The sequence below is a fragment of the Dermacentor albipictus genome, chromosome 2, assembly GCF_038994185.2.
Source record: "Dermacentor albipictus isolate Rhodes 1998 colony chromosome 2, USDA_Dalb.pri_finalv2, whole genome shotgun sequence".
Taxonomy (NCBI): domain Eukaryota; kingdom Metazoa; phylum Arthropoda; class Arachnida; order Ixodida; family Ixodidae; genus Dermacentor; species Dermacentor albipictus.
The window spans coordinates 54,346,028-54,490,206 of NC_091822.1; the positions used below are offsets into that span (position 1 = coordinate 54,346,028).

The 144,179-nt window shown below is 47.1% G+C and overlaps 3 protein-coding genes, 1 long non-coding RNA gene and 1 other non-coding gene across 10 annotated transcripts in view; 1 reads left to right on the top strand and 4 right to left on the bottom strand.

Annotated features, from left to right (window-relative positions):
- Positions 1-446: 446 nt before the first annotated feature.
- Positions 447-5,216, bottom strand: LOC135901852 (uncharacterized). The gene is made up of 2 exons (XR_010564291.1): positions 4,967-5,216; positions 447-1,481 (listed from the first exon to the last, which is right to left on the bottom strand). It is a non-coding gene; the product is annotated as an uncharacterized lncRNA (long non-coding RNA).
- Positions 5,217-25,332: 20,116 nt separating this feature from the next.
- Chc (clathrin heavy chain) lies at positions 25,333-80,338 on the bottom strand. Its single transcript, XM_065431653.1, has 13 exons — positions 80,154-80,338; positions 66,678-67,604; positions 63,144-63,818; positions 61,740-62,042; positions 60,628-61,098; positions 57,469-57,846; positions 56,716-57,168; positions 51,921-52,113; positions 42,508-43,256; positions 39,291-39,647; positions 34,460-34,738; positions 27,324-27,399; positions 25,333-26,820 (listed from the first exon to the last, which is right to left on the bottom strand). The coding sequence occupies exons 1-13, from the start codon at positions 80,193-80,195 to the stop codon at positions 26,711-26,713; spliced, it is 5,013 nt and encodes a 1,670-aa protein (XP_065287725.1). The 5' UTR covers positions 80,196-80,338; the 3' UTR covers positions 25,333-26,710.
- Positions 80,339-88,159: 7,821 nt separating this feature from the next.
- TRNAS-UGA (transfer RNA serine (anticodon UGA)) lies at positions 88,160-88,232 on the top strand. The gene has a single exon. It is a non-coding gene; the product is annotated as a tRNA-Ser (tRNA).
- Positions 88,233-90,072: 1,840 nt separating this feature from the next.
- Positions 90,073-104,168, bottom strand: MED21 (mediator complex subunit 21). Of its 2 annotated transcripts, none has more exons than XM_065431654.1 (4): positions 104,024-104,168; positions 103,698-103,809; positions 100,362-100,462; positions 90,073-90,510 (listed from the first exon to the last, which is right to left on the bottom strand). In XM_065431654.1, the coding sequence occupies exons 1-4, from the start codon at positions 104,063-104,065 to the stop codon at positions 90,343-90,345; spliced, it is 423 nt and encodes a 140-aa protein (XP_065287726.1). In that variant the 5' UTR covers positions 104,066-104,168; the 3' UTR covers positions 90,073-90,342. The 2 variants fall into 2 exon arrangements, with proteins under 2 accessions (XP_065287726.1, XP_065287727.1); XM_065431655.1 differs by lacking the exon at positions 104,024-104,168 and adding an exon at positions 103,881-103,907.
- Positions 104,169-132,839: 28,671 nt separating this feature from the next.
- The window catches only part of LOC135901815 (neprilysin-2-like), a 71,432-nt gene continuing 60,092 nt past the window's right edge, over positions 132,840-144,179 (bottom strand). For 3 of the 5 annotated variants that reach the window (XM_065431659.1, XM_065431660.1, XM_065431656.1), the window contains 2 exons: positions 135,866-136,066; positions 132,840-133,554 (listed from right to left, as the gene is read on the bottom strand). In XM_065431659.1, the coding sequence (XP_065287731.1) occupies positions 133,300-133,554; positions 135,866-136,066 (456 nt within the window). In that variant the 3' untranslated portion in view covers positions 132,840-133,299. Of the gene's footprint in view, positions 133,555-135,865; positions 136,153-144,179 lie in introns of all 5 variants that reach the window. The other 2 variants (XM_065431657.1, XM_065431658.1) reach the window with 2 other exon arrangements.

Here is a 144,179-nt window from a genome sequence, read left to right on the forward strand (position 1 = left end):
AGCCTCACGTAGAAAAATGCAAGTGCGCTTACGAATATGTAAAAGTAATCTGAATCGCGTTCAGTACGAAGCATGTGTAAATGAAATGTATAAAAAGACCTTACTAGAATATCTTTGTCACTTCAAGGCACAATGAGAAATGCATTGCATGGCACTCTCAAATACAGCATGAGGTTGCAGCCAAATGCAAACAAAAAAGGAACTACACCTGCCTGCACATACGAATGTACAAATATAACGTGAATTACCCTAGCAGGTACACATCAGTACAAATGTACAAAAAATTGCAATCACAGATATGGCACTTGAAGGCACATATTACACTCTTTTAAATGCAACATGATGCTGCAGCCATTCGTATAAGAATATATACAAGCTGTCTGCGCACACAAAAGTAGTGTAATCTCACTCACGTTAATTCAGAACACAAATTTACAAACGAAATGTATAAAATGACCTGCCTACCATGGCTATCACACTTCAAAGCCAGACAAATGTATTCCATTGAAATGCAACACAATGTTGCAACCAAAATGTAAGAGCAATGTGGATTATATTTGGCTACTGGCACATGTGAGTTTACAAAGGAACTCTCCCTCTTTAACTCAACATGCACAGTACATGAACAGAGACTGCAAGCGCAGTTTCACCTAAGTCTCAAAGGACAAGAAAGTAAATGCAATCTCATTCAGGCTGCCCTCAAAGAAAACGCATACATATATATATAAGTGGAATGAAGGCACTAGGGAGACCTGCTTAATAAAAAAAATGAAGACCTGCTTAATAAAAAAATGTGAAAGTGATCAATTATGCCACTCTAAAAAATTGAGATGTTGGAATGAATTGCCAAGGCAAATGAAAATGCAGTTGCTGAATTTCCGGTACAAACTGCAACTAAGCCCTTGGTAAACAACAGCCCTCTTGCGCTGCTTTATAAAAACATTGGCACAGTGGCACCATTTGGGTACAGTGCTTCTGCAGACTCATTCTATAACAAAATAGCAACAGCATACTGCTGTCATCTTTTCTGACAGGAGTGAACGGGATAAACGAAGGCAGCTGCTGCGTATTTTTGTCAAGTGCTTATATATCAGACTCGGCAATTACCTCCATCAACCGTGCTTTGCACTTAGCTGGTACTTGCCTGGCGAGCCTGTCCAGTGTCAAACCAACAGAAAGGTAAAATGCCTCATTTTCTGACATTTTACTTTCTTGAGGTGGCTCAGAAGCTGCTAATCGAAATCATCATTGTTTCGCGTTTTTTTTTTCTTAGCAACAGAAGTGCGTCCGTCAACCTGTAGGGGGGGGAGCCTGCTCAACGCAGTACTGCCCCGCTTGGCCTGCTTGTTCTTCCTGGTCGAAGCTGTCCTCGCACGGCAACGGAGACACGCTGTCAGTGTCGCACACTCTGCGCAACAGCTCCTCCTCCGTGTTGTCCTGGCATGGTCGCCACTTGTGAAGCATGCACGCTCGACACGGTTCTAAATAAAGAAAATTCGGGCCAGAAAGCCCGAATCGGGAACAGAAAAGAGCTGTGAGCACTCTCGCCAACAAAGTGCGTATACACAAAAGCAGACAATTGCGAATTACCAAAGTTGTCGGCACGTAAGCAGCACGGAAAACACCCAAATGTGTGAAAGTCACATATCAACACCATTTCAGTATTATAAAGGCGTTATTCTGACAGAATAAAATTACAGCTTACTGCAGCGACACACGGCTTCTGGATAACAATGCAACGGCTCATCAACAGCCGTCGGAATTTGACGCGTTGTAGCGCAAGCAAAAAAACAATGCGTTATAAACCGTGTAGTGAACACCATAATTCAGTACTAATTATCCCCCCAGCCGTCTATTATGCCGTAAGACACGTAAAGAGATATACGTGGCGTTTCATCAGTGTATTGTGGGCGACCAAATCGTCTACCTTGTTCAAAACTCTGGCCCCGAACCCGCAGATGTGAATTATGTATAGGGTTCCGTGTTTTCTGTATCAGAAAGCAGCCCCACTCAGAACCCCCCCCCCCCCCCCCCTAGAAATAAAGTGGTAAAGGAAATTGACGGACGAAGTCAAGGGTGCCTTGGTATAATATGCACGATATATTCACGATATGCACGTATAATTCCAAATATCGCACAATTGTAAAGAATAAAAGCGAGTAAACAACTAATTTTTGTAAGTAAAAGAATAAGTACAACCTTCCACTGAATTCTGTAAAATATACACACCGGAAATGTTGCACTTTATAGTTACAGTCCAACCTCGATGTAACAAAATTCGCGAGGTAACGAACTATTCTCATTTCCCGATCTTAGTTGCATTGAAAAGCCTGTATTTTCTTAAGAATGCGGGCGTCTCTTTCTCTGACGCGTACACACTCTCCGCGGCAAGTGCAAAGGTGGAGTCGAAATGATTGGTGCCTTCGCACGCATTTTATTCCCACGCGTCAAGCGCTGGCGGTCGCACAATCTCAAGTTTCCGAGACACGGTACGAAGCGCTCGCTCGCGTTGTGACTGCGAGTTCGTGGTCATCGAGTGAGATCTGTTAATGTTTGCCTGAGCGCGCGTGACACCGATAAAATTACGAACCTTACCTCGTGTAGTTTCCTCTTTGCTATCGTCATCAATGCTCCGCCTTTCTGGCGAAACTGTGACTTTCCTTTTCTTTCTTCTTTATATCTTTTTTTCCTCAAGAGAAATACCCGTATATTGTTACTTTCGTTTTTAATTTGTGGGCGCCGGCTGCGGCAACTAATCGCGTTCAGCCATGGCGTCGACGATTGACGGCATCGCGCAACGCAACAGACGCAAGTCTCGTACGCCGTGAATCCGGTCGATGCACTGCGACCGCCACAATCTGCACCGCATGCGTGGCGCGCATAACCGTGCTATTACGGCCCGACATTTATGCAATTTCTTTATAAGCGCTTACTAACAAATTACTTTCCACCGCGAATGCACGGGAAATTCGTGAACTTGTTTCTAAAGGAGGTATGAGTCACCCAACAATTTGCGGTTCTCCGCGAGAAATTGTAGTAGGGGGTCTGTTACATGGCTATACGCGTATAAAAAAACTGGGCAGTAAAAGCACATTTCTGTCCAAAAAATATGAGCTATTACTCGCAGCCTGTAAGCCACACCCTTGAGCGCCGACCGCCATGTTGCCACGCCATGTGTGACGTCATGTGCTGCGTGGAACCGAGCCATTGTCTGCTACAAAATCAGCCACCGCACCACGTGAGGTTGGAGCATAGCTGCCGTTTGTTCCTCCAGACATTGTGTGCCACGTCTTCGTTCACCGCCAACTTCGCGTGAAGGTGCAAGCGCCGAATCTTCGAGCAGCAGAAGCAACGAGGACGTCGTATGCGCTGTGCATTTTGACTTCGAGCCCATCACCACCAGCTTAAGTGATAAAATATGGCCTCCTAGATTCGCGCGCATATCTGGGAGGCAATGAACACAGAGAGCGGAGTAAACACGCTCAGCATAGATGGCGACGTCTATGTTGCGCGAAATGCTGCTGATGCTTTTGCGCACTCTATATATAGAGTACCGTAGCTTTATTTCTCATATTTCATGCAAGCGGCGCTGCTTAGCCAACCATTCACGGGTGACTGGCGCTACTTCACACAACGCAATCTGTTATGCGCGTAGATTGTTTTCTGGTATGCATTCCATGCATGCATGTTTCTCGGATTCATACACAACAAAACTACGATTTTGTGACGCTGCCGCAAGTTCCCATCAGTTCTTTTTTTTTTCCTCTATAGTTGCGTGCGGCGTACGTAAACAAATGCCCGCGCACATGTGTCCGCCGCACAAGGATATTGCGCGATGTACGCTTTTGGATGAACCTTTACTCGAACTTGCTTTATTGCACCCGACATCGGTAAGAAAATACAGCAAGGCTGACGTTTAGCCGGTGCATTGCCTGCCGGATGGGTCGGTGCGCGAACGCGGTCGGCATCCCGTCTGGTCGCAGCCTCAGCTTTTTCACGAGTATCCCAAACTCGGCGAGCAGGCGCAAATCGTCGCAGCAGCTGTCTTGCGTGAAGTGTTCCGAGAACCGAACAAAAGCGGTCCCATGAGCGCCAGTCCCTCCTGCCCAAATTCGTCTCCCAAGCCTTACGCTTGATGGGCTCCTTGGGGAACCGGACGAACGATGCGGAACACTCCCTGCTCAGTACGCTCTGGCACCCCACCGCGCTACATAGGCGCCGCGGAGGCATTGTTTCAGCTTCTGAAAGTTGGACAATTCCAATGGCGAGCTGAACGAAGAAATTTGCCCGCATGCGCGCACAGCTGAAACGCGGATTCTTCGCCGGACATGCATGCATGCATGCATGCTTGCAGCTTATGACGTCACGGCCTACGAACGTGCCAGTGTTGCTCGACTGTGATGCCCTCCCGCCCCCCGTTCGAGTGAATATAACATATTCAGTTACAAATTACAGGCTGGCTCAAATGGGCTAAAGTTTTGCCAACGTGTTCTTGAACGCACAAGGATTACCTCACGTAACACAGATTATGATTATGAATTAACTAAATACGTGATTTAACGAAGTTTATCGCTGCAAGTACAACTTCCTTACATTGACGTTCGACTGTATAGGGCTGCGAAAGCGGTGAGGGACTCATGATGTTAAGCAGCATTCGTGCAGCGAACGAGAAATGTGGTTAAAGTGCTCCCAAAGTATTCACTAAAATCATCCCGGTCTTATACGGCCGCAGTCATGGTCAAACTCCATTGTGGAGAGGAATCCCACGGGCGTGTCACTGCATACCCGGGCCCGCTCCTCTTGACCTGTTCGACAAATTTTCTATCTCCGTTGTAGCGGTCTCCCAGCCTCTTTCATAGTTTCAGGCACTGATCAACTAATGCAGAAAAAAGGAGACCAAAATGGGACTACACACATTGCAGCGATTCTGTATTGCAACTAAAAATGAATACGAAATGCAGCTTACCTGTGGCGAGACCACGCTGCTTTCCTATAGCGCTGCTTTCGTATGCGTTGTTCCGCTCCGTGTCGTGGCAGTCCATGCGTTTCGCATGAAGTACGCATGGATGGTTGCGAACTGCTTCGAGCAGTCGCCTAATAAGTGCATCCTTACTTGCGCTGTCGTCATCCACGGAATGTGAAAATGAAACACGGCCGCGCTTTCTGCACGAGCGCCGCACACCGCCATTTTGCCTTCTGGCCGCTACCGCTACAGCGCGCAGTGCATTCTGGTCTAGCAGTAGCCACGTGACATAAAACATCCTCTATCTCCACGTTGGCAGCGTTGAGCTCGCCAAATGCAGCAGGACACGTCGGCAACGCCGTGACGTCAGACTAGATTGTGCACTTTTCACCGCGTGCGCGTTACGCCGGACTTAATAAGTCCGGCGTGCCCTTAATAAGTCCGGCGTGGCCCTTAATAAGAGCTGCGCTCTAAAATGCATTGCTGGGCCCCAGCTGTTTTGTTTTATTTAACAGTGCGGGAGATGATAGTGCCCGCTTTAAAAAGTGTGCGGGAAGGAAGGAATGGCATACCTTCCCCCTTCCCCCAACACACACACGAACACATTTCTTTAGTGTGTGTGTGGGGGGGGGGGGGGGACTTCCCCGTTCCCCGGCAAACACGTCTATTAATAGACGCCGCTAAAATATAAAACCCGTGTGCTTTCAGGATGTGTAGCTCAGTGTATGTGCCTAGCACTCTACTCGCTAGGATTTTGGCAAACAATGTTCTGTTTCAAGAAGCCCGATATATTGTCACGTGGTAGTGACGTTAAAGAACACAGTAGCAATACCGTGAAAGACAAAACTAGGTTTTATTGGGCGAACCTGTGCCCACAAAACAGGCTACACTTAAAGCACAACGAGAGCGGCGAACACAGTCGGCGATCGTCGAAAATCTGATAAGCTGGTCAAGCGCGTCGGCTTTTATAGATCAGTCGTCGAACTGTCCAGAGTAATCGCTGGGGCTCGGATGCCGTCCTCAAAGTTCTACGCCATTCACGTCGCGCATACATGCAATCAGATTACACAAGGTTCGGCGACAACAGACAGCTGATAGAAGCATCGATAACATTCTAGAAACTTCCGATACATTTAGACGCGTCCTGCGCTGAGCGATAACATTTCGTGGACGGTAAAAGCGCTCACACGTAAAAGATAAACGAGTTCACGTGTCAATATTAGTGTGTTATTGATTAATGGAATAGGAAAAGTATGAGTTAGAGTGTTTCTGACTGAAAAAGAATGCCCAGTTTAGATTTCTCGTAATGGAGGGTCATTTGCCATTTGCTGCGCACCAATTACTTAAAGAGAAAGATCATTTTGCAGAACAATGTGATCACCAAAAGAACCCATTTTGCGGTAGACTATACAATCGCCTGCGAAGATCCGAATTTTAGATGATATAATGTTCGGTAAGTCATTGATAAACACTAAATCCAATAGAGGGCCAAGAACACTACCTTGAGAAACACCAGAAAGGACATCGGCAACAGGAGACGCGCAGTTCTTAACGTAACCGTCAGTGAGGACTATTCCTAAATATTTCCTGCTGCCTCATTTTTGGTATGATAGTTAGGGTCCACAGTTGTGCTCTTGTCAAGATGCCAGTAGGTCAAAGCTAAATGTGGAGAATTAAGGCACATTTCCACACTTGCCTACTTTGGAAGATTAAATTCGTAAAACTCTAAAGTGTTACCGAGGGAAGGAGGGGGGGGGGGTCAGCAATGGCACCGACTCCGCCTTTGTGGTCCTCGCGATTAGCTTAGAAGCTCGAAAAGCACAATGTGTTGCATAATGCCGGTTCCAGAAAGTTCACTTTGCCTTAATACAGAAATGTTACACGGTGAAGCGTACGCAAAAGTGTTGCGGTGAAGCATAACAAGCGTGGGAAGGGCCCAATTGTTACGGGACACAGTACGTATTCCTTAATTATACACACGTGCACTCGCCATTACCTGTCACAGTACGAGCACCGATATGCCTAATAAGTGTACTGGTAGGCATTCAGAGCTTTTTCAGATGTGTCTGTGGCAATTTGAGCCCATAAGGCAGGAAAAGACATGCATTCCTTTTTTTTCGAACTACCCGATTTTTCTGACGCTCTTGCGGCCCCTAGGAAGTCCGAAAAATCGCACGTTGACTGTACAACTGACCAAGAGCATGCTTCAAGTGGTCCGTGGGGTGAACGCGTGGCGGAACGAAGTCGAGAACAGGAAGGACTGACGCACTGTAGAATGAAGGGGGAAGGAAGCGTACCGCCGCTTCTATGAAATAACTTGAGCTAAAAAGAAAGCGTTGGCTGACGCCGAGGTTCAGGTACGTGTCCCTGATCTAAACCAAAATAAACTCTTTAAAGCGCTGAAACGCAACACAGAGGCGTTGTGCGCAGGCTGAGAGTATGTCAGGACAGTTGAGGTTGACTTAACTGCTGTTGAGAGAGAATCTCACTTTTGACAAAGTTCGGGCCTCATACCAATGAGCTTGCTCCCAATTGATAGAAATAGCTCATATTCGAAAATGTTTGCTTCTGTATGCATCTCCTTTTTATTCGTATTTGAAAATGTTCGACTCGATTTGCAATAGGTTTGACAATTTTTTTTTGAACGAGTTTTATTTTATGTGCATTGCAACTAACCCCTCCCTTCTGTCTTTTTTTTTTGAATAAAGTAAGCACTACTCCTTACTATAAAAATTGGATTAGGTTGCTTTTTATTTTTAACATGCTTACTAGAGAGTGACAGCATCGGGCGACATGGTGTCAGCCCGCCTTGACATAAAACAAAGTTCTTGGTCACTTAGGAAATTTTGCAAAGCCACTCAGGGAAAACATGTGAAACTCAGGGAATTGGAAAATGTCAGTTTGGTAGACAGCCTGAGTATACTAACTCTATGCTTCAATGCATACGGCGCTTCATGGCCATCATCATCGCACGTGAGTCGCAGTCAGTCGCGCCTGAGGTATACGCTCGACGATTCCAGAATGACTAACACGTTACGGAGTCTTTGATGCGTAGACCAACCCACCAATTTATTACTATACTGCGACTCAAACACGGCCGTGCGATGACGTAGAACAATGGGACGCGCAACGAAAAATTTGGGTTATCGCGTTCAACTCTTAAAGGGCCCCTCACCAGGCCCAATATCAGATTTTGGTTATACTCTGGAAGTTTTTACGTGTCCTCTAAGGAGCGTTCTGCCGCAAAAGGTTTCCAAATCGGCTCATTAATAGCCGAGATATAAATACTTCAGTGCCGCGAACCCATGATTTCAGTAGGCGGACTCCACTGCCAAGCAAGACGCTCTCTCTACTCGTAACGTCTGTCCTACGCAAGCGAAATTCTTTCCCTGTGTTCTCCGAGGATCCCGTGATGCATACGTCACCAGCACCGCCTTCATTTTTTTTTCTCCTCACTTTTTTTTTTCGGCGCTACGCACTTCCGCCGACGGCGTCGCGCGCGAGCTGTTGTCTCGTTCGCGCAGTGCATGATTTTGCGCACTGCGCACAAGGAAACATGATTAGCGGTATAATTCAATCCTACACGAATACTGAGGCAGAACTAGCGGATCGAAGAGCATGATCACGGCGCTGCAACGCGGTAGAAAATAGCATAGTTAAGGTACCTGCGCACTTTACCGCACGTCCGTGGGAACAACCAGACGAAGCGGAAGTACATCTCTCTTGCTTCGGTGCGAAGTAAAACAAAAAGCACGCAGACATTGCGTTTGTGTGTTTTGTTATTTCTCTGGACTTCAATTCGTTAATTCAAGCAACAGATCGCACAAATAAAAGATGTTGTCCTGAATAATTGTCCAAGTCACATGCCACCACGATCGACGTCACACTGCGGACACGACTACGTAGGCGCAGGGGCACGACTACGTCACCGTCCGGGTTGGAGCGCGGCGGTCGCGAGAAGGAAAAACAGCGTTCGGTTTGAAATTTAGCATCTTTCCGCGGCGCGTAGCGATGTAATACTTTGCAGACACGATAGTTATAGCGCAATGTATGCTCTGCGCTTGTCAGCTCAATATGGCCAGACCTGGTGAGGGGCCCTTTAAAGGCGTCGCCTTTAAGAGTGGAACACGATAGCATTGAATGATCCCAGACTGATTCTCACGCTTCCCGGCAACTACAGCTTATGTAGCCATGTCTACTGTGAAACGCTGGCGGCAAACGCTATGCACGAAGGCGAGCTTTCTTGTAGAAACGCCGGCCTTATGCATGGGCCGCGATGGATGGATGGATGGATGCTATGAGCGTCCCCTTTGGAACGGAGAGTTGGGTTGCGCCACCAAGCTCTTGTTATTATATTGCCTAATGTCCTACCCGTGTTGAAAAAGAAAGGAAAAAAACATGATGAATTTCCATAAAATTTCTGAACGCCTATTGTGAACTTTGTTTTTGCACGCCTCAGCTGTTTGTCGTTTCCCTACTTTTCTTCCACCAGTCTTCCAATCGCCACTTACTAATCTCTACTGCGTACATGTTTACTTTCCCCTGCTCTCGCTGAACCCAAGAGTTAGGTTTTGTTCTTTTCCTTGAAGTCGACCGAAGTCTCTTCAAGGTGATTATTGGCGTTCATGAAGCAGGAGGCAGGTTGGAGGTAACAAAACTTGAAGATATATTGCAACGGAAATATTTACACAGTCAAATACAGAGTTAGCAAAAGAACACTGACACAAAACACACAAGTAAACAGCGCCTTACTCTTCTACTTTTTCTTAAGTTAGAGCCTAGGACAACTGTCACTACATACGACCAACCGAGTCTCACTGTTCTACCACTAAGTGGTTACGGCGCAGACTAGCATTGCATCGTATGGAGTCTTACTGTTCTATCAGGTTTAGTGATTACAGCCTAGACTGAGGAACAAGCACCTCGTCTCGATTGTTATAGGCGAAAGAGACAAAGAAAAAGGGCGGTAGGACCGTTAGCCCATCCCACAGAAGCAGTTGCCAATGAGAGTTGACAGTTTCTTAAGCCACAACCCAAAGGGATGGGCTTACTCTCAAAAGTAAATGCATTGGAAAACAACCCTGTTTTCCTTCTTCCCACAACTTCGTTTCCCTCTCTTATTTCCACGTGGTCAGTGACGGCCTCGGCAAACACGCCAGGCATGCACGATTTATTGAGGCCATGTCGCACCTCAGCGGCGTTTCTAGACAGCAGGGGGTTCGGGCGCTGGTGTCCCAACACCGCGTACCGCAGTCCCCCTCAAGGTTTTTCCTCGTAGAAAAATAATGAACGCTGGCGGGATCCGGACTCGGTGTTCTTAAAACGGCGTTCTCCGAACGCAGCCTCCGCATGCGCACCGCGCCCCTCTCTACAGCGCGCACTGCAAGTTGTAACTCGACACCAAGCGGGCTCTCCTCAGCGCTCAAAACAATCATGCAGCCCTACACCGACCACTCTGCCTGCTCGAGAGATGAGCGGCCTAACACGTTCCCCCTAAAGAGTATACTGGGCTGATTTTCGCTCAGTGATACGATAAATCACTGCCGCGATTACGTAATGAACTTTCTAACCACACCCTGGCCTAATTACATCACAACAAGAAACAGCTTCAAATAACAAAGCAAGAAGAGAGTAAAAAGAAATACACAATACATGTCATCAAACAATTAAGCACACGATTGCAGTTCCAAACTATAAGAGCACTCTATAGTGTCTCTGTGTCTTGAATCGGCACTCACAAAGTCCGCGATGTACAGCGCCGGGTGAGCAGGAACATTCACGCCCATCCAGTTGGCATGGCACTGTAGTATTACGCTGGCTTCCATGAGCTGTTGTGAAGCCTGGACAAAGCATGCACGTTACCATTACTGACACCCTTCCGATGTCGCACTGACACGTGATATCGCTGTAAAGCCAGCGCCCATCTTGTCAATATTGCCCCGTGTGGAGTCGAAGTTGTAAGGTACGACAACGGATTGTGGTCGCAAACAACGTTTATCATGGCACCAAAAAGCCAGTAGTCAAACTTCTTTAAGGCCCATGCTCCTTCGTACATTACGGGCCTTAGTGACCACGTTGTACTTCACACTACCTTTTCTACCAGCGTTACCAAAAGTCCTAAATCCAAAAAAGTACTAACGCTGTACGACAAAGGAGACTACACTACCATGAATCGCGACCTTCTTGTTTTCCATAACCATTTTGCTTCTACCTACCACTTACGTTCTGCCGAGTCGAACTGGTCTCTCTTCAAGTCAGAAATGCTGCCTTTGATTCGACTTTACATCCCTACCATCAGCATAACAGAGCGAAAACGTTCTCCGTGGTTTAATGTTAAACTAAAGCGTTTAAATAACAAGAAAAAGCGCCTTTTCGTTCTGCCAACTTATCTAACACCAAATGTACCTGGAGCAAATACCACACCACTGCCAAGCAATATTCCGATCTCGCTACCCAAACTAAGCTCCGTTTTTTTTCCACTACCCTCCCTGAAATGCTACAAAACAACCCTAAGCGCTTCTGGAAAACAATCATCCCTGATGTTGATACTACTATTTCTCTCATTGACAGCACTGGCTCACCAGTAGGCGTATCCGACGTACCCCATGTCTTGAACCATGCATTCTCTTCAGTCTTTACTAAGGAAACAACTCGTGATTTCACTGATCCTGCGCCTTTGCCGCATACACCAATGGACGGCATCACCTTCAACGCACATGGTATTGTTAATATTATCGACTCACTAAAATTTTCATCTTCCTGCGGTATCGATGGAATTAATTCGAAAGTCTTAAAGAATACTAAACATGTTTGCAGTCTTATTCTTTCCCTCATTTTTCAACAGTCGCTTGATACAGGCACAGTTCCACATGACTGGCGAATTGGGAAGGTCATTCCGGCTTTCAAGAAAGGTGACAGATCATCCCCAGGTAATTACCGACCCATTTCGTTAACCAGTGTATGCTCTAAGATCATGGAACACGTCATTTACTCTAATGTTGCCACATTCCTAACATCGGCCAACTTTTTTCATCCAAACCAACACGGATTCCGGAAAGACCACTCATGCGAAACCCAATTAGCTTTGTTCCTGCATGACATTCATTCCTATCTTGACCGCAATATCCCAATTGATGCGCTATTTCTAGATTTCGAGAAAGCTTTCGATAAAGTACCCCATTCCCGCCTTTTGCTTAAAATATGTCCTTGTTAAACATTCATCCTTGTGTCTTGAACTGGATTCGAAGCTTTTTAACTGACCGCATGCAATTTGTCTCCGCTAATGGCTTCTCATCATCCTACTCACACGTTCTTTCAGGAGTACCTCAAGGCACGGTGCTTGGCCCTTTGCTCTTTCTAATATACATTAACGACTTGCCTTCCACAGTAACATCTAGTATCCGCCTTTTCGCGGATGATTGCGTACTCTACCGCCCCATAACTAACGCCGAGGATGCTTACATCCTTCAAAATGACCTGGATAACATACAGCAGTGGTGCACTAAATGGCTAATGTCCCTAAATACTACAAAGACCGCACAAATTTCTTTTCACCGCCGCCGAAATTATACTCCGCCTACTTATAAAACTAACGATACTACTATTATTTCCACTAACTCTTTTAAGTATCTTGGCATTAACTTTGCTAGTGACTTAACATGGTCTTGCCACATTAACCACATAATAAATTCATCTAATCGAGCAGTTGGGTATCTCCGACGTAACCTGCGCATGACACCTTCTTCCTTAAAATTACTAGCTTATAAAACATTTGTACGACCTAAACTTGAATACGCTTGCGCAATATTTGACCCCCATCAGTCTAACCTTATCTCAGCCCTTGAATCTGTTCAGAATCGTGCCACTCGCTTTATTCTTTCAAACTACTCTCGATACTCTAGCATATCCGCCTTGAAATTGCAACTAAAACTTCCTTCTCTCGCTTCCCGTCGCCGAATTTCACGTCTCTGCCTTTATCACGGGTTTTTCCATTGCTCGCCCCGTGACAGCAACCTCATCCTACCAGTACGTCGAACACCCCGCACAGGGCAGCCAAACAGCGTCATCCCGCATCGCTCCCGAACAACTACATTTCAGAAGTCATTTTTTGTCCACACAGCTCGCGACTGGAATGACCTTCCCTGTCACTTAGCTCAAATCCCTGATCCAGTCCATTTCAAGACTGCCATCGAGGAAGCCATGTCATCGTCATGATTCTCATGTAACATTCATTGTTAACCGCCGTTCTTGCGCCCACCCCTCATGTAATGTCCCGCCAGGGACCCTTGAGGTTCAAATAAATAAAAAATAATAGCAAACGCTTCCCTCTCAATTGTCGACCATCGCGTCTGAGTCGGCGTGAAGCGGTGGTTGGCAAAGGCAACAGGGCTCTCCTGTCCCTCGACTGTCATTTGCGCCAAACAAGCGCCCGCCGCCGTAGCTGATGCGTCTGTGAAAAGCCAGTAGGGCTCAGATGGGTCCGGAGTGCTGAGCGCCACGGCCTCGCACAGGGACTATTTCAGTGTCTCAAATGCCGTCTGAGCTTCCTCCGGCAGGGTATGCTATTGGGTACCGCTTTCTTTGTTAACCGCGTGAGCGGGCTCGCCACCTCTGCATATTCTATGACGTACTCGCGATAGTATCCGCGGAGTCCTAGCAGGCTGCGATGCTCCTTTTTAGTGCGTGGTGACACCAGATTCTTAATTGCAGCTATTTTCTCTGGATTTGTTGAGTGCGTCCCTGAACCGAAAATATGCCCGAGGTAATGAATGTTGGATTGTGCAACCTGACACTTTTCCGGACTGGCTTTCAGCCGAGCCTTTTCTAGGACCTGCTGGATAATGTCGAGATCCTTTAAGTGCTCCTTCCACGTGCTAGAGAAAATAGCAATACCATCCAAGTATGCCGTGGCGTATGTCTGATGTTGCGAGAAGAGGTTGTTCACCATTTTCTGAAGGGTCGCGGTTGAATTTTTTAGCCCAAACGGCATCACCTTCCAAGCGTATTGACCTTCATGCGTTACAAACGCGGCGAAATTCTGACTCTTCGCTTTCATCGGCGCCTGCCAGTACCCGCGCCTAAGCTTCTACTACCGTAATGAGCTGTGCTCTTCTCACACTGAAAAGGAATTCTTGAGAGTTCATCATAGGGAACGCATCCACTTTGGTGACGGCATTTAGCGCGCGATAATCTACACACATGCGGATTGTCCCATCCTTTTTCCCTACGCATACTACCGGATGCGCAAATTCGCTTTCAGTAGGATAGATCAGTTTCCAAGCCAAAAGTTCACCAACTTGCCGGCTGACTTCTTTCTTTAACAGCTCAGGTATCCGATAAGGGAACGTCTTCCTTGGCTGGTGCCCTGGTTCTAATTCTATCCTATGTTTACCCACATTTACCATACCCGGAATGCCATTAAAGAGTGCGCGATGCCTTCGAAATACAGCCTCTATTTCCGTCTGGGAATCAGCATCTAGATGAGCAACCTTTTCGCTTGCCATCGCCAACTCTTCGCGCCTTATAGTTGTAGGTTGCGGAGCATATTCTACCTCCCCAAAGTCATGGTCCTGATCGAAAATGACCCCAATATGGCTGACTCTTGCATAGTATGGTCGAATGTAGTTGGCGTGAATACGTTTCACTTTACCCTCTATTGTTTCAACCCGATAAGAATGCCGTCGCTCACATCCAACCACTGTGAACGGACCCAGCCACTTAGGTGCCATCTTACCATTCCGATCGTTGTCGAATACCAGCACTTTGTCGCCAACCTTAAAAGCTTTGTGTCTGGTGCTGCGATTATACGCACCAACGTAGCTGTCCTGAGGTGTTGCACTAGTTAGCCCAGCAATATTAGCAGCGGTCTCGAGTTGCTCCCGAAGTTGCTGTAAATACTTAGCGGGGTTCTCTCTTAAAGTTGCAGGTACCGTCAGTTCTCCCGTCCACGTCCGCTGTAGTATTAGAAGTGGTCCCATGGGGTTTATTCCATACAACAGACGGAACGGAGCCACTCCGGTAACCTCATGGGGAACTTCCCGATAAGCCCATAATACAAGCGGGATCAATTTGTCCCAATTCTTCGAGTCTCTTTGAATGACATGGAACAACATGTTTTTCAATACCCTGTTGCATCTTTCTACGACTCCATTACTCTCTGGGTGTTCTGGGGTTGAGAACCTTGGTGCGCAAGCTAATTTCTCGAGCATCGATTGTGTGAGCTGTGATTTGAAATTTGTGCCCTGGTCGGAACACATCATTTCCGGAACGCCAGTGCGACTGAAAATTTCAATCAACGCGTCGCAAGTCGCCTTAGCTGTCAAAGAGCGCAGTGGGACAACCTCTGGCCACCTTGTGCAAATGTCCACCAAGCATAGCGCGTACCTATGGCCTCTCGCTGACGGTGTGTCTAAGGGTCCAATGATATCCACGTTGACCATTTGAAAAGGGTGCTCTGGCCCAGTGAGAGGAGTTATAGGTACTCTGTCCGTGCGACGCCTGTCAGAGCGAATTTGACAATCATGGCATGAGCGACAATGCTCTAATACCTCCTTTTCCATGCCAGGAGAAGGAAGACGAAGTAATTCTTTGATAAAACGCTTGTGCTTTTGTCTCCGCTTTTTCGCTTTGTTTCCCTGCATTTCTGGGAGCTGCCGCTCCCTCCTTGCGGCAATGGATGAAGAAATCTCCGAGGACTTTCCTGGTGTGCAGCCGTCAGGTCAGCTAGCGTCCAGGAAACGTGGAAGTGCGTCAAGCGATACAGACAGCGAGGCCACTGAGATATGTTCGGACAGCTACGACTCGTCGGACGATGACTTCCAGTTCGTGATGAGTAGATCAGCGAAAAGAAGACTACTGCAGGCATCTTCGTCGCCAAGTGCTTCTACCGAGAAGAGTGCACCGCTGCGCTGGCCGCACACTGTGCTCTTTATGCCCGTGGACCCGGCGACCAATTTGCGGCTCCTCAACAAGCAAGTCCTCTCTTCCTTACTCGAGAGAATCGCACCAAATGAGATTAAAGACGTGCGAATAAACTCGCGGAAAAATGTCCTGGCAGTTGATGTGCTACATCGCAGTGCCCTACAACACCTACGTAATATAACTGATATCGACAAGGTAAAGGTGCGATCAATGATCCCTACAGGCGGCGATGGTACTGCGGGCGTCATTTATGACGTCGACGTTGCCATTCCTGATGACGACTTGCCAACGCTAATAAAGCCAACGACAGAAGGCAATTTCATTACAAGGATTTCCAGATTGGGAAACACACGCTGTGTAAAGATTTTGTTTGAAGGAGTCAGCCTTCCTTCCCACGTCAAAGTAGGACATGTCCGCCATCCAGTACGACCATTCGTACCGAAGCCCCTCCAGTGTTTCAAGTGTTGCAAGATTGGCCACCTGAAGGGTGTCTGCGTGAACAGCGTAGTGTGCCCGCGGTGCTCTGAGTCCCATTCAGAGGACGCCTGCAGCGCACATGTTCTAAAGTTCCCGAACTTCAGTGGTCCTCACAAGGCCTCATCAAAGGATTGCCCGCGGATGCGGAAGGAATTCACGATTCTAAAACGCATGGTGCGGGACAATTCAACGCATCGAGAGGCTGCTACCGCTGTTCGGCGACGTCGGCATCGACACCGAAAACGTTCAAGAAATTCCGCAACTGCAGATAGGTACACGCCAGCTACAGTCAGAAGGGCTGCCGCATCTCCACACTACGCCACCAAGACAGATACAAGGAAAGCGAACAAAGAGGAGAGGCTCGCCCGTCCTGAAGAATGGCCTGAGCTACCGAGGGCACAACTCCCTGCTAAGTTACCTCAAAACGCACCGACTTCAACGGCTTCTGCAACTGTTGAAGCGACGCTGGCTGATGATCTCCAGGTCATCACCATTCTGCGGTCACTCATGAGTGCCATTCGCGTTGTAGTTACTAGCATGAAGTCTTCGTCTGCGCAAAGCGCACTACAGGTGCTGGACACTTTGAGTCCAGTACTTGCAGCTCTGCCAGTACTTTGCGTGGGGTGCCTCAGGGCGGAGTACTCAGCCCAACGCTCTTCAGTCTAACACTCATTGGACTCACCGACAGCCTGCCAGGCACCGTTAGGCTCTCCATCTATGCCGACGACATTTGCATTTGGACGTCGGCTGTGACGCGACTGCAGCTTCGCGCGCGGCTTCAAAAGTCAGCTCCTTTAACATCATCCTACCTTCGAGAACAAGGACTTCATATATCATACGAGAAGTGCGCAGCGGTGGCATTTACCACGAAATCAATGTCTCCATACGTGATATCCGTCGACAGACACATGATCTCGTACAGCACGAGTCACAGATTTTTAGGGGTGGTCCTTGACAAAAATCTCTCCTGGACCCCTCATGTGAATTATGTTAAAAAACGCCTCACAGGAATTTGCCATATGTTTAAATTCCTTGCAGGAAAGACCTGGGGAGTGCCAATACACTCTATGCTGCAACTGTACAGGGTCCTCTTTATTGGATTCCTGCGGTACAGCCTACCTGTCATGTCCAACACATGCAGAACTAACCTGAACATAATCCAAAGCATCCAAGCCCAAGCACTCGAGATATGTCTCGGTCTACCGCGGAGTGCGTCAACGACTGAAGTTATTGCAGTGGCTCAAGATTTCACTATTAGAACGCACATTAGCATTGAAACAATGCGTGTGCACATAAGACACTTCGCCCGGACCCCTACCCACCACCTAGCAAGTCTCCCAGTCGATAGGCCCCACACGACATTCAGTGCAATTGTCTTCGCGCACCGTGCCTCTTTCAGGTCATGTTACACACCTGCGGCAAGGCCTTCTATTCCCCCATGGTGTATGCGCCGTACTCAAGTGAACCTTACACTCCCAGGACTTCAAAAAAAGTCGGACTTGCCATCATCAGCGCTCAAGCAACTAACTTTACTTCTCTTGTACGAGAAATACAGCGACTGCACACACGTCTACACTGATGGCTCAACTACATCAACCAGTTCCGACGGCGCTGTAATTATACCAGCAATGAGAATAACCAAGCGGTTCAAGACTTTCCATGTCACTACGTCTACAGCTGCAGAGCTCGATCGCGGCTCTCCGCGACGCGCTTCAAGTGATAAATACTGAAAGTTCTAGAAAATGGGCACTCTTCTGCGATTGAAGGCCGGCCTTGCAATGTGTGCATTCATTTCTCCGACATGGACCTCACGATCAACTCACGTGCGAAATCGCGGAACTTGTCCATCACTTAAGAGAAAAAGGCCATGATATCTCTTTTCAGTGGATACCAGGTCATTGCGGTATCATTGGTAATGATGACGCCGATAAGGTAGCTCGGACGTCAAACCAAGAAGACCGCTGCGCCCCCATTCCGCTCTCAAGGACCGACGCCTCGAGACAACTTGGCATTCTGGCACGCACGATCTCCTTAGCAGAGTGGAATACCGTACATACAAGGCGCACAAGACTGCACCGACTAAACCCATTACTTCAACTCAGACCTCCAGCCGGTGTGCACCGGCGTGAAGCGTCTCTTCTGTGTCGGTTATGGCTTGGAGTGGCTTTCACGAATGCCTACTCAGCACTAATTGGAATGGCTGATAGTCCTGCATGTTATGTTTGCGCATGCGAGGAGAACATTGACCACATATTGTGCCATTGTCCTCAATTTCAAGCACAAAGACAGTATTTGTCCGACACATGCATTGAGGAAACTAGACGATCGTCCTCTGAGTGAACAGAAATTATTAGAGCACCGTCCCGACTGGTCATCGGCTCAGAAGGCAGTGAAGGCACTTTTGTGTTTTCTCAGAACTTCTGGTTTGCTCGAGCGACTTTAACTGAAGTGCTGTCCGTACATGTACCTACACCTTCTCTCTCCCTTCTTTCTCTTCCCCTTCTCCCTTCCCCCAGTGTACGGTAGCCAACCAGACTATTGACTGGTTAACATCCCTGCCTTCCTGTATTCTTCTCTCTCTCTCTCTCTCTCTCCATGCCAGGCCAAAAAAAAATTATACTAATGCACGCTTTAGTTTTCTTTGGGCCTAGGTGCCCTCCACATAGTGACTCGTGAGCTAATTGCATAACCTCACTGCGCTTGTCTTTCGGAACAACTAGTTGCCTCACTCGGGTGCCTACTATTGAGTCCCAGTGGTATAAGAGTCCGTCAGAGACGAACATGCCGGATTTCCCACTCTGAGCATCTTTCCAACCTTTCTAGCGTCAGCTAGCTGCACTTTGCGGAATTCTTCTCTCTGGCTTATTGACGCATCCCTCTCTTAATCAATTAGCTCAACTTCTCCAGAACCACCTTCCTCCTCCAAAGTAACGTTGCAGGCCACTACCTCGGCTTTCTCATTTGATCGCTGTATCCTCTGAGCAGGCTCGGCTGGTGCTACAATGGATTCCAGAGAGCTGCTGGCCCTCAACAAATGTTCCCAATCTTCCTTGGTCAACAAACAATCTGCGCCCTCGACGAGCTCATTAGTCAACGCGCAGAGTAGGTCAACGTTCTGAGGTTCCGCCGCCATTTGCGGGCTATTTAACTTTACCGGCAAGGTTGCTAGTTTTACCAAATGCAGACACCAATTGTATCGTGCCTGACGGCTCCACAATACTTTGCGGAAGCAGACTCTCGCGTATGACAGTTATTTCACTCCCCGTATCTAGAATCGCATCTGTGGATACGTTTCCGCATGAGATAGGAATCAACTGCAGGTTAGTCATGCCTTCATCCCTGTGTTTCAAGGCCGCTACCCTTGCAGTAAGGACTCCAGCAGGTATCTCACTTCCCGCCTCGTGGGCTATAGCCACCCTTTGTGCCCTCTGCCTTGGCTCGGTAGCCTTCTTTGGCTGATTTTCGTTGTCACTAGACTTCGGGCAATCCTTAGCGAAATGGCCTGAGCTGTGACATACGTGGCACTTGAGGGCGCTTTTCGCTACTCGCGTGGGCTTTTGCCCCATCTCTGCCGCTGATGGCTTTGAGGCGTATCCCTTGCCTTTAGCTTGTTCCAAAGTTTGTAGTACTTTGGCGATCTCAGGTGGCTTAAGCCATTCCTCGCCTTCTCGTAGCCTCACGTATTCAAGACCATCTATACTAAGGCCCGCTTTTATACGATCCGCTACCATGAGTTCTGCCATAACTTCTACGCTGTCGGCCCCTCTTACTTGAAGGTAGTAGGAGAAATACGTTTTCACTCGCGACGCGAACCGTGACCACGTCTCCTCCTTCCGCTTCACTGCTCTCTCAAACCTCTGCAGATACTCCGCGGGAGAAAGCTTCAGTTCCATCAACACTGCCTCTTTAACTGACTCGTAATCTGTACTCTCTTCCTGGTCGAGGTTACGCAGTAGGTAGCGAACGCGCTCAGTTAGAGCTGGCATGACTAAATGCACGCGACTCTCATGCGGTACCCCGTAAGTAGCAAAAAGTCTTTCTACCTCCTCAAACCATAAAGGTACATCCGCGTCACACGGCAGGCGGAACCCTTTCAGCAGTTTTGCGCATTGCTCGACGGAATCGAAGCCCATTCGCCTCCGATCGCCCCGCTCCGACCCAGTGCTGGACGACGTGCCATTGAGACGTTCAGCATTCGTCCTTGCCTGCAAAGCCTTTCGTACTCAATCTGAAGTTGTATACAAGTAGTCTGAGCATTGAGCCTTTGAATTTCAAGTTCAAGAGTTCTTGTATCATTCGCAATTTGCAAAGGCTGAGATGCCTGCTGCGACAATTCCTGGCTCTGACTGGGTGCTCTCACTTCATTTGACTTACCGGAATTTAGCATATCGTCATCTGATAACTCCTGATTCCGATCCATATCCGCCACAGTCGCACCCTCAACTCCATTAGACTCCATTGTCTCTGCGCCCCTGCGTGTCCTCACCATGTGCTCTACACATCAACTGCCGTGCCAACCTAAGAGAGACGCAAGAAATCCTGCTCACCCGTTGCTGAATGCACTGTCGTTTCCGGATCTCCTCCACGGTGCCAGGCTTGGCTGCTGTTGGATCTTCTCGAAGGTGCAGGAGGTGGTAGTTGAATGGCTTGATCTTCTCACCGCTGGTCCAGTATTTGATGCTGTAGAGCTCTCCGATCCTGTCGACTGCGCCAGTTAAGTTCAGTGTTCTTTTGCTAACTCTATATTTGACTGTGTAAATATTTCCGTTGCAATATATCTTCATGTCTTGTTACCTCCAACCTGCCTCCTCCTTCATCAACGCCGATAATCACCTTGAAGAGACTTTGGTCGACTTCAAGGAGAAAAGAACACAAAACTTAAGTCCAAGGGTTTCAAGGAAGCCAGAGATGCCTAAATCGACCGTTGGGCAGATATATTCACATTTTAATGAAACATGCTCCATCGTTTCCCTAACTTTACCGCAGCAAGCACATGCTTCTTCTTCCTTCTTATATCTCGCTTTATAAGTCCGTGTTCTAAGGCATCCTGATTTCGCTTCGAAAAGTAATGAGCTTCCCTTTGAGTTATAAATTTTTAGTTACTCATAGGAGGTCTCTTTTTCATTGCCGCCACCCATGAGATTATCTCAGCGTCCCTGACTTTCCACTTGTTATTTGTTGCCATGTTGCTCAGCACACAGGTCGCACACTTGCTGGTGAGCTTTCTAGTTATTTTCCTCCACTGTGAATCAATGTTTTCTCAGCAGAAATGCCTGAAAACAATTCTAGCCCATTTACATTCTTCCATATTCCTTAGGCGCTCTTCATAATTAATTTTACTGCGAGCTTCCCTCACATCGAAACTAGTCTAGCCCGTATCTCCCTGCACAGCTTCATTTGTAGTCTTTCCGTGAGCGCCCAATGCGAGGCGTCCCATTGACCTTTGGTTGCCAACGAGTCCTGATTGTACCCCTGATTTCAAGCAAGCAGTCGCATTTCCAACATAACTTTCAAACAACCGCGATGCGGCGGCGGCGAGCGCCATTTGGAGGCGTTGCAAAGAACGTGGGTGCGCAGCTTGATGGCCTTTGAGATTTTCGCACGCTGGCGCTCGCCAGTCTCCCAGGCCACGGCCGATCTATGAATGGTAGAAACGCTGGAAAAGGGGTTTGTGTTTTGAGTTTCCGCGCAACAGAAATATGTTTTCTCATATAGTAAAATTAAAATCTTAGACTATCATGTCTGTAGGTTGTGTGTAAGTCGTACTTTACGATTTTTCTCGTGTATTTTACCTTGAGAAATTCGATTAGTTCAGTAACTACTTTGCGCTGCATGGAGAGCCTGCGTGGTTCGAAATGATTTTTGCCGAGACGATGGTCGACGCTGGATGCGGCGGGACACCGACGCCGGATTTTCTGCGCCACGAGGCCCTTAACGCTACCGCGTTAATACACGCCCGCGCCCACTGGAACCAATGGAGGGCGACACCGCAGATGAGAACCGCCTCGATGGCTACCAGTGTATACTACTCCATTGCCTCCTTCAAGCTTCGTATAGGGGCGTAGAGTAGACACAACAAAGGTTTGACGTAATTGTTTTGCGGAAGCCCGCAAGGTGGAGGGAAGTAATTAATAAAAGGAAATGAGACATCCACCCAATCGTAGCAATTGCTACAAAGGAGACCAATCCGGGTTCCTCAAAAGAAAAGCCTTGCAGGCCAGCTCAAAGCCAGCTCTTCAAACGGTTGACTGTGTTCTCAGATGGGACCCTTATTATTCAATAGCCCTAGAAATTACAGAGCATCTCGACCATGCAAATAGAAAGGGCCACAATATCACTTTTCACTGTATACCTGCGCAATGGGGCGTAATAGGCAATGAACAGCGAGAGGTTGAAGTGAAAACAGCTTTAAGTAATGCTGCTGAATTACGCATTGGGTTCTCACGAACAGACACAAATGCCCAACTTTTTTGCGTAATACGCAACTCTACGTTTGAGCACTGGACCCAGCCAGATCGACGACACATGAATGGTACCCAGACATGAAATGCCGTAAGCCTCAGAAGCTCAAAAGAAGCCAAGCAAGCATGGTGCACCGGATTCGCCTTGGTGTCGCATTCACCAAGCGTCATACACGCCTTATATAGGTCGCAGGGACACTAGCCCAAATTGCGAATACTGAATACTGTCAGGTGCCAGAAACACTTGATCGCATATCTTGCGTTTGTCCCGCGAACGCGCAAGAGTGACAGCAACTGGTCTCTTCCATTGCAAGCGTCGATAAGAGGCCGCTATCAAGCGCGTTTCTTTTGGGTCCTCGGCCTAATGCAAGCAGGCAAGACGCACGGATTAAGAAATGTTACAATGTTGTGAACTTGAATATACGCATCTCCTCCTCATATCATCGTCGTCACCACCATTGATTTACGCTTCCCTTCTCTTGGAATCCAGTCCGTAAGCCTTAATGACCATCAGTTATCTTCTCTCATTACATGTTCTGCCCATGCCCATTTTTCTTGATCCGGATCACGAGACTGAAATAATGAGAATAAGAATGGGCTGGGGTGCGTTTGGCAGGCATTCTCAGATAATGAACAGCAGGTTGCCATTATCCCTCAAGAGAAAAGTGTATAACAGCTGTGTCTTACCAGTACTCACGTACGGGGCAGAAACCTGGAGGCTTACGAAAAGGGTTCTACTTAAACTGAGGACAACGCAACGAGCTATGGAAAGAATGATGGGTGTAACGTTAAGGGGTAAGAAAAGAGCAGATTGGGTGAGGGAACAAACGCGAGTTAATGACATCTTAGTTGAAATCAAGAAAAAGAAATGGGCATGGGCTGGACACGTAATGAGGACGGAAGAAAACCGATGGACATTATGAGTTACGGACTGGATTCCAAGGGAAGGGAAGCGTAGCAGGGGGCGGCAGAAGGTTAGGTGGGCGGATGAGATTAAGAAGTTTGCAGCTTGCCACATTGTGCATTTCACAACTTTGCAATTCGTCACATGGTGGCCCGATTGAATTTCGGTTTGATTTTTCCTAAATGCGAGTATGAGCTATTTTTCTATCTCCATAGATTCGTAAAATGATACAAGAGTTCGACTCCCGTACAAACGACTGCCACAAAAGGACATTTTCTCTGCTACACGTGACCCTACAGGTAGAATGGAAAAAGATAAGCGCTTTTTTTTCATTTTTTCCTATCTTTAATGAAGAATATAAGCTCCAAATTTTATTCAGAAATGCACATTAGAGGTGCTTCAAATATGGGAAAACCTAGCACCAATGTTACCTCTACCCCATGAAATTCAGCTTTGCTACAGAGCAATTTCACAATTAAAAAATATAGAAGACTTGATCCATGTGAAAAAGAGCCTCTCTGCTGTTACAATCGATATTTGTGGCTTTACAACCTACGGTAACTTTTCAAGAGTTTGGCACAGTCCCTGGAAATGACATTACTGACCATTGGCTTTTTGTTCACACTTCAAAAATTGAAGAAAATATATAAATACAGAAACAGCTGTGTTCACATGCATAATTCAAGACGGGAATGCCCAATTTCTCCTCAAACCTGAGAAGTGCAGATTTTGCGGACACCACTGTGTTACCCTGCGTTAACGTGTTCAAGCCACACTCATCACAAGGACAAGTTGCATGAAGATCACTGGTGTCTAGCTCAATTACTCAAAAGCAATTCAACAAATAAAGCTGAATTATGATTTTGCATAGGAGCGACTGGTAAATGATGCAAGAAATAATGACCCTGATGAATTTTGGGCTTGATGCTTCTTTTTCACAATAGAACACTTCAACGCAATTTCTAGTAAACGCTGCTGACAAAGGAAGTATCTGCACATCTGACAAAACTTCCAGAGAGATTTCACCCAATTGTTCTCGTATTTCTTGTGCATCTAGTGAACTGAAACAATCTCATTACCTAAAGTACGTATGAAATATGTTCCTTCCCATACTGCCCTTATATGGAGTTGCCAAGGTTGAAACATCTATTGCAGAACAAAATGTAATGTTCAGTCAAAAGCAAACAGACCAATATTTGACAGATGTTTCAATGCACTAATTGCTAGTTATTTTTGTATGTTCCTTAAAGGTTTCAAATGGATAGTTGGAAAGGTGCTGTAATTACTAGATTCTCAATAATTTCAAAGAAATCTTGGTGTGCACAAATCAGGAATGCCTTTATAAAGGCCCACAAATTTTTTGAAATTTTTGGATCGAGGCACATGAGAAAATTGCAAAAATCTTTTATGACCCATATAACTGCTTACTATCCCCCCTTAACATATCTGTTACACAAATGTAAAAGAAGTAACTTTTGTTGCTGTCTGTCAAACTGAGCCATCGTAAGCCACATACAAGACGGCCCATCGGCGACTCTTGGCACCGTACAGCTCGTATGGTAACGGCAAGCTCTCGCATGCAAGGAAGGCAACCAAGAGATCCAGAATCATGGAGCATGTGAGGACGCAATTTATTTCTCCTTCAGAAACTACATACACTTCTTTTTAAACTTCTCCTATATATATATATAATATGTATAATGTATATATAACAAGTCTCTCATTCCAGGGTGAGGCAAAAAAATAAAGAAAAACGAACAAAGGGAGGGACAAACAGCATCTCATTCTTTTCTCACTTCCAGATGAAAAAAGAAAAATTCACACAGAAACTTGATGCACGTGCACTTTTTTTATCGCCATATCCCAGCACTAAAGGGGACACCAAACGTGCACCGCCATCTCCCTTGACAACAGTGATCCCTCGCTCCTCTCCCCTCTAGCAGCACACAGACCTGTGGGGAATCCCACTCGTGCGTCTCACAAGGAACCGACCGCAACATCTCTCGAGGCTCGGCCCCGGACTTGCTGGCAGACCGACTGCAGCAAACAATTGCGACCGTCTCGACTCGCTGCAAGCTAGGAGTTCATAGGGGAGAGCGCGGTGCAAGGTCACTGTTTACATAAATAGAGCACTCAATTTTGTTAGACAAATATTTAAAAAAAAGCTTGTCACATAACCAGCCCCACGCGGAACTGTGGCTGCCCCTGTTGCAAGTCCTCGGCCTTGCCCGCCGTTCGTCCCCGGTAGTCCACCGCCGCATGATCACCCTCCCGAGCGTCAAAGGGAAGTGAATGGTCTGCCCCGTTTTGATCAGCACTAATGTAGTTAACACTGGTCCTGTCTCCCAGCCACTCGACGCTCTTTGAAGAAACAAAGTGGGCTCGGGACTAAAAAGAAATAAAATACACAAGGTAGCACTCCCAAAAAAGTACTGTACAACCAGCCCCACTCGCAAACGCAACTCCACCTCAGGCACGCGACAATGACGAGCGCACACACAGACACAGATAAGGAGAGGTGGCCAAGTGCTCAGCTGCGAGAAGACAATACACACCTCCGACCACTCGGCTACCAACACCCGGAGCAGCGGAAGAGAGGAAGGCAGACGGATGCCCCTTGCAACAAGACACTAACACGCACACGTTATGTACTCGGTACATGTTACACAAGTCTCACGCACAAGACACACACAGCGCGCCCTGAACCAGCAGGCTGGGGAACAGTGAAACAGCAGTGGGGGGGAATGTTGCTCTACTGCACTTCAGAGTGAAAGACGCAGCTATGAAAGGCAAAGAAAAAAAAAACTTTAGCGCAGGGAGCGAGGCCCAACGTGGAGGCTCTTCTGCGACAATGGGGTTTTAAGGGGGAGAAGAAAAATACATGGGGGCCGTGGGACAGAAGAGGTCGGGCCAAACGCGAAGGGGCAGGATGCGTCGAGTAGCAGTCTGTTCAACCGCCCGTCGTCGGGGGAGGGGGGGTCTCATCTACATGCTGTAGCCTTGGTAGCCCGGCATGGGTGCCCCGTAGGGAGGTGCGTAGCCAGGCGCACTTAGCATGCCTGGCGGTGCCGTCAACATCAGCTGGGGTTCGGGGGCTGCAAGCAAGAAACCAGAACGTCAAGTGGAGTCGCATTAAAACGTCACGCCGAGCGTAAAACTTGAGGCGCCCCATTTGCAGCATGAAACTGAAAGAGCTCAGGCCCCCTTCGAGACAGATTAATTCACGTAAGATCGATTTGCACCTTTCTGAAAGAAGTCTCAACAAAAGAGGGCTCTTTTAACATTGTCTTGGCATCAATTGCATACAAAAAAAGTTTATGCACAGATATTGAGCACAATACAGTCGTGCACTATGAACATCCTGGCTAAATAGGCAGTTTTCGCTTTTACATTAAAATATTAGAACACCCTTGACAACAGACATTTGAGAGTACCTAACAAAGAGTGAACAAAGAGTGCTTTGTTTGGCCTGTACTTCAGTCTCGTTTGGATATTGTAAAGGCAGTACTGAGCACAGTTTCGGGACACTAACTATTTTGCTTCACGTATGCTCCACCAGGCCCACAAGCTGAGAAAAGCACTTCGGAAGAAGGCTCACCGTAGACAAGGGGCTTCTGTTCATTCTGTGCCGATTCCTCCAGCCTCTGGTTCTCATTCTCTTCTAACTTGTCAACCTGCGACGAACAGGGACAACAATAGTTGACAAAGTGCACACACACACACTTTCACAGCTTGAAATCATGCCACCACACACACTGCAATTAATCTCAAGTAACGCTGCAACCTACTCTTTTCATCAGCTGCCACAATGGCAGCACTTCGAGGCTGGCCTAAATTCAAGTAAATACGGTACAGTCTACGCTCATTACAATGGACCCGCGTACGAGGGTTGATCCAGAAATAAGCTTCCGATCAATTTTAGAAATACAGTTTATTCTCATAGAAATTTACATCACTGGAAAGATATGAAACTTTGCTCTACTTTTCTATATAGTCGCCTATTTTCTATAGTCTACGCATATTTGTAGGCGGTGCTCCAGTTTCTGTATCCCAATGTCATAGAACTCCGTTGCTAACCCACTAAGAAAGCGCTTCACCTCTTCTTTGACTTCGTCGCACCAGAAGCGTTGGCCACTCAAACGTTCTTTTAACTTGTGGAACAAGTGATAATCACTAGGTGCGAGGTCTGGACTGTAGGGTGGATGGTACATGACAGTCTACCCAAATTATGTCAAAAGTTCCTGCGTTTGGCGGGAGATGTGAGGTCGTGGCGTTGTTGTGAAGCAGCGTTACACCGGCTGCCAGTCTTTCTCGCCAGCGGTTCTGGATAGCTCGCCCGAGTTTTCTTAGAGTTGCACAACAACTGCGAGTTGATTGTCGTCCCACATTCCATAAACTCAATCAGCAGTATCCCCTTACGATCACAAAGAACATTGGCCATGACTCTGCCAGCAAAAAGAGTTTGAACTTCTTTGCGACTGGTGACTGGGTGACGCCACTGTTTGCATGTTTCATTTCAGGAGTGAAACGAAACACCCACGTTTCATCTTGTGTAACAACGGAGTCCAAATTTCCTTCCCATCTTCTTGACATTTTTGAAGAAACTAGCGAGCACAGTCAAGGTGTTTCTCCTTGTGGTCTGATGTCAATAGCTGCAGTACCTATCAAGCACAACACTTGTGATACCCCAATTTTTCAGTCAAAGCTCTTTCCACTGTACTGTAAGAACTCCCAGCAATCGGAGCAACAAGTGTACGGATGGTGAGCCTCCTTTTTTGAAGCACTTCGCGTTGGACCATCTAGATAACCGCCTCAGAAACTGACAGTCTTCCACTCCGTTTTTCATTGTGGACTTTTTTCCGACCGGCACTAAACTCGATGCACCACTTTCGTACGTGTTGAACGGCCATACACTTGTCGCCATACACCTCTGTCAACTGACGAATGTCCATAGGTGGAGTCGTTTCGGCATGCAAGAAGCAAATTATGGAACGAATCACGCACTTGGCGGGATCAACAATGGGAACCTCCATAACGAATGGCTGCTGAGCCAAGAATGAATGGTGCAGCGAAGCGTGGCCAGGGGGAATCGAGAGTGGGGGAACAGCCACATGTAGCAGTGTTGCCGGATTTCGCCTCACCTTTCCGTATGGAGGGCGCTTTTTGGGAACTACTTCTGGGTCAACCCTTCTACAACAGACTTTCGGATACAACGGATTATATTTCAACCTTAGTTTGGTCTGCCTATTAATGCAACGAAGTTTGCTTTTAACAGACGGTGCTACATCTAACTACCTGCTACAGCGGACGAAATTAGCAGCAATTTTTGTCAAAATCGGCCACATAAAACATACTTTTGCATTGCCGACACGGGCTGACATCTGACTTCCGAGAGTCGGCCGACGATCGCAGCTCAATATATCACAAGCGGAAAGGAGGAAGGCGGGACGGAAGCGCGCTGTCTCCTTTGGCGCACGAGGCAAGGGGTGCGCTGGCATTCTACTCTTGGTGGCTGTTGCTTACGCCGCACCCGCACGGGCGCCACACCTTGAAAGCTATCTGCGATTTGGACAAAGTGCGCCCAGAGCTGGTAGTTTCGTATGCGCTGTGCTTTTGACATTTAGTTCGCACTGAAGCGAGAGACAGCACGAAGGTCAATTCGCTCGCTGCTGCCACCGCGCTTCTTCACTCTAACATTTTGACGACTTTCCGCGGTTATCAAGCGAGATGAGTTCATGTTTACTGTCCGTGCCCGACACCACGATTGTTAATTTAGTTAGCAAGCGAATGTTTACAAGTTTATACGGCCAATGAAACTACTATCCGTACTTTGCATAGCTGTCGACTAATTTGCTATTGCAATCGATGCTTCGCATTTTGGGTGAAACTGCAACTTGTTTTTTTTTTTTTTTTTACTTTGGATGTGCGTCACTCACTATGCAATAATGCTGCTTGACATCACAACCAACGTTTTGAAAAACAAGACATTTCAGATATTACATACTTTGGATAAAACGGACATATCTTGTAGGATTATCAGGGCCCGTTGTAATGAGAGCCCATCGTAAGATTAAATTGGGGAGTTTTACATGCCAAAACCATGATCCGATTATGAGGCACACTGTAGCGGGGCTGAAATTTGAACCAGCTGGGGTTCTTTAACGTGCACCTAAATCTAAATACATGGGTATTTTTGCATTTTGCCCCCATCGAAACGTGGCCGCCATGGCCGGAATTAAATCCTGCGACCTCGTGCTTAGCAGCCCAACACCATAGCCACTAAGCAACAGTGGCGGGTGAGAGTGGATTGTATATCATTTTATTCAGAACCAAAATCAGGTGCGACATTTGCTACAAACGATGCCACTTATGTTATTTGATTACTTTCACAAAATGAAACATTACACCACGCTTCACAGACCTTTATAAAAGGCTGGAAAAAACATTCAGCAAAATGAGTTGACATATCTTTCGAGTGAAATATGACTCCTTCAAAAGCGCATAAAAATTATTACGAACTTCAGTTATAATATGTGCACCGATTTCCCCCTTCCATTATACTGCCCTATTCACTTGCAAAAATACAGCAGAAGTACAGTCATATGCTTTGAAAAAAAAAAAGGAATGTGCTAACTGGGAAAACAATTAAAAGTCGATAGAAAATTTGGCAGACTCAACTGTAGTTGACATCTACGTAACGCGTTGGGCGAATTGCTGCAGCGCTGGCAAAGCCCAAGTGGCTTCTGCCATTCCTGTGGCTTTGGCAAGCTTAGGTTTGTGCTTGAATTCAGCATCGGTGAGGAACTTCCTCAGGTCAGGTGTTTTGGCAGGAAGTTCTGATGTGCGCACTTGGCGACAATAGATGCTGCACAAGACGACAAAGCATGCCAAGTTGGTGGGGCCTATACCGTACGCGCTTTGTCATTTTCTTATGACGTACTGTGAAAACCAAGACGGGAAACCTAAGTGATCAAGCTGGTGGGCGACGCCTAAATATGGTGCTGCCAAAGCAAAACGCAACGCTCGCTCTGTGCCACCCACAGCACAGAACAGCAGCACATTTGTATTATACTGTACATTAAAAATTGCAGTACACTTCCAATAGCATTGAACCACATGACGTGAAACAGGCGATGCTTATTGTGATAGGGTTAGCAGCGATGGCCGTGACTGCAACAATCTGCGAGGAGGAAACAGTCCAGCACGCCACTTTCACGAGAAGCGGGCGAGCGCCTACTGCTCTCGATCACGCCTGTGTCGTGCCTTTTATTCACACGGGATCTAGCGGCCGGAAAACACATCTTTCGATCGCAGTGTGCCGAAGTACTGAACGTCAAAAGATCATGTTTTCTGGGAAAAGCAACTAGGAAAAAAAGAAGTATAACTGCAATGGGTCTTTTTTTTGTTCTCTATCATCGACATTGTCACTGGGAAGCGTAAAAAGTGGGAGCGTACCAACGAAGTTCTCCTGTATCTTGTTTCATATTTCACTTCTGACAAACCAAAAGGAAAGCACAAACAACAACAGACGATTACCTGCACGGCCTTTTGGCAATAATAACATGGCCAACTTTCTGTGCTGCTGCGTGGTATGACAAACTTGCTGAATTTCTCCCAGGTCAACTGCAATTTATCTTACTTCGAGATGAAGTTCCGAGCCAACAATTGCAAACAGAATTACCATTCTAGTATTAATATGCACTCACTCCTTTAATTGGTGGTTGATCAAAACATGAGCATTTGCAGGCTCAGTATTGCATCAGGCCAAATTTATTGCGCGCCTTTTTTTCAGAGAAAATGGGTCCAAAAATTACCAGCAGATTACAATTGGGTACAAAACCGTGTTTGCAGTGGTGGCAAGAGCCTACCGTCAGAGCCATCACAAGGCGGCAACAAAGCATGTTTTCGTGAAGGCTGCTGAGAGTTCAGTTTGTGCTCGAATACGATCTGGAGCAATACTCAGTCAATCACTTTTGGAGACCTGATCACTTTCAAGAGATGTTGCGTAACTCGGCATAGGAAGCATCAGCATATGCGTTTCTGGCACCGTGCCAAGCTTGCCATCTGCGCACAGTGCCACGAATGCTGTCAAAGGCCGCATACTTCAACGAGCCCCACACAGTGTGTCGCACACGTGATAGCAGTATAGCGAAATTTTGTTAATTTGAACCTTGTTAATTTGGCAAATCGGATCATTCGGACTCATCCACTGGTCCCGGCAGGCACATGCATTATTTAATGCAATGAAACTTCATTGATTCAAACGTATTTAGCCCCACATCGCTTAATTCGGAAAACTCTCAGAGCGTGGCAACCGTGGAGCACTGCAAATGTGCGATGCAAAAGAGAAAAAGGCATTAGAGCCCAATAAAACGAAGCAACGGAGTTCACATCAACATAGGCATCAGTGGAAATCGTACGTGAACGACAACAACGCCAGAATGCATTGCGCCTATTTGTGCCTTTAAGGGGGGACGCGGCTCTTGAAACGGTAAAAAATCACAAAAAAGTCGATTTTCGGAAAAGTGCATTTTAGCTACGTTTATACATTCAAGAATCCCTCCGCGAAATCTAGAAGCTAAATTTAATCGGAAAATAACAAAAAATCGCGCTTAAAGGGGCCAAGGTGAACGCGAAATCAGCAAAATTTGGTCAAAAATGTTCAAACTTCGCGCCGTCACCATTTGCGAACGCGGTGGCCGATGGCCGCCATCTTGCGCTTGTTTTGAAGCTGTTTTCTTTGTGCGCATTTTGCACCAGTTCAAAATGGCGTCGGTGAAGGGAAACCGACGCTATCGCGTCATTTCTGGAGGATGCGTCCGTGCCGCCGATTGGCCAAAGCGCGCACACCCCCGCGCGCCTCGCTCCTATTGGTCCGGTGCTCGTCGGCGCGCGCTCGACCGCTCTCGCGTCTCGCTACGTGTGTTTATCTCTGGTTTCATCGCGCCGCTGTCTACGTTTGTTCAGCCGCTTGCTTCGCGACGTTTGATAAGATGCTCATTTCGCTGCCCGGATGGCTGGAAAAGATTGTCGTCTCAACGCTACTACGCGTCAAGCGGCTGTGCAATGCGCGACGGAAGGCGGCTAGGCCTGTCATACTCGCGGAGTTGCCGGTTGCTGGTCTGCCTGGACATTCTACCGGATCGAGTTCCGAGCTGCAAACTGGCGCGTCTAGCGTCAACACCTCGTCCGCCCACGCCACGCGTGTTGGCACAGATCGTGCAGGCACCGTTTCCTTCACGACTGAAGAAAGTAGCGAGCGCGCAGCGAGCGCTGGAAAACGTCCGGAGCGCCGGACCTTCGAAGTGCTAACTCCATCAAGAAGCGAGAAGCCTCTTTGAGCGCAAGGAAGCTGGCCAAAAAGCGGCAAAAAGATAGGATGTATCCAGATTATGCCCCTAGTGAATTTCCTTGAGATTTTATTGGTATATTCTCAATAAAGATGTTGCAGAACGTTTTTCCTTGATTTCTCAAAACGAGAATTCCGACAGACTTCCAATTTTGGAGGTAAAATAGCTTCTGTCCTATTTCAGCTATTAACATAATTTTTTTTTTGCCAGAAAGATAAATGTATGCAGTAAGCAATATGCACCTTTTCAAAGCAGCACTCTTCTCAAAAAGCTTTTGAAATGGGTCACATGCTTGACATGCCAAGATGGCATTTTTTTCTCACATCTTTGATGAGCTCTAACTCTTGCTCAGATTAGCCTACAACATTGAATAATACCTTATGGCACTCCCTGAACATCCTAGATAGTCTTTATACTCAAATTACTGTGTTAGGGTTTTCTGTTTAGAAGCTAATTTTCCTCCAAACAAAGGACTCGGCTTATACAATGCATTTGGAGTATATCAGAAACTACTTATCCTATGGCAAAATTAATTATATTTTTAGAATCTGCATATTAAAATACACAATGTGTGAAAATTTCGTTGAGATCTGTCCACAAATAAAAAAGTTGTATTTCAAGTGTAGCCTCCCCCCTTAAAGCCTTTCTTGCGTTCTTGCCTTCATGACTGTAGTTGCCATACCACTCGCACCAATAGTGGGCACAGTTTCGTCCGCGGCAATTATGGGAGACAGTAGTTTCGTTTTTACTCAGTGCGGAGCTTTCGAGTACGAAGAGCACCGTCCACATCGCGACGACCGGTGACATAGCGGCACTGGCAAAAAAATTCGGATGCATGCGCGGTAGTGAAAAGAGTCTCGGATGAAGACGTGTGCCACGACCGTGCTGTGAAGGAAGCCACAAGGGTTTCCCTGCTGCGAGCATTAACAGGATTTGATGATTCATTCAGTAAATAAAAGCGTGTTGACATACTACGCATTTGCTTGTTTTCTTGATACCCTCGATAATTCAACATTCCGTTAATTCAGACATTCTTTTCGGTCCCTTGAAATCTGAATTAACAAGCTTTCACTGCATATCTGAAAGTGATCACTTGTGAATACTGCTCCTGGGCACTTGGTTTATGTGGCCAAGAAGTGCAAATGACGACGACAATGCTCAGTTTTCACTACGAAAGCTTGTTAAAAAAAAATTACCTTCTGTAAATGTCACTTCTGCAAATGTTTTTTTACGATCGCAAATGCAGGCAATGCTACATTTTTCTTTTATAAATGGGGGGCATGTTACATTCAGCTACACTTCCATTTTCTTACCTTCACCCCGCAATAATTGGGTATGCATTAGAACCGGTACATGCAGCAATAAGCAAGGAGGCAATACGCACCTTGGTGATGTACTCCCGCATGACTTGCACAAAGTAGGGCATGGCAAAGTCCATGATATTGTGCTTCCAGGCCAGCTCGAGGATGACGTCAGGGTGCAGCAGGTCGTAGCACTGGAACAGGCAAGCACCAAAGCACTCGTAGTTCTTCTCGTCCAGGAACCAACTCAGCAGCTCCTCGGCCGTCTCGGCATTCTTGGACTCGGCCGCATACTCCATCGCATCCCGGAACAGGCGATCCTTCTTGCACAGTTCCACCGACTGCTTCCAGCGGTTATTGCCCTGGTGGGATAACGCACGTACAGGATGAGGCCACTGCATTCTCTCGTCAAGACACTCGCTGTAATTAAGCGTTGGGTGCCCCACTTTCACTTTAAAACATGTGTACACAACCTTCCCAAGCATGCAAGTCACAGGTGGCTTCACTATTTCTTTTTATGGCAGCCTTCTGACCATTCAGGCTTGTATGTCCGCAGACACAATTCAAGTTGTTGCCACTGTGCTCTTTCGGTAATTGGCATGGGAGGCTGTACTGGAGGGCGCCTAAAGGTTTGGCTTGGTCACGAATCCCCATCCAAATTGCGTTGTAATGACGACCTGCTGTCTGGTCACCACTTGCAATTATATAACCAACAGCAGACTATTTCGACATTTTGAATGGAGGCAGCAAATGTCATGGACAGTATCTACCTGCACAAAAAGCAAGTTGGCTAACTGAAAAGTGGGCTGTGCCTTTACTCATCCATGGTGGGAGAATACGAAATTGTTTGAATACAAATAGTAAGCATTGAATATTGGATGGAATATCGAACAGTAAATTGGAGAAATGCATATTTATGACAGGAATATTTATAACCGGTACAAAGCCTGTATTGATTAGTCCATAAAAGACGGCTAGCTTTCAGGGACAAACAAGCTTTATGCACAAGATCACATTTTTAGAGGGGTGTATGTATACTCAAATATCACTGAATAGAATAGCGAACGTTTCAATAATACCATTCGTGAATTTAATATGTGCAATCTGGATGTGGCCACATATGTGGCGCAAAGCCACGTCATGTGTGCCACGGAACCCGTCATGCTCAATGCTGCCCGAGCGGGTGCTTCCCTTTGTTTTCGCAGCACATTACAGACGGGTTGCCTCGGCCGAAGCAGTAGCAGCAGACTCGCTGCGAGCGCTCCTGATGCCGGTTCATGCGCACAGCGCCCGAACACCCCATTTCGCGAAATTGTGCAGAGTTGGAAGGGTCTGCCTCTGTATGTACGAGGTTCGTCCGGGTCAACAGGACTGATCGAAATGATAACGTGAAGCAGACTGAGGGAACAGTAGCCAAAACCGCAAAACAAAAACTGGCACTAGCACTGGCAAACAAAACAACTAGGTGCTTTAATAGGAAAACATTGGTTGTGCTTTCTAGACAATCACTTACACTGTCACTGTCTTCTTGCATGTGATTGTCTAGAAAGCGCAACCAATGTTTTCCTATTACAATGAACCAACTTGCCCAACAACGCATCCTGCTAGGTGCTTTACGCCACATGCGTAAAAACTGCAGCAGAAGAACTTGAGAGACTGGTTGTAAGTCAGCTTTGCAAAAATGAGTGGCTGCTGTGCAACTAGCTTTCCAAGTACATTAGGTAACTGCCAAAAGAAAAACAAGGAAAAAAAAGTTGGGAAAAAGGAAAAAGCTACTTAAGAACTTGCCTGCCGTAAACCCACGTAAGAAGGCCTGTTGCAAGGCAAACGTCGCTGGTCACAGCGTAAAAGAAAATGGTACACGACTAGACAGCAAGATACACCTAATTACAAACAAGCAAAGATCACAGGTTACATGTAGGCTTCAACTGCAAAACCATTAACAAAACTTGCATTATTCATTTTGTTTCTGCATTCCTCCGAACACGTCTGTTGCTTCATCTGACAGGTTGAGATATTTCATTTGACAGTCGGAAGACAGCAACAAGACATTACCAGTCGGATGTTGCGCAGTATTTTGTTAGTTGCGCTATTCAAAAATACCGAACACAGTAAACCTCAGGCCACTTATGTATGACATAACCGCCTACAGGGCAGGACTGGATATTTAATTCTGGGGTTTTACGTGCCAAAACAACCATTTGATTATGAGGCATGCCGTAGTGGGGACTTCAGATTAACTTTGACCACCAGGGGATCTTTAACATGCGCCCAGCCCGCGGAACTCTGGCGTATTCGCATTTCACCCCAATCGAAATGTAGCCACCGTGGCCGGGCAGGACTGGATAAAAGGTGGTCTTTTTCGACTCTCCTTTATCTTCCCACAGAGCTATGTATATGCTTACAGCTTATAGTGGATCAGCGTGAGACGAAATACCGGTTATGATGCGGCTTCTGGAAAATCCTGCAGACAATCAAGGAAGCAAGTGCCTTTCTCAATGAGGTGTGCTGGTCAAAGGGAGAGAGTGACCGGGGTAATGCGGAGGCGACACTGAGTGAGCGAATGAACTGCAGAACTCTTCAACTTGCGGGTTTCCGCAGAACTATTACGTGGAACTCTGGCCTTTGCTTCCAAGTTGTTGATAAATTCGACTTCGCCTGCCATCTGCTAGCCACTTCTTTAGCTCAGATGGTAGAGCAGCTGCCCCGGAAAGGCGGTGGTCCCAGGTTCGAGTTCCAGACCAGGACATTTTTCCTTAAGTGCGAAGCTTTTCTTTCGAGGAAGCCGTATCAGTTTCCTTTGTAACACTTAGCTACGTTTGGGTAGATGTCTCATTTTCCCTTTATTCAGAACTGCAGAAAAATTAAAGGCACAGCGGCAGCGTACAGGCATGCAGGGGTTGGCTAGGGTACTGAGAAGCATTTTGCCCGAGCCGTTTGTCAGCGGCACATGGTCCGCAACGAGCGCATGCGCATTGTTGCTGTTTGACTCTTCCGTTTGTGTACAGGAAGTGAATACAATTGCCGACATATTTTCGGACATGGACGGGGTCTCAAAAATGTAAAGAAGCTGGCACTCTGGAAAAATTAATTTTGAAGGTAAAATTAATTTAGCTTTTTTTCTTTACAACTCCAGCGCTGCAGAAAAATCAGTTGAAGCTGCAAGTGAATTTCAAAGTGCCCATCATGATGCCCGTCGTTGCGAAGTACAGATATTGTGCGTGCAACCTTGACTGCACGACACTGTCAGTTTAAACTGTTCCACTAATTCTTAAGTTCAGAATGCCCACACGCGAGCTTTTGCCATCCCTACCAGCACGTGCACATTAAAACTTTTGCTATATGCATTTGCAATAGTCGCTGGCCGATCGCCCATGAACCCGGCTTCCTGCACACTGCCGTCAGTAGAGCCTGTGCACGTGATACAGTATCGCGACAGATCTCCCTGTATTCCTCTGTGGGTCAAACAAATATCGAGGGCAAACTTCCCGCGACGACATGCCACTCAACAACCCCGTTGGCCAGACCTAACCAGCACCCTCTCCTTGGGAGTCTGGTCAAAGTTGCGGTTTGGTACAGAGTTGTAGTGCTTCGCAGTGGCTGTACGGCACTTTGGAAAGCGGAGGAACCACCTCGCAGCCGAGGGTGAGGGCACATCCCCGTCATGTGCTTCTGATTCCCAGACACAAACGCGGCAAGTGCAAGTTTTGCACATGCGCAGCCTTTGAAAAATGTTTTGGTTATAGTGCAGTACTGCTTATTAGTGCGGAAATTTGAGATTCTGGCAACTTGCGCAACAAGCGGTCTGTGTTGTACAGTAAAAGCTAGTTAATTCGAACCGCAAGGGGAAGCCGCTTCAGTTCGAATTAACGAAAGTTCGAACTAACGAAAGTGAAGGAGAGCAACAGTACACTGAGATTTGGAAGCAGTAGGGCATGTCAGAAATTTGGCGTGTCAGAAAGTGATGGCGTGTGCCGCGGGCACACGCCATCTTCAAGTCGAAGCTCTGGGTCCGACTGTGCCACACCACCGATGTCCACCGAAACGAACGTTAGCCGAGGCTTAACACTATCACAATGATTCGCGACGGCCGATACCTCCTAAGCTGAAAACAGAGGTGCACAACCGATGAAGACTGCCGAGACAAAGACGCTGAACATGTGAAGGTGGCGAAGGCCCTGATTCGTTGGTTCTTGATTGCAAGCGCAGCTGCGACGTACTTGATTCGCTGTGTTTTGGCGCTTGCCGTGCTATCTCCGCACAACATTAGCAGCTGTACAAGATTTGCAAAGCCTCCGAGATTCGCAACGGGCAAGAAGTCTTGGAGGTTACGTAGAACGGAGAGGCAGCAGCCGCCGCTGGCTTCTGGCTGACCCCGCGCAGGCTAGATTTTTTTCCGATTTTGCCTTCTCTCGCCGTTCTCTCCGTTTCGGAGGCAATACAGCCTTGTGTGTAGGCAGTAGGCGCTTTTCTCTGGCCGTGTGCCAGGTGAGCGTAGTTCGAATTATCCGTGAGGGAACCTTCTCGCGTTCGAATTAACGGATTTTTTTATACATAGACTTCTGTGGAGCTTGGCCGGACCAAATCGTACAGTTCGAATTATCCATAAATTCGAATTATTGAAGTTCGAATTAACGAGCTTTCACTGTAGTTCCCTTTTAAACAATTAAATCGCAACATTTTATTCGAAACTTCGAATAGTCACACAACCCTACTTATATCATTCACCATTCACAGTTAATACTGCGCCACGGCCAGAAATAGCTCGTGCACGCGGGCACACCCATGCGTCAGCACAAAGCTGTGGCCCTAGAAAAAGCGTCGCATTGCATCTCGTAGCAGGCTCAAAAGTAGAACGGTTCCAGCGCAAAGCAGCCACCGAGTCAACGTCCAGCTGTCAAAGGAGGGGCATACCTTGTACAGGTAAGCGGCCAGGCGTCTAAATTCGACCAGGTCGTGCCGCTCCAGCCGCTGTGCCAGGGCAATGTTGTCGAAGTTGTCGAAGGCGTCGATGGAGGTGCGCAGGCCCTGAAAGTCCTCCTCCTCGATCAGCAGGCCGTTGAGGGCCTCGTTGACGGCCTTGTTGTTGAGGCTCTGTACCGAGCGCAGGTACGGCTTGACCAGGGGCAAGTGCCCCACTCGGGTGAAGTGACCGACGGCACGCGTGTGGTCCATGCGCGGTGCCAGTACCAGCAGCAGGTCGTTAAGCAGCATCGGCTTGTGGTCCAGGTAGAATTGCACTGCCCGATAGTACAGTTCGATGTTCGCAACCTGCAAGGTCGAGGCCAAAGGGCAGTCAGGTACACTTCCGTGTGCAACCAACAGCACACTTGCACGGTCTGCCGACGGAGGTCGTGCAGATTAATGCGACCAGTAACCAAGGAAGGACTTGGTACCATTCCCTCACTTGCACCAGCTTTCACAGAAAGAAATGTTTGCAATTAAGCAGGACAAAGAAACAGGACTCCAACCGAAATGCTTCTGCTCGTGTTGCAGTTGCCATAAATAGGTAGAAATTTGCACCATCCAGATTGATGATTGGCATGGCAGTTTACACCTGCCACTGTGCACCAAGCAAGTTTCACACCTATCTGTGGTTTTTGATGACAATGTTGTCACAACTGCCTCGAAAATTTAAGCAAGATGCAATGTGGCCCCAGGCTGATTCAGCAAATTTGCAAATGAAGCTGGCCAGACTTGAAAAATTAAGCTGTGAGCAACTGACTCAAAACACCAAGGAAGTGCAAATGCTAAATAGCTCTCACATGGAATATCAAATCAAGGAAAAAAAGATAAATATTTAACATTAACACAATTCAAAACAAATTTCTCACAGGAAACTGGCTGCTGCACATACTCAAGAGTCTGCCCTTATTGTGCCACGAGAATGTCGCCAGCCATTCACAAATTAGTAAAGAAAAATTGCAACGTACAGCATGGTCCACTTTTATGAAAGACACCACCACATTGGTGCTTCAGCATTGATTACAGCTCAACTTTTACTGGAGGGTGTCAAAAATGATCTTTAATGGTGCTTTATAATGCCTACCTAAAGCTTCACACGCTTTTTCTAAGGTATAGGAAATCTTGGAAGTTATGTTGGCTGGGATATAAATTAGCCGTTCCATCTTGGGTGAAGACACGAGGGACAAGTTCCCAACTTTGTTCAAAGCGTTTTTGCAACAGATCCATGAAGTTTCAAAAGGATGCAACCAACAGAGCAACCAGCCTGAGATGTGACGCAGATTGATCGGGTGTAGCATCTGATACTATGTGCAACACTTCTGAAACTTGGAATTGGAAACTTTTACTCGTAGTACCAACAGCCACGTACAAGTCAGATGCATTCTGCCTAGCACTGGCATGTCTTGGAAGGAGTAAGAGCACCATGTAAAATGGCAATGAGGAACAAAGAGATGCACTAATTAATGGACGAATGACAGCGGCAATGGCACACAGACGGAAGTCTCTTGACCAACATCCGCTTCATTCCGTCAAGTGGTCTTTCAAATGGTCACGTGAAGGATACTCTCATTAAGATTCTCAGAATCCACCTCCAGGAGCTGTACTTCACTGAAGTTTCTGAGCAAAGACGGCACTCTTAATCATTCTTTCTATGAAGTAGAAAGAAACATTACCTGGCACGTTTGAGCTGAACTGCCTACATCTTTATTCATTTTGGTGGCTAGCACTTTGCGAGTCACTATCCCAAGAAAATGCACATGCAACCGCATATCTTGTACAATAGGCATTGGTTCAGGAGGCAAAAGGTCCAGCTAATTGTGCACTTTCGGGCTTCACACACTCTGAATCAAACTCTCGCAGTCTCCACACGTGCTGCAGCTGCCACTGTTAACACAGCCTGTGCCGCACATGTGGGCTGTTGCAATTAGTGCCTGCCAGCTGGACAAACCTTGCAGTGAAAGGACCCTTGGGCCATAGAAAGGCTACGTGTAGCCGGGCACTATGTATCTTGCACAAAATACTTGAATACTTCAAGAAAGCAAATAGTAGATATTCCGTTCATCGAATTAAATTATTTGAATATTTTCCATTCATTTAACATACTGTAAACTTCTGTTAATTCGACTCTGGTCAATTCGATACCGACCAAAGGTACCAGCTGGCACCCATGCATCTTTATGGGCCCAAACTCATTATTTCGATCCTAAAATTGGCCTTCACCAAATGATTAGAACTTGATTAATCGGCATGCAAGCGTCTAATGCCAATAGCAACCCCTTATTGGAAGAGGGTCTCGGCAGCTTAGGGAAATGCGTTGTACACAGACGACCTCCCGTCAATAACACCCGTTGGCACCCTGCCCTAGGAGGATTTTCAAGCAATAACCGCAGCTCACAACGCCGATTACGGTATTCAATTCCAATAGGGCTTTTCCTTCTTTCTGAGAAAATTGGAAGGAAAATTGCCTATGCAGTGCAATCAGACAAAACGAACACCACCTTTGAAGGCGTTTGTATGCTTTACTACGTAACAGTGGTGTATTGTGGTGAAGCTGCCTTTAGGAAATTTGCCACCATTGTGGAACACTTAAATCCCTTTCTTATTTTCTTGCAAAAATTCAGGTGCATGTTACAGTTCTGCTTCATTTAGGAGCTTTAATGTCATTTGCACATTATTTTGCTACTTTGGACACAAAGAAAGTGTGTGTGTGTGTGGGTGATTCAGAGTCGGAATAGGGCCAATACTGCCGAATGAATCAGCAGGGTGTCAGTTTTTGCACCTTGTTTAATTTGGGCCGGCAGATAATTCGATAAATTTTTTCGATCGCGTCAGCGCTGAAATAACTGAAGTAGACTATTTCTGTCTACGTACACCCTAGCTCTTGAAAATCTCTCGCAATGAATCTTTGAAACCAAGAAACAGTTCACGTGAGCAATAAATGAAAAGCTGATAATGTACTGCAACATACCTAGCCACGCCCCACACATTGCTGTCATCACATGACACAGCGGTATGTCTACAATGTTCAAATAGAGTTTGGATAGCTGCAAATGTTGTACTTTTTGCAGCGTACATTTTTGAGCTCTTCCCGTTGCAACAGCAACTTCGCCGTAATAATGGGACCCCACATGAAAAAGACAGCCGGAACCCAGACGGGGGAACTCGCCTTGGTGATGATCTCCTTGAAGTGTGCCTCGCGCCAGGCCTCCGTCGGGTGCTGCATCATGGTGACCACGGCATTGTCGAACTCCTCGTACTTGTCGTAGAGGAACACCAGCTCGGCCCACAGGTGCGCCTGCTCGGCGGCCCGCAGCACCTTGGGGATGTTGACGCGCGACCAGAAGAGCTCGAGGTGCTCGCGCATCTTGCCAGGCTTGTACTTGGAGTAGAGAATGGCCAGCTCGGTGAACATGCCCATGTGGGCACGCTCCAGGCCCAGCGCCGCCTCCAGCAGCGAGATGAGCTCCTCAAAGTACCCCCGGTCCTGGTAGTAGTTGATGAGGTCCTCGAGCTCGTCGGCGTGCACCACGATGTGCAGGCCGCACATCTGAGCCAGCCGAAACTCCTCGCTGTCCACGCAGGCAAAGCACACCTCTTTCCAGGTGCGCGTCGAGTTGGCCTTGCGCGCCGAGTCCACGGCACCCTGGAACTCCTTGAGGTGCACCAAGGTGATGGCCAGGCGGGCAAAGTTGGACACATTGTTGTACAGGAGCTTGGCCGGCTCGTACAGGCCGTCCTCAAAGCAACGGTCACCGATGCGCTGCACGTCCGCGTGGTTGGGGCCCGACACAAACTCCTCCAGGTCCGCCAGACGGTTCGTCTTGGCATACGCGTAGATCAGCTCCGACTCGACATACGACTCCCGCCCCTTTTTGCGCGCCATCTGCAGGTACCGCACCAAGTCCTCCCACGACCCTGCACATTGGCCACACGGGCCCCCTCGGTTGGGTTGCAGGGAGACACACTTCGCTCACCGGCACACGCTGTTTAAGCAAAGTGCCACGGGAGCCATTTGGGTGGGGTTCCACCACATTACGTCAATTTACAAACCTCAATGACATACTCAAGTACAGTTTGGGTCATCCAATCACGCAGAACACTCGGATAAGGTTTCTAGGCATAACTTGAGGACTGCCACATGCAAGTTAGAAAAGGTTGAAGAATGTAGAAATGTGTGGTGATGCCCTTTCACATGCAATACAATGTGGTGGAAATACTTTGTTTCGGGCCTTAAAGGCTCCGACAGTTCTAAAACTAAAAGCAATTTTGAGAATGTTACATTAGCAATAAGGTTTCTAATGACTAATGCTTGCTTTTCTGAATACGTATGTAGTATTTATGCCTTTCTTCTTTTGTAAGTCAATTCAATTGACAAGGCAGAAGAACTGGATGACACAAAAGAACAGACTCAAATTATGTTCCACAAAAACTAGATGTTGCAATTACGCAGTCTTAGGATGGATGGTTCTATTTTACTTTCAATAGGAACATGCAATCCTTGAACGGGCCCTGAAAGGCTTTAACCAATCGTAGAATGGCTGCACTAATAAAGGAAGTCATGTCGCATATCTTCCGACCCAAAATTCTTTGTAACGCTCGAATTATAGCCTGTTTGACGCAGTTATTGCACCAATGTGCGGCTTTCTCTGTTGTCTCCACTGACGTGCCAGACGTTACACGGTGGGATGGCATGCAGACAAGGCCCTGCCCAATAGCGTAGTGTTTCGCCAGAGAGAGGGTTTGTCGTGGCACCCCGTGGTGGCCGCAACACCTCTATGCTAGGCAACATGTCGGTGCGATCTAGGAGGCCCAGCTCAGCAGACACAGGTACACACAACCGTGTGTAGACTGAAAGTGCAAAAATAAATTACCTTTTTCAGACTTTGAGATTGCACGCTTGTGTATTTTTCATTTATTTACCCTCAATATTAAGAATTGCGGCATTAAGAATGTTCCCACGATCATGAACGTAAGCCAAACTGGTGATGGGCTTAGCTGCTTAGCTGCATGACAACATTGCGAAGGCGAGAGCAAGTGGTTTTTGACTGAGACAAGGCTAAATTTCCTGTTGCATGCAGTGCAACAATATTTGATTCGCATGATCACAGGAGCCTATTTACAGATTAACAATGCTTTCTTATGGTATTCAATAAGTGTTCCAGGGCTCCTCTAGGATGACACAAAGGCACTTAGTATGGGATATTAGTTACTTGCAGCTGTGAAAAGGGTAATGTAAGTGTATGTTGAAGCTTACGAATCATGTGACTAAACGTGTCGCAAGAGTAAGGTGAAAGTCAATCCCAGATTAATCAAAGTCAATCCCAGATAAATCAAACCCCAAAGGGAACGCAAAATAGTTGCATATACCAACAATTTTAATGCAAAATATACTTATCTGAAGCTTACCTAAAACGTCCACATCTTGAATAGTTTGTTTCCGAAAAAAGAGAAGTGTCCAGAAATAGGTTATGCACTACAATCAGACACGAAACCAAAATGGTGGCGTTGGCAACAGCCTACCATCAGAGAAATCAGATGCAGCACCGATGGCAACAGACCATGTTTTCTTGATGGTTGCCGTGGGTTGCTTCTGTGCTCAACTACACCACTTTTGGAGATACTATCACTTTCACCAAGATTTCCCCATGCCTCATCTCCAGATGCCCTGGAATATACAGCCACCAGCACTGCACCAAGCTTGCGTCTGCAGAGTGACAGCAATTCACTCTGCCACATATTTTGGCATGTCTGATGCAGAGTCACACGAGATCTCGTGCGAGCGATGGCAGCGTCTCCAAAGGTTATAGCTTGAGAATACCGCCTTGTGTGCTTGGTATTTGTGGCCAATGAAGCGCAGATGGTGATGACACGTGACATTTATTATCAAAGCTTCCTAAAACTATTTACCTTTCTGTGAAAGTAAATTCTGCATGTCTCTTTTTTTTTTGTGGGGGCATGCTACGTTTTTCCTTTTACAGATCGTGCACAGGTTACATTCAAGTACACTTATTTTCTTACTTTAACCCTTTCAGTGTATTTTTTTTTCAGAGATAACACATCCCCGGCATTTTCTTACTGCAATACATATTATAAAACAAGCACAACACTAAGTCCACATCACCATAGTCATCAGCAGAAATCATACAAGGGACACTGCTTATTTGTGCTTTCATTTTAGTTTACCGCCGCACATAACACCGCATTGGCCACATGCTTTCATAACTGCAGTTGCCCATGATTGCGCCGATAGCACCAATAATCTTGCCATTCTGCAAAGATTGGCGTCGCTTGTAGGCACCGATCTGTCTTGCGCTAGTTACGCGAAACTAAAGGTGTGTCCCTTTGATAAACAATGATCTACCAATTCTGTCTTGGCACGTGTAGCATGGGTGGCTTTCGTAGCATCTCTTAGATGTTCCTTGATACGGGTGCGACGTATCAAGGAACATCTATCGCACCCGTATCAAGGAACATCTAAGAGATGCTACGAAAGCCACCCATGCTACACGTGCCAAGACAGAATTGGTAGATCATTGTTTATCAAAGGGACACATGTTTGATTTTAACAATGTAACCACACTAGCACGGGAACACCGATGGGGCCCAAGAAAGTTCGTAGAATCATGGTTCATCCGTCGTAATCGATCTTCATGTAACTCTAACCGTGGCCCCCTGTCGGATGTTTACGGCAGTTTCATAGATAAATAGGATGTATTTCTCATTTGTTGCCATTGTGTACTGACGATGCCACCCGCATAGGTGGCGAAACGTCTATGTTTGTTATTTTTCGTTAAGTAAAGCCAGTGAAAACAACACTTTGAAGCATGAGTTCCCCTGGCTTTTGGAACATTTTCTCACGTCCTTTAACATTGCGGAACACTATTAGGTTACAGAAAACCATCAGAAGCTCGCTAGGCAAGCAAATTTGTGACGGGCGAAAATTCCCATACACCCGACTCTAGCATGAAGCTACAAAGGAAACCCATACAGGTTTTTTCAGAAACCACTGTTAAGTTACATACCGGATGTGCCAACTAAATGTGGCCAAGAAAAACGTAACTGAGGGCTTTCTCAACGGTGCCCACTCTATGCCGATTGGGTTTTGTTAATGCTATTTTTTTTCCACAGTGAACAAACAACAAATATTTCAGTTTATTGAGTTTCCATTTGTTGCCTTACTTAATGAACAATAAGGTGCCCATGCAAAGGATGTGGAATATGTCGAGGAATAATCGATAACGGCGTGCAGTAATACCTCGTTAACTCAACCTCTCATATCTCGAAAAATCAAGTTTAAATTTTCTGCGGCACTGAACCATTTCCCATACATGCCATGTATTGAGAGTCTGCGCTCGTTACAACAGACCCATGTACAACAGAGTTTCGGACATACCGGACCATATTTCAGCCTTAATTTGTTCTACCTATTTTATTTATGAATGAAGTTTGCTTTTAACAGACCGCGCTACAATGGACTATCAGCGATAGCGGACGAAATTAGCAGCAATATCATTTTTAAAAATCTGGCACATAAAATGTACTTCTGCCGTGTCAACACAACTGGACAACTGACTTGCGAAGGTCAGCCAACAATCGGTGGCTAAAAAATTTGGAGGACGCTTAAGCTTTGCCTTTAAGAATGGAACGCGAAAGCATTCAAAGGTCCCCGTCTGCTTCTCACGCTTCCCGGCAACTGCAGTGCATTTAACCATAATGTTTACCGGGAAACGCTCGCGGCGAACGCTATGCACGAAGGTGGGCTTTCTGGTAGAAACGCAGCCTCTTACAGGGGCTGGAGGCGAGTGTGATCTGGAAGTGTTTCAAGGAAGCGGGTGCGCCGCTCCGTGGACTTGGATATTTAGGCAACGGCATGTGCAAATGGCGGATGCCATCTCCGATCTATGCACTGTAGAAACGCTGAAAAAGGGGTTTGAGTTTTCGCATAACAGAATTATGTTTGCTAGTAGATTCAAGTTACAATCCGAGAACTATTATGTTTGTAGGTTGTGTGTAAGTCGTAGTAGAAAATCTTTTTTGCCGAAACAACTTCCGAAGCTGGACGCAGGACGGGACGCCGAATTTTCTGAGACACTTGATCCTTAACACTACCACATTAATATCACATGTGAGAGGAACGGAGGATGTGGGCTGATGAGAGAGAGGGACGTTCTGCTGCGGTGGCTGCTGCGGTGGCTGCTGGTTGCGGAGCAGCCGCAGTATCTTGAAAGCGATCTGCGATGTTCACAAACTGCTCGCCCGTGCAGGCCTCATCTTGAAAGCAATCTCCAATGGGGACAAAGTGCATCCAGTGCCAGTAGCTTCGTATGCGCTCAGCTTTAGACATTTAGTTCGCGCTAAAGCGAGTGACAGCACAAAGTCAATTCGCTCGCTGCTGCTTGCTTGCTTATCTTGCTTAATTTGCTATCACAATCGAAGGCCTTTCGGGCGAAACTGCGACTATTTTGTTTCACTTTGTACATTCGTCACTCACTCTTTGCAATAAACTTATTTGTGGAAAGTTCTGTGCACACTGAATGTACAGTGTGCGCAAAACTTTCCACAATGAAGTCAAACCAACTAGCCCGCATGTCAGTCCTAAAGTTGCTTGACATTGCAACGAAAGTTTCAGATGCGAGACATTTCAGATGTCGTGGACTTCGGATAAAATGGTCGTTCTTTGTCGGATTATCAAGGTCCGTTGTAAGGAGTCAACTGTATTACAGTTTATCTCGAAGTATGTTTTGGCCACATTGCGGATATCTCAAAATCTTGTCAGAGAGTGGAACAAACTGCCGCTGGAACATTTAACAAGCTTCGCAAGAGGCTGCTGCGCCTACCACAAAGAGGAGATTTTCCCCGAACCGGAACCTTAGGGCATAACTTTGTCAAGCAACTGTGTGGCACATTATGCGACGGGTGAGACGTGCACAAAGGCAGGCCCTGCAAAATAGCCCACTTGGTGCAGTTTGTCATAGGTGCGATTTCTATTTGAATTTTATTCTACACAATGTGGAATAGAAATGCACGTGCCACATGCATTCCGGCACATCCTGCTTGCATGGCACGTAATCACGAATGCTCACGTCACTTTCTGCCACACTATTCCTTGTAATAGTACCATAAATACCGGAATATAAGTAACTTTTTTTCAAAAAACCATTGCGAAAAGTCGACCCTCGTCTTATATACCGGACATTGGCAGAAAAACTACGGAAATCTTGCAACAATGGGCGGATGCAGGAAAGAGCCACCTTCGCCATCGCCATCAGCAGTAGCGCGGCATGGCGACATTGTGGCATTGCCAATTTGCGTTTACATTGTCACAAAGTTATATTGGTTAAAGGCTGCTTTTTCACATTTTGTTTCAAAATGAGCGGAAGCCGACGGCAACCTCGTGGCACAGCACGAATTTGGGGTATCCGAAAAGAGCATTCGGTAGTGGCGGAGCAGAAGCAGCAAACCAACAGAAAACGTCAATCCGTGGGCGGACCGCAGAACTGGAAGACAAGGTTGCGGAGTTTGTCTGAGAGCTGCATGCAAGATCGCTGCCTGTGATTGCCGAATGCATACGTTTGAAAGTGGTAGAGATCGCGCACGCCTCTGGACTGGGCAGCGAGAAGCACTCGTCATCCGACTCTAGTTCGGACGACTCTGATCAAAGGCATTGCTCAGATTCGGAGTAGCGCTTGTGCACTTCGTGCCCTTCTGTGTACTGTACACCTGGCCAATTTTTAACAGTATCGCACGGCAATCGACCCGCGTGTTTGCAGGCACCTTATCACGGCACAGAGAGGCGCAATAGCGAAAATAAGCGCACGTGTAAACATGCGCGTATCCCGTTTGTTTCGTCGCTCAGCGCCGTTAATAAGGTGCTGACAAGCACATGGGTCGATAGGTTGCGCGGTACTGTTAAAAATTGGTTGGGTGCACATGCGAGCAGCATTTAAATTAATACTGTTACTATTGTGCACGAGTCGCATTTGTTTCAAGGTAAGGGTGTCTTTCGGTACTTTTGCCATTGAAAAAGATTTTTTTCATTTTTAGAATTCGTTAGTTGGGGGATCGACCTATATTCCGCTCTGACCTATAGTGCGGTTTTTACGGTAGTATGCAACGCACGCGGCATGTACTTACCTCAAACAGTGCCACAGAAAGCAATGCGAGCACTCACCATTATGTGCTATGCAGGCAGGATGTACCGTGTGAATTTACTGTTGCCGAAATCGCTGGGATAGCCACAAATGGAGCGGACGATGAAGGCAGCAACGACGAAAGACCTCAAGAGGTGCCGACTGCGATGTGTCAAGTGCACGAAAGCCGTGATCGGAGTGGGTCAGCCTTGCGAAGGCGACAACGACACGCCGCAGCGGTGGCACGAGCGCACCGAATTCAAACACCAACAACAAGTGAGCAGAGAGGAAAGAGGAAGAAGTCGGGGAGACTTCTTAACAAGCCTGCATGTAGGAAGGAGTTTGCCAATGCTCCAGGCGCAGAAGTGAAGTTGTCGGGTGTCAGGCCCGTGCTTCGTGCCTTCTACTGGACCAGGGCGACCTTCCAGAGGGTGTCACCGTGTTCTCATGATCACACGCAGGAAGATGCCGAGCAACGTCAGGATAATAAAATCCAAGCACCGGGAGCAGAAGTGAAACCATTTGAAGTAAAACTGTTGCTTGGGCTACGTAGCTGGTTCGTGCTTGAATGAGTAAAGAGCAAGGCGCAATACACCAGGAGTGAAGAAGAACACAAAGCCATTTGACTTGCGTGTCAGGTATCGAGATCTCTACCGTGCCAAGGCTACCAGCCCTCGTTCTCAACGTCGCAACCGGACTTATGCTGCATCACTGGAGCCCGGCTGTTTGCCCGAGGGTGACCAGGATTTTTCTTCAACAGTGCCTGTCTTCAGCACCGCTTCTATGCTCCGAGGGCTGCCTTCGCCGCCACCATGAGTGCATCTCGCAACTCCACTGCAGACCGTGAAACTGTAGGCCCTTTCTCTTTCTGACTGACACTTTCTTTGGGGACCTAATTCTCTAATTCTTTTTTTTGTGTGTGTGTGTGTTTGATTAGTTTGTAGAGTTTCTGTTCCTCTTTCTGCTAGATGTTCTTTAATGAATGGGTTGCAGTATGATAATGAACGACTACGTCAGTTGATGGCTGAGGCAGTGCCTCAGCCAGGATTAATTAATTGATTGAACCTCATCACAGCTGGCACTGTGCCAAGACAGCGTGCGTAGCACCGAGTAAGAACAATTGATCCTAGCGCAACATTTAAAGCTGACGCTGCTACTTTCCCCATCTTTAAATCAGAATAAAAAAATGCTCACAATTCAAATGCTTAAGCATTTGTGACAGTTAAATCATATCGCGCTACTGACCATGCTCTCAGCAGCGCAGAACTCGCAGTAGCACCTCCGAGATAGCTGCTTAGCATGCCCATCTGCTGCTGCTGTCTCCTGTTGCAAGTATAATTTTTTTTTAATGTTTAACAGTCAAATGGGATTACAGGTTACAGGTGAACTTTGACTTGAGGTGCGACTTCACGGCAGCCCGTGCCACGCTGCCACAAAGCCACACTTCCGGAACTCGTAACTTGCGTTCGCTCAATGCACATGCGCCGTCTGATGCAGCAATGAGCGTTAGGTGTGGCTCCTGCATCTAACGAACTTGGTGTAATCCAAAAAATTTTTGGGCCCCTTCAAGTTTGAATTATCGATTTTCTACTCCTACCTACAGTTTGCAGTTGTAGGTTCTGCTGGGGAGCTGACCACAAGAGCTGCACACGGACGCCCATTAATCAAGCAGGCCCCATGGTAGAACACGGTGGCATCCGACATGGCGTACGCAAACTGTTGGAGCCTAATGGGACCCGTCAGAAATTGCCACATCTGATGGCTGGTATGACAGACAGGTCATGCGTTTAATTGCACGAGGAATTGCACAAAGTGCCACCGTCTACTCAAGAGGTCTCGATGCTAGTACTGCCCGAGACATTGCTGAAGCTTTTTGCACATGTTCTATACATTTCCCACAAATGTCAAAGCACCACAGAACACCATACATGGGCTAGGCATGCTGCATAGGTTCAGTAAAACTTTAAATTGCGTGAGGAACAGACGACACGAACAGAAAGATGTTTCTGTTAAAGTCCTCTGTTCTATGCACAGTTTGAAGTTTTTCTGAATCTGTGAACCGACTAGCCCAACAACATGTCTTACTGCTGTATAGGCTGTCTTCTTAAGGCGGCAGCCAGTAAAATCGTAGTGCAGGCCAATGGCAAGCTTCTACGTTGTCACATCACCGACAAAAAAAAAAATGAACAATCGCAAACTATATGTTCACTTCAAAGTTGCATGGCAAATTCTGTTTCTGTGGGAGAGGTACGAAGAGCTGCTGCCCTCTCAAACAAAACCAACATATTTGAGATTCAAGTATTAAAATGGGGACACAAGCAATGTAGGCCTTTTTCCAATGCCATTTTTGCAAGCACAGTGTCGCCATGTTGATTACACAAGTAACACAAACTGCACCATCGTAGGCGAGAGAATGGTGCACGCTGCATTTGCCAGAGCCCACACACACCTGTCTTGTGGGCAGTCTGCACCACGTCCAGGTAAGCAGTGTGGTCCCCTGCCTTGATGAACGAGTCAATGGCCTCTTTGACCATGCCCTGGCTCAGCTGGGCCCGGGCCAGCTGGCTCCAGACGCCCGGCTCGTTGCACCGCTCGGCAAACTCGTACGCCCGATCGAGGTTCTGGATGTGCTCAATCAGCACCTGCAGGGGGGGGGGGGGGAGAGAGAGAGTGCAGCAAATGAAGTAGGTCGCACCTTCACTTATGCAGGTGGGGGGCAAGAGAACTGTTAAAGCTGCTGCACTGGGATGACACGTGCCGTGGAACTGTCTCCGAGGGCTTAACCTGCACCACACAGAGGTGGTTGGCAGGGTTTAAGCACTGCTGTGAGCATTACAGCAAGGTGCTTGGAGCAACTCTGGGAATGAAGCTCGTTATTGCTGCATGAAAAGGCTTTCACATTACTGCAGGGCCTCTCAATCCCTCTAAGCTTATTGGTGAGCAAGCAGCTTCTCTTGCCTTTGCCATCCTCCCTGCGAGTGCTCCCTTCTCCTTGCAATACACATCTGTAAGAGGTAATGCCATGCTGGCACTATTTTCTTAGATGAAACCAACTTCCAGTTACCACAACTACACACTTATCAACTTCACACAGTTGCTACCACACGTGCAGTGCAAAGGACACAGCCACAAAACCTCAATAATTCCATCTCGGTTTACTTGAACGATCGGTTAATCCTTAAAATTTCTGCAGTTCCATAATATGCTATGAAAATTGCATGGGATAACTTGAAAAGCCCACGTGCATCCATCCAGGCAGTCCGTAGTTTCTGGTTGTGGCCTCACAAGATCACCATGCTGCGACATGCTTCTGGCGTCACGTATGTCGGATGCGACGTCAAAAATATGGTAGCCATGACATGTTTCAATCTCTGACAATAGTTTCTGGTGCTTGCGACGTTGCTTTTTGAGTTGTGTCGTATCGGCATGCGGCATGGTGTTATCGTAATGGCACTAGACAGGCAATGTCACTATAATGTTGCTTTCAAATGAAAAGATGCGCGAGCTACAGAGGCATCATCAAACATTCAAGCCAGGCTAGGAACAGGTGATGCTTTTTGCATATGCCCCAACGAGGAGATGATAGCGATAAGGAAGATAAGCGCGTGATTACAGAGAGGAGCTACTCACCAAGATCGCGCCGCATTTTAACGTGTACGAGCCGTGCTGCACTGTGCGCATGCGTGGGCGCGTGGACGCGAGCTTGCGCGCATCCGCAAGCATATGAACATGAATTTGAGGCTAGCAGCGATGATGACGCAGAGTGAGCTCAGCATGTTCATATTAAATAAATGCTTTCTTCATTTTGAGAACGCTGTCTACTTTTTTGTTCGGCTTACATTTAAGTTCTTTTGTTTTTTTTTCGGGCTTTGGACATTTGAGGGTCGGCTTAGAATCTGAGCTGGACTAGATTCGAGTAAATACGGTAACCAGCTGTGTCACATATGTTACGTTTTCTCCACTGCTGGTGCGTTGCGCACGTGCGATTCCCAATCGGCTTGGGAAATGTGCCACGTAAGCGGTTTCGTTAGAGCACGATGATGGCCTAAGCTTTATCGACTATTTGACTACAGAAGCAGACATGCAGACATTGTTTGCAAAGGTGGAATACGAAGCCACAGACTGTGCCAGTAGGTGATGGCAAGGTCAGTGAGCCCAAGTGTGCGCCTGCTTTAGCGATGGTTATGAGGTCCCTGAACATTGTCAGCAGCTTTGTTGAATGCAGGGGTGTTGGCTGATTAACATTGTAGCGAGCGTTTCTGCGCATGAGCAATATTTCCAGCTCACAAAGGCACTTCGTGATACAGTGGAATCTCGGTATAGCGAACTTCAGAGGACCACACCAAACTTCTCTGTTCTGAAAGGTCATTATAGTTACCGTAAAAACCGGAATATAGGTCGAACTTTTTTTCGAAAAACCATCGCGAAAAGTCGACCCTCGACTTATATACTGGACATTGGCGGAAAAACTACAGAAGTCTTGCAACAATGGGCGGATGAAGTAAACAGCCGCCATCGCCATCAGCAGCAGTGTGGCGTGGCGACATTGTGACAACGGCACTTTGCGTTTCCACTGTCGCAAAGTTATATTAATTAAAGGCTGCATTTTCATTTTGTTTCAAAATGAACGGAAGCCGACGTCAATTCACCGTCGCCTTCAAGAAAAAGGCGATTGAGTACGTGGAAGCCCACGGCAACCTGGCGGCACAGCGAGAACTTGGAGTATCCGAAAAGAGCATTCGGTAGTGGCGGAGGCAAAAGCAACGTATTACAACTTGCAGCAACCAAAAGAAAAAGTCATTTCGTGGCCGGATCGCAGCGGACTGCAGAACTGCAAGGCAAGGTTGCGGAGTCTGTCCGAGAGCTGCGTGCAAGATCGCTGCCTGTTGTCGAATGCATTCGTTTGAAAGCGGTAGAGATCGCACGCGCCTATGGACTGGGCAACGAGAAGACTCGTCATCCGACTCTGATCAAAGGTGTTGCTCTGATTCGGAGTAGCGCTTGCGGACTTCGTGCCCTTCTGTGTACTGTACACCCGACGAATTTTTAACAGTATCGTGCGACCGTCGACCCGCGTGTTTGTCAGCACCTTATCACGGCACGGAGCGGCGAAATAGTGAATGCGCGTATCGTTTGTTTCGCTACTCAGAGCCGTTAATACGGTGTTGACAAGCACGCGGCTCGATGGTCGCGCGATACCGCTAAAAACTTGGCCAGGTGCACATGCGAGCAGCATTTAAATAAGTACTGTCACCATTGTGCAACCGGCTGAGTCGCATTTGTTTCAAGGTAAGGGTGTCATGTCTCTCGGTACTTTTGCCACTGAAAAATATTTTTTTCATTTTTAGAATTCGTTAGTTGGGGGATCGACCTATATTCCGGTCCGACCTATAGTCCGGTTTTTACGGTAAAACCCCAAAATTAACCACTCTGCCTGTCAACCCATCAGTTGTCACAATACGAGCTAAAAACGAAAATGCCACTGTTGGCTATTTACTGTTTCTATTTTCCAATCTGTTGCAACACACCACCAAAGCACCGTATAGTAAATGTGGGGACTCGCAAAAGAGACTGACACCAAGAATACCACCGACAAAGAAGTGCTGTGTCACCTCCAAAACGAATTGCTTTTCACATTCCTTGCCATACACTACCAGACACTACCAATCATTCCAAAGCGCAAGCACGTGTAAATTACACCGTCCGGAAAGCGAGATCATGTGGCAGTTCTACAATCATGAAGGTTACATTTCTCCGTGTGCATAGTTAGTACAGCCATAGAAAAAAAAACACGAAAGAGGCAAAAGATGGAAGAGACACACCTCGATTGCTAGGAGACACTTGTATGGGTAGAGCATGTGCTGACAAAACCCGATGCCTGGTTACTTTCTACACTGTCATCTGCTAGCCTACCATTCCAGCTGCCGTGAAGGATACAGTAAAACCTCGTTAAACCGTACCCGCTTAAACAGTAGTTTTGTTTTAAAAGTGAAGTCAAATCCTAGACTCAGCGGTCATTGAACACAACGTGTTTTGTATCCGCGTAAACCGTACCAACTTATTGCATAAGCATCGGTTAAAACGTAGCGTTTCCACTTTTCGTTGCGCAAACACGGCGGTGCATCGTCTCCGTCGGGCGGCCTGGCAGAACAACAAGCCTCGGAGATTGGAACAACGGCCTCCAAGCGCCCTGTGCATTTTCACGTGAAGCCGCACCAACATCATTTCGACACTGCATGGACGCCGTGCCAGAGAGCGTTGTGGCGTCGTGCAAGCGAGGACTCGCGTCATGCCGAAGCTAGGATAAAAAAGACGCCGGGTGCTCAGCATAGAAGAAAAATTAGACATCGTCCGTGCTACCAAACGTGACATGAAGAAGTCGGCGCTGGCCCGCGACGTGGATCTGCTGTTGACTACAGTGTGTGGCATTTGGAATGCGAAGTTGCTCGGCAGCGCTGCTGCGACCGCGAAGAGATGTCGGCTACGAGGTTCGACTTTTCACCATCGTCGCCGCTGTTGTTGCCAAAGTGTCAACTAGCGACCGTGACGAGGACGACACGGAAAGCGACAGCACGGGCTATTCAGCCCCGACAGTGGCAGAAGCTGCGCGTTACGTCAACCTCATGAATGCGATCGTCGCAAGAACAGGGGCGCGATAACAACTATTCCAAACGAAAAGTTTTCCGAACTCCGGCGCCCGGCAATGAAAAAGGTGCCCCGGGACTTAAGCAGCACTACTGCGCGCGTGCACGGAGAATACGTAACGACAGCGAGGAATCTGCCGTGCAAGTGTTTGCCGAGAGGAGGGGGGCTGGCTGAGAAGCTGGCACGCAGCTTCAGTAAGTTTGAGGCCGCTGTCGTCGTGCTAGGCCGCCGCGACATCAAACGAAAATAACACTTACGTCCCGCGAAGTGAATAAATACTGCACGTTTTTTCCCCTTTCATCGCACTCTCTCCGAGTTCCGTTTTCGACAGGTAAGTGGGCGATGTCATGCTATTTCGCTTAAACAGTACTACCGTTTAGTACGTACTTTTTCCGAGCTCCGGCCGACTACGGTTTAACGAGGTTTCACTGTATGTACCTCTTCCGAGCTCCTGCCGACTACTGTTTAACGAGGTTTCACTGTACTATTCTGAATTGACAGATGCTGAATCGAAGGATCTTATGTCAAGCCGGTAATTTTGCGACAAGACTCCCACTGCTACTTGCGTAGATATGGTAACCAACGTGATGCAAGCGCACCTGAATGGCCGATGTGTTGACGTCGAACTTCCGGAAGATGGCAAAGGCCTCCTCGTACAGTTCGCTGCCAATGGCAATGTTGGCAATGTCAGGGGCATCGTAGTTGTCCAGTCTGTTGATGTACTCCATGACTCGCGAGCGGTCTGCCTTGATGGCAGTCAGGATAAGCAGGTTCTGCAGGTTGCGGTGATCCGAGAAGACTGAGTTCTCCAACACAATCTTCTCGAGCAGCTCAATCAGCTCATTGGGGAGGTCGGCCGTCATGAAGGCCTTCACTGTCACCGAGATGTCCTCGGGGTCCTGTGTCTCCGAGAGGGCCGTCTGGACCACCTGGTCGATGAGTGGGCGCCGGAACGGATTGCTCTCCGCCAGAACTTCCGCCCAGAGGTCCGGATCTCGCCGCCGTACCAGGTAGCGAGCCTCACTCTTGAACAGCGAGTTCTCATTGCACACCTGCGCACAGAAAGAGAAATCTGAATGTGCAACTACGCCAAGTTCAACTTGAGGGAACTGTTGCTGGTGCTGATTTATTCAAAATGCACACAAACTTCTTTACATTGATTGTGGACTTTTAGACAAAGTAACATTAGGGTTACATTGGACACTACAGTGGAGAGCTCCCAGGCTAATTTTGATCATCTATCTTCTTTAATGTGCATTTAAACATAAGAACGCGAGCATTCTTGCATTCCACCCCTCAATCGAACCCACGACCTCGCACTCGTGCACCAGCAACGCCACGGCCAGACGTACCTGGACAAGCTCTCGGTCACACTGTCCCCGCTCGTAGGCGATGCAGGCCAAATGGGGGTCGCGCTTCTCGCAGTATCGGCCCACAACAGTGCTGTCGTAGAAAGGGTTCTCGCGCAGGAACCGCTCGGGGTTGTTGTTGGAGTCTATGTAGATCTTGGCCAGAGCATTGTGGGTGGCCGGTTCCTGGCAGCCCTCGTGGAGCCGCCCCTCGAGCCAGGGCAGCAGCAGCTTGAGCCGGTTGCGCTTCTCCACCTCGGCAACCAGCTCGTCGGTCGAGAACTGACCGCGCACCACCAGGATCAGGTTCTTGATCACCTCCTCGGCACAGTCCACGTCCAGCAGACCGCCCACCACCACGGGCAGGCGCGAAGGGTTCACCTGCACGTCCAAAGCGCAGCAGGTGCTGAACCGTCACGGCCAAAGGCAAACACCTACCAGATGTCAGCAATTCATTTCAAATTAAATTACGGGCTTTCACACACCAAAACCACAATCTGATTATGAGGTGCACCGTAGTGGGGACTACAGATTAGTTTTGACCACCAGGGGATCTCTTAACATGGCCCCAGTGCACGGGACCCTGGCGTTTTTCATTTCACCCCCATCGAAATGCGGCCACCTTGGCTTGGCAGGACTGGATATATTGAGGTCTTTTCTGACTCCTTTATCTTCCCACAGAACTATGTACAGTTAAATATCGATATAACAAAATTCAATGCAACTAAATTCTCGATATAATGAAGCATTAAACTTTTCACAACCTCTTGTCCATAGAACACCATGTAATTAGAACCTCAATATAATGAAGTATGTATGAGATTTCAATATAACGACATTTGTCTTCCACAGCAAAGGAATGCTGAGACAGAAAATGGAAATTGCCGTGGACACAGATGGTCGAATGATTGAATTACAAGCGTCTACTTGCAAACTCTCCTCTCAAATCGTGCGCAGCACGACAAGAGCGACCACCGAAGTGTAGCCGCATCATGTTTTATATAAATTCCAAGTGCAATAAGAGATCCTATCCCCCACACAGTTTGTGCTTTAGGTGCAAGTGAAAGTGTGCGAGGGTGAGACAAGAAAGATGGTCGCTTCATGAGTGCCCCCTTCGTGCCCAAGCAGAGGGAAAGAGGGTAAGGGGAGCTTTATAGTGGTAACATGAGAGAGCATGCGCAAAGGGTGGGGGGGAGGGGTAAGTTGGTGTGCTCAAGATTTCTGGCGCACCTCTCGGCCGTGGATGTGCATGGCTGTAAGTGCAGCTGAGCACATATGCAGCCATACACGCTGTTTTAAAGGTGATCTGCCGTGCGTGCAGAGCGATGGTGCCAAGACGGCAAGGCATCGTGCAAGCCACCTTCCCGTGCGTTTAGTGTTGGAGGTTACGTATCTCGGTGACTCGGAGCAAGAGGCAGACAAAGCATTCACTCCCCACTGCAGGCACTTTTGATTATAGAGTCGTCCCAGTGCGGGCGACACCATCAGCCAGAGCGGAGTGCACGCGAAAGCGCGGCTGGCTTCGCTTAATTCGTACAGTCGTATGTGAAGATATTGTTGACGTGGCATGTTTTCTCAGTCGAACTTGCTTTTTTTTAATTACCCAATAACTAGGAAAATTCTGGGGCCCCTTGGCCTGTAAGAAAAATCTATTGGCAACTGTAATTATTTGCATAAAAGGTCGAATTTCAACACAACGAAATTGCGATCCAACAAAGCAAATTGCCAATTTCAACTACTTTGTTCTATCGAGGTTTAACTGTACAAATATACACGAGATGTTTTAGGCTCTCATCACAAAGCCCCTGCACTCTTCTGTTTACGCTTATGTACAGCATCACTTGTACCGCTCGTGGAAGGCCCGGCCATCCATTGTTTCCTTCAAGTACACAACGCAAATGCACGCACTAATGTATCAATTTGAACATACTACACGTGTCCAGACTTGCCCGAGAGTGAAATCCATCCTCTGATGGCCGAGCGCAAACTGTGTAGGCCACCGTACGCACAGCACGCATTCCAGCATGCTGTGCACCACCTCGTCTGCTCTTTCACTGCCTCCACCCAAGGTGCCGAGACACTCCCATTGGTCCAGGGCAGAGGACAACATGCCACGCGCACTTCCTGCTTTTTGCTCTAGCCACGCAGCGGTATCTGTGCTCCCCTCCAACCTTTCACCTGCATTGGCCTCCTCTATTCTCCATTCTTCTCCCCTCTTGCCACACACAGGCAGACATTTAATTCGAATGCATTAAAACATTACCAGTGAAGTTGTTTCCATGTTCTCTTTTACGTGCAAGCATTACTGGCTAGCAGCGGTAAAACAAACTAGAGCAGAGGATGAGAACACCACTGCGCAGTTTGGTACAACATACTAAAAAAATTTATCATACATTCTTCGCTCGTTACGACAGACCCACGTACAACAGACCTTCGGATATAACGGACTATATTTTAGCCTTAGTTTGTTCTACCTATTTTATTAATGCAACCAAGTTTGCTTTTATCGGACCACGCTACAACAGACTATCAGCTACAGCGGATGAAATTAGTGCCAATTTTCGTCAAAATTGGGCGCATAAAACGGACTGCAACATTTTTTTTTTTTACTTTGGACGTTTGTCACTCGCTCTTTGCAATAAAGTCAGACATCGCAACGAAACTTGCGGAAGTGAGACGTCTTGGATTATCAGGGTGACTATCATCATCAGTACTATTATCATGAGTACATCATGACTATTATGTATCAGTAGACTATTACAATGTGAAAATATATTTTCATTAAAGTACTGAATATTTTAAAAATTATTTACTTGCAAAGTAAGTGCAAGTGTTCTGAAGCTGCGAGAAAAGAAAAAAGACGGCATTATACCACCACCACAGCTCGTGGGAGGAGTTTCTTCCCAATGTTGGACTATGACAGCATGCATTTTTCTGGTGTGTTGCCTGTAGGCAACACTCATCCATAAAGGGCTAAGATCCTCAGACCAATAGACGTAGTTGCAAGTGTCATCTGCATGTGCTGCAGTTTAACCAAGAACAAGTATCAACTTGGCCAATTATCAGTTACATTGCAAAATAGAGACGCGCTAGACAAGCTTGCGTCGTCCAATCCTATTGCGCAACTGCGACTGCAACTAGGAGTCCGAAAGCGTAAGGCACCTTTTGGACGTAGATCTCGATGTACTTCTGCAGGGAGTTTCGGTACAGGTAAAGGACGAGGTCGTGGACGAAGTCGAAGCGGTCGCACACTATGATCAGCGGCAGCTGGTCGGTGAGCTTGGCCTCCTTGAGAAAGTTCTTGACCCGCTCGGCGTTGTAGCAGTTGCTCTCGCGGCAGATGCGCTCCACCTCCTTAATCTGGCCAGTCTTGCAGGCAGCTTGGATGTACTTGAAGTGGACCTCCGGGTCCTGGCTGAAGTTGACTATGGAGCCCAGGAAGTAGAACAGGCCCTCGTAGCTCTTGAACGACTCGAACAGGTCAATGAGCGCCGTGGTGGTCAGCTGCTCGTGGTACTTGGTGGCCACCTGCACACAGATCTGCAGGTTCTGCCGCAGGTTGTGCGTCAGCATGGCCCGCAGGCACTCCAGGGAGTCCTCCACCGACAGCGAGCCAAAGTAGTTCACCAGCCACTGCACACACAAGACGGCAACGCATCAACACAGCGATTCACACACTGCAGGTAAAGCAACAAAAAGCTGCACACTGCAAGGTACCCTAAATTGCATCCACACTGCATAAAGTTGTGGTACAGAGACATCTAAATGATGATACCCACCCTTCATTCCAGTTTTTATCAAGCTGAAAAAAAAAAAATACCTAAGAGAGAGGAGGGAGCAAGATTTTCAAGTGTGCAGCTGTTAATACTAGTACCACCTAAAAGATCTTCCAGTTCAAGCCACGGTCACCTGATAGCATGCATTATCAACCGGACGTCTGCAACGAACACCTCACTCTTCCTGGCTGCAGTGATACACTGAAACAGCATTCCAGAAAGGTTTCCTACACGAACCGCTAACCATTCCAGTTCCGGGAAAAGTCAACAAACCATACCGACTAAACTTGCAAACTACTACACTTTCTCTTTCCTTGATTCCCAAATTACCATCCCAGTACAATCTTGCACTATCATTTCTGCTTTAGTTCAACAAACACCATACTACGTTGTTTCCAGACATTCTGCGTACAATACCCCAGAGTCTTTAAGGAGAAAATAACCGACAGCCAATCTGCAATAAAGCGCATGGACAACCCCTTGCCAGTGCCGCCTCACCTCGGCATTCAACAGGTGGGTGTGCACAATGGCGCGCTTGATGTCGTACAGGTCAGTGTAGTGCTCCAGGGCCCGCTGGAGAAGGCCCGCCTTCTCGCAGAGTTGTGCCACGTGGGCACGGTCGTAGTGGGTGAACATCTGGTTGCCCAGGATGGCATCGGCCACCTGGGGCGCCGTCATGAGGTTCATCTCCAGGAGCCGCGTCTGGAGGTGGCTCTCCGAGGGCCTGTTGTTCTTCAGGGCATCCAGCAGGAACGCCGTGCACTGCTGGACTAGGTTGGACTCCATGAACACGTCCACAATCTGCACGTGGAGGAGCGGGGCGAGAGCAAGATAAAAAAAAACTCGAAGAACAGCTCGTGCTCAACTTGAACACACCTTCCTGCCAGACCATTTTACTAGTGGGTCACGGCCAACAAGTCACTGTTGCTGCTTCCAACAGCAAGACTAAAGGGTAATGTTTCCTATGCGGTAGAGTCTAAAATATGTGCTACTCAAGTTCAGACAAAGCTTCAACAACTGCAATGCAGCAAAGCCACACTTCAGAAATTTGTGCTTACATCCACTCCTAAAGCAAAACGGAACGCAGTGAAAGAAAAACCTCTCCGATACAGAAGCAGCTGACCAGTTTTCCAGACTTGAGGTGCCATTCCATGCTTCGTCCGATTTTTCCCATATACACGATCAAATATTGCTGTCTCGAATGACAAGTCTGGCTGCATTTCTCGTGGCAGAGCGATTTGATGGACTTCCCAGTGACATTTGGAGCTAAGCCTGATCATAAAGCCACTACGTTTATTGATTGTACTATCCAGATGAAAATTTTCAGGAAGTTACACTTGCACTATGTGAGCCTTAATTACAATGACAGTATTACAGCTCAGCTAACAGTGGCTTATCAAAAACAATGTGCCAGCATAGGGTTCATCACGCATACAAGATGCAACTGAATAATAAAAAAAAAAAAACTCATCTTCCGACACTCTCAACCGAATTTGTGGGCTGCTAATGATCTGTAGTTGACTGGTTCCAGAATTCCACACTCAACTGCATGTAGCGTGAGCACCGGACTGCACTTCAGAACGCAGAACACTCTAGTTGCGAAAAATGCGAGCAAACACTGCCCCTCTATAGTGCGACACCTACCAAAAAACTGCACTGCTGAGCTTCCTGGGTGTTTCTGCAGCCTTGCAGACTGGCACGCTTTCCTTCTACACTGCTTCAAGTGCGTTGTCCTGACTGTACTACTCCATGCCACATATCTCAAGACCCTACGCCCCCATGCTCCTGTATTATCCGTCTTAAGCACTTGGTGTAAAAAAAAAAATGCTTGACGTTTACACAGTGTCCCTTTAATATAAAACTGTTGGATACAACTGCGATAATCAATCCCCAGCACAGCACCTGGTTGATGTCGGCCAGGGGTTCCTCGTCTTGCACCAGCATCTGGGCAAAGGCAGTGCCCTGGTCGGGGCTGAGGCGCATCACCTGGCGTAGCAGCAGCACGTAGTCTGGCGTGTAGCCCACCTTCTTGGCATACAGCACAATCTTCTGGAACTGGCCTGTCTCGGCAAAGCACTGGATCACCTTGGCTGGCACATTGGCACGCAGGTAGACGGACAGTGCCAGCGTCGGGTCCACCTGCTTCACGAGGTCACCGAGCTCTTCGCTGCACTCGAGCTTGTCGTCCTTGAGCCACTTCTCAAGCAGCTGCTTGCGGCCCTGCTGCAGCACGGGCCGGCACAGCTCTAGAGACTCGTACTTGTTCAGCTGGCCCTGGTCGAGCAGGATGCCGAAGTACTGCAGCAGTGGCGAGGTCTGCCCTGGCTGGTTGGGCACCTGCTGGAAGCGCTGGATGGTCTGGGGTGTACGCAACACCCCGCGCGGTGCGTTGGCCGCCACCTTGGCGGCCTCCGAGTACTGGCCGCTGCTGAACAGGGCATTGAAGCGCACCACAAAGAGGTCCTCCGCGCCTGACAGGTTGTTGCGCACTGCCATGCGCAGTGCCAGATCCGGGTTCTGGAGAACGTTTGTGATGTAGGGGATGATGTTTTCTTCTTCCACGCTCACTGAAAGGACCTGCAGATGCACACACCAAACATGAGCCTCCTGTCAGTTGAAAAAAAACCAAGAGCAACAGGCCACAAGTGCATGAAAGCAACCAAGAGCTGCATTCTCGGTCTGTCACTTTCAAGGATGTCACTTGCAGTGCTCGTTCAACGGATAACCCAGCGGACATCCCGCCCTGAACTCGAATGAACAATCATTGGCAATGTTACACCAATGAGATGCTACATCACATAAAAGTCAAGTCATTCTGCAAGAATTATCAGTACATAATACGACCCTATGTTACACACTCAAGGTGTGTCCTATTAGCACAGCGCAAAAATGAGGGTACCTGTCATACCAGAGTGCAGGTACCTCAATTGCCAGTACAATCAGCTGACCACACTTTCATGGGCTAAGGCTCAAATACCAAATCTTTAAAATTCACATCAAAAAGTAGTTGTTCAGATAACTTAATCTGACATTGCAACACTTATTTAGCTTAAAGCGTAACACAGCCAAGCCAAAATAATGGCCTCCAATATGCACACATCAGCGCTACAGGTGTTCATACCAATCACTAGGCTTCTGTGCATATAAATCTTTTGGTTCGACGCCAAGTTAAAGTGAATGGTAATTGGTGGCATATGATTTCTACGCGAATGCAGTCGAACCTCGATATAACAAAGTTGTAATTGCAGCAAAAAACTTCGTTAAATCGTGAATTTCATTTATTCCAGGTTTCAAAGTTTCAGCATTAAAAACTTCACAAATTCCCAGAGCATTCCGGGTAAATAATATCTTCTTTCTAAGCACTTATAAATAAATCGCAAGACGGTTGGGCCATAATGGCCACGCTATGAGCGCCAGCGCGTGCAGCGTAGATCGCACCAAGAGCAATGCATTGACATGGCTCGCAGTACCCGAGATTTGTGTGTGTTGCGTCATACAGGGCCACGAATCTCGGATGCCATGGCTGACCACGCTTAATGGCTGTAGCCAGTATCCCCAAATTAAAAACAAGTGTAAAAACATACGAATATTAGTCCCAAGGCAAAAAGAACAGCCAGTTTCACCATAACGATGGGGCATTGATAGGGATAGCAAGGACACTACACGAAGTAAGGTTTGTATACATGTGGAAACAACAAAATGTGCGTGAAGGCACTATCCACTTCGGTTCGCCACGGAGAGATCGCCCCCGAGATCAGCCACGCACGGACTGGCACGAGGAGGAGAGGGCAGACAGATGCACGTCCCAGCCCGCATTCCCCCCCACCCCAGTGCATGCTTGATCACGTGACCGCAGGTTCACTCCCTCCCCATCCCTCTCGTGCAGAAGGAATCCTCGGCCGCCCTGTTTCTCGGAGCTGTTTACCAACACCACAAATAGCGGAGCCCTGTCTCCTGCCCACACTGTCCGCGGGCGCCCACTTTGAGAGCAGTTTTGCCACTCGCGCTGTTCATGCACGAGGATGCTTGAAAGTTTTTTGCTAGATTTACTGGCCATACAGGCTCCAAGTACATGATTGAAATGGCCAAAAACTTCATTAAATCGAACTGTCACGAAATTACTTCGTTGAATTGCAAATACACGGTTTTCAACGCAACTAAGCTCGCTAGAGGAAAATAGTTTGTTACAACGCAAATTTCATTAAATTGAGGTTCGTTATATGGAGGTGAATGTAGTTCAAATAATGGGATTTGCAAAAAGCATTGACATATGCACCAGATGTTGAGCAGACCCACCTCGGGAATCTATCTTCCATGTGCTGTTTTTCAGGTATGTTCATGCAAAAATACAAGTTCCATTTTTTTCTTCATTTTTTTTGCAATGCCAGTGGCACAAAATTTATTTACAGGCTTTCCTCACTGTTGCAGTTCAGTACTGTGCTTGCAATTCCATCACGGTCAAGATTGCAGGAACGTTTCGAGAGTTATCAAGATGTTTCAAAGTGTAATCTTGACTGCAATGCCAGCAGTTAGGCTCCTTAAGCTGTTCTGCTCAGTAAATGCACAAACAAACTTGTAGGCCCGCTTGCCACTTCTGTAACTCTCAGTCGTGAGCATTGTCTCAGGCTTGATCACCAATGAGCAGTCAACTTCCGGCAACAGTTTGCCGCCCACGACACCATGCTTTTGGCTGTCAGGAGCTGCTTCACCTGGTCCCGGTGAAGGAAGTTACAGTACTCAACAGAGATATATTCACTGCTGCCATATGGCTCTCTCAGGAAGCCGAGAAACTATCTCGCCAGCGAAATCAAAAGTACAGGAGCCAGGCTGAATGGTGCCTTCTGTACGGCCACCATTTGTAACGACATCGTGAATGTGGATCATGTCTGCGAAATTGAGTCTGACACCTTACGGCATCAGAGCCTTCAGTAGGCTTACATTGGTTCACTAGAGAAGGTGGTGGTGTCGTAGGACTGACGTTAGAATAATTGGGCAGGTGCAGAAATCGGGTCAATGACTAAGTGAACTCGTCTTTGGCTTGTCATAGCTATAAGCCCTGCATTGCAACTTGCGCACCGAAAACAAGATTGTCGATAATACAGATTTTATACATGTTATTGAATTCACATTCATACGTATTGACTACACTGGAAACATTTAACGCTGAAATGCAAGCCCAAGTGAATATTGAACAGCAGAATATTCTATAGAATTTTCCAAAGTATTGAATATTCACAAGCCTACCAATTACATAAACTTTCTTTTTGAACATGTGCACAGATGTCCATTGCATTGTCTGCACACCCATGCATATGCAATGTTTTCAGTGTGATAAATAGCATGTGTAGAATGCAGCTAGTCACTACATGACTGCGAAACAAAGAAAAAGGCACCCTTTAAAAGTGTGAAGAAAGCACAAATGTGCAACCAGCCCACCTGTCCCTTGCGGTTGACACCGATGATGCCCGAAGTGGCCTCGTGGGGCGCGGTAACAAAAATAGTGTCGGCCGAGATGCGGTTCATGTAGATGCAGGTGCCAGTCTCCAAGTCGTACAGGTGCACGTAGCCGTACTTCGTAATTAGGAACACCACGTCGTGCTTGGGGCTCATTTGCATCGCCACTGGAAAGTCGTTCTGCGCCTCGGGCGGGAAGAACACGTCCACTGCCTTCTTCGGGTATGCCTGATTGCCGGCCGCAGGCTGGCCAACCTCAATTATGTGCAGCTTGCCGCCGTGTGGGGTCCGCACGGCAAAGCAGAAGAGGGTCGAGACCTCAGTGTTGCCCTCCTGCTTGAACTGGGCAAAGGCGGCGGCATGGCCCTCGATCGGCTGGCTCACCTTGCGCTCCATTGAGTAGAGCTGCATGGCCCCGGCCACTCTGTTCTGCTGGGCCGAGATGCCAATCAGGAGTAGCCATTGGATCTTGGCATCCGTCCGGTAGTTGATGATCTGGCACCCGCTGAGGCTTGAGTGGCGGTCAAACATCTTCTGCGGTTGAGAGTCCCCCTCCATGCTCCAGTGGTAGACGGCCCCTTCTGTGACCAGAGCGATGGTGTTGACGTTGATCCATTTCCAGAAGACCACGTCCTCTGTCATGGTGTGTGCTTTCACTTTGCTCTTCATCTCAATGTTGAAGATCTGTAGGGTGCGCGACGCCTTGAGGGCAATGACTCGTGAGGCGGGGTTCATGATAGCCGAGTCGGCGGAGATGGGCCGCCGGATGGGGTTGGTCGGGTTGGCCATATCCACAATGACCACCTGCGCGGCGTCCCCAACTTTCTCCCGGACGCAGATGAATTTGTCCGACTCCATGGTGAGCGTGTTGAAACCCACGTTGGCTGCATTGATCCCTATGTTGGTGAGCTGCAAAGAACAAACGCACAATGGCCAACTGTCACTGCAAGGTGAATGGCACTGCTTGCAAAGTAATTTTAAGCACTGTTATAGGTGCGGCTGATTAGACACCAAGAAGCTGCAGGAGAGCTCCTTCAAGCTGTTCTGGTGTGTATCCCACTTTTGCGCTTTCTATACTCAATTCAGCAAAACAGAAATTGTAAAGAGGGAATAAACCTGGCCTTGCCTACAAAGTCCAGGTCAATGGCAGAAGATGCCATGGTATTTTTTAAACAGGGTACCAATTAAAATGTAGCCAATAACATTCACCCATACAGCATACCCCATGAACAAAGGGTGAAGTAACTAAAATTTAATTCTGGGATTTTACGTGCCAAACCCTCAATATGATTACGAGGCGCACTGTAGTAGAGTGCTCTGGATTAATTTTGACCACCTGGGGTTCTTTAACATGAACCCAATGCATGGCACACAACCGTTCTTTTTTGCCCCCAGTACAATGCAGCCGCTGCAGCTGGGATTTAGCCTGAAACCTCAAGCTCAGCAGCACACCACCATTGCAAGTTTAAAACCAAACTTCATGCACGATTTCTGGTGCATGAAAGCTCGCGTCCAAGTGCTCACACCTCACGAGGTATGGCGGCTGGAACCTACAAGACTTGTGCACACTTAACTCACTATTTTCACCTTGCATTTTTTGTGTTATTTTGTTGTATATGTTTGTGTGGCAGCCAGAACACCAACGTTTGTCTGCAGATGATGTCTGTGCTCGTGCCTCGCTTCAGCGCCTACAAACTGTCCCACATTATCTGCACATGTGTAGGCACGCAGGCACAAGCTTTCGCATACCGGAAAGCGTAATGTTAGTTTGGCCATTTATGTTTTAGCGCCGACACAACGGCCATAAAGATTCAACACTGACAATCGAGCATGTCATGATAAAATCTAGAGGTTGGCAGGTGCATGATGAAACTCAATCAGGGTTGCCGATTAGAAATAGGCAAAGGTCAGCATTTGGTCAGCTACCATTGACAAGAGGCAGCTGGGAAACTCATTAAACACTGCTGCAGTCATCAGGCACAAAGCAACAATGTACAATGCACACTGTTCCAGACCACGTGATAAGAGCCCCCAAAGGAAAGCAATAAAGATAAGCAGGAGAGCAGTCGGTTATCAGGTGTGCATGCAATAAGGCAACACTGTCCTATCATGCTGAAGTAGAAATTCAGGTTAAGTTCACTACCGCCGATAAGGTGCTGCAGCATATCTACAAAGTCCAGCACACATACCAGCTAGAGGAAAAGTCAAGATTTCCCAAAACCGTTAACCATTAGGCATACGCCAAACTATTATTGCTAGATCAAAACTGTCATGGTAACCTTCGAGCCAAGTCCTCATGAACTCTGAACACTGAAGAAATGTAGTAGTCAGTGGCACAAGGACGTTGAAAACATGGCCACATTGAGACTGGCTGCAAGAATTTTAGTAGCTTTGCCAGCAGCGAAGCAAATTCCTCGTGGTGCTTACAGTTATAACACGATACAAGCCGCCCATACTGGTCAGAGTTAACTGGGGCATTCTCAATGACTGCAACCAGATGGTTGCAGTGCTCTGGGAAATGTGTGAACTAACAAACACTGTTGGTCCAGCATTTGTCCAGTCGCATTTTTTTTTGCCTTTGTCCTAATTTTTTCGTTGTGCTCGTTTCGCATCTTTATAAATGTGACCTATAAACAGGCCCAGAAATACAGCTATTAGAAAGCAGGTGCAAATTAACACACACACACAGAAAGATGAAGTACAGACTGAATGAGTATGTTAATGTGCATCCCTCTCTAGGAGCATGATCCAACTCAGCGGACAACAGAGAGAATAAACATTTTCATTGGGTGAATGCAGCTTTGGAGAGGCGTCCTCATTGAGCTCTGGCCACATCCTGAGCCCTCGCAATCAGAGGTACAGATCACAAGGACTGCAACATTTTGCAGGGATGGATGCTCGGAGCTTTTAGAGCACAGCTTTTCAACATCCATTCATGCGGCGATTGGCAGTTTTACCAAGCAAACAAGCACAGCGGAAGGCGAAATTTAAGGCAGAGCGCAGAGGGGATGAAAGACACAAGGAGGAAAGTGGAGGAGCAGAGTGCAGCTGAACCATGAGGGGTATGGCAAAAGCGCAAGAAAAGCGTCGTGGGGCACCAGCGCCTATTAGATGGCACCAGAGTAGCGTGCATCATCTGGGAGGTCTGCCAGCAGTGGCTGCTGTGAATCTCGCTCACGCACTGGTTCTCACAATCTCCAGATTAGCAAGGCAGTCGCGCCACATTTTGCTCCATTTGAAACATGAAGGAGACTAATTGTCTGCATCAGCCACGGAGGAAGGAAAGCGTAGGAGAGGCCCCAGCCAACACGGACATGTTGGAGAAAGTGTGGCGGAAGTCACATGCTGTTTTTATCAAAGCACTGGGAATGATACCCCAAACGTGCATGTTACCATAGTAACCACACTCCTGAACCTCTCGCTGCTGCTCTAGGCCTCTGAAAAGTGAGAAGTTTTCTCGCAGCACATTCTGTTCACGAGACAAGCTGACTTTGGAGCGTGGTGTGCAAGCTTGAAAATTGTGTTTTGAGGGTGAGTGCGAGTGTCAGTCAGCAACAGACACTCGAGTAATCATGGCGCATGTCAGTCGTCAACGGGCCACAGAGAAGCACAGGGGCGCATCTTCACTAAAACTGTTACAGAAGTGTCGTAGACATTCTGACACACGTCAGAAGCACATTTCCAGCGGTTCGTAGTAATGGAAGTTCGAAGCTCGCGCCTATCTAAACCAACGAGCCGATTGAAGGCGTGAAGGGAAAAGGCACACCACTATGGCTGCACTATCAACTTAAAAAGCGCAACGTCAAGGCCTCTCCTATTTTGTTTTTTTCCTCCATGGCGCCAGCCAATATATTGCGTAATGAAGCCACATATAAAGCTGTGTGCAAACTTTGCATTAAGGAGTATCGTTAACTGTTGGCAAGTTGTTTGCTACATTATTTGCATCTTGTGAAAGAGGGCGAAGCGTGCAACGTATGCTATGGTAGTTCTGTACATTACAGGTGAGAATGTGAAGCATTTTACAAGTACTGAAAGGCATCACTCTCCAACCATATAGAAAAGAAAGATCAATTATGACCATCAGATCAATTACGACCACCTAGGATTCTTTAATGCACACCTGCAGTTCAGCGCATGAGCACTTTGGCATAGAAACCAACTGCAATGCGGCTGACTTGGCCAGAAACAGTTGCTCTACTATTTGAGCTACACCAGGAGGTTATAATATCACATGGCGAGGCAGAATTGACAACTAGAAGCGCTGGGAGCCTGAATGTGGTAAATCAGTAGTGCGGAGACCTGCAAGATCGAGAGAGCTTTGCGAAACGAGAAAAACTGCCGTTCACCCGACAGCAGCACAATGCTACTAGCACCGTACTTGGCAATATGCTCTATTTCACACAGCACATGCAACACCGTGGAGGTAAGGAAGACTTTTTTGATGTGGCTGGCATTCTGTCTAATACTAGCAATTATACTGTTGATTATTTATGCTCTGTAACAAATGAAAAATAAAAGTTTTCATCCTTCAAAATGAACAAATGTAATGAACACTAATACGTTTACATCATTCAGCCTATCATTATGTTCCTTTCCCGGTTTTTACTTTTGCAGCCTGTCGCAGCAGCCTTACCAGCTTACCGGCTAGAGCACACTGGTCAACAATTTTGATGCCCAAGCTTCTTGCGTAGCTTCCACAGCATCGTATGCCATGTATGAAACAGTACAACTCCATGCTACTGTCAAGTCTAACTTCTCTTGCTCTTTCATGAAACTTCGCCGACTCAGTAAATTCCTGCAGACCTTATTCACCAACCTCATGCGAAACAGTGAAATACCATGCCCACTACTGTGCCAAAGAGAATGATGAATTGTCAACAAACAGTGTGCAAGTTGCCATGGCACAACTATGGTGCGCAACCATGTAAACCTTAAATTCTTGGCAGTAACACAAAACCATGGAAACAATGCTTGCATCAGCAAGTCGCAGCATGTAGTGAAACAAATTTCAGGAGAACTAAAACTGAAGTGAATACGAGATTTGGCAACTAAAGAAAGCAAACAAGTATTTTTTGCCGCAAAAAAAAAGAATGCCAAATAAGCAGAACACTAGACATGACCCAGTTTTGCCCAGTGCTTGCTGCTGCATGATTCACCAGCAAAGCTAGCCACAACATAAGAAGCATAAAAGGCTGCAGGCCGCATACAACAAAAATGACAGACACCAGCAAGAAGAGATGCATTCATTTTGTCAAACCACTTTGCGACTGTTCCCTAGGCAACGTTTTCAAAAACACATGCGCCATTTGTTGTGCGGCCTCATTATTCATGAACACCCCCCCCCCAAATAGCTATGTGCACACATCCTCGAGCGCAATTGGGTAATCTAGCTGCAACATTTGTCACACGAACATGGGTGTCCAATTGGGCTAGAGGGGGCACAGACAGCCTGTGCAGCTGATACCCTAGTGCCCTCCCGCCCCCCAGTGTGCAAGGAGAGCCTGCAACCCGAACCGTCCACCAAGGAGGCGGAACACTGTCCCCTTCCAACGCACTGCGACTGCATGTAGGAGGCAGTGATGATGCAACACGCTTCCAAGCATTCACATCTGCAAAGGCAGACATGTTGCTGTTGGTGCTCGCCTTGTCAAGTGTTTGCCCCTCAGTTCTCAGCCATGTTAAGCTGCAAAGCTGCTTTCCATCTTCCGAGTCTCATAACTAACAGCTGAGCAGCTGCCCACCCCAGGACGAAGTTACAGCACGTTACCAGCTGCAGCCAACCGAACAGTGACCCACAGCTGCTACAAGCACCACCTGGGTTCACATGAGCCGAACCATGCGGGCGACTCGTCTAACCACTTTTGCGCATGCAGTCAAATTAGCAGTAGGAGGTTAAACATTATAAGGTTGGAATGATGCTTCAGTTATGCCAAACCTTTTACCACAACACATTATCCTTTCCTAATGCTTGAATAACTTGGGATACCTCACAAACAATGATGTTTAAGCCACTGTAATGGACAATTGTACACTGCATCCTCAATCAAGGAGAAAGGAAGCTGGAGATAAATGGACTGCTATTAAACAACCTTAAAAAATGAATGCGACTACCAGGAAGGCTCAGTGGGTAAAGGGGGGGAGAGGTTGCAAAGCGGCATCACTGAAGCGACACTATGAAAAACAGACGCCATCCAAAAATGAAAAGGTTTGCTTACTCTGCTGCCTTGCTCTCCCGATGATAAGTTAAGCGACAGATCACCGATAGATGCACCATATTTTCTGAAGCTACTGAAGTTCTGCCTGGAAAACACATACTTTGCATTTCTGGATGTGGCCTACAAACATGTGCATGGAACCATGATGCATGTTTCAATTTCACTTACGGTGGCAAACCTTGCCATAAAGTCAGCGGAGATATGGGCTTTGACTTCTTTCGACTGCCCCCTAAAGATTTTTCTGCGCTATATTCATTGACTTCTTTCGACTGCCCCCCTAAAGATTTTTCTGCGCTATATTGATTGACTTCTTTCGACTGCCCCCTGAAGATTTTTCTGCACTATATTGATTGACTTCTTTCGACTGCCCCCTAAAGATTTGTCTGCGCTATATTGATTGTTTTTGCATCATCAAGGAAGCTTTTGAGACATTCTTGGCGCATCTGAACAGCATAGGGACATCAGTTCAGTTTACAAATGAAAGATCTCTGGTCTTCCTTTTCGAGACATGCTGGTAGAAAGGAAAAACGGCCGCCTTTCTTTCGGTGTTTTCAGGAAGGAGACATATCAGTCGCTACTTGCATTACAAGTCTATTTGCCCAGCCTAATACAACAACTCAGTTGCTTTTTTCGCGATAGAAATAGCACATAGGATTTGCTGCAGTGAAGATGACCATGCCTCTGACTTGTTCAAAATACGCAACAAACTTTACGGTTGCCGGTACCGTTAGTTTTATTCCTTCCGTAGAATGGCGCACAAGAAATGGCGCTTCGTTGTGCATAGTGCGGCCCCAGGCCCAAGCAGCCGTCCCCTATGTGCCAGGGGTCAGTGAGGCGTTGACACAGGTTTTGCGGACATTTGATGTAGACATGGTGCATGTTCCCGCCCATAAACTGAAGCATGAACTGATGCACTTGAAAGACCAGCTCACAAAAAAAAGTTACCAGGCATTGCTTACGGACTTCCCTGGACAGACTGCGGCATGTTTATATTGGCAAGAGCGGAAATCTTGAAAAACGGCTGAAGGACTATATGAATGACGTCAGAAAGAACAATGTCTCCAAAACACTTGCGGAACACAACAAGCATAATTACAAAAGCAGGAAACTGGCGTTCCCATCAGTATCTAGAATCTCTAATTCATAAAATGAAAAAAAAAAAAAACGCCACACAGGAATGAGTGCAATCTTTCACTTATTCACACTAGGTGCCTTGGTCACGCACTATAATGAACATAAGCTTGCCTTGTCGAGCCACCTCTTTGTGAGCAAGGCTTCTGTGCAAAAGCTGAAACATTTTGGTTTTTTTTTTTTAACTATTTTTGGTCAGCATCTCTGCTTTACTTTTTCAATATGCCTCCTCCCGACCAGACAAATTATCGTCGAACCATTGATTACCTGAAGTAACACTAAAAAGAAGTTAGGCTTTTTCCAGTATAGCTCACTATACTGGAAGAAAGCTTCAATACTAGAAAGCCACTCTTACAGGTTGAGCAGACTTGATAAGCAGAACAGCCTCAACAGTCCCACACAAATTCACAGCACTATAGTATTTCTGAAATCCTGTTTGAGTCTGGGTAATCGGCCGAGATATATAGCATTGTATGTGAAAGAAGCAAAAGATTGAAATTTGCAAGTTGAGAACATTTACTGTGCACATCATCCCAAACATGGCAAAATACCTCGAAATGTGCAAAGCCACAGGGGCACTAGATTTAAACCAGTTTTCTTTCAATGGAAGCTTGGCCACTGCTCTAGTAATCAATCCATTTCCACAAAAATTAACGAAATCAAGTTTTGAAAGAATACTTCGTCATTGTAAAATGATCTGGTGCTTCTCTTTAGTGTCCCTCTTAAGGAGATGAAACAAGAGATGCTGTTATATGCTCCAGTTTTACAATGTTGTATGCATTCTTCCGAATGACAATGACATCCTTTCCTCACTAAGCCCTTGCACAAATCCAATTTGCTTGCAGAGCCATCAGAGAAAGTTGTAGCTCGCAGAGCCACAGCAGATTATAACACTAAATTATGCCATCACTTAGGGAACCCGGCCCCTTAACTAACATATCAATTTACCCCCTAGCAATGGCCATTTGTGCTGAAACATGCACATTTAGCCATATTGAATTCTAGCTCTCATATAGAAGCATTGATAACTTGAAGCCCCAGCTTGTCTTGGTCAAGACCACACCTGACATGTATGTGCCCAAGATGCTCATTGCCTTTTCTTGAGCGCATATGTCGGGCATTAGCTTGACCAAGTCAAACACAAACTTCAATTTAAAGGGACATCAAGGCGAAACAATGAACCAGTTTAGACTGATCAAGTAGCCTTTGAAAGCAACTCCATTTAGCGATTATAGGTTGACTATTAAAAAAACCAATGGAGGCCAAAGTTTCATCTTCGCACCACAACCCGAATACTGGTACATAAATGCGAAGTCATGGATTTCAAAGTAATTATTTTTTTCTTGCATTTTGGAGGCATTAGCGCCATAAACTTGCGAAGTGCAGTATATGGCTTCTTTAGAACACAATGTGGTCTATCTTTACCACTAAATAGTTACCTAGGCCCTGGCAGACACTATCGAAATCCACGACATCACGGCGTGCGGGAACTAAGGTAACGTCACTACCCATCGTTCGCGCCTTCTCACAGTAAGAGTGGTGTTCCTAGTATTGTGGAAGGGTGATCTCTTAGGCATGAAAGATTTACGAAGAAGGCTCAGACATACACTACTGACATACCTTGCGCATAATTTCTAGTGACAACGCTACAAAATATAATCCACACAAATTTTTAACACCTGTACATGCCCCGATGATGTAAAAAAAAAATGAAGGAGATTTTCTTTTTGTAAGTCTACATACATAGAAATTTGCTTATACAGATCTCACAAACGTATTCAGAGAATCTATTGTGCGAAAAGATGTTAGCACTGTACACTCCATAACACTACAAATGTTCAAGAATTTATCCACAGCAACTTACGAAGCACGTTGCAGAAACTGGCTTCCTTTGACAATGCAAACTTTCCACACAAAGGAACAGAGAAAAGTGATGCAAAGACTTTACGGTATTCACGCAAAGAATAAGGTAAAAGCACATAGAGACACTACTTGTAGAGTTAACACAGATTTTCATCACGTCAGAATTGTCGTAATTGCATCCCTTCCTTTCATCTACATTTGCACTTATTCATTCTTGCACATTTCCGTTTGTGTTTCCAGGAATTGTGTTGCAAGCAAGGCGAAAACAGGATCGTTAAGCGCTTCCATGTTCGAACTGTACAAACCATGTCTGACTGATCGCAGATAACACTGCTGTAGCTTAAATGAGGCTTCCCGACTTCTTAGCGTATGCGTCTGAAGCACTCCCGGTAAGCTAAGGGGCCCGTTCCCCCCATTTATTCTCATTAGCTCTGGTATAAGCGATGTAACATGTAGAAAGGTCAAAGACACCTAGGCACTGTCAAGGTCGTCTGCTTTACAAGCGGCTCAGAACCATATTGTTCTGGCTCTTAGCATTTGCCACTAGTCTTGCCACTCTTAGTACTTATTCGCGAGGAAAAGTTTCGGTATATATGCAAACGATGGCCAGCAGCAGGCAGACCCGACAATAAGCAGATGGGTGCATCTACACGTATGCGTGACTAGGGGCTTCTCGGTAAGTGCTGAAGCCTTTGCCCCTTTTTTCTTCCTTTTTTTTTCACAGATGTTTTAAGTGCTGTTCAAATGCGCCAAAAATATATTGTGTACCAAGGCATGTTCATGACCGCATAAGATTCCGGAACCACGATGTTAGGACCACTGAGAATTTACACTATATTGTGCAACCTATGGCAATCTGCAAAACCCGCCGATGGCAGAAAAATCAAGGAATCTCTTAGGTACGCAAGGCTCTCTGGCCTGGACTTTCCCACGATAAGGTAGCCTCGCCACTTAGAGGATTATCTATCTGGCTGAGCTATGTTGGAAGTTCAAATCCTCGTATGGAAATATCTTTTTTTTTATAATCTGAGGATGGTGAGCTCTACTTTCACTTCCTCCAGTGGACTACATCTCCAGGCTTGGAGTGGCGCCCGACACCAGCAAAAGATGCCAATAGCAGGTGGGCCTATAATAATCTAGGTACAACTGAGAAAGGAAGGCCCACTAAGCTTCAACAAAGTCTCCCTCACCAGAACAGGAAGTGGCCTCCCTAGTGCACTATTCGGCCACTACCACCCTCCCGATTCCTACAATTAACCCATGCCCTTCAGTCCCCAGCAGCTGTGGAGCACCTGACCAAGGCGGCGGTCAGACCTGCAACGTAGCAGAGGGCGCTAACAATCTTTGCATCCGGACAAGCCACCGATGGAAACTGACAATGTCAACCTTTAACAGCCGAACTCTGTCGTGTGGGGCTAGCTTAGCAGGACTCTGAGCAACTATCAGACATTGTTTGGGATATCATCGGCCTTAGTGAAATTAGAACTGGAGAGGCTTATACAGTGCTGACTAACAACCATATCCTCTGCTATAGAGGTCTCCCAGATAAGAAGCAATACGGCGTAGGATTTCCAATCCATAAGGACATAGCGGGCAACATTGACAAATTCCACAGCATTAGTGAGAGAGTAGCAGTAGTCTTAATCAAACTTAATAGGAGATATAGATTAAAGGTAGTACAAGCCCATGCTCCAACATCCAGTCACGATGATGATGATGAAGAAGGTCAGCCTAATTAAGACGTTGAATTAGCGATGAGAAAAGTGCAAACCCAATATGCTGTAGTAATGGGCGACTTCGAAAGTGGGGGAAAAGCAGGCTGGTGAACAAGCAATTGGCAACTACAGCATAGATTCTAGGAATGCTAGAGGAGAGATGTTGGTAGAATTCGCAGAAAGAAATAAGCTGCGAATATTGGACATTTCTTCGAGGAAGCGTAGCAACAGAAAGTGGACTTGGAAAAGCCCTAATGATGAAACAAGAAATGAAATTGATTTCATACTTTCTGCCGATCCCAGCATAGTGCAGGATGTCAGTGTTAGGTAGGGTAAAGTGCAGTGATCATAAGGTTAGCGAGGCCTAGGATTTTTGTACTGCTTCCCGATGTGTACGAAAGCGATCGACCGCGAGCACCATGAATGCCATGATGAGAGGAGGACTTGATCAAGAGTGCATTCAGGCTTCCCGGTCATTAAACGACGGCCGCGCACTGCGGGAAAGCGGCGGGGCCAGCAGAGGAACGGCCCAAAACCCGTTCGCAGAGGCAGACTAACGATAATTGCCGTCGGGTGAGTGTGGTGGAGATGCGACCAGCGGGAAGCAACGGCTAGCCGGCCGCCAGCGTCCGCGAAAGTAACCCGAAATGAGCGTCAAAATAACCGCTGCCCGTGCCCAATCGCACGCCACAGTCGTGCCAAAGACTCGGCAGAGCACTGCGAATGGCTCGAAAGAGTAGAAACTCGATTTCCGCGAAACGGGCTCCTCCGCGAGGAGAGAGCGAGATCGCGACAAGCAAGTGGGCGGTTATCGCGGGACGCTTTCGGCCGGCAGACAGGAGTGCAGACGACGGCAGGCCGCCGCTGCCACGCGCTGTGCGAAACCAAAACAAGCGCAGTGCCACGGTGGCCCACATTCGGCGAAGGGTGGAGCATGAAGGAAACCGGCGAGGAAGTACGGAAGGAGCGTGGATTCTCTCCGGCCCGCACACAAACCGCGAGAAAAATGCCACCAGAAGAAACGGTACTGAGCGAGTCAAAGCGAGCATCGTTAAGATTGGGAGGATGTTGTAAGGGGTGGAAAGGGAGCGGGGGGGGGGGGTGTAAGCGCGGTTTTTCTTTTTTTTTTTCTTTTTGCCTCGCATGGAGGCCGTGTAACTCGGGGATACAACAACCGGCGGCGGGCTGACAGCACAATAACCTCCAACAATGCACCGCCAGCAGAAAGCCGTTCCAAAGGCGGCCACAGCGAGCCACCGCGAGATGAGCCGCGAAGCGAGGTGGGCGCGCCTCGGCGAAGCTTTTGACGAAAGGAAGACGGACCAGCGGTGAATTTTACTCTCAAACGACGCCAAGGGAGCGACAAGGTGGCTGAACTGCTGCTTTCGCTGCGCGGCCTCTTCGTCGTTACGCAGCGGGTGGAGCTGAACGGGAAATGCCTCGGGACTCCCTTCCGCAGCTTACCACCACCCTAGCTTGCGCGCGTCAGGCCGATTGCTCACGTGAGCGGACAAAGACGCGCATCGAGGGGTCGTGGACACTACGCAACGTTTCTATATTTGTGCCGGCATCGGCGAGGAGCCAAAAAAATACACGGTACACGAACGTGCGCTGTTTACGAAAAACAACGCGTGAGCCCAGCCAGCAACAGCGTGCTCCGAAGACGTCGCGCGGCCGGCGGCGAAAAAATCGCGGTGCCACTTCCGGCCTCAGCGGGAGAAAGAAACCCGGTCGAGTTGCAATGTTTACATACTTCGCTGAAGACAGGATCGGGCGGACGACGCGGCAGCGAAAGGGGGGGGTGGGGGGTGCGTACGCTTAAGATCGATACCCCAAAGACGCGACCCCGGCCCAGTTTCGGGTTCTCCTCTGGCTGCGGAACCCCGAGGGGAGGTTCCTGAAAGACTGACCACACATCCGACACGCGCGGCGAGCTCATCAAAAGTCCGCAAAACTGCCGAGCCCGCTGCACACAGTGTGCGTGGCCAGCGTCGGCCGCGACGAGCCCTTCCGATCGACGACGGGGCAAGGAATCTCCGGCTCTCTCAAGAACCCGTTTTCTTTTTGCTCCCCCAGTTTGGAGAATGCGCTTAGTCGCGACTCATCACTGAAGGACACATCGCCGGCTGCGGCGTACGAAAGGAAAACATCAGATAATGTTAACACTGGAAAATATAGAAAGAACTGCGTGCTCCGCGCTAGTCACAATCTGGTCAAAACACCGCTGTCATCGCTGTAGCTGTGGGCATCGCGGTACTTTCACACGACCGATGGGGGGGCGTATCGTAGCCGCTGGTTTCAGCTCGCCGGCGGCTTGAACCCGTGGGAAAATGCACGACGCCCGCGTCTCGCACCATCGCCGGCAGCTGACGGAGTCGGACCGCCAGCTGAGCACAGCTAGTGAGCACAAGTTTTAAAGGTCCCAGCGAGACTCCACGCGACTATCCACACATTAGGCCTAATACCGGTTGATGACTCTTCCCGAGACGAGGCTTATAATGTGGGCGAAATACCACCGCCGGTAGCCGGCTCACCTGTAAATGCTCTTGAAACCGTATCGGTAGTATCTGCGTCATCGTGGCTCGGAATCCTGCTCCTTCGCGATGGAGTTTGGCCACACGCTCCCCACGAAAAACGTTTGAATGAGGAACACCTCCAGTCGCTCCAGTCACAGTCCCGTACGCACCAACTTCCACCCAATATGGCGCACGCCGGCCATGTATCAGCCGATGTAATATAGTCCGCATCAACAGTAATTAATTCCGCTCAAGTTCACCGAAAGAAATGACGTATTTCAACTTCTTTATTGCATATAAATTTTTTCTTCGACGAGTTAAATTTTTTGCAGTTCGAAATACATTATTTTTCCACATGTCAGTGAAAAACCACTGGCGTAGGAACACAGTGTATCCTGAGCTACGTGCACTGCCACATTGCAAGACTCGCACTGGTGGTCGGCGGTTTACGTGAATGGAATTCCCAGTCGGCACCAAATAGCGGCGGCCCAGGTCTTCGCTACTGTGTGCATATGTTTTTTCTTGCTGTCATTTCCTTTTTTTTATGCTCCCTAAGTGACCTTTGATCTCTTCTGTAAAAACGTCCGATGCATGCCATATGTTGACAGGCCACCACGCGATAATTTTCTGCAAGTTACCGGGTGTAACCTCGTTGAATATGTTAACGCAAACATATGCCCGCCTTCATTTTAAAAAGAAGAGTGTGTTGTTTGGCCGCGGCTGTTATTTGCAACATACCTCCTCGCCCTCCGCATTGTCACGTGCGCCGTGACGACACAGCTGTCATTTCGCTAATTCATTGACTCGCCATTGGAGCTTTTTGTTTCGCTGTGTAGGGCAAATCACAAATGCGTGATGTGCATTACTTTGAGTTTTAGACAACATGTGTCTTGTGTGATATTCTTTTTTGTATAACATTTGACCCAACAAGTACCCAATGACATTTAATTTCTAAAGTTTGTCCATAATCTGTAAGGGTTGTGAGAACCATCTTTAATGAGAGATATAAACTGCATTGGCAAGAAACCAGGTCAACATTCGAAATTGGTTTCACTGCTACAGCTTTTTCTATGCATCGCTGCATTGTGGCCCGAGTCCCACAACATACTCACTACAGCCCCAAGCAGAATGTGCCCATCATAATGAGCTGAATTTTATTGGTAAGCTTACGCAAGGCTGTAAGTGTAGAAGGATGCTACACGTGGGATAATTATTAGACATGATAATATTTATCCAGCCTCCCCACTGTCTCCATCACATTCCACATTTATCGGAATGTTAAACCACCATGCGTGTAATCTTAATCTTGCAGTGGTTGTGGGTGCATACACACAGTTAACCACATCTGCAAAGCTAATTTTCTTTATTATGCAAACGAAGGATAGCGGCAGCTTACCACTATCGTTGAAAATTGTACAATAGCTGCGTTCTTCCGGTACTAACATATGGGGCTAAACACAGAAATAACACAGAAACTTAAAGGTTAAGAAGCATAAGAATGGGTTCAAGACCATGAAACAAGCAATGGAATGAAAGTGTGATGACAGTGGTTTGAATTAGAGAGCAAGGGGTAGCCAATACGGTGCTATGAAATTGAGTTGGGCGGTCCATGTAATGCTTAGAGTAGATAACCGGTGGGCTCTCTGAGTTATAGAAAGGGTGCCAAGAAAAGGGAAGCGCGGTCAGCGATGACAGAGAACTAGGTGGCACAACAAAATTGGAACACTTTCTGGCATAAGGTGGCGTCAACTGGTGCAAGGCTGCATTAATTGGAGATAGCTGGGATGGGCCTTTGTCATGCAGGGGACATAAATGGGCTGGCGTTGTATGTTCCTATGGGACAAATTCCTGATGTAATCTCTTTGGCATGGACATCAAAAGAACTTGTAATGCAAGGGCTGCCGGCTTCTGCAGTTCATGGCATGCACCCTTAGTGCTCTTTTCTTCTTGCACTCTGTCGCACGAACCAACACCCGGCAGTGTGCGAACACTTTCACAGTAAAGCACACTGGACGTTCAGTGTCTAATTCACAACCAACAATTCCAGTTCTCCCCTTGAATTTGTTAACTACAATAGCATCATTTATCAGAAGAAAAAAACTGGTTTGAGATATAAACTGTCTTTTTTGATAAAGCTATAGAAAACTTACCTTGAACATCCTGGAATAGTTCACGAAGACAATTGGGCTAGTTGGTGAATGTTCTAAGGCTGAGACGTAATTAGATGCATGAAAAGACAGAGGACAAGAAATGATGTTTGTTGTAGGCTTTTTTTTTTTCTTCCTTTGTTTCTGCACCTTAGTATGCCTCGGCCTTGGTTCCATAGCACTAAATGTACGTGGGTGAATCAAAATCTTTGGCCTTATTTTTTTATTAGCCAAAATAAGGTACATACAGGTAATTACAGACATGCATACTATTCTATGTACCTTACACTATTTTTACACAGTCACCACACCGGTTCAGACATTTGTCCCATTGCAGCACTAAATTTGAGATGCCCCTGTGGTCAGTCGGCAACGCATGCGCCCTCCCCGAACGCTCATCGTCCTGCAAGTCTTCACGGTCTTTTGCAAACTCGCAAAACCACCAGCTCACATTTCTCAAAGCGATACACCTTTCCCTATACGTGGGCTGCATTTCCCTGCGGACTTCGATGGGCGTTCGTCCCTTGCTCCATAGAAAACTAACCGCACTTCATTGCTCGTATGCCATGCATGCGTGAAGCACAACCGCCATCTTTAACTGACAGCAGCACGGTGTCGCGGTGCTATCGGCAGATGAGGTGGCACTTGTTCAAGAAAGGTCCACTAATGGGAATAGATATGTTAACTTCGCATTTACAGCTGCAATTTGGCTAAAACAAAATAGTGGCAAAAACCTTCCACTTCGTCCTCATATTATCTTAAGAAAGAACAGTTTGTGCACGCTTTCAATTAATATTTAGAGACAATCTCATTAATTAGTAGGTAGCTCATTTTAATTTCTGAGGAGTTCACTTCCAAGAAAACATTTGCTACACAGAGCATGTTGCCAATTTATGCAGACACTTGTCAAATACAGTAGTTATGCTGGGTAGACTGTGGCTGCCACATCAAGTAGACTATGTTGCTGCTTCGTGTTTTAGGAAAGTATCAAAAATTATCACATGGCTCAACTCGTTTGTATCATCAGGAAAACATATGCTGCCTTTGTTCCTTAAGAATATTGTCATAAAAGTTGCCTAGTGTATTTTGTCAATGTCTAGCTCTGAACATAGCAAGTCTACGAGCACTGAAAGTTGGGCGATCTTGAATGAATGCATGGTTTGACCTAACACAAATGAGGCAGAAAGAGAGATGAGAGGATGACCAGATAAGTGCCAACTTCAGTGCTTGCCTGGTTGTCCTCTTGTCTTGTTTTTGTCCTACCTGCACTGCTTAGTCATGCATGCCTCGTATATGTGTTTCACAATTAAAAACCTAACACAACTGCATTTCTTTTTCCTCGCAATAATGTTGAACGTGCGTTCACTCATTTCAACCCTGTGCCTTGGTAAAGAACATATCAGCCCACAGAGATACGCCACCAAGTACTGGATTTATGAAATTGCTTTCAAGAAAAAGTACAGACAGCGCTGCACTGTAGGAAAACACCAATGCACTTAAGGAAAGCCAATTAAGCATCTCCACTCACAGTGCTAAAACAAATGCGTGAGCAAGTGCGTATGTTTATCATTATCAGCCTAGTTATACCCACTGCAGGGCAAGGCCCTCTCCCATACTTCTCCAACTACCCCGGTCATGTACAAATTGTGGCCATGTCGTCCCTGCAAACTTCTTAATCTCATCTGCCCACCCAACTTTCTGCCACCCCCTGCTACGCTTCCCTTCCGTTGGAATCCAGTCCGTAACCCTTAATGACCATCGGTTATCTTCCCTCCTCATTACATGTCCTGCCCATGCCAATTTCTTTTTCTTGATTTCAACTGAGATGCCATTAACTCGCGTTTGTTTCCTCACCCAGTCTGCTCTTTTCTTATTCCTTAACGTTACACCCATCACTCTTCTTTCCATAGCTTGTGTATGGAAAGATGTGCAAGTGTGTATGTTCAACAGATACTAAATGTTCTCGCCTGTGTTGCCTTTTGACTCGCTGAATAAAACGAAAAAGCAATATTGTCATTTCAGCATACTTATTTTATGTATGGTGTGCTTAACCGATTGCTTTCTCCCCTATCTCTCTCTCTTTCTTTTATTGTGCCCTTTGCTGCAAATTTTTACCAGACACAGTTGCCTACACAGCTGACGTGTTACCAGCACGAACACAAGAGTACAACATTGCACTACAACATTTACTCAAAAAGTAGGTCAAACACAAATACAAGTCAACCCCTATATGTTGAATTGGCCAAGAAATAAATTGTAATTTGACTACAGGCCAACCCATACCTTTTAAAAGAAAGAAAAAAAAAACAAGTACACGAAGCATCTTTATTTACCATAAGCCTGGCTACTAAATCTCACAAGTTGATGCCCCAACCAGCATCCTCGTCAGAACTGCCAAAGTCATCCTCGGCACCTCAAACGACATCGTCGTTGGAGCCGTCGAATGCATTGGATATGCAGCATTTCCTAAAGTCAGTTGGGATAATCTCCTGAGTGGCTCTACAGCGCAACTCCCATTAGCTCAGTAGTTTTGCTAGCTTTGCTCAAGAATACAGACCTTGTTTCCAGGGCACCACCATGTGGCATAGGCAGTGGCACCATCTATAGGCAGTCAGCATGCTGGCTTGGGTGAGCGCTCGGTGTTGTAGGCCAGGTATAAGTTTGGCGGCAGTCTCTGGTGGTGATCTTGATGCTCACACGGTCTATTTAGCATACCGCGGCACCTTCTAAGTGGGCAACGGTTCTGCGAGACATACTGAACTGGCTTAAGTCAGCATGGCCAGAGTTTCTGCTGGCATTGAGGCGGAAGGAGCACCTGGCACGATGTGTGCGTGCGTGTTGACCCTTTCACTCTTACCCGTTCCGCACTCCACCACACCTGGTGTTCCATGTTGCAATAAAATTGCTCTAAAATCTGCTAGACATTGCATATACAAAATGTCCGATTTATCTTATTTCCAATAGGCTTCTGTGTCAGATGCGGTACAAAACTAGAAAGTGAACACAATAAATGTTTACAACAAGCAGGAATGCGGAGTGATTTTTTTATTTTTTTTTTGCAATCAGAATGCCTCTTGGGCTTTTGAACTTGGCTCTTGAAAACTAAGCACAGCATCGAATGGTTCTACTTTACAGTTTTCGGTGGTATGTGCTGAATAAAGTGAGCCCACTCAGAAGCCTGTATGACTTTTTCCGAGCCTGGTACTCTGGTTGCAGCAGCTACAACAACAGAGCGAAGTCTGACAAGTAGGACTCTTTCCACTGCTTTACAAACAGCTCCTGCTGAAAGTGTACTCAATTATATCCATCTAGTGTGCGAAACCCAAAACTAGAGCGTTGAACGGTCAGAGAATCACTGGTTATGGAAGTGGACGGGTTAATCCGAGCCTAGAATCTGCCTCGGAGATCAATTGCATACTTCCGAAAATTTGTTTCACAAATGTGATCTTACTGCAGCATTCTCGCTGTAAATCTAAGCTGTCGTTTAGCAGCACTGAGCTGTTATGAAACATATCACAATCCTAACAGCACGGGTACCGTTCTGCTGTGGAATAACTTGTGCTGTTTACTTTGAGAAGTGTTGAAATTTTTATTTGTAGATACATTGCGTGACTACCCCATTTGTTGGACGAGGTTTTTGCCTATGAATAAAACTGTTTTGTACAGTGTGAACCAAACCTGTCAAATGGACAAGTGTCCGTTTGCAAACTGCTGTGCGAGTGTCCGAAGCAGTAGTAGACGCTGGTTTATAGATCTGTTTGTTCTACATAGTGCATGGTACAAGCATGCGGCGCGACGACGCGAGGTCTTTCTGTGGCATTAGCCAGTGTTTCCTTCTTGTATTTTTTTTTTTCACGAAAAAAGAGGATGAAAAAAATGTTTTTTTTTTTTCAGTCTTGTTCGTCCAATTCCATACAACGCACTCACCTATCCTGCAGAAATTGCTTCCTCACAAATAGCCGTCGGATTCTTTTTATGCAATCCCCTTTGGATATTATATGAGAAGAAAAGGGGTTAAACGAAGGGCCCGATTTTTATTAGTCACATCATAAGAAGCCAGCAAACACTGACACCAAGGACAACATAGGGGAAATTACTTGTGTGTAATAAATGAAGTAAAGAAATGATTAATTAATGATTAATTAATTAAATATGTTGTCCTTGGTGTCAGTGTCTGTTGGATTCTTATGATATGACCTTTGGATATTACTTCTTTACAGGGCAAAAAGGCAATGCCATAGCACAAAGATTAAATGTACTATGCTTGTTTACGAACCGCAGTGACTGCTGTGTTGATCAAGCAACAGCACCGGCCTCGTACACAAGGCTAACATAGGCACAGCATAGTGATTCAAAGTCTACTAGACTTGAAATGCGTTAGAACAATGGCACAAATATTCTATAACGATTAGTATTTAAATGGGTAGGCACTTGGACTGGTTGGTTGATGCTTATGAGCAGAAAATAGCGTAAATGACAGGTTGAAGAGAAGGACACAGACCACAGTGCTGACTATATATATGCCGACTGAAAGAATAAAAACACTTTGTTGTTAGTCAGTGCTGCGGTCTGTGTCCTTCTTTTAAACCTGTTGTTTGCATGGTTTTCTCCTCGTACTTAGATGTTCCGGGATTGCACTGGGTTGGCGGTACACAAGCACTTTTCTGCTTCAGTTCTCACGCCAAGATCATACCAACATCTGATAGTGTTAAATTTTTAGGTGTCAGTTTAGACAAACATCTAAAATACAACTGTCATGCTCACTAGTGAAAAAAATACCATTTGGTATTCATGCTATCATCAAAACACGCAGGTATCTTCAACCTCATATTCTTTGCTCATTGTATCATTTTTACATTCGTTGCCATTCATCATGCTGTTTATCCTTGTGGAGCAACAATTCATCATTCAACATCTAAATCAACATCTAAATTGCCTTGAAACTTATGACTCCTTCCGCTCTCACTCTGTATTCTACCTCCTACCCGGTTATTACAGCGTAAGCTATCAATCACTATGTTCTGTCTAATTCACTGCGACATATTTATCGACAGTGTGCCCATTAACCATCTGGTTAATACAGATAACACTAGATTTTCTGAAAACAGTAACCTTCTCTTACCAAAGGTCAAATATAATTATGGTAAATTTACAGTCAGTTTTCGTGGCATTGCTATTTGTAATTCTACACTAACAAACATTCTCGTCCAGTTGTCTTGAGTCCTTCAAAAACAATTTAAAAATAATTAGAAGCACTGTCTTTAGTGTAAATTCACTTGTGTAATATTTTTTTCTCTTAGTTTGTTTATACATGTTTTCCTAGTTACTGTTAAATTAGAAACATGATTACTTTTGTATCGTGGTAATCACAACCTTTTTTACAGTGTTTTTCAATTATTACTGCTAACTTATTTCACATTTTTTATATGTACTTCATATATCTCGCATGCTTCATAAACGAGAAGAAAGGGAGTTAACCGAGGGGCCCGGTTTTTATTAGCCATATCATAAGAAGCCACCATCTTTATTTCATTTATTAAGCACAAGTAATTTCCGCTATGTTGTCCTTGGTGTCAGTGTTTGTTGGCTTCATATGATATGACTAATAAAAATCGGGCACCTCGGTTAACACCCTTTCTTCTCGTTTATTACATAATGAGGGTCTCAAATCCGGCAACATTGATGCCTTCAGGTAGCATGTGTGGGTTTATTGACCGGTTGCCTTCACCCAAAAAGATCATGTTCTCGTGACGCCTGCGGCAGAAAGGACGTTCCACGTCCGTCACCAAGGTCTGTGAGTGGTGGTGCTAGCTAACACTCCCAGGGTTCTACTAGAAAGACAGATAAATACCCAAGAAAAGTGGATGGGAAAACGATGCCGCGGTAGCTCAATTGTTAGAGCATCGCACATGAAATGCGAAGGTTGTGGGTTCGGTTCTCACCTGCGGCAAGTTGTTTTTTCATACACTTTAATTTCCATGAATTTATCGTTTCTTTATTTCATTTATTAAGCACAAGTAATTTCTCCCATGTTGTCCTTGGTGTCAGTGTTTGTTGGCTTCTTATGATATCACATGGTTCATATATTTCATGTCTTTCTTTGTGAGAAGTTGTGATTTTCCTAGTACCGGTATAAACCCACTGCCTACAATAATAATTACGTACCCACTGATAAGAGGAGGTACCTCTGACAATTTTAACTCTGGGACTTCCTAACGCACTAAAATATTCATGGGTTTCTTTGTACTTACACTTGAAACAATGATAAAGTCTCATTCTCCATCAAGTCATCAGATAGTGAGAATATTTTCCAAATAATGCGGGCAATGCACAGACATTGGTTCTCTTCCTCGAGTGAAAGCCGACACAGCCAAAATAGTTCACAACACGCACATGCACACACTACGGCTAATGATGGACGTAGTAGCACGATTGCATAGCCAAGTGAAACTTCTGCATACTGTAGCTATCGCTGCGTCGAAAGGCTACACAGTGGCTCTTTGACGACCTTCTATGAACCAACATCACATAAATTTAACGAAGAACGAGATGCAACATTTCCAAGTTGTCCTGCAGCTCGCGACGGCAACACATTCAAGCAGCACCATGCTGGCTCGCACAAGTCAGAGAGAAGGAAAGGCTCACTGTGGCTCCTTTCCCCTCACCTGATGAAAAGGTCTATAGGTTGAGATTCTTCGGTTGTGAATATAGGTTGATAGCTCATTTTGGGTAATATTCCCGCAAAAACAAAAAAAGGTCGACCTATATGCAGGTAAATATGGTATTGGTTTGTGAATAACATGATGAACAGCACAGATGACTGAACAGGAAATAAAAATGAAATTCAGTGGCATGTGTGCTATCTATCTCTCATGTCCTGTCGTCTGCATTGCTCATTATGATAGCACTATAATAAGCCAGTTTGGACACCACATATTTTGTCTGTCTAGGATTCGGCAGAAGTAAAACAGACATGTTCAGCCCCGTTCACTCTTGCATTGTGCACTTTTGTATTTTCTGCCGTGCATAATTGTGCTGCGTATCTGTATTGGTATGCTGTTTCCTCTACTTATGCAAGACGCTGTAAAGGTTTACCATAAATGTAACTAATAAAATCAGTACTGCTAACATTGAATTCTATAGAATGGCATTTCCTAAACATTAAAATGTGCAAGAAAAAGATACACCGTACACAGTGCACATTCCCACAGAGAATGTATTATCTGCATTCAACTAGTTTCTGCCACAAAGCACAACTCAAACCAGTTGAAAGCAGTTCAAACCAGCTGTGTTAGCATGTTGATCGACTGGGTTCAATATCGAATCAGCTGTGAATAAAGCGAGAAATGTATAAATTTTACAGCTATTTTATGTCCACATTTTATGGTTACTGCTATACAGCAGCTATACAGCTGCATTGGTGGGATTGGGTCACAGTCAGTTCCGCTGGTCAGTTAGGAGTGGCTGTTGGTGAGAAAGCGTTCCCACTTGATATTTGGTTCAGTGTGAAAATTCTGCTCTCGCATTGGGAAACAACTTCCATTATTCACAATGGTGAAACTCCTTACCTAGCACAAAATCGACCAGACAGACAACCTTCATCAAGCAGTGAGAGAAGGAGGAAAAAGAACATGCACTGGACTGATCAGTGAACTACAAGACAAGACAACTAAGGTGCTTCTTTGTAATATTTCCGGGCTTCAGAAAATGCTGCACAGCTGTGATGACATTAGCATTCCGCCATCTTTAGCTTCTGAACAACAAAAGAGTGAGAAACAAAAGGGCACCTCTGATGAAAAAGAAAATGTCTTTATGTCAGTGGTGAACAAGGAAGAGGGGGAAAAAATAAAGAAGGGCATATATACATGCGTCACAGCAGTGAGAAATGTTGCACAACCATTTCACCAGGCTGAGCCCGGGAGAAGGAAGTGCATTCCGAGTCATGTATTACAGAGTCCGAGATTGTGGGCAGCTCGTATGACGCTCTCTGGAGGTCACAGTTCCAAAGGCTTGGACGTGCCGATAAGAATGGCGCAGCCGATGCACCACTGGACGATCGGTCAGTTGGGTGGAGCCTCGTCCAGGTGCTGCATGCTGAGCTGCGACTCGGCGATGTCGTGCAGGGCCTTCTGGATCTGCTCCAGGAGCGCCTCCCCCTGCTGGACCACTTCCTCCAGGCGCCGGGCTGCCTCCTGGTTCTCTACTTCCAGCCGCCTCAGGTTGGCCGCCTGTGAAACGGAGAGCAGTTTCCCTTGTCACACCATGCCATCGGGACAAGAGAGGGCTCTCCTGACCGACATAAAAGAGGCCAGGCTCAAAGGACATCATCAGCGACTTCCTGGCATCGACGATAGGCTTTGGTGGAACCTGGCATTTGTCTTGTTGCCCATCTTCGCCTATGCCCTCATCATATTTATGCTGGTTTCTTATATTTATTGCCAATAACACACCATAGCACTAATCTTGTGCCAGCACGGTGTACGATAATGTGGATATCGAGAAAAATTTGGATATAACCGATCATAATGATTAAAAGAGCTTAATGTCCCCGAAGCAACACATGGGGTTGAGAGAACAGCTGTAGTGGAAAGTTCCACATTAATTTTACCACCCAAAGGTTTTTTAATGCCCACCCAAAGTATGTTACATGAATTCTTGCCTTCATCACCTATTGATACAGCTGCCATGGCTGGGAATCGAACCCGCAACATCGTGTTCGCGGCAGAAACTCTGTAGCCACCAAGTCACAAGGATACAATGATTGCCACTGCCCTCAGGACAACAGTGCAGGCACACTGTGCTCATGGAATAGCTTTGAACCGGAGGCAGCGCTCCAATACAGACAGTGCTGAGGCACAAAAACTCAAGTGCTGCAACTCAAGTGCAGGTGTGGCATGCATCTGGCAAGACAAGCGTGCTTATCGAGAAAACATTTACCAACTAGACATGCCGTTGGCAGCAGACATTCAATGAGACAGTTCTGTAAGATATTTTGTTATATGGCTGTTGGTGCATCTGCATAACACGCTGTCTTAATCAGTTTCAGTGAACCACAACGACATAAGTAAGTGTAGCAGCGCGACTATTGCCTCCAGAGCCAATGAAAAAGAAGACGGCCGGAGTGCACATAGCGCGAGAAAAGAACACACTGGCGTTCTCGACCTGAGCGACTGCGGTATCGGCCGCTCCAGAGATCGTGCAGCACCGTGGCTGGCCGGCCTAATAGACTGTGGCTACAGCAGCTATCTATTCACGCCGCCTGCCGCGTATGTATCATGCCACTCTATATCATGCCACAGACCTACCGCAGTAAGTGCTTCATTGTGAATTGCAAATCTGGATATCAAAATTTATGTGAACCACGTCATGTGTTCATCTTTAAAACTGCACATGAACCACAGACTTTGCAACCTATACTCTATCTCACAAATAACTTGAAGCAATGCTGCAGATACGTGGTGCACCGAGGCAATATTCTTGCATTGCAGAATGTAGTTCTGGGTGTAACTGTCTAATTATTGCTAGCATTAGAGAGTTTTATTTTTGCCTGGTACATGATACATTACCGTGATACCAGACATTTTAGGTTTTTTGAGCATGCATGTCGTATACAGCGAATTACTGCTGCAATTACCGTTGGTAACCATAATAACCACCCTAACCGTGATTATGGAGCAACATGGCAGTGCCCATGAAACCTAGACCACCCACATTGATCCAAATTCGGACTTGTTAGTGGCCCTCCGCCCTGACGCCAAGAAAAAAAAACTTAACGTCCGTCATCGCTTTGTCTCATCTCACGCTGAGGGCAAACCATTAGGTGTGTTCTATCGTTATTACTGACATCAGCAGTTTGTTCTGACACTGCTAGAACTAGAAAAGCGGCGGCGAGCCACAAGAAAGGTTTGATTTCCAATTAGCAGATGGTGCCATAGCATAAGTACTGGTGATGCGTTGAAGATGCAGAATGCTATGAAGGCCTAATTGTTTGCTGCATCATTAATCTACTCCGCTCTAGTATGGCACGTGATGACGGTGGCGACCAAACGCCAAATAGACAGCGAGCAGATGATGCGGCATAGGTGAACATCTATAAGGGCACTTGCCCTTGTTACTGGTTAAGGAGGCTGCAAGGAACTGTTGGGAAAGCGTATAATTGAAGCGAACGTCCACTGTCACATTCATGTAAACAGAGCTTATGGCAACAATGGGAGAACATTTGTTGCGTCAATTGCCCAACCGTGGAGCATGTGCTGACAGGATGGCAAGCAGATGCTTGGCAGATGACGTGGTGTTGATGAACACATCTTGAGGGGCATTTGGCCTTCCTATTGGCTAAGAAGTCCTGCAGCTTTCACAGCGCTACAAGGAACTACTGAGACAGGGTATGGTGACTGCGTGGCTCTTTGTTTTAAGCAATACAGTTGTTAGTGGCTTTTCTGCTGCTTGAAAATGGTGTTGCCCTCTGTGGCCACTGTTGCTAAATGCCGTAATCAAGGAAATACCAGACATTCGAGCCTCCAAGGCTTGGTCATTGGGCCTCTAACTCTAACAGCCAAGCACGTGAGCACTATGCTACAGCAGCTTTATGCCAAGCAATGCAACAGATATATGTACGAATCAGTTGTGATTGATGGATGCCCAAATTTTTCTGAGATACTACCAACCCACCTTTCTTAAAAAAGAAAAATAATGTGTTCATGCCAGGTGCATACTGTGTCGGACACGAATTTGGTGACACAGACTGCGATAAAGTGTTTAAGCAGTGCAAACCATACAGTTAACCAGGCTGCAACCCTGCAGATGGCGCCATCAGCACAAGACCACCAAAATGTTGCCCATCCATTTCAAGGGCTTTACCAAAAGTTAATGGAAGCATATGGTCTACATTTCGAGAATACTACTTGACTGGCAACGTGTGCCTGCTAAGCTTTAAATCTCATGTGGCGATGGTCCCTGCACATGTAGTGCAGGTAGTGGCAGAGTAAGTGAAATGTCCCTCTGCAGAAGGAGAATGTCGGTTTCGCCAGACCAGAGAGTACAAAGCATAACACGCAGTGGGCAATGAAGAAGAAATAGGAGAAGTGCATGTCAGCTCGTAAGAAGAGAAAGGTGGGCAATCTTGGTAATTTACATGTAGTAGTTGGGCAAAACAGCATCACCTAAAAAAAAGAAAGAGAAAGGAGAAAGAATGCGTGTCTGCCAACCACAGTTGGCTCTTCTGGAAATTAGAAGCAGTGCTTCTAAGCCTTCAGCCTTGCTGCTGTTAAAAATTGAACTGTGGGATTTAACGTCCCAAGAGATAGAGGGAGAGAAAAAGAATTTCAGCAGAACCCATCTCAGGATGACTGTCTACACTAATGCGATTAGCAGCAAGGAAGCAATGTACTAGTGACACACCATATTGACGCCACAGAGACGCATCATGTACGAGACGTGTACTGCAGGCAAGCTCATACCTTGTGCTTTCTTATGCACACGCTGCGCCATCTGGCAACGTCACCACAAAGTGCGTACATGGTGCCCGAGTGAAAATATATTCAGACAATCTTGTCTGAACATATATGGCACAAGTTCAATTCCACCCAGCTCCAGAGAAATTTCTTTTTTTCGTCAATGAAGAATTGTACATACTCAGTGGCGTATACCCGGTGACCCAAATTGGCATGAATGAGGTTCATTGAAGAGCTGTGTTGCCATATTTTTGTGGTGTCTGTCACTAAACTAAGACAAAGAGGTCACTAAATTTCCACAAAATTTTACTTCAATGTCGCTAAAATTGCCGACTAAATTCTAAGTAACCTAGGCGCTTTCGAACACTATATCCAATTCAGAGGTGGCATAAATCGTCTACTGAAGCATTTCACTTTTGTCTAGGTCCATGCTGCTGAGGAATAAACAGTAAGTTTACTGGCAGGGTGTAAATTGCTGGGCTTTCAATTTACTAGCATATAAACATGAAAACGGAGAAGGCAAGCTGAAATTCTTGATCGACTTGCAGGTTGTACAGTTCTAAAGTATAGGACGATTCAAAACACAACATTACCCAATTTTCTTAGCACAAAAATTAGGGCCCTTGGACCACACCATTGTTGCAAATGTTGTTCTCGCCAGCTATAAAATAGAAAAATATTCTTCGACACATGCTCAGTCATATGTTACTAACACGACAATGACAAGGGTGAGATATTTATCTAGATCAAGCAGTGCATTTCCACCCCTTCCTCTACCTGCAAGCTTCGTGCACTACTGATTTGTCCGAAAGCCATGGGAAACAAAAGCGGCCAGTTTAGATTCGCATGAATGAGCGCAGCTGCTCTGATACGTAAGCATTCCTACAGTCAATCAGACCAACTATGCACCTGCTGCGCTATAATTCTTACCATAAACTTCATGTCAATTAGTTACAGCGGATAGGCTCTATACCATTTTTTGAGTCAAAAATACTGGGGCAGTGGCCACATCTGCCGCTGGCACAAAAGGCTGTCACAGCACAGGTGCAGTACTTGCAGTGCGCCGGCCTAAGTGACCGCTTATAGTACTGTGTATCCTCCCATGTCCATGCAGTGTTCACTTCCTCCCTCTTCCTTCTTTATATGCACATTTTCCCTCACTCCCAGTGTAGGGCAGCAAACTAGTGGCTCGTCTGGTTGAACTCCCTGCCTCCTCTCTCCTTGCTTTTCTCTGTCTCTCTCTCTCTCTCTCTCTCTCTGAATTTTGGTAGATTGCTTTATTGCTATGGTTGTGAATGTTCACTAATAAAACATATTTAGTGAAACTGCTGAACTTACAGCGTCAAGCGTTAATTTTAAGACCACCACGCTGTGAAGCACAAGCACGATGTGAACACCAGTGATAATGAGACAGCTGTTGCTTCGTTATGGTCACAGAGACCATGCACTGCACGCGCAATGTGGGCCACTAACTTGTAATTTTTTTATAATAAAGTGCATCTTAGAAAAGCATGTTCAAAGCAACTTTTCCAACTTCGAAGTCGCTAAAATGTCCCCAACTGCTGTGTCATATCATCAAAGAAAAGTCGCCGGTCAGTAAATACAGTTTTTTCGCTAAACAGACAAGAAAGTTGCTAAACCTAGCGACAAAATCGCTGAAATGGCGACTGCATTTCGATGGGGGCAAAATGCAAAATTGCCTGTGTACTGTGCCCTGGGTGCATGTTAGGAAACCCCCAGGTGGTCAAAATTAACCCTGAGCCCTCCGGTATGGTGTACCTCATAATCATATGTTGGTTTGGCGCTTAAAACCACAGTATTTGATTAATTAACTTTTTGGGACAAATGGAGCTCTTTGTGATCATCATAATGATGATAAGCATAGTGATACCTGCGACTTGGCATGAAAATTGCCCAAACCATGCAGGAATCCACATCATGCTCGTTGTACAGGCACATGCAACACAGCGGCCAATTTGCAATTGGAAACACTTCTGCACATCAGTGTATGGCCCCTGAAGGCAGGGCTACAAAAATGGCCTGGATGCTGGGCCTATGAGGGCAGGCACTGACCGAGCACCCTATGGTAGTTGAACTGAATTACAATGAAAAAAAGAAAGAAGCGTAGACTCGACAAGAACAATTTCTCTAACACAATAAGCAATGCAAATGCAAGCTACGTGGATCTTGGATGGAGACTCGGATGTTCCCATCAAGAAAGAACCCCGATGTCAATCATTCAGCTGAAGACCTCAAGAAATGTCTTCATCGTTTGAAGAACAATGTTAGTCAAGAGGACTATTTTGTATGATAGGTTTTATTTTATTATACTTCGATCAGTAAGGCCCACAACCAACCTGTATCTTTGGCTTGGCTTTGGTGACACTAGGGTGGATGAAAATTTTATTAATTACACATTTAATTAGTTTCTTTATTTAAAAATTTACTTTGACATGTAACCAAATCATTTTACTTTTATTTCGAAAGCCCGTGATACTAAGGTGCCACAGGTATAGGCAGGGCAACTTTATATTCTTTTAGGTAATTTACGTAATGTCTGCAAAGAAGGACAAGTAGATAAGAAAATATGGTCAGGAAAGTGTGCGTGCAGAAGCACAGGCTTGGTGCACATGTGGGTGATGAAAGCGTGATGAATGCGGCACTTAAGTTCTTTGGAGTCGCTTTTGTAGCGATAAAAACCACAGTTCAGGAGCAGAGAAACATTGCAGCTTGGAGCAAGAAAAACAGTGCTTTGGAGCAGTAATGTGAAGCAGTAGTTCTGGTGCAGACAGAAAACTATGCATGCAAATAATGTGAAAAGATGCTGTAAGACACTGTACTTTTAAGAAGTGCGCATGCAATATTGTTACGGAGGAAAAGAGGACAAGGTCGTCGATGGTAAAGATGACGAAGTGCCAACAGCCTTTCGGGATACGCCACGTGACAATATTGCACTTGAGGATTTTTTTGTCTTCATTCTAACGTGAACCCACAGGTTCAGCAACCACCGATAACTAGTTGTTTACTCTTCCACTTTCAGTTCCTCTCAGATGAAGCTTATTGAAAAATCAGCACCCATAATTAATTTGCACTTGCATAAAAAGCAGTTAATCCCTCTATGCTTTTTTTGTTTTCATTGCCTGTTAGCTTCATATTGTTCTTATTAGACACTGAGCCCCTCAATTCTCCATATTCTTCCAACTCATGACTGTGAATTCCTCAATTTGTGGACACAATTGTGCCTCAGTAATGACTGCCAATTTAGGGACGTTCAGCTTGTTTTCATATAGAAGACTGCCTTTTGCCATTAAAACCATTAACGATAATAAATAAACCGCACAATCAGCAAAATCACTAGACAGAAACAATTTCTTCTCGACTTGACAATCAATGCCTAGACGTGGCAAAATCTGCATTCGAATCATGGGAAAAAAATAATGCTTTTGTGCAGACGTAAACAAATATGGGGCACAATAACATAACACTAATCGAATCATTTTTTTTTTTCCAAATCTACCATTAGCCTTCCATGATGGGTCAAAATGGCTTGGGCCCAGCCCATATGGGCAGGCACAATGTACATGTGGGTGGAGCCCAAGCTATTTAGACCTATAACCGAGGGCTAATGGCGAAGTTGGAACACAAGCCGATTGGAACAGTTTTAGAAAGTAAACATGCATATTCCTTTTGCACATGTGGCGACAAATACGCCGCACATACAGGTGAAAAGGGTCAAGGGCACGTAACATTTCCGTCCGGTACTTGCACTGCAGCATTTTACCAAAAAATTTAACCATGCAAGTTTATAAACTGCACAGATCCTGCATATAACTCCAATTAAAATGGCAAACTTGGCTAATTGACAGCTGATCAAAAGTAGTACACAAAGTAGCTTGCATTGAGGCAGAACAAAGGAACTAGATGATAAAAACACCAATTCTTTCTTTCTTTTTTTTTCTCCCACAGATATGGCAGTCAAGTGAGTGTCAAGTCATTCCTTTGGTCTGGGTTGAGTTGAGCTTCAAAGCCTTAATAATATTTGCTGTACGCACTTGCAGAAACTCCTGCACATTGCAAAGCAACTGCGGAAGAGACGTGCACAAAACGCCGCGGTCTCACAATGATGCATCCCCATAATTAGGTTAATAATAATAATAAAAAAAGAAAGAAAGAACTGAGTTATACATACCGAACATAATATATATATATATATATATATATATATATATATATATATATATATATTCGGACTAAACCAAACATTCGCCAGATAAAATAACATATGATGTAGAGCCTGATGTTTGGGGCCCATACAAGTCCCTTGTTCACAATTCCAGAGCATGGCAGTGGCTTATGCATGCACAAGATGCCACAGTGAGCGCATGTCAGTGCCTGCTATTAGAGTCACTGTGCATACAAGCAACAGAACGTGCTACAAATTGGTCACATGGCGACCTTCCTGATATTTACACATGCTTACTGTGCCATCTACTAGTCAGGCTCAGCCTGACCAGTAGAATAAGATTGCATGCGCAGTTTCTGTTGCAATACCATTATGCATTGGCCTGTCACGCTTGTCTTTTCAAGCAGATCCGAATCGGTGCATAATTAACACCGCTGGGACATTCGCCTGTCAACAGCATGCAGTCCGACGCTGCGTAGGGCCCTTCTAAAGCACGAGCTCACATCACACACACATTTACACTTCTAAAGGCCACATGGGGATTGTTAGAGGAAGAAAACTAAACACCCAAATTCAAATTGTACACTGCAGCACAGCAGGCATCCATAATTTTTGGCAACTGAAGGTTCTATACCACAGTTGCTTAGCAAAATATGTGTGCCTCCACAGCTTACACTTAGTGCGACCAAGTCCCTGCCAACTAGTTCCAATGCACACAAGTCTTAAAGGGCCCCTCGCCAGATCTGGCCATTTTGAGCTGACAAGTACCGTGCATACAATGCGTGCTAAGGATCGTGTCTGCAAAGTATTACATCGCTACACACCACGGAAAGAGCTGAAATTTCAAACCAAATGCTGTTTGCCCTTCTCATCGTGGGCACCATGCTCCAAGACGCATGGGCACTGTGCTCTAAGATGATTTACATCAGCAAGTGCACCTACACACATGTATATGTTGTGACATTGCTCACAGTCACTCGTGACACTTAAGAGAGTTCTTCAAGGCAACATCTGTTATTTGTGTAATTTGTTGTTTCAATATGCAAAATAAAGCTTAGAAATATAATAGAACACATAAACCGAATGTCTGCGTGTTTTTGTTTTACTTATTACTTTTACGTACTGTAGCAAGAAAGATGTACATACTTTCGTTTCGTCTGCTTGTTTGTCATTTGTCAATGTCACCATGTACTTTTCTACAGTACTCCAGCACGTGATCACACTCTGAGATCCGCTTGTGTCTGCCTCAGTTTTCGTGTAGCACTGACTAACGCTGCTGGTCAGGTGTCCTTAGTGCACAGCGTGCAGAATGTCTCGTTTTGCAAAGCACACTAAACGCAACAGCTCGAGTGCGACGCCGTCAGCGGAAGTGCGCCATGCAGCAAAAAAGCATGCAAGAAAAATGGAAAAATAAAAATAAGTAAGAGAGAGAGAGAGGGCGGGCATCCTGACTTATGCATTATGCAATCCTCCAACTCCGGTATGGAAAAATGCAGGGAAAGAATCTTGTGTGCGGAGTCTAGACGGGGCAAGTGGAGAGAGTGTGCTTGTTGGCGGTGACGCTCACCTCTGAAATCAGGTGTTTGTGGCACTGACATATCTCTACCTCGTCTATTAATTAACCAGTCTGAAAAATCTTGCAGCAGAACGCTTCCTAGAGGGAACATGAGAACTTCCAGGGTATAACCAAAATTTGCTATGTGGCCTGGTGAGAGTGCCCTTTAAAAGACCCTCACGAGAAACATGAAATCAGTGTGGACTGATAAAGCATATTCTTTAAAAACTATATTTTCTTTATTTTCCTGGAAAGAGGGGGATTATAGAAAAGGAAAAACAAAACAAGCTTCCACTTTTTCAGTCGCGCTGATACCCCAGGGCCCACACGTCAATGTGATGACACTGATTGATTGTGGCTCAGTAAGAGTTATTCAAATGGCGACGAAATGCGGAGGCACCTGTGTACTTAGATTTAGGTTCACATTAAAGAACCCCAGGTTGTCCAAATTTCCGGAGGCCTCCACTACGGCGTGTCTCATGATCAGAAAGTGGTTCTGGCACATTAAACCCCATAATTTAAGAGTTATTCAAAATTTCTAAGTTCAGTCTTTAACACCTTTAGAATGCAGTGCAGTCCGTCTTCACCCATACACAATTAGCCAAGCAAGTTCCGTCGAAATCCATGATGTCAAAGTGAGCTGGTGTGAAAATTTTCACAGGATGAAAGTAAACAAAATTGCATGCATTGCTGTTAGTTGTGAAGCTTTTATTTACCATTCATAAAGCTTCGCTTAACATAGCATTGGATCGGCATATCAATATATATATCTACATATATTTTTCTCTTTAGTGTCTATTTAACAGTGCTTAGCTTGAATGCAAAAACAACTCCCAAAGCACAAATGGGGAGAACATTCGTGGTGGTTACGAAAAGCCAGTGCAGTACCTGCAGCTCAGGAGAAGCTTCTTCACTTGGCAGGGAGTCGATCAGGACATCAATATCCTTTGCAGTCCTCGCTATGAGTGATGCGAACAGCTGCGGATAATCTGAAATACGAGACGGTGAAGTGCAACACATTTTGGTTTCCGGAATGTGCAACAGCAGCAACAGGGCACCAACAAAAGCAAACAAAATAAAAGGGTGCATACAGGTCACAACCTCTGCAAAATATGGCACTTCAAATGACTGTTTTTGACACTGTAACTGCCTCAATACACTGTAATGCAATTAGAATCAGAATTTTATTACTTTGGAATTTGTAATTTCATCATTTGGCATACAGAAGGAGGTCTCACAGTCACTGACTGTACTGGGTCCTCCTTCCAGAATACTAGCCTCAGGGTGCACACAGGGTGCAAGTTTGGGCTATTTAGATGGTCATGATTAAACTAACGGTGCGAACCAACTGCGCCGTATTTTGTCCCTTCTCTTGCGTCCAAAGTTTTGCTTTTGCGTGGTTAGTTTAATTAATTTGGAATGACCACCTTCGCAGGATTTTACCTGACTCGGCAATGAATTTGACGATGGCCTATGCGCGACAGTGCCTCCGGCACTGCCAAGACTTCATGCTCGCCACTGCACAGTGAATGTTGTCAGCTGCAGATGACAGCATTCGTATGAAAATGATCATGTCCCCAAAAGAGATTGTTAAACAAAACAGTTCCTGTGATCCCACATTGTTACTTTACCATTAGCAGCCTATTTACACCCACTGCAGGACGAAGGGCTCTCCCAGTGCATGAGCTGCCTCCATCCTATGCCTGTGAAATTTCCTAATCTTATCCTGCAACCCCAACAATGTTTCACGTCCTTTGACACCCACTGTGTTATTCCTATACACCAAATGTGCATCACATGGCCCGCCCAATGCCACATCTCAAGTAGAATATCGGCTACTCACACTTGCTTTCAAATGCACAGTGCTGGCTTCCTGCCTCTTAATGTTATGCCTACAATTTTCAGTATCATTGCTTGTTGCACCGGTGTTAGCTTCTTTTAATGTTCCTTTGTTAACCACCAAGTTTGAGCCTGGAAGGGTGTATTGATTATGAACACATGCACATTTGTTTTTAAAGATATTAGTAATACACTGTTCGTGACCTGAAAACACCTGCCGAATACACTGCAATCAATTTTTGCGAGTCTACCGACTGTCTTGTCATTATCTGAGTCTCTTGCAACTGTTTTGGCGAGATGAATACATTGTGAGACATAATTACAGCCAAAAGAACACACAAACGAAAGATAATCACGATGATGTGGCAGCTTGTGTGACTTCTTTTAGCGGCAATTATGTTTCACAGCAAGTACCAATTAGGCCAACAAGTTCCTTATATACATATGCTTTCACAGTTTTCAGAGGCTGACTGTCAATCATGAGCTTGTCTCTTCGCCAAGCTAGTAAATTTTAGTTTTCCGCATACTGAGCTTCAAACTTACTCTTAGACGTTGCTGGTTCAGGTTGTCAGTCATTCAATATAAGTCACCTCCCACATTTCTTAAAAATCTCGTTACTTGTCGCTGCAGTTATTCTGGCGGCAATTCATCTTTCATTTCATTTCATTTCATTTCATTTATTGAACCCTCAAGGCCAAAGGCATTAAAGAGGGGAGTGGTTACAAAACAGAAATACATAAATAAATACAATGCATATTACAGAACAAGTATTATCATCTTCCTGTTATACAATGTTAGCTAGTACAGAACGAAAATGCTGGTTATCAGTTATGTCGACTGTATCTGCGGGAAGGCGGTTCCATTCGCGTGATGTGTGAGGCAAGAAAGACTGAAATGCAGTTTTAGTGTTACATGTTTCAATGCCAACTTTGTGACGATGGTCAATGCGATTTGACACGTATCTGGGGAATGAAATGAGGGAATCGCGTAGCATGGGATGATGGTATAGTTTATGAAAAAGGCTCAAACGAATTGTCTGCCGGCGAGATGCTAGAAGAGGTAAAGAAAGATTAGCTTTCATGCTTGTTACACTTGCGGTACGGTTAAAGTTGGACAGGATAAAACGAGCAGCGTTATTTTGAACCAGTTCAAGTAAAGTTATGTTTTTCATGGTGCGGATCCCATATCGCGGCGGCATATTCCAAATTAGAACGTATTAGTGTTTTATAAAGCAGTAATTTCAAAGAAGATGGAGTTTTGGAAAAGTTACGGCGCACGTAGCCCAACATGCGGTTAGCTTTGTTAGTAATGTATTCAATATGGCGCGTCCAGTTAAGGTCAGTAGAAATATGAAGACCCAGGTATTTATATGAAGTAACCGCTTCTAACGCAACGTTATTTAGGTAGTATACAGGCGGAGAGTTGACACTTCTTGATATTCGCATAATTTTACACTTATTAGTATTAAGTTCCATAAGCCATTCATTACTCCAACGAGAAATGTTAGAGAGGTCACGCTGAAGAATGTTAGCATCGTCGGGGATTTTATTTCGCGGAAAACAACACAGTCATCTACTTTTTTTTTTTTTTGCCGTTGAAACATGCCCATCACCGTCCAGACAGATGATGTATGCCCATATCTTTTGTTTATTACAGCGAAGCTGTGTGGCCAGGGTTAGGGATTTTATGGTATCCGCGCGGAAATACTCTCCCCTAAAAAGTGAGAGTGAAAGAGTGAACAACAAACGCAAACGCCGACCGCCGCTCGCCTCTGTGCTAGGTGTGATCGCCTATGGTTCGATAACGACCACTGGAAAATCAACGGCATACGGTAGGAAGAGCGACAGCGCAAGGCGGTGGATGTGCTCAGGTGGTGTTTTCCCGGCGAGAACGTTGGGATTTCGCGTCTGCTGCACGTGTAAGGAGGCGCTGATAAAGGGTGACGTGCCTCTGTTCAGCACAACGCGTGCATACAGAGGCTCTGCCAAGGGGTGCGCTTTCACGTTTCTCGACGACGAACGGTGACGTGTACCCGCATGTGCCGGCGCATCTTCCGAAGCTCAACGCCAATCGGATCAGCTTCGCTAGTCATCGACCTTCGCAGTGGAATGACTCATGCATTTTTTTTTTTTTTTAGCGCTGCGCAAATGGTGAAAGTTGTTTGGATCTGATTGAAGTGGCCTGCGTATGCCAACGTGATTGCCATACTCCGGTTCACGATGACAAAACATTTTCACGAGGCACTGGCCAATTTCTCGGCCTCGAGCTGTGCCACATAAATTTCCGTACACAGAACGTCTGCGTTAGTCGCACTCGTTGGATACAAAAGCCTCCGAGCGTCAAACAATGAATTCCAAACCGCATAACAGCAGGCCACAGCCTTACCTTCTTGAGGTTGCTGTCCAGGCTTGGAAACAGACTTCTCGAACTCTGGGAAGCTGCTGGGTGCCGCATACTGTTGCAGGATACCGATGCTGTTGCAGAAGTTATCCGCTTGCTGCAATCGAAAGAGAAATCAGCGCGCAAAATGGGCATGAATCAGTCGACAAAAAGAAACGTGACACGCACGACCGGTTTCATGCTCGCGTTGCAACGATGTGTAAGACCTGGAAAATGCTTATTTGCGATAGCACTTTGAATGGCATGCAATACGCATAGCAAAAGCAATAACACTGCAGTGAAAGCGAAATAATCTCTTCAAAATAACTAACCGCATTCACAGCGTCCTGGAGCTGCGTTAACCGGTCAGCCATGATGTAAATAAATGCACACTGTTGCTAGAGCGGGAACCTTCTTTGCTGCTACTGGCAGCTACAGATTATAGTGAATTTGCTTATGACCTTGGTTGCTAATGGTTAAAAAAAAACACTGTTTCTATTTGGCGCTTCAAGGCTAAATTTTTCTTGAAGATTCACAGCTCATTCCGCTCGGAAAAATGGAGACATCGCAACGCGCCGAAAACAAGGCCTCTGCGTTTACATCGTAACGTGCGGTATGAAACGAATGGTAAGCAAATTCCACTGTCTATGTTTTTTATGACTCTCGAAATCGCTTCCACTCCATACAACCAGCAAAAGTATCGCCATTGATATACGCATTTTTAATCCAGTGGGGCATGGATTTAGACATTACCAATCTCGGAGGCCAGGCAAAGATACTCTCGCACATGTCTCGTTGTTCTTGCCGCCTAGCGATTTGTTATCAGTACTTATTTCAGTCTAAATACCGCTGCACCGCAAATTGGTGTTTCCTTCGAGCAATCTGTATTGCACACCGATGCTGCTATTAATCCTATTATATACACGTGACGGTGGACGCACGTTAGGGCGTGGATCAATCCTACGCACATGCCTCATCAAGGATATAATTAAGATATACACGGTGGACCTCTGTGACTCTTGTCTGCTTGAACTTTTTTTCACGCCAACTTGTATCACTATGTGCCACTAGGTATGTGCCTACCCTCAATAAACAAAAAAAAATGGCTGTGGCTTAGGTAAGGTTAAGCCCAGGATGCGAAGCATACTAGCCTTTATTTTAGTTGTTGAACCACTGTTTAGCCTGGTGAACTGCTGTTGCTTGGCTATATTTGGTTCGGCTAGACGAAGAAACAACTCATGCATTACTTCTTCGCCTTCAAGAGTGGAACGCGACAGCGTTCCCGTCGACCCGCCAAGGGGTGTAAGACAATGGGCTACAGGGCAGCGACTACGCGCCCCGCATTGGACGCGGTGAGCGTCGAGCAAAGCAGCGTTCGGCGCGGCAACGAAATGTGCGCCTGAGCAAGAGACGCACGCCTTAGAAACAGCGCGTTTCTAAGGCAACACCGCATTCACTAGAGGCGCTTTTGTACCGCTTTGAAGCGTTGTACTCGTGGCTCAGTGGTAGCGTCTCCGTCCCACACTCCGGAGACCCTGGTTCGATTCCCACCCAGCCCGTCTTGCAAGAGTTGAGCCAAAGCCACTTCTCCTCTGTCGTGACGTCACGGTGTCACGTGATTTCATGGTCACCGCCGCGCCTGAGGAGCTGGGTTGAGCCCTCGTAATATGCTTCGCATAAAAAGAGTCCTATAAAACTTATCCGGTGCTAGGCGGAATGGAACCCGCGTCTTGCCTGAACATGTAGTCAAGCACGCGCGGACTTCGCGCGGCGGCGCCGCTAGATGGCGCAGCGTGTCCGCCTGGAAGCACGAGAGAGGAGCCCGACTGCAGGTACACGTGCGCATCTAAGTGACGCGCTACGGTGTTGGTGTGTCGCTACATTGGAGAGAGTTTTAGATTAGGGGACGCAAGCGGCTTGCGTACGCAAGAACTAGAGGCCCGGGACGCAAGCCGATTGCGTCCCCTAACCTACAACTCTCCATTGCCTCAATGCTAAGCGCATTATCGGCGACAGTCATATTGAGATGATTTCTGCCGCAATTTTCCTTTTCAGTCCCAAATGGTATTGCGCATGTAATGATTTTTTTTCTGTAGACGTTTCTCGAGAATAAACGTACATCTGCGAGTTGAGCGCTCGTCCTGTCCACTTACACCCTCGTCTAAGTGTTTGTTTTGCGGGTTTTCTGTTCACAGATAATTAAGCTACCTTGAAGTACTGTTATACTGCCTTCAGCAAAAAAAAAAGAAAGAATCACCGCCCAGGCTCTCCGTACAGATGGTTAACCAGCGAAGCTGAAGCGCGCCGCCCCCGTATTTATCGCTTGGTTAATCCCGACGGTTCAATAAACGATGGCTTGGTTGGCTGCCGGATCCTCGGTACGCAGTTGCTGCTTGAGTTCGGCGCACGAGCCTGTTGTTGTGCCCGCGCTGCAGTATCGGCACGGCGTAGACGAGCTCCTTCGCGCTTCTGCTCGCGGCCAGGAGCGGATTATCGAGGGTTGAAAGGGTTCAAATGAGCCGAGCCCTCGGGGCTTAGGCCCCCCCCCCCCCCCCCCCCCCGAGGGCTTGACCACCGAGGGGGCCCCTAAGTGATGCCCCTAATGATGCTTCCGTGTACTCTGAGGACCAATTTTCGCAGCCAGATGGGTTCAGTTCATGGAACAAGGCATATGCGAAGTTAAAGACCCACGGGGAAAGTGAGTTTCATAGACAATGCGTGCTTGACCTGCGCAAGCGACGTTCTCTAAGATAATCTCTAACCTCAGTCATTCGAGCCCTTGAAGAGCACTGCTCGGAACGGGCAACTTGTGGAGAAATGTCCTTAGGCGCGTAGTTGCTGTTGTACCGAGGGCTCTCTCTCAGGGGAAATGGCAGTTTCCTTCGGTGTCTTGAACTGATTGCCAAGTTTGATTCTTTCCTTGCTGCCCATATAAAGAATTTTGGGAACGCTGGACGTGGCAAGACATCCTGCTTCTACCAATCATCGTGGAAGAGGTTGTAGAAGCTCTTGGAACTGAAGTCCGAAAAAAAGATCGCTTGCGAGATTGCAACTGCCAAGCATTTCACTCTTTCGGTTGATTCTACACCTGATTCGAGTCACAGGGATCAACTTAAAGTGGTCATTCGCTACGTCACCAACGATGAGCATGAAGAACATATTCCCGTGTTTTTACCCATAACCAGTCACAAAAGGGAAGGTCTCGCGAAGTCAGCGCTCGACTTCTTAAAAAATCTTGGGAGTTAACTTCCAAGACTGTCATGGCCAGTCATACGAAAACGCGAGCAAATATATGGCTGGCAAATACTCCTTTATGCAGGCTCATTCGAAAAAATATATATATATCAATCCGCAAGCAAATTTTATCCCTTGCGCTGCTCACTCGCTTAACCTCGTCGGGGCGCAGGCTGTAGATTCCTGTGGGCAAACCATTAGTTTTTTTAGGGCTTGTACAGCGTATATACGTTTTCTCTGCTGCGTCTACTCATCGATGGGATGTGCTCCAGGCACACTTGAAACAAAACGCGGCTGTTGTAATCTCAAAGCAAGTCTCAGACATGCGGTGGCCAGCGCGAGCGGATGCAGCGAGGGCTCTCGTGGTAGGTTCTAAAGAAATCAAAGCCGCCTTGATGGAACTATCCGAAGATCGTGATGAACGAGCAGAAAGGAAGCACGAGGCAAATTCTTTGCTGAAGGCAATGACAACGTTGGAAAACGCGCTGATTTCCGAGTTTTGGGATAGAGCTTTGCAGCGATTCAACGCCACCAGGAAGGTATTTCAGAGCCCATCATTGTCATTAAATGTTGCCGTAAGCCTGATTAAATCGTGTGATTATGTATCCGGCTTAAGAGAGAGGTTCGATGAAATTGAAAAGCTTGCGAAGGAAGCGTCCAACAATGCTTCGTACAAAGCAAGCACCCAGAGAAAGCGAAAACAATAGACACGATACGACAGCACTGAAGGCACGAGGACGCCAGAGCCACAAGATCCTTCAGCTAAGTTCCGCTGTGAAACCTTCTTCGTCATGATTGACACTCTCTCCCCCTGCACGCTCTCAAAGCTCGCTTGAGCGCTTACACCGAAGTCTGCTGGCACTTTGCTGTTATTACAGATTGGAACTGCTTTTCCCAAGCACAGAGGCGCCTGCAGGCAATGGACCTCGTGATAAAGTATCCTTCCTTCTGAACCGCAGCCGTGGCTACGTGGTAGAGTGTCCGCCTCGGCTGTGGAAGGTCGTGGATTCGATTCCTACGGCCGCCGGCCACCCACCGGTTCGTCGAAAGTTGGGCACAAGCGCTCCCCCGGCCTGGCGCTCGGCTTTCTTCAGGGGTGATGTGCTTGGGAAGGGAGCCTGCGCCCGTCGAAGACCCCCGTGAGCACAACACTGTAATGGCTGGCACATTTCCCGATGAGCTTGCATAATTTAATTTCGCGAGTAACGAAGGCTGTTCTGTGGCAAACATGCTTCGTGAAAAGCTTGAATGCTTATTCCCAGGTGTTGCTGTTAGATTTCTTTTTTGTGCTTGATGTTCACAGATTGCACTGGCGAATGATCATTCAGCAAGCTGAAATCAATCAAGAACAGGCTTCGATCAACGTTGACCGACTGCCGCCTAGGCGATCTGTCGCTGCTTAGCGTGGAGACGGAGATTCTCAGAAGGATCAATGTTGAAGATCTCATCAACAAACTGTCCCAACAAAGGATACAAGAAAGCTTGTGTAAACGTACATACCTTTCTTTCTTTTATTAAAAGATCAATAAAAAGAGAAAACATGTTAATACGTATACACGTCCCATTTCTAGGTTCAATTTCTGCGAAACACATATTTTCTACACTGTTGAAGTAGAAAACTTTTGTAAAATCTAAATTTATTCCGCACTTTAATGGCAGAAAAGCCGGGTGCAATATGAATGTGTTTCCTTCTTTTATAAAAGTGGATATTGCCTGCAAAAATGTAAGTCTATTGCCTGTTTAGAGGTGAACGATCTGTGCACAAATGAAACTTGTGGGGAGCACACGCGCCCATCTTCCCCCGCGTCGTCGCGTCGAGAGCCGGCATGGAGAGAGAGAAGTGGTTCTTGAAGGGATAAGGAAACGTTAACGCTGTTTTCTGCAGCCCTTGCGGGAGCACAATGTCATGGACACGGGAGAGGCGAACTACGCCCTTTCCCGCTTCTCCCTCGCTCTCGCGACGCGCGCGCACATGATTTTGAAGAGAAAGGAAGAGATATGTGGCAGTGCCGTAACTGTCTCTCACAGGAGGACACCCCAACAGCACTGCACGGGGATAGGGGTGTGGGGAGAAAAAGATGAAGAGAGAGGAAAGGAGGGACAGGCCAACCCTCATGTACTCGGGTCCGTGGTGTCGCAACTCACCACACGCCTGCTGACGCAGACGCCCCTGTGGGCAACGTTACCAGATTCTACATTATAGTATCTAGTAGTAAGTATCTAGTAGCAATGCCTGTGGGCCACCCTTCCTCCCCGACTCGCGGGCAGATAGCTGACGGGCGAGGAGGACATTCCCCTCACCCAGGTAATAGGTGGATGGTAAGGTCCCTCTATAATTTTCAAGGTAGCGCCATCTGCCGCGCGCGCCACCTAGGAAGTTCCTGTAGCAGACGGCGCCCACGCTAAGCCGCGGCGCCGCGGCATTCGGGAGGTGAAAAAATATCTGCATACGCGCGGAAATAAAACCTGCTGGTGCCTGACTCTGGCGAAAAACGAAAGAAGGACCCGAACTGCTAAATAGCGCTCCCAGAAAATAGCTCAAGAGAGCGTAATGAGGGCTGGATCGCCTCGATTCCGCGTGTTTACATTTCATTCGTTTGCGCTCAATCACCGCGCGAGCCTAGGTGATTGCTTGCGCTTAATCCCGTATGCTCAGTGAAATCTTTTGCATGTAAGTGTGCTGCGTACACATAGCGGTTGCACTGAACGAAGAAGTCGTGTAAGAATGAAGGCTGACAGTCGCTTGGACCGAAAAACTTTCGACATAACGTCGCTCAAACGCGCGATTCTCAAAGCGCGCGACCCTCACGGCAACTAAACAACATCCTGTGTGTGTGTGGAAACGAGTGCGCCAACAGTCTTCTTGCCACTGAGTGTGTCTGTCGTGTAGCGATTACACGACGACTGCTGTGTCTTGTGGTTCAATGCTACGAACCAGTGCAACTGTCGTGACATGATGAAGAGGCGGTATGGATCGTGTCAGCGTGTCTCCTCGATCGTGTTGGGGCTGCCAGCGCGATCTGATCTCGCGGCACACCAATATCAAGCGTAGTGTGTGCGCGTGTGTGAATGCGTTTGACTGTTCTCGTGAACCGTGCGACGTCGCCGCGTAAACTCGAATCATGACGCGCATTGTCGCCTCCGTGCACCGCTAAAGCCCCGTAAGAATTAGAGATCCCTCATGCGAAACGCACGCGGATTGGCCCAGCTATTGCTGCACTGTGTTTTGCTGGCAATCCGTGTATCGCTTGTGGCGTTTTTCTTATGTTCATTTGCAGTTGTGTGTTTTTCATCAGTAAAATGGCACTGCCGATTACTGAAACATCTTCGAGTGTAAGGGAAACTTGGAACGAGCTCGAAGCTGTATGTAATGTACTTTGGTATACTGTATTACGCTTTATTATTTGACGGCCAGTAACTGTGGCTATGCAGTATTCGTTTTTAAAGATAGAATAATGCAGGCACTTAGCAATATATTTATTCACATATGCAATGTACAAGATACGATTAGGATATTGGAATTACTTTTTGGACATGTTGTAAAGCGCAGTTAACAACGCGCGCACAAACGCAGGAAAGTGTAAAAGTAGAATTCGCTGCTGAATTTTATTTTTTATCGCACTAACGCAATGCGGATATTTGTCAGCGAGTTAATGCGTTTCTGCCCCACGATTTACATGCATGCTAGGTCATACTGCGCTTGCTAAGTCAACGGGCTCGTAATTCACTAAAATTAATAATCTCCACAAACTTCGGCCGTCAACATTCATGCGCACGAATGAAATAATACTGCAGCTGTGCACACACAGGTCTATACTTTCTCTCGCACCTTCGTATCGCTCTACGTTACCTTTCTCGCATAGTTGTGCAGTTTTATACCGACGGTTCAGTCTTTCCGTCCATTTCTATGCAACCAGAATTACCGTCTGGTCAGGTTTTGTTTGCTGCGTGGGATGCAAAATAACTTCTTGTAGTCCTCCGTCTGATCTCGGCACCCATCCCCACAGCAACAAGGCATTTCGGTCCTTCGCATCCTAGGTCATACCGATCTATTCAGCGGGCTCACAGCGAACTAAAATAAATAATCTCCACAAACTTCGGCCCTCAACATTCATGCACGTGAGTGAAATACTATCACCGCTCGACACACGCACGTGTATACTTTCTATCGCACCTTTGTATCGTTGTATGTTACTTGCCTCGCATAGTCGCGCTGTTACCGACGGTTCAAAGTCCGTCCGTGCAATTCTGTGTAACCATACTTTTCGTCTGGTTAGGTTCTGGTTGCCGCGCGCGATGCAAAATAACTTCTTGCCATCCTTCGTCCGGTTTCGGCACCCAACCGCACAGCAACAAGGCATTTCGGACCACCCGGAACGAAATTATCGCAGCGATGTGCATAGCACAACAGGCTAAACGCGCGCACTTCGCCCGGCGCGCAAGAACTTTCATGGCGGCAAAGGGGCGGAGCAAGGTCACATGTCACCGATCAGCCTATCGCGGGCGTTGTCGGCTGGATCAAAGCCTGGCGGTACTTTTAAATGATTGAGGACTTTAGTGGATGGAAGGTAGGAGCGTCCCCTCTGAGACGGGGTGATGGCAGTTGCCACCATGCTCAGCTTTTTATCGTTGTTTACCTGTGTTGTATGTTATTAAAATTCGCCATTTTCTTTAAGTACGTCTTCCTACCCTTTTAACCTTATGTCACCTCTCTGCTTTTGAGCCACCAATGTTCCATTCGCCTTTTGCTAATTTCCACCTCATATTTATTTGCGTGACTATTGTTATATTTGAACCCTGGGGATTCAGGAAGCGTGACTGTGCCCACATCGACATCGGGATGGACACCATCACATATTTAGTATGATGTGTTCTATTATTTGTATACATATTTACCACACACAGTACATGTGTCTTCTTCTTCGTTAAATTTCTTTTTATAGCTCCGCGTTATAAGACACCCTGACCTAGCTTCAAAGAGTAGGGCACTCCCTCTTGAGTTATCATAAAAGCTTGTTCCCCTCCTCTCTTCGCGCCCGCTGGCGCCCCTGAGGCTGCAGCGTCGCCTCACTCGAAGCGTGTTGCGCTGCTTCACTATAACTATGCCGATTCACCGGCGGCGAGCCGACGACCGCTTGCTCTGGTTCCCTGTCTCCCACTTCGCCTGTAGGGTCTACCCTACTTTCTGGGCTTTTGCCACCGGCTTGGTGCGCCGACCCATCATTCTCCGCTGCCCGCGGAGCGCATCGAGCCGCCTTCCCAGTTCTGCTCTCCTTTCCCTCTCTTCTCCAAGCTCGGCCACGGTCCTGACTAATTGCGCGGCCTGGAACGCTTCCACCTTGACCGACTCGGCGACTTTCACCTGCAGTGCTACCCGCTTCTCCCGTCCTCCCTCAGGTCTGCTTTATGCCCTTCGAACTTGGCTGCCCAAGTTCCTTCCAGTTTTTGGACTGCTTCCCTGACATCCTCGCACAGCCTGCACGTAAAGCTAGACACCTCCGCGTCTGCTAAGCTCTGGAAACTGGTCTCGTCGAGGGAGCACCAGCGCAGGCACTCGTCGCACTGCACTTGCTCCGCGTCCCCCGCGGCCTTCCCTTTCTTTGGTTTCATCGCTAGGCCTACGTTCTTAGGCTCAACGAGCAAGTCCGCCAAATCACTTCGAAGAGCTAGCTAAGATAATTAAATAAGCCTATCAAGTAGGTCCCGCCTACTACCTAGGCCTAACGGGGGAAACCGCGCCAGACCTATAGACAAAGCCGGTACGTTTACTACTCTTACCAAAAATTCAAAATTTGCGCCCCTACACAATGCAAAAGAGAACACTTCAAAAACACTAGCTAATATAAAGGAATGGTACTTCCCTGTAACGAACGGCATGCGCGTAGCATTGCAGACATCAAGGTAGCGGGCGCGGCGTTTTCAAGAAAGGAAACGCAAGCAAGGCAGATGACGAGTATTATTGTGTGGCAGATATACACCCCAAAAGGTGTAAACTTTTTTTAAAGTGTTGTGTGGCAAGATACGACCCAAAGGGTGTAATTTTGCTTACGAGTGTAGGCCACGCATCATATGCACTCCTCAGGAGCAAACAGCTTTCCATCAGCAACTCCGCGAGCAGGGCCGGGTTTACAGTGCTGAGGGCCCGGTTAAAGAAAGAACAAGGGTCCCGTCTTACCCTCTCGTCATTCTTGAGACTTGAAGCTTTTTAGAATTCGCTACAAAGAACGCATGCCGTATTTACTCGAAGAATCTCCGGAGTGTTTATGAACATCGCCTGGGCGTCTATACTTTATCGCAGAGCACGGGGAGAGGTTGCCATCGGGATTGAACTATACCAGGAGACAAGGAGACATATTTGTCGGGCTAGTTGGTTCATACTGAACGAAGTGTAAATGTTTTTAATAACCCGTAACAATCATACAATCATACATAGTTTGTGGGGGTTCCACTCTGCGTGCGGCTAGGGCTGAAGGCGAGCTCCGGATCTAGCCCCACGCGGTCGCTTTGTGTTACTCCCCAACCCGTAGCGCGGGAATCGCGGCTACGTCGGGTTCGAACGAATAAGGCAACCAGCGGCGTCAACTGTAAGAACGTTTATTGCTACCGGCAATAAAGAACGCTGGCAGAGGGACGTCCTCTCTGTAATAGTAATAAATAGGCTGGCCTCGTTGCCCGGAATAGTCAGACAAACGAGGTCACTCACGGATTGCGGCAGGTACTCCAGTCCGGCAGGTTAGGCGTCCGGCGTCAGAGAGAGGGGGTCTCCCCCGGTGGCGTTGTTTTGTACCTTTTTACCGGTTCTCGAGTGTGCTGATGTGGCGAACGCTCCTTTGTTCGAGGCTTCAGCGACTTCGTTCGTGTCGAAGTGCGTATATATTTAGGTACATGCGTATGCCTCGCCTTGCTATATGACATGCGGGTTATATTGGCACACCATTCTATCACCAAAGTTGCTCATTCTTTGTCTCACATTGTTGACAAAGTTGTTCTTCGGAATTTTTATAATGACAGCCCACAAACAAATTTCATGAAACAAAACACCGACAGTGCATGCCATTCCTGCTAAATCTTCTCATACCTAAATATTAAAAATGCGAAACAATACCAGAAACCTGAAAATTATGTTGCTCTTTTTGGCGCGGCTTCTCTGACGTAATATTTTGAATAGATGGAAATGTAAGGACATCAGTAGCTGTAAGTACGCCAATGTATGGGGAGCAGATAAGAGTAAAATAAGGTGACATTGCTTGAAAATATTTGTGCATGCTTGCTAGGTCTGATAAGCAAATACGATTTCCGTCAATGCCGAGCACAGTTCACTTACTTTTAAATCGAAGTGAATGTGTTTTTCACAGAAAACTTTTCTCTTTAGATCATATCATGAGAAGCCAACCAACAAAGACACCAAGGGGAAATACATAGGGGAAATTACTTGTGCTTCCTCATTGAATTAAAGAAATGATAAAAAAATGGCAGTGAAAGTGGATGAAAAATGAACTTGCAGCAGGTGGGGAACGATCCCACGTCCTCGCATTATGCGTGAGATGTTCTAACCAGGTAGGGTTTATTTACCAATTGCCTTCACCCAGAAAGATCAGTTACTCGTGACGCCTGCGGCAAAAGGGATGTTCCACATACGCCGCCAAGGTTTGTGAGTGGTGGCGCTAGCTAACACTCCCAAGGTTAGTTCTCGCCGTAACACATCAATACCCAAAAAAGTGGATGGGGAAACCGCGCCGCGGTAGCGCAATTGGTTAGAGCATCGCAGGCGTAACGCGAAGACGTGAAATCGTTCCCCACCTGCGGGAAGTTGTTTTTTCATCCACTTTCATTGCTATTAATTTATCATTTCTTTAATTTAATGAGTAAACACAAGTAATTTCTCCTGTGTTTTCCTTGGTGTCTTTGTTTGTTGGCATCTCATGATGTGATTAATAAAAAACGGCGTTTCGTTTGAAATCTCAGCACTTTCCGCGGTTGTAGCGATGTAATACTTTGCAGATACAATTGTTATTGTGCATTCTGTGCTCTGCGCTCGTCAGCTCAAAATGGCCAGATCTGGTGAGGGGCTTTTTAAGACTAGGATTACGCATAGGATTGCACCTAAGATTACACCTCCAACGCAACTGAGCAAATCAGCATACCTTGCAAGCACTACAAACAACGGTAGATAATGCGCTCCGCCTGATAGGGAGGATCTCCAACAAACCGGAGGGCATCGAGAGAAGGAGCTAATTCAGCTAATCAAGGCTTTTGTCTTAAGCAAAATCACCTTCGCACTACCATATTTCTCACTCTCTAGGCAGGAAGAGGATACTGTGAATTGCTTGATCCGCAAGATACACAAAGTCGCTCTTGGTGTTCCAATTAGAGCATCCACACAAAGGGTGATGGCCACGGCCACACTAAATAGCCTTCAAGAATTAACCGAAGAACATCTATCATCGCAATACCACAGACTCACCACTACTGAAGCTGGGCGTGAGATCCTGAGACAACTTCATCATGCTCCCCCATTCAACGAGAGCAAGCGACATCAATTTACTCGGAACATACACAGCCAATACCACATCCAGCCCCTACCCAGAAACATGCACCCTGAATTTCACTTCAAACGCCGCAAACTTCGAGCCAAGGCGCTGCAACGCAGTTATGGACAGGCTGTAGCAGTCTACTATGTGGACGATGTAGCCTACACCCCTAGACATCGTTATGCTCTAGCGGTCGTAGACAACCAGGGCAATACTGTTTGTTCAGCATCAGGCAAGACCACCTCGCCGGGCGACGCGGAAGAGGCCGCCATTGCACTCGCATCGGGGCTACCCGACTGCGACGTCATCATTAGTGACTACTGCTATTCGGAACTTGAGTAACGGCTACATTACCAACCCCGCGCACTGTCTACTTGACGCTCACCCACCAGAAAACAACATCGCTCTCGTCAGGACTCCAGCACATCAAGTACTCTAAGGCAACGAAATGGCTCATGCCGCTGCTCGAGGATTCACGGACCGAGTGGCCGCAAATTTGGGCCTAACTCTAGAACCCAACGACTCCCAACAACACACCAATACAGACACAATCGTCACAGTCCATGAAATTTTCACACATTACAGACACCAACGCCTATTGTACCCACCTCTCTCTGTGCCTAGAACGCGCCAGAGAGAAATACTGTGGCGCCAACTACAAACTCGCACTTTTCTTATCCCGCGCACTTTCCACTTATTAAAGCGCAAGCTTTACTGGCCGCGAACTTGCGATTTCGCCGTTGCAGTGTTCCGCGGAGGCCCATGACGTCACAACGCGCGCCTCGCCACGGATATTTCTCTCTCTCTCGCTCCCTAGTGACTACTGCGCATGCGCCACTAGTAGCACCGAGCCACAGGTGTTCCGCCGCTGCGCAACGCCGCGCCTTTCCGTCGCCGCCGTATGGTATGACGTCACACCGCGTTCCTCGTCGTTGCGCTCGCCTCCGCTCGCTTCGCCAGCTGCGTCGCACGCCTGATAACATGTCGGTGGATTGAAAAGGAGCGCTCGCGTGCGCCGCAACCACAGTTGAGGCGGCATTATGGATGGCGACAATTCTGAGGAGGTGGCCTGGAATCGGCATCTGAACGAGATGAAGAGGAAGCTAATCGCCCAGGAGACAGACGAACAGCACGCCGAACGACTCGCTAAACGCCGCAACATAGCTACACAACCAGACTATTCTGGACTTGCAATCAAGATTAACCAAGGCTAACCATGCTATGCCTTAGCTTTCGCTACGTACATCGTGGCATAGCCAAGCTAGCCACTGCCAATTTTCCTTTCCCACCATATACCCGACACCTAAGTGTCGCTTTTGCCCTGTCCCGATAGCACATCTCTCCCATATCATGTGGCAATGCCCCATGAAGACTCCCCCCCCCCCCCACACGCTCAAACCATTAATTAGTAGCGAGGAACTGTGGGAGGCTGCTCTTTGCAGCTCCGATCCCACCCTACAGGACCGCAGTCCCGAGGTGGGCTGAGGAGGTCGCGGAGGCATACCACGACTGTTAGACGGACGTCTAGCTACCTAATGTGGTGACGGACGCCTGCTGGGACTGGAGTACTTAGACCTCCCTCTCTCGCGCCCCGGCCCCTCCCCTCTCTTGAAAGGGGAATAAAGTTAATTCGTTCATTCGCTTTCGTTTCGTCTGCTTGTTCCCACCTCGTGCTGTCACGCGCGCTGAGAGCGAAATTATGTCATTTTCTACCATGTTCCAGCACGCGATCATGCTCTGTGATCCGCTTGTGTCTGCTTGAGTGTACTAGTAGCGCTGACTTATACCGTTACTGAGGTGTTCTCATGCACAGCGAACAAAATAGTGCGCTGCGCGAAACGAGACGAACGCAACAGCTCGCGCGCGCGACCATCAGCGGTAGTGCTCCGAGCACCAAAAGCGCGCGAGAAAAAAAAAGAAAATTGGAGAGAGAACGGGCGGGGCTTGTGACGTATGCGCCACGCGATCCTCCAACTCCGGTATGGGAGAACCATGGAGGAAGAACGCAGAGAAGGAATTTCACTAGCAGAGGCTAGACGGGGCAAGTGGAGGGAGTGTCCTTGTTGGCGCTGATGCTCACCTCCTGAAATCATGGGTTCGCGGCACTGAAATATTCCTATCTCGGCTATTAATGAACAAATTCGAAAAATTCTTGCGCTAGAACGTTCCCAAGAGGGCACGTAACAACTTCCAGATAACCGAAATTTGCTGTGTGACGTGGTGAGGCCCGGGCCTCTCACCTATCCGTCCTCTTTTTGGTCAGCCTGAGTTGGTGTATCGCCATCGCAATAGTTGTAACTAAAGGAATTGTAGAAGCTACAGAGATTGCACGGGCAGGAGATGATTGCGTCACATGGCCGTCAGTGGCTTTATCAAAGAAAGAGCTTGAATTCTTGACAAAGACTGCACGTGGCAGTGTACCTTCATCTTCACTGCGGATTCGGAGGGGTGTATATATATATATATATATACGCGCTCAGGATTCGCAGAAACGAAATCTTAGTTGAAAGTTAACGCTTGACCTGTCTCGACTTGTGCCTCGTCCTTACCGCGCTATGTTACTTGCATTACGACGAATAACCAACATGCCCAAACCTACTTTCTGCTGAATATGCATGCACGCAGGCCACACTACGTTATTATACATTTATTTTTGTCGAGTAGCAAATAAATGAAAGCTCAATGTCCAAGTCACACCCAACGTGCGCGCCACGCGCAACAGCAGGCGCGCTCACGCTTGGCTGGCAACGCCCTTGGCGTCGGTCCCAGAACTTGCGGCTGCGGCGCTTTTGCCCTCGCTGCTGGGAACTGCGTTCAGTCGTCGCGAATCCGGGGTCTCTACATCCGTGACTGATATTTCTCCGCTAGCCACTGCAGCGAACGTGGCGTCGACGTGGCTCCTTTCAGAGGCGCCAGCGGTCGCGGACAATACAGTCTCCACCGTGCGGTCACTCCCTGCTGCCGGGGCCATCACGGCCTTGACGGTGGCGCCCCCATTAACGCCCTCAGCAGCCGCCTGCTTGCCAGCGCCGAGCTGGTCGCCGGCCGCCTTGGCCCTGGAGGCGATGTAGGCGCGCACTTCGTCGGCGTTCCGCTTCAGCTTGGTGTAGTTGCTGAACGAGTACGTCAGCACGGCCGCGCACCCCAGGATCGAGACGCCCAGCACGGCGACGATGACGTAGAGGCCCTCGCGGTTGACCAGCACCACGGGAAGGCTGACCCTCGTCTGCAGTTCGGCGTCCATGGTCGACTCGGTGGCGTCGTCGGAGGGCCGAGATCGGTCGTGACAAGATGGCGCAGAACCGATCTTGAAATGGGCCTAGAGCGATGTTGCTGTTGCTTCCACTGTGTGGCACATGCCCACGAGGGGGGATTGTCCAAGGCTCGCAATGCAAGCATATTATTATGCCTTCCTTTCCGCTATTCTAATGCTCTGTATTACTTCTATTTAGACAATAATAATGAATGCAAAAAGATATTGAAAAGTGATCATGCCAATTTTTGGCGAAATGGCCTGAGAACGAAACGAAATCCAAATGAAACGTTATTGATGAGAAAAGAAAAAAACATGTCAGCCTCCATGTAGCAATAATGTGTTCAGATAGAATCTGACATACTTTCTTTTGGGCCCGAGTAAGGGTGCCCATACCAAAATATAAGGTATCAAGTACCGAGAGACTAATGTGAGTATGCCGTAGGTGTTGCTAGAAGTGTGTCCTTCTTTGGATATTATATATTTTGCAAAGGAGAAGGAAATGGTCAAACGATTCTGCATCACCGTATGACGCACAAAGGTTTAATGGAGCGATCCCGCACCTACATGTAATGGTTCGATTTCGATATTAGACACCGTAGAAGGGTAAACGATACTTCGCACTGCCGTGAGGGACACGACCGGACATTCCGGGAGAACGCTGAATGTCTGAAGTCTACTGCAGCGAGGAGGAATTCATTTTTGCGACTGACAAATCGTTGTTGCCTTCGGAATCCTGTCACAACCAGCAGGGTAGGTTTCGGTGTGAGAAGACAGACGGGCTCACGAATCTCGTTATGCACCAGTGCACCGTGTCCAGAAATCCACAGGAACCGAATTTCTTTCACGTGAATTGGAATGAAAAGGTGTAGCGACCGGCTCAGCAGTGAATTGTTCGTGCTTGTAAGCAACCTAAGGACTGCGAGACAGTCGGCAAGCAAGATTATATGCGACACATTGTTCGAAATTTTGTGTAAGGCCAAGCAAATTGAAGAATAAGCCAAGATGTATTGAAGTTGCTGTTTATATGAAGCCCGAAGTGAGAACAAGAAGATAAAAGTTAAAGGGCCCCTGAAACGGTTCGGACAAATTTTGTAGGTGCGTAGGGTACAGCTTAAGTAGAACATTCGCACCACAATTTAAGTGAAGCGTTACGTATTAATGGAGCTGCAAGCGATTAGAAGTTACCCTCCTCCCTAGCTATGCTTTTCCTCCTCAACTCGCTCGCCGAGCGAGCGGCGCTAAGCTCCGCCTTCACTGGTTCAGCGTCACGATGCGACGTCACATCACTCACTTCCGGTTGTTTAGGAGCACGCCCCCTCCCGCGCGAGACCTCTCCGTTAGCCGCTTGGCCGTCGACCGAGAGCTATCGAAGCAGCGTGCGTTGCGAGCATTCTGTCGTAGCGCCGAACGTGTCCGGTACTCCGCTAAAAACAGGCAAGCTGGTCATTTCGGCAAATGACTGGAGGCATAAACTCAAGCTGATGAAGGAACTTTAGCGTAGACGTACGTGAGCAGCCTGATCGGTCTGCACGGTCCAGACACTTGCTGGCGCAGCGCTTAACCAGTCAAACAAAGCGCTAATATTGCTCTAACCAAGTGTAAAGCATTTTAAACATTTATAAATCAACGTGTTGATGATTACACTCCTGCGAAAAATACATACCAGCAGCAAAGAATACACTTCGTTGCTGCTACTGTGTATGGTTGAGCTCTGTGCCACCAGGTGGCTGCACCGTGCAGACCGTTCACATTTGCCCTTCTGCTCATCTCGTGGCTCATCCCGGCACAGTCAAGCGGCCAGACGCTGTACCCTTGCGCTTGCGTTTGCCCTAATACTGGACTCGCGGTTTGCAGGTCGCTAGGTTTGCAGTCCACAAGGCAACAAAGTCGAATCATAGTGCTCGCGAAAAGACTGAGACCGACTCTGACCGCGGAGCTCTCGTCAAAATGGAGTACGTTGTAACACAAGCAGACGACACTTGCTGTGTGCCGGAAGTGCTGAAGTGTACTAAAAAACTATTCTTGTGTATTCTCTTTAGGTTATTTTCTTTTTACAAAAACAAAGTAACTAACATTCCAACTATTACGAGCATCATTTGTTCACCATAAAGTTGGAAAAATTATCGACCACGCGCCCTGGTCAGCCAATCAGATAGCTCGCCCATGTGACGTAATATGGGTTATTTGCATCATATGGGTAGGGGCGGCTTAAAATTCCGCCGAGCAGTGCGCTGCGATCGGCAGCGATGGGTATTTTTAAAACCTTATAATAAATTACACGCTTTACGCAGAGCACTTAGATGCATCAATTAATGATCAGAAGAACCTACTCTAACGACTCAGTACGTTTGTAGAAAATCGCCAAAATCGTTTCAGGGTCCCTTTAAGAAACAAACATTAAGAACATGCAAGTAGCATAATGAATAGTGAGAACGTGCTAATGAGAAAATAACCTTATACAATTTTAGTAAATACTTATAAGTTTACGCTATTAAAATTATGTTGATTAACGAATACCAACAATCACTCAATGCACTCATTTCAGGCATTTAGCCATGCAGTCTCCTTTTGTTTTTAAAAGAGTCATGGGTGGTCATACAAACATTTCATTTGCTGAAGCACAACGCTGAGCTCTCGAGAGAAAGAATAACTGGTGAAATTTTCAAATTCAAGGTCACCGAAGACAAGTTCTTAGTATATTGTCTCCAGTTTGCAAGAAAGAAAAAATAATCCAGGGAGGTCCACGTCATTGTGGCCAGCACGTCATTGTCCAATCGTCTTTGTCATGTCAGGTAAGGTTCTTGGCGTGATGAATTCCTTTTAATTGCCCTCCGAGTTTTCCGTTATTTCTTTTATTTGTTTTTTCACCACAAAGTACCACCCCGTTCTTCGCTGTAAACAGCTTATACCAAATACTCCTCACAAATATGGCCCTAGACCTAGTATAGCATTTGAGAGACGACCTGCGATAAAGTAATTAGATGTACTTTACGGCCAAGATTAGCTGAGAAAAGAAACGAAGACGCCGTCATCCACACCCCTTTATGCAAATTAGCAATCAATTTAATGGTAATGGGCTTCCTCGTTATTGAAACCTGCAGCTAATTTCACTTGACTTTATATCCTGTAGATTCTAAGGAGAACGTTACTGATATTGGAGTTGAACAATTTTCGCGAGGCTAGCCGCAGTAACGTATGCGCGGGAGAGGAGCCCGCCTGTCGCATGACCGAACGCACCGGCGCGCCACGTATTTCGAAGGCGGGCTTCTCGGCGGAGCCTCTAGATGGCGCGCAATGTTCATAGGGTATAGTGTTCCTGTATATGCTCCCGCAGGGAGCATATACAGGAACACTATACCCTATGAGTGTTCCCTATACCCTATTCCCTATACCCTATTAGTATTCCTCTATATGCTCCCGCAGGGAGCATATACAGGAACACTAATAGGGTATAAAGCCCCTTGATAATTTGAAAGTAGCGACACTCTCCTCCTCACGGCGCTTTCCTCCTCTATTCTCCTCGCCCGCCGGCTGCGCACGGCGCGCTTTTCCTCCTGGGCTCCCGCGGACGGGCCGCAGGATTCTATGGAGGCGCATTATTTTGGGCCACTTGCGCGCCCCAGTGGGGTTGAAAATTTTGAGAAATGCTAATAACAGCATCGGTAATGCTGGAGGCAACGTTTATGAGGAGGTTGGTTTTTTCTTAAAGCAGTATGAACGGGGTATACCGATGTAAAGGGAGCTTTGAGGCGAGTTCTATACTCCAAACAATTTTTCTGCCACATGATCACATGCTTTACTTCGTGCGTCTGATCTAGTATTGCTTGTGACACATCCCTTTGTGTGTGGCTTATTAAGCAAGAGCTTTAGATCTCTATTTCAAGGTCCCGTTGTGAGCTACAGAAAATATCACGTGACCGAAGGAAGGCGGGAAGCGAACCAAAGCATGGGCAGCCGTGTATAAGAGATGATTAATGATTAGCAAAGAAATGATTGATTAGTGATTGGATTAAGATGAATTCGGGTGGATTAAGGAGGATTAAGGTGGATTACAGTCGATGAAGGTGCATTAGGGTGAATGAAGGTGAATTAAGGTGCGTAAAGGAGGACTAGGCTGGATTAAGGTCGATGAAGGTGGTTTAGGCTGGATGAAGGTGCGTTTATGTGCATTAAAGACGATTACAGTGGATTAGGGTGGATTAAAGCGCATTAAGAAGGATAAGGGTGCATTAAGAAGGATTAAGGTGCATTAGGAGGATTATGGTAGACTAATCGGTCTTAATACTCAATGAACCTTAATACACCTTAGTCCACCCTAATCCACCTTAATGTTCCTTCATCCACCTTAGTACTCCCAATCCACCTTAGTACAACCTAATCAACCTACATCGCCCCTAATGCACCTTAGCCTACCCAATACGGTCTTAATCCTCCTTTATCAACCCTAATCCATCACATCCCGCCTTAATCCTCCTTCATCCACCTTAATCCTTATTCATGCCCCTTAATCCAACCTAATCCTGCTTAATAGTCCCAATATACCTTAATACACCTAATCCACCTCTATCAAACCTAATGCAGCCCATGGTGCTAATCCACCTTAATCTACCCTAATCCATCCTAATCGGTCTTAATCCTCCTTTATGAACCCTAATTCAAGTTATTCCAGATTAATCGACCTTAATCATTCTTTATCCACCTTAATCCCCCTAATCCCTGTTCATGCACCCTAATCCACCCTAATGGGTCTTAATACCCTTTCATCAACCCTTCACCTTAATCCACCATAATCCGCCTTAATCCACCTCCGCTCACCTTAATCTTTATTAATGCATCTTCATCCTTCCTAATCCGTCTTATGTCAATCAATAATGATTCATTAATTAACTTGGGTAAGCATTCTCTTATACAGGGGTGGACATGCTTTGGATAACCTCAAGCCTTCCTTGGGTCACGTGATACTTCCAGTTTACAACGCGACCTTGAAACGGAGATCTAAGGGCTTTCGCCTTTAGATCAGCAGTACATAGAGCTAGAACATAGAGCAGGAAACGCAGTGTGCAACGTTCGCTGCGCCGCTCTAAAGCGCCGAGCCAGCCGTGCTCAGGAGGAAAATGGCGCGAACGAAAAAGAAAAACACAAACAAAACTCAAGATCCACGCGTTTCCAAGGGCAACGGCAGGGAGACCAATCGCCGTGCAGAAAAACGGGGGCAAAACTGGTTGCCGCGGGGGAACGCACAAGGGGCGAGGAGGAGGCAAGGAGGTAGCGCTAAAGCCCCTCAATTTTCCAAAAGTAGCGCCATTCTTAGATCTTTCCGCCACCCCGCTCACCCAGGCGCTTCCTCCTCCACTCCTCCTGTCGCCCCAGCCTCCTCCGCCCCCCATTGGCCAATCTGTGTCACGTGAAAGCAGGCCCCGCGCTTTTGTAGATTTTTTTCTTTCCGGCGCAGAGCAGGCGCCGCGCTTTTGTATATCTTTTCTTTCCAGCGCGCTGCGACCCCCACTTTTGGGCCTGCGCGACGGAAGTACGGCAGGCGGTTTGAAGGAGCGCGGTAGTTTTATACAATGGGTTAGGGCCGAGTGCTTAATTGTGATGCCGTGCTGCTGCGCCTACGGTTGCCACAACAGACCCAGTGACGGCAAAAAGCTTTTTGCTTTACCATCCGCCGGGCGCAACGCAAAACGAAGAAAAGTGTGGATTCACAAGATCGGGCGGGCTGACTTCGAGCAAGTGGCAAAGAACGCGCGGCTTTGTGAAGTGCCACGGCTCCTCCAACCTCTTCTTTTGACGCCCGTGTCAAAACGGGCCCGTGTCCAGTGCATTGGGGGCGCGTTAAAGAACCCCAACTGGAAAAAAATTAATCCGGAGCCCCCAGTATGGCATGCCTTATGAGATCGGGGTGTTGGGATCTAAAACCCAAGAATCAACTTTTTTTCTGTCTTGTGTGCCTTGACTGTTCCAGTTAACGCAACACTGCTTCCTTGTGAAAACTTACAACGCAAAAGAATACAGACGCACGTAGTATACAGAGATAAAATTAGCAATTCAACAAAAGTGTTGCTGGTGCCAATGAGGGGAGGGGGATAATTATTTTCTGAACCTCTTTCCAGTTGTCCCATCAAGTTCCTTCTTTTTTTTCTATCGAATTCTAACCATTTCCACTGTAATAAATAAATAACGATTTCATATGCTGGTACGTTGTTCAAATTATCTATACCGCCTATGTGTGAAAACGTTGCTCATGGCCACCACAACCTGTGCATGAGCTACGTACATCTGTAAAAGGCGCGAAACAGAAACGACCCTGCTGCCAGGCATTGCTGACCGCAGACAGTCGGAATCTCTCACGCGCCGGCCGAACAAAAGCATCCTGCAGGCACGTAAATTAACCTACGAAACCACGTGCACATACTTTTACGTTGTCAAAACATGAAACTCTGGTAATTACTCGCGTGTCTGAGCACACCGCGTGCTTGTGTCGTGTTTCAGCAACACGAACTTTCAACGTGCGCGCGCTTTACGCCTTAAATACGCCTTGAATAATGGTGCTTTTCTCTATTTCTTCGGCAAATCCGACACGACATTCTTAAGGCCAGTTACCGACTGACAAAGCAAGATCCAGATTGAAAAAACTGCTCCGCAGGACTCGAACGAACTTTTCCGCGGATTTCCTCCCGTAGCGTGCTAGCCGTCGTCTGCTACGGCAGGCCCACTGCCGGCGGCGCCACCGTCGAGGCCGCGCCGAGCGGAGGAGGAGGGAAGTGAATGGCGCTACTTTGGGAGATTGAGGGGCTTTAGGTAGCGCGGCGGCGGCAGAGTTCAAAGAGTCTCGCTACTTTGAAATTATCAAGGGACTTTAATAGGGTACAGAGTTGCTGTATGGGCTTCCTTTGGGTATACCTCCTTAAGAGGGCAGTAACTCTAATAGGGCACGGCTTCTCTTGAAGTCAATGAAGAGACCTTGAAGTAGGGGAAGAGGCAAGATAGAATCGGAGTCGTTGCAAGTGAAGGCAATGGCACAATATAAATATAGACGTTTTGAAGACAAAGAGTAAAGATCGAGATCAGATAGACAATGTGCTAGACGGCTGTAGATGCAGCAAAAACCTGATTGGATCAAGCAGGCTAAGTGACGATTTGTCGCCGCCCCGTTTGAAAGGGGATGACAATAAACATCGCCACAGTCGAAGTGCGAGAGACGAGTCCCGCGCTAGGCAGGGGCTGGGGCAGCACACACTTCATACATTTTGCATTTCGACGGTGGCTTCACGTTGTGTTGCTAGATTGCTTCAATTGTAAATGCATTAACGTTGATTGTCATCGCGAGATGGGTTCCGCCGAATTTTTTCCCGTCAGGTCAAAATCTCAAATGAGGGGACTGCATAAAGAAGCTGCATTTTTAATACTTGTTTTTTCGTTCGAGGTGTCCTATGCACGGCTACTGGCTATACCCGGCAGGCGGTACGTGCCACGAGAACTGCAGAGGAAGAAGACGATAAATGCAACCGCGGACCCATGTGTTGAATCCGCATCAAGAGCAAGGCCCGTCTGAAATTTCGTTCTGCGCCGTCGTATCACTGCTGCGCTTGGTTCTCCGACGACGCCCCCGAGTCGACCATGGACGCCGAACTGCAGACGAGGGTCAGCCTTCCCGTGGTGCTGGTCAACCGCGAGGGCCTCTACGTCATCGTCGCCGTGCTGGGCGTCTCGATCCTGGGGTGCGCGGGCGTGCTGACGTACTCGTTCAGCAACTACACCAAGCTGAAGCGGAACGCCGACGAAGTGCGCGCCTACATCGCCTCCAGGGCCAAGGCGGCCGGCGACCAGCTCGGCGCTGGCAAGCAGGCGGCTGCTGACGTGGTCCGCTCGGCCACCGCTGGGGCCAACATGCTGGCCGTAGCGGAGAGTGACCACGTGGTGGACACGCGACTGCCTACGTCAAGCGGCGTTTCCAAAGGCCGCAGTGCCAACGATACGTTCGTGCTAGTAGCCAGCCAAGAAATGACCGCCATAGAGACGGCTGTCTCGGATTCGCGACTTCAGAACATGGTCAAGGGCTCAGACAGCGGCAATGCTGCAGCGACTGGAACCGACGCTGTCGGCGTTGCCGACCAAGGGTGAGCGCGCCGTCTTGTGAGGCGCGCACTTCGAGTGTGACCTGGACATTGAGCTTTAATTTATTTGCTACTCGAGAAAAATAAACCTATAATATCGTATACAGTGGTTCTCTCCCGTCACGTATGTGGCTCCTACCCACTATGGGGGATTGGCCAAAATATGTATGAATTATTACAAATTAATATGCATGCATAAATTTCCTAATATCTATCAACTTAGCGCTGTATAAGATAGGATTATATGTTAAAATAAAATCAGTAAAGTGAGATCGAATGAATAACACTTAATTTAAATGTACACAAAAGTGAAAAAAAAGTATTTAGAAGGACATACGGTTGGATTCCGTGCAAGGATTCCCTCACTGTCGTGGAGAGGCAAAGCAGAAGGGTGGGTCTAAAAATTAATCTGCAGAAAACTAAAGTAACGTTTAACAGTCTCGGAAGAGAGCAGCAGTTTACGATGGTAGTGAGGCGCTGGAAGTGCTAAGGGAATACATCTACTCAGGACAGGTAGTGACTGCGGATCCGGATCATGAGACTGAAATAATTAGATGAATAAGAATGGGCTGGGGTGCGTTTGGCAGGCATTCTCAGATCATGAACAGCAGGTTGCCATTATCCTTCAAGAGAAAAGTGTATAACAACTGTGTCTTACCAGTACTCACGCACGGGGCAGAAACATGGAGGCTTACGAAAAGGGTTCTACTTAAATTGAGGACGACGCAACGAGCTATAGAAAGAAGAATGATAGGTGTAACGTTAATGGATAAGAAAAGAGCAGTTTGGGTGAAGTAACAAACGCGAGTTAATGACACCTTAGTTGAAATCAAGAAAAAGAAATGTGCATGGACAGGACATGTAATGAGGAGGGAAGATAACCGATGTTCATTAAGGGTTACGGACTGGATTCTAAGGGAAGGGAAGCGTAGCAGAGGGCGGCAGAAAGTTAGGTGGGCGGTAGAGGTCAAGAAGTTTGCAGGCACAACACGGCCACAATTAGTACATGACCAGGGTAGTTGAAGAAGTATGGCAGAGGCCTTTGCCCTGTAGTGGGCGAACCGGGATGGTGATGATGATGATGACGACGACGACGGTTGGATTCTGTAAGAAATTTTTGGACAGCGGAGCAGGCATCCCTGAGGCTGAATCCCAAAACGGAGGCCCAAAGCGAAAGAATAACAGGCTGTGTTAGTCCAGGCCAAATCTTCGAAAATGTACTTCCAATATTCTCGTTCTTGCCGCTGTAAAGCGGCGAGAAGATAGAAGGAAGTGATGTGTTGTCTCTTCCCCATTACTAAACGAGAAGAGAGAGGAGGGAGCCAAACCCTACGTATGTAAGTAGAAATTCAGGGAGGGAATGCGGCAACGTATTTTTGTGAGAGAGACCTCAAGCATCTTTGTGTTACAGGACGCGCTACGCCAGGCAAGTGTCAGGTGCTCTTAATCTGGAGAAGCAGTCAGAAATGGGTTTGATAAGGCTTTCATAATTCATGGCATCTGAAATCTAGCCGCCGTTTTGTGTGCTGTAGAACAGGAAGGACTCGGCCGAAAATGATGCCTTTGCCAGTGAATCGACAGTTTCATTAAAAACTAAACCTTTATGACTGGGTACCCAAATCAAATGAACACATTGTAGATGGACAGGAACTAGCAAGTGAAATAGTTTTAGCATAGGCAAATTACTAGTAGCGCTAAGGGAAGAGCACACAGTACATGTGGCCCATTTTTTTTCCTCGCTGCCAAAGCAAGTTACACGTTGTCCATAGCACATAGTGGAAGATCGCACTGCAGTTTGTATAGGCCGATGATTAGACTACGCAGTCGAAGGTGCACGTACTGCACAATGAACAACATGGTGCTATTGGAAATATCTAGTCAGAATCTTCTGAAGGCAAGCAGGAGTCTCCGATTGCTTTTGCATTCTTCCTTATATCTTTCCATTTGACACGCGATGGGACATGCGCGCCGCGTAGCGTCGATACGTACAAAACTTTGCATTGCATTTCCGTTATATTCCGCCAGTTTCTTCTGATATTGCAATATATTTATTGCAGCCTATTTATCCTCCAACAACTTTACCAGCCCACATCGGTTCACACTTACTCGTCCTTAATAGTACAGAATCAAGAAATTAGCCGGGTGCTTTATTTCTGCCAGAAAACGTTAAACAGTTTAGAATACTGCAACTACAGCCAAGTTGTGATAGAGGTGGTACAGAAAGCGGTTCATGCGCTTGCATTAAGGTATTCCCTAAAGTATTCGCAATCATCTGAAGCCGTCCACTTTGTCGCCCATATTATAGCCCACTTTCGCCAGGAGGTTACGCACCACCTATTTGTGTTTGCGGTCATCGTGTTAACAATGCGATAGCCCACATAACGTATACGTACATGCGTAATGGCCTATGGGCACCCGCTGAATCGGTACGTGCTGTGAAAAAAAAAGGGGGGGGGGGCATAAAATGTTCGTAGATACGTATCGTACTTCTCTGTGCATACGAGTAGCCATTTTTCTTTGGACTAACATTATGATAGCGCCTTCGTAGTGAGGTAGAACAACCACTGACTAGAGAAACTCTGGACACATAACATACATGCGATGAAATAAAAAGGGGTCCCTTGCTTTAGCAACATTATGGTGAGCGGGCACGACATAATAGTGTATAGGCTATGACGACGCGCCCCCTCACCGTAGTGAGTGCCATTTGTTTAAATCTTCTGTTACAACAGAAGATTTTGTTTCAACAGTTTTGTTTCAACAATTTTGCTTCAGCAGGCCTGACTGCTTACTTGCGCACTATTCTATTTTCTTTTCTTTTGCTCTTCTTTCCCTTTCTACCTTCTGCCTCCCGAATCTTGGCCCCTTCCACTTAGTGGGTACGCGCCACAAATGCGGATCACCATGATCATCATCAGCAGAAGCATCATTATCATTGCTACACCGTGAATGAGATGACAAACTGTTATTTCTCCGTACACTGTTAGTGCTGGGTCCGATTGTTCGTCGGGCCTAACAAGGTACATCTACAGCATTGAATACACTCGAACATATTTACGAAGATACAGGCATCCTTCAGCAGGCTTACAGTCAGGCTTCAGCAGGCCTGACTGCTTACTTGCGCACTATTCTATTTTCTTTTCTTTTGCTCTTCTTTCCCTTTCTACCTTCTGCCTCCCGAATCTTGGCCCCTTCCACTTAGTGGGTACGCGCCACAAATGCGGATCACCATGATCATCATCAGCAGAAGCATCATTATCATTGCTACACCGTGAATGAGATGACAAACTGTTATTTCTCCGTACACTGTTAGTGCTGGGTCCGATTGTTCGTCGGGCCTAACAAGGTACATCTACAGCATTGAATACACTCGAACATATTTACGAAGATACAGGCATCCTTAACAAGTACTAGATATCGCACTGAATAGACACACAATGTAACTACGACTTGCTTTCATTATTTGTAATTATTAGCGCTTGTATATTACGTGTCACACTCTTTTGTATTGTGTGAAACTCGCTCTTGACTGTCATATTCTGATAGTGTATTATGTTAACTCTGCAACTCCTTGTCTGTTCACATGCTCACCTCGGTCAACGTCGCCGCCGTCTGTGTGACTGTTTACAATCGCATTGTGGTGCGACTTGCCCTTGCCTTTTATAATTGTATGTTCGTGGATGTATAGGATTGTGTGCTGTGGATTTCTGACCCCGTGACAGACAGACAGACAGACAGACAGACAGACAGACAGACAGACAGACAGACAGACAGACAGACAGACAGACAGACAGACAGACAGACAGACAGACAGACAGACAGACAGACAGACAGACAGACAGACAGACAGACAGACAGACAGACAGACAGACAGACAGACAGACAGACAGACAGACAGACAGACAGACAGACAGACAGACAGACAGACAGACAGACAGACAGACAGACAGACAGACAGACAGACAGACAGACAGACAGACAGACAGACAGACAGACAGACAGACAGACAGACAGACAGACAGACAGACAGACAGACAGACAGACAGACAGACAGACAGACAGACAGACAGACAGACAGACAGACAGACAGACAGACAGACAGACAGACAGACAGACAGACAGACAGACAGACAGACAGACAGACAGACAGACAGACAGACAGACAGACAGACAGACAGACAGACAGACAGACAGACAGACAGACAGACAGACAGACAGACAGACAGACAGACAGACAGACAGACAGACAGACAGACAGACAGACAGACAGACAGACAGACAGACAGACAGACAGACAGACAGACAGACAGACAGACAGACAGACAGACAGACAGACAGACAGACAGACAGACAGACAGACAGACAGACAGACAGACAGACAGACAGACAGACAGACAGACAGACAGACAGACAGACAGACAGACAGACAGACAGACAGACAGACAGACAGACAGACAGACAGACAGACAGACAGACAGACAGACAGACAGACAGACAGACAGACAGACAGACAGACAGACAGACAGACAGACAGACAGACAGACAGACAGACAGACAGACAGACAGACAGACAGACAGACAGACAGACAGACAGACAGACAGACAGACAGACAGACAGACAGACAGACAGACAGACAGACAGACAGACAGACAGACAGACAGACAGACAGACAGACAGACAGACAGACAGACAGACAGACAGACAGACAGACAGACAGACAGACAGACAGACAGACAGACAGACAGACAGACAGACAGACAGACAGACAGACAGACAGACAGACAGACAGACAGACAGACAGACAGACAGACAGACAGACAGACAGACAGACAGACAGACAGACAGACAGACAGACAGACAGACAGACAGACAGACAGACAGACAGACAGACAGACAGACAGACAGACAGACAGACAGACAGACAGACAGACAGACAGACAGACAGACAGACAGCGAACTTTATTTAGTCCTGAGGAGCTACTTTCAGGACCTCCTAACGGGAGGCCATTGTAGCCGCTGGCCGCGCCCACGTAAAGGACAGAACGCCGTGACGCTCTGCTCTTTCCTGGACCCTCTGGATAGCCTGGGCTTGCTTTCGGAGTACCGTGCTTCTGATGGCCTCCTCCCATTCGGCTTCGCTGGAGAGGAAGTCGTTAGGCAACGCGGGACATCGCCAGAGCATGTGAGCCATTGAGCAAAAGGTTTCAGTGCAGTCAGGACAACTAGGGTCCAAATCCGAGTACATCCTACTGAGGAATCCCCGCGACGGGAAAGATTCCGTCTGCAGCATTCTAAGTGTAGCTGACTGACCTCTACTGAGCTTCGGGTGAGGCAGAGGATAAATTCTCCGACCAAGTTGGTAATGTTTAGTGATTTCATTAAATGTGAGGAGTGGATCGTTCTGCTGAGGCCCTTCCTGCCCCTCCGGAGCCTCCAGACCGTCGCGGCGCGTTAGTTCTCGCGCACGGTCGTGGGCAAGCTCGTTGAGGTTTGGGAATCCCTCGAGAACGTTCGTCCCCATGTGTGCGGGGAACCACGTGATATAATGAAAACCGGAGCAAGCCCTTTTCTCTAAAATGGAGGCCGCTTCTCGTGCGAGGTTACCCGACTCGAAAGCTCTGATTGCGTCTCTCGAGTCGGTGTAAATGTAGGTACGCTCTGGATCACACAAGGCCAGCGCAACCGCAATTTGCTCCGCTATACTCGCGGTGGCCGCTCTGACCGAGGCCGAGGACCGAAGCACCCCCCGCCCGTCTACAACCGACAGCGCGAACACTCTCCTGTTCCCGTACTGCGCCGCATCGACAAAGACCGCGGAGTCTCTGTCATCCCTAACTTTCTTCAATATGGCTCGTGCACGGGCTTTACGTCTACCCTCGTTATGCTGCGGATGTACGTTCCGCGGGAAGGGCCTCACCGTGACGTTTTTTTTTTACTTTTCCCACTACATATTTTTCACACATACACATACTGTTATTTATGCTATAAAAATGAGTAGCCGTAACCATTGGCAACTACATGTATTTCGTTTATTTTCATTTCAATAAAAAAAGAACATCTACAGCGCTCGAGCGATTCGTGCGTTCTGACAGGCAAGCCACTCATCACACGCGGCACAAGGCGTGCTCCTTAAATCAGACGGTGACAGCGCAGCTAGGGACGAATGGCCATCGACACTGCACATGCAGACACGCCCACAGGATCTATAAACTCACCGGGTTGTGCCCAATAATACGCAAGTCACGAAGACACCGCTTCGAAAAGTACACAGCACGTGACGGGAATATCGAACAGTTCTAGCAGGCGTGCTTGCCCTCCCCCAAAATACGATGAAATTGGAGTTTCGATGCAGGTGACACGGTGTCAACCGTATGACGTGCAAGTCGGTGAACAGACAGAAAAAGAAATCTTAAAAAGAAAACCTACGGAAACACACTTCGGGAAAAAACAGCTTCGCAGTTTCCAAACCTTATAACGCAGAAATAAAGTCCTCGTTGTAGAAATCACGACTCCATAGGAACATCACAATAAATAAAGCGAAGGGAATAGAAAATGTCCCCTTCGCGTATGGATTTGGCGTCAGAAGAAGTCGGACACTCGGCACGCGTTGCGGGGAACCATGGGCGTTCCGACGTCGCATTTGAACACGCGACCGAAGTCCGGAGTGCCTCGAACCGCAGCGTTGCAGTCTGGACCGCGCTCCATGTGTCGATGTGCCACGCACCTGTTCCGAAAGCAAAGCCAAAGAGACACTGTTCACCGCCGCCTGTTAATGCGATCCTTCGCTCAAGGCTCTTCCACCGAGTTGAGCACAGCAGCGCACCTCGAGTAATGAAGATGCTGCTGCATTCTCCCATGCATAATAGCAGCGGAGGGTCAAGGGCGGCGTTGTCAAGCGCTTCCTTGAGTCGAGGTGGAGCGTTGAGTGGAGGAACGTTATTTTGAGACGCGTGATCTTAAGCAATGTGTTTAGGCAAGCGCAGTAAATTACGACTTTAAGAGTCGCACTCATCCCGTATAGGCATTTAGCACAAAGAAGAGAGAAATTCAGAAAGTGACGCTTACAAAGTGCCGCTACGCACGAACTAAAAAAAAAAGGCTCATATGTCTGTGGCGTTTAGACTTACTGAAAGCTGAATAAAAGAAAAGCACCATTGTTCGCAAGCATGCTGTTAAGGTGTTTCAGCGCACCCAAAACTCCGTTTCTTTTCTTTCCGTGTACAGTTTCATTTACGCTAGCAAAATTACGCGTGGCACAGAAAACGTGATACTGCGCAGCTCTCATCATCAATTTAATCGTACCAACCTCCTACTCCTTTACATACCACCTCTGCTTCTCCACCGAGCCCTTTCCCCGGCGTGCCATAGCAGGCCAGAGACACTTCGCTCTGGCAACGCCTGCTAGATAGCACAAGGCTGGTGCAGTTCGATCCATGAGGTCGGGCAACCCTGCCCGACCGCTACAGAATCTAATGGCGATGCTCTCGAGTATAAGCAACTCTACCTAGATAGCACAAGGCCTGCTCACTCCCGTCCACGACGTCACGCTACTGGCCCGACTGCCATAGAATCTAATGGGTATGCTCCGGAGTAAGCCGCGGTGATTTTGCTGTCACCGCTTTCGTCAAGCCAGCCTTGGCAATGGAAATTTCGGGCCAGTAGCATGACGTCATGGATCGCAGTGAACACGCCTTGTGCTATGCAGGTGGTGTTGGTAGAAGCCCCGGTGATTTTGATGTCACCGCTTTCGTCACACAGGGTTCGCGGCAATGAAAATTTTGGTCCGAGTAGCATGACGTCCTAAAGTATATCGCAGAGGCCTGCTATATCTGTAGGGGGCGTTGCCTCAGGCCGACCTGTCCTCCTTTCTGCCACTACTCCTGGCTATTCGCAACGAACACAGTTTAGCAACCGCTAGCAGCAATAACAGACCGCTGTCTTGAGGCTGATTGTATAAAGTACCTTTCTTTGGAGACGCAGCAAGTGCAATGCAGGGGCCTACGACCTTGGTAACGTTTGTGTAGAAATTGCAATAACGGCGCCATAAGGTCCGCATGGGGACCGTCTTCAGCGGGCGCCGCCGGCTCGAAGCACCGCAGAGGGCATCTGCTGCTTCCAAGCAACCGCTGTGAAATACGCAAATAACCTGGTGAATATACGCCTCGCTTATCGGCGTTTACGATTTAGCTCACACTGGTGTCGTCGTGATCGAACCGCGTGACACCAAACAAGCGCGATTCCTCCACCTCGACATTTCTCCCATCTCCCACCACCGTCGTCGATCTTAACTTAGCCAATATCACTCCCTCTACTCAAATTGTATTTCTATCGCTGGAACAGCCGCGTCCGCAACAGGTAGCCTTACGAGAATTGACCAAACACCGGCTCGTAATAATAATAATAATAATATTTTTTTTATTCACTTCAATTCGTACAACGTGTTCCAGCCTGCATAAGCGTTGCCGCTTGTGTGCTGAGCTGGGCAGCCAGGTTAAGCACATGAGACAACAGCGAGTAAATCATAGTTGAAAAGTAGGGAAAATAAAATCAACCAAATACTCAGCAACTGCTTGTGCGACATAAGAACAAACAAGCAAACAAACAAGAACCAGCAGAACATATGATAGCAAATCCACCGTGCACACTTTCGTACACGAAATGAAAACGTTAAGAACATGACCAACAGCAAATTACCTTATTCTATCTTATCGTTCAGCCAAGGTCGAAGAAAATTAGAAACGGGATAAATTCGCAAATTTATCCCTGCCGTGATTCATATTGTTACGTGTAGCTGATGTACAAGTCTATTTACAATATATTTACACGTAGACCAACGGTGGCAAGGACGGCGACGCTATATCAAGTGGGGCCACGTCGTCTTTTTTCTCCTCAGTGCAGCCACACTGTGGCGGCTGTTCCGTAGCAATATTTTGTTACCGCGCTTCGTTCACAGCCGTTTCTATACAAATCGGTGCCGTGCTCTCCCTCTCAACTGCGAGCAGCAAATGCGAGGCAAACGGCGCATGCGCACGCACCTGCTCCGACAGTAGGTCAAGAAGAACAGCTGGTCTTCGCCGTACAGGTGCTCCACGCGGTTCTCGTCCTTGATGGCGATCATCGACCGACGCCTCGCACGTCGGCCGCGGCGCTCCCTGTCGGCCTGCTCCTCCGCCTTGAGCGCCTGCCAGGCGAGTCCCATGGCGAAGACGTCGCGGGCGTTCGCCAGGAATTCGTGGCTGCAGTTGAGGTATACGGCCCGTTGATGAATGCCGCTAATATCGGTGAAGTGCTGCGCGACGGCGTCGGTGTTGAAGTCCGCCGCCTGCGTTGACGGGTACACGCCGGAGGCATATTGCAGTGCTTGTGCACAATCTTTGTGCAACGCTCCTTATCGCGGTAGAGGATGCGTGCGCGCGTGTGTCTGCACGTGTGTGTGTGTGTGCGCGCACGTGTGTGTCGCCTAATGATGGGTTAATGTGTGACATGTATCTGGCTATACAACCTCGTTTTGAGCTGCGCAGAATCTTACCACATAGGACAACCTGTCCATGTGAGGATAGAGATTGTGTGCCGCTAAAGTAGGCACAACGAGAAGAGGAAGGTATAAACACGACGGCATGACGACGACTACTATAGGACGATGGCTTGACGGCAAGGGCGTCTCCTGCTCACCAGCAATGAGTTGTAGCCTAGGGGCCACGGGTAAAACTTGCACGCATTAGGGCTGCCAACTCTCGAGTGGACGAAGTCGAACTGAATTCTGGGGTGTTACGTGCCGGAGCCAGGATTTGATTACGAGGCACGCCGTAGTGGGGGACTATGGATCAATTCTGACCACCAGGGGATCCATAACGTGCCCCCAATGAGCGGCACGCTGGCGTTTTCATGCATTTCGACCCCTCGAAATGTGGCCTCCGCGGCCGGGATTTGACCCCGCGACCTCGTGTTTAGCAGCGCAACACCATGGCCTCTAAGCCACCGCGGTGGGTTTGGAGTACTAGTGACATAAATTATGATGAGGAGTGCCTTCGTCATCGGGCTAGTACCGGAATGTCTCTAGGAGGTCTCAAATCGTGTCATACCCGCCGTGGTTGCTCAGTGGCTATGGTGTTGGGCTGCTGAGCACGAGGTCGCGGGATCGAATCCCGGCCACGGCGGCCGCATTTCGATGGGGGCGAAATGCGAAAACACCCGTGTGCTTAGATTTAGGTGCACGTTAAAGAACCCCAGGTGGTCAAAATTTCCGGAGTCCTCCACTACGGCGTGCCTCATAATCAGAAAGTGGTTTTGGCACGTAATTATTATTAAATCGTGTCATGCATTTACCTCAAGTTCTTCGTTACTAAAGCTCTGTTCGCGATTATATTGACGCCTTGGACATTGTAGAACATTGCTTCATCACTTTAACTTGACTTCATAGTAACCTTTAGTGTCCCTTTAAGGAAGAGAGCGACAAGGGGGAGCGGCTAGCGGCGAGTGCACGCCTCATACACAACTCGTTGCGACTTTGGGAACACGTTGTGTTGCTACGTTGATTTAATGCTAAAGGCATTAAAGTCGACACGGATCGTGAGATGGGTTCTGCCGATTTTTCAGGCCTACAGTATCGCGATTTATAACGAGACATATGGAGTACAGTTGCCTGAAATACACAGTACTAATACGGATAGGGGTACTGTGATGGGTTAGGGCCTTCAACAGAATTCGAACCACGACCAAAACGAAACCGCTTTTATCTTTATGACGATTCCACAAAACCTAAAAAAGAATAATGTACAAATGAGCTGTCAGGCATTATAAAAAAAAAGAAATCCGATCTGCTCATTGTTATCAAGCAGGAAAATAAATTGGTCCCCAATCTACGCTGTGAAGTTGGTTGGGGAACGAAGCTGTAAACAATAAGTGAAGATTACCCATTGCGACGAAGCTTGAAATCATTCACATGGCGACATTTACATGCACTTTACCTTATTATAACGCTAAGATGTTATTGTTAGACAGCTATGAAGAGCGGATCAGAGAAAAGAGAAATGCACTTAAACACACTTTCGCCGCGCCTCGCATGCAGGCTGCTCCTTAGCATCCTCACTATACGTGGCCTTCCCATAGCATTGCCACAACACAACAAACTTGCCAGGCGGGTTCCTCTCTTACACACGAAAGTGTCGTTACGTAACTCCGCACTTCGTACGCTACAGTTTCCGCCTCCCGGCAACTGCAGCTCGTGCAACCGTAATCTTTACGGGGAACGTTTGCGGCGAACGCTATGCGCGTTCTTTCCCCCACAAGGCCGGCACCGCAGATGCACGGATGCGAGCGCCATCTGCTGGTGCTGCAAGGAACCCAGCGGTGCACGCGCCGTGCGCCTCCCGAACATTTGGCTACGTACACGTCAGACCCACTGGGAGGTAGAGCTACAGTGTACTAGAATACTTTCCAGTGGCACGACCGCGCCTCTCCGCTGACGCGCGCGGTGGCACCTGCAGCGGCGGCGCTGCAATCGACCGCTCTTGAAAGCTCGTCCTGTTCCCCTCTGAAGCGTACGTGGCACACAAAAATAGAAAGCGTGTTTGGTTATGCACAGCCGCTGTTTTAACGCAATTCAGCTTGGGTTTTCAATTATTTTTTGGGTACTTTATGTGCGTAGAGGTGTTTGAGGTGGCCGTAAGATTTTGGGCGTGTCTTACTGAGCAAAGCCAGTAGCAGACGAAGGACAGTCGATGCGCTGCAATTTCTTTTTTCACGCTTAGTCGTCAACTCGGACTAGATGGCACTACCGGAATAATTTGCGAGTACCAAATTTTGCGAAGCAATTGTCATTTGCGGGACCAAATATTCGCACGATGTTCGCGATCGCAAAAGACACCTTACAGTGTCTGCTATGGTGCACATGCACAGATATCCGTCAAATTAAGGCTACACGAGAAAGCACTTCATTTTTAAAGTACGTGCTGCACAAGACGAAATCTGACGCGCAGAAAAAAAGGGAGAACGACTTCGAAACTGATTTCTCTGTCCCATACGATTTTATTCCAGGCGCTCTGTAATAGCGCAAGAATCATCCCGAGAGCTTTATGTACTTAACAAGCAGCTTAGAAATTGGGCTAAGTCAGTCTGCTTAGCTTCAGGTGCTGTGCTGCCTTTCTTTTTGACAGCATATGTGCCTTATTCAAGCCTTTGATAAAAAAATGGAGCCGTGTGGTGACATAAAAGCTGACTATGCGAGGAGTCAGGCTTTCTGCATGATCTCTGCATCCCACCTGCAAGGGAGCGGCGCAATGAATCATATGCAGGATGTCCATTACGCTTTCCCGATGAACTTTTTGTGCACTAAAGCAATTAGTGAAAATGTCTTCAAGCCTTGTTATAAAGCGGAACAGTTCCACCGAGGGGTAGAGTAAACCTCCTTCATCATTATGGCGCACAAATTCTGCAGCATGCAAGCGGCGCCCTTCTTCTGTTGGAAGTAAGAGGCTGTCATTACACGCACAGCATTTGGTGGGCAGCACACACTTTTTGGCCACGTATCCGGAAATGTAATATATAAGCCTTGAGTCGCTCCGCTGGACATTGTACTCGTGTTCCACTGCTTCACTGCCATGTGAACTTGAAGGTACTGCTTGTTTTTCTGTGCAAAGCTTCATCTGGTCAATCAGCTGTTGCTTTGAAGTTTCTTCCCGGTCCCCAACATCAAGAAGAGAACTGATGACATCTCCCTCTGCATTCCCGCCTGCAACACTGTGCGCCAAGTTATAAAAAGAGAGACAGTTAACAGTTAGCAGAAACTGCTGTGGCGTTGGGTGTGAGTTGCAGCCAGATGAGAGTCTAACGATTCCAAAAAAGTTTTCCACTTTATCCTGGCTCAGCCGGGATGTCAACAAGTAGCTAAAGCCAACTTGGTGATGCAAATAGCGAAGAAGCTCAAGAGTACTTGTTAGAGTAACTCTTAAGCCTTCTGCAGTGGACTCGCTCAGAAATTTCTTCTTATCAGCATGGCGCTCCCAGACGTCCAGGAAACATAGCATTTCCTTAATGGTTTCTTCACCTGCAGAATGGAGTCGGAGAGCTTCGGCTGTGTACCTTGCAGTCATCACAGCAATCAGTGACTTCATTCTCATGAAGAACTTCTCTGTCGCTTCAATTTTACCACAGCTCCTTTCCAACTGAGTACGGTAAAGAAAGAATGCCCTCAAAGGACCATGCCCAAACAACTGGAATGCGTAACTTGCCCGCATTTTTTCGAAATTGTTGGGGAATACGTGGACGCTGGTTATTCCAGGCATTGCTTTCATAGTGACAGCATTGCTATCCAGTTTGAGAGCTTCTCTTGGAAACTGCATTGAAACTGCACCATCAGGGGTGTCAAAAGTCGTGGTGAGAAGCCTGTTTCGCACGTTTTTTACTAGGTGAGGAAAATCAGAGAGAAAATGTAAGAACCGACTGCTCTCAACAGGATGGGGCTTCTTGCAGACAACTTCCTTCAAAGATGCTCGAATGTTAAAGATGCGCCACATTTTCCTGTTCCAGGCCGCTGCATCGCAAGTTACGAAGTCCACAAACAGGCCAGCCCTTTCTGCTAAAATTGTGGACTCAAGCACAATTTTGGCCAACAGGTCCCCTTTCACATTCTCGTTGCTTCCGAAAACACCAATAACCTGAGTCCAGCTGCCAACCATTGGCACAAACATCACTACGAGGCCATGATTGCATGGCAATGTTTTTTCTTTTTCGGGTGTGTACGGGCCCAGGTCCACAAAACCTTCAATCTTCGCTCCTGTGGTCACTGACAAATGTTCAGCTAGCTTCATTTCATCCACGACTATTCCACCATGTCGGTGGAACACATCCAGGTGGGCAACCTTCTTTTCCAACACACTCAGCATTTTCTCATTGAACCCGTAGCCGCTTCTGTACTGAGCAGTGTATTTACGCAGGGTTGTTTCACTTGGGAGCACCAAAATGTTCTGCCTCCGCATATATTGATACAGCTTTGGGCTTCTCATTTTGAGCAAGATGCATTCGAGGATCCATTCTTTGTCGTACTTCATGCCCCGCGGACTCTTCCTTCTTGATGCCTCGAAGCACTGCCTGACAGCGAGCTGCTGCTTTGGTGACAAAAAGCTTAACTTTTCAGCAAGTACATCTTCAGCTGTTGCAGCACATTCGCTTTTGATTTTCTTGAGGTCCAAGGCGAGCTTGTCTACCTTCGATAAAAGCCGCTTGTTTTTACGGGTACATGCCTGCAGCTTCTTCAAAACACTGCCGTGCCACCGCGAGCTAGCATTATTGCAACTTTGGTTCTGACCTTGACGCCTTTCGAGGCGCCACTGCCGCCTAACAAGGGCTTTTCTGAGATACTTGCAAACGACGCAAGCTGTTCCTTCTTTTGTTGTCTTGCCTAGGCAGTTAGTACTATAAGCTGCTCTTGCCTCGCGCCTAATTTGGCCTTGCAATCTCATTGTTAAGCTGGTAGTTAGGCAGCTTTCATTCCGTGACGCTGCGCCTTTGCAGAGGTGCATATCATGCGCTTCCAGCAGAGTGGTTATAGCATCTTGAATAGTTGCCACTGACGCGCCAGCCACCTGCTTACCCAGCACGAACGTCTTCGAGTTCATAGCACCGGCACTGTTTGCAGTGAAGAACACGGCCTTTTCCACATTCACCTCACCTGAGAGCGAGTCGAGGGAACATGAAGTAAAACATACTCCGTCTGCGTCGTGAAGTTCATGTAGCGTCCAGCGCTTCCCAGGCACTTTTATTTTCGTCACCGCAGCGACAGTCGCGGCCACACAGACTTCGTTGTCAACCGTCGCACCCGTAGGTTCGTCAACCCCTGTCGTCTCTGCAAGCTGCCCTCGTGCCTTTTTTCGTGGTGGGACTTCGTCATCGCCTTTCCTTTTTCTTTCGTTCCTCTTGGGAGTAGGCTGCTTGCTCAGGTAAGCTGGCAGATTTGGCAAAATTGTGGGGACTGCGTCCGGAGTAAGCGTAGGCGTACCACGCGGGATGCGAACTTCCTCCCCATTTATACGGTGCACATAGTCCCGAACAATGAAGCGCTGCTCAAAATGCAGCTCACATACCGCGCAGTCTGTGGTTAGCGGCTTGTCGGCTCTATGTAGGTTTCTCTCCCACGTGCACCTCCGTTCCGGGTCTGCAGGCGCCTTGAATAACGATAGCTTCTTCGCACTGTTAGTTCGGGCGTATCCTGTGCTACACCCTGGGGCGTAGCAATGGTTGAGACGTTGCTTTGCACTCATTGATGCAAGTGGCCGCATTCACAAGAGAACGCTTGCGACGCACAACCGCACAGAGCAAAAAGCCACCACCAAAACACACCGCTGAAATGCAATGGTATTGCGTGCCCAGACCTGTCGCCTTCAAGAGTGGTCGACGGCAGCGCCACCGCTTCGGGTGCCACCGCGGGTGACACACGCCGCAAGGCGCAGCCCCCTCCGCTCGTTGCACTGAATTGCTTCTAGTTCACTGTAGTAGAGCTATACAGCTTCGCTGTAAAAAGCGGCAGAACCCATCTCACGATGGAGGTCGACGGTAACGCGTTAGCATCCAATCAATACAGCGACACAATGTATCGGCACTGTCCAATTGAGTGACGTATGAGGCGTGTACTGGGCAGCGGGACTCCTCTTTCGCGCTTCCCTCAGAACACTCGGTGCCATCTAGCGGCGTGGCCGCGAAGCCTGCGCGTGGCCTCCGAAATACATGGTGTCGTGCGAACGCCGAGAAAGGTGTCACGCGGCAACCGGGCCCCCTCTACCGCGCTTCTTTCTGGACACGCTGCGCCCTGTAGTGGCGCTGACGAGAATTTCACGCGTGGCCTCCGAGACGAGAAGCGCGGCGCGCCAGTACCCGCGAACGCTGACAACTGCTTCCTCACTTGCCGCACAACGGGTGGCACATACTCAGCGACCCAAGATGGCGAGAGATTCATTGAAGAGCGGCACATACCCCGTACATTCATGGAGCAGCTCGCTAAAGCGCCGGTGGAGAGGCGTTAATTGATAGCGCCGCATACATAGCACATGTGTGGCGCAGCCTGATAATGCGTCGCGTTGCTGTCCTCGAGGAACCCATGTGGGATGGGTTTGATACCGCTCAGCATCAGAGACAGTTAGGGGATATTTTTCGTCATTGTAGAGCGGCACATTTCCAGTGGCACATACCTAGTTGCCTAAGTTGGCCGTCAAATACGTTCACTGAAGACCAGAACGGACCGATCGGCACATACCCATTGTTCCATGTGGGCGTCGGTCAAAGAATTTCTTTTCAACAGCGGTGCCTACCCCGTCCCGCATCTAAGGTGACACATCTCGGAGTGAAAGAGGTTCGCTGGAGAGCGGCACGTATGTGCACACTGCCACATACTCAGTAACCTAAGTTGATCCGATGGTTGGTTTTGAACCCCGTTACCTCAGCACAGCAGCTCCATGCGCTAACCGTTCGGCCGCGGACCACCCAGGGACACAGGTAGGCGGGAAAACAGTTACATACACACTTACGTAGCTCCCTGAAAGTGCGTGAAGTACCTAAGTGCTAACGCATTGAACGATTAATAATAAGAATGAACTGAACAAGTTGGTTTTAAGTCATTCCAAAAATTTTGCTCTAGAAAAGACGAAGATAGATGACAAGCTGGACCAGATGACGAGGGAAATCAGCGAGGCTTCCAATATAAAGAAGAATGGGAATAACAGGGTGTTTCTTTTAGCCGCACCAACTAGTTAAAACATGCCTGTGGCAGATAGCACGATTCTAGCCCTTGATCTAAATTAACCGATAAGGCGGCAATTCCTTCTGCTAGAAATCAATCGAATAATTACGCTAATTACCGTTGGAATTAATCATTTTACGGCGCATCTTTTAATCCACAAATTGTAGCTGGTGAGTTCGTGAGGCGTATCCACTTGGAACTAATTCTCAGGACTGCCCGAGTTTCGAGATATTAATTTTCAAAGTGGCTGACTAAATGCATTGACGTTCCAGTTACTTCTTTCAAGAAAACGCTGTTTTATGCATTGAAGCTCAAAAGTAACTGGAACGCCAATGCATTTCGTCGGACAATTTGAACATTAATATCTCGAAACTGTGGCAGTCGGGAGAATTCGTTCCAAGTGGATATGCCTTGCGCACTCACTAAGTACAATTATCTTATGTAAAATGTGTGCCGTAAGACGATTAATTAGGAAGTTAACTAGCGTAATTACATTGATAATTCAGTTAGGTATTTGGATTTCTCGTAGAAGTCATGGTCGCCTCATTAAGTTTTTAGATTAAGGGTTAGAATTTTGCCATCTGCTACAGGCATATATATAAGTACTTCGTACACACACA

Excerpts from the sequence above, each read along its gene's own strand:
- MED21 (XM_065431654.1), bottom strand. The coding sequence starts at position 104,065 with ATGGCTGACCGGTTAACGCAGCTCCAGGACGCTGTGAATGCG. Across the intron at positions 103,810-104,023 it reads TCCAGGACGCTGTGAATGCG|CAAGCGGATAACTTCTGCAA; the intron begins GTTAGTTATTTT and ends TTTCGATTGCAG. Across the intron at positions 90,511-100,361 it reads AAGCTTCTCCTGAGCTGCAG|GCGGCCAACCTGAGGCGGCT; the intron begins GTACTGCACTGG and ends TCCGTTTCACAG.
- Chc (XM_065431653.1), bottom strand. The coding sequence starts at position 80,195 with ATGACGCAGATACTACCGATACGGTTTCAAGAGCATTTACAG. Across the intron at positions 39,648-42,507 it reads TCAAGGAGATCATCACCAAG|GTTGCGAACATCGAACTGTA; the intron begins GCGAGTTCCCCC and ends TCGACCTTGCAG. Across the intron at positions 27,400-34,459 it reads TGCGGGAGTACATCACCAAG|GTTGACAAGTTAGAAGAGAA; the intron begins GTGCGTATTGCC and ends TGTTCGTCGCAG.